Below are 128,943 nucleotides of genomic sequence, written 5' to 3'. Positions count from 1 at the left end.
ATGTACTATACACGCATGAGTTATGCGTACTATGTGGCAATAACTAAAGAAATGCAAATTAGGTTTAGGTAGTGTTTTATTAAAGTAGTTATAGGACAGTAGGACACGAATATGGTATTTACTAATACCATATTACCATATAGTTTACTAATATACTTGCTATACTATACATCTATATAAATACGGCATAGTCATAATAAAATACATATTTTTAAATATTTACTATTCGTACCATTCTGTAGTAATATGTTATATCTAAACATGTACAATTACAAAAAATAACAACTAAGTAACCACGTTAATAAAAAATAACTAGGTATTTAATAATGAATTAAACTTTTTATAATACTGCATTGTTTTTACTTCATAATATAATTAATAATCATACATTATTATAATTTTTTAACAAAATAATATATCGAATTTAACTTTCAAATTGCTAGTGAACCATCAAGAAATTGATGATCATTGTCATAACAATGTATTTGTATTTTGTAGGTATATGAATATATATTTCAAACTTCTAAACATGTATATGATTAATACACCATAGGTACGCGGTACACGTATTGACGTATTAATACTTAGGTCTTAGGAAGTTCCGAAGTTAGGACTAAGTTTTAAGTTATTAATCTTAACTTAGACAGATGTTTTGGAGGAGCCGAGAAGGAGAAATATTTGCTCATCCCTGATTTATTTCTACAATAAATTGTACTCCACAGACTACAATAATTTCAATATTCAGTTTATGTATCAACGACTTAAATTGTTAAATATTATATAATATATATTGAGTCACTGATATCTATTTAAATATTAAATAATGTACCACGAACATTTATATAAAAAAAATATTAAAGAATATTTCATTACTGTCTTGTGCGATATTTTATATAATAAAAATTGTTTCATTATATAATTTATCAAGTTACCTATATTTACACCTAATTATTGTGGCTTGGTGTGGTGCGATCGTACACTCAACTGCGGAAACGCTCTGAGTGTACGTAGCGGCCGCTGTTGCTAGTTTCCGGATTGGTGACCACCCGGGATTTTAGTGCCAAATCCTTGCCACACATACAAACAAACGTATTTCAACCTACCGTTCCTCCCCCCTACAAATGAATAAAAACCATCCAATGACCTTTGTTGCCGCGGATTAATTAATAAAAAAAAAAAAAAAAATAAAGAAGCCAATTATTGAACATAAAACAGTTAAATAAGTTGAAGTTATTATACGTTTACGGTTCACCCATTTCTTCACCAAAACCAACTAACGTAGAATTCTCTCAAGCAGGTTACTGTTTTATATTTATATATATATATTATATCTGATCAACACACGTTACCCATTATAGTTGATAGGAGTATATATATTCATCAATAAGGTAACTTTATCGACAAAAAAGCTCTTATGGTCAATAAATCATAATCCTGCGACTATTTATGTATTGCTTCTTCGCACATTATATCTTCGTAGAAATGCAGAATAGCAGAATAAATCTTCCTTTACGAAAAACGATACAAGGAATGGGAAGTGAAAATAAACGAGCCTAAATCCATATACCGCATCTTAATTCTTAGAAAGGAAAAATGTTTACCTACTACACTAACAAACTTTGCCAACCATGAACCACGTAATGCATTCGATGCATATCTAGGCGACTAAGCATCACCATTGATCAACGTCTTATACCGCGGGTCTCGACATTTACTAAAAAAATCTCTTATTCTTGAATTATTGATTTCGTTTTTTCTATTTTTCTTAGCGCAATACCCTATAAATGATAAAATTAACATTTATGTGAAAATTAATGTATTATTGACTAAGTGACTCTGTAGTAGTGTGGACAAAAATAACATATGCATACACAATACACATATGTCTTCAATCTGTATCTGTGGTTAACGAGGTACTCGAGTACCTAATATTTTTGACTAAAAAATAAAAAAGCCTGTACTATTTAGAAAAAAAATAGTTATGACAGTAATGTTAATCGGAAACATATTTAAATTCATCTTGACTGATGAAGTTTATTTGAAATTGATCATTCCATTATTTTTTCAGTTTTAATGTCTACTTCAATATCATTGTTAACAATTTCATCAAATTTATTTTTTTTAATAAAATTAAACTTTTAAAGGAAGGATAAAAGTTAAAAAGTCAAATGACTTTTGCAGATTAAGTAAATTTCTTAAGTCAGAACGAATTAAAAATAATTTATTAAACAAAAAATAGGGATTTTTTCATAAAAGAAGAACGGCCAGCATTGAATTTGCTTAATAAACATATTATTTTTAATTAAATTATTTTAAATTTAAAGACATTATTCTTCTTTTTTAGAATCGAGCGCTTCTCTTTAGCGTGTTTATTAAAATTTTCTATTAAAGTTACTATTATTAAAGATAATTTTGAATTTGGATATAATACAACCTAGTTCAAAGTTGTCATATAGCATTCTAGCTTTAATCTGAATCTAAATGTTTATGTTTCAACGTAGTGATGTCAAAAAATGTGGATTTTTGGATATCGAATAATTCGGATTTTATCGTCATATGATTCAGATTTGGATTTCCGGATTGTCTGAATAGTACTGGAATCCGGATATTAGTGCAACACCACTGACACCACAAATTTCAAGTAATGATAAAACGATTCTACATCTACAGTATGTACACTATTGTTCGCGTCAAAGAAATCTATCTATTATATTATTTGTACTATTATGTCAGGACGTTTGATGTTGATAATAAAGACAAAGAAGCCAAGTACATAAAACTACTTCATATAATATAAAATGTCCTTGAAAACGTCTTTTGAACTATGATCATATTTTTACAAAGACTGATAATAAATAACTTTTAATAATATTATAATGTTTTGACAAAAATGATCAAGAATTGTTTTTTTTTTACTCTATTATCATGATACACACATACACACATATACGCACATATATATCAGTACTAGGATATTACAGCATTCTAAGTAGGTTTATTAATTATTATTAATAATTATATTTACATAAACTATAATTTATATAATGATGCGTTTATTTTATTTTTTACATGCGCATCGACATGATGACATATTATGTATAGTACATAAGACATAACTGAAATTTATTAAAATTGCTTAATAATATATTTAAATGTCAATCTATACAGTTCTTTGAATTGTGATATGCATTATTATTATTAATAAATATATATTATACATAGAATATAGATATTAATGAATGTTCAAGGTTAAATAATTTAGTTGATCAACTTTGTCAGTGTCATTTATATATTGGTGATAGTAAATTACTTTTTATAACAATAATAAATTAATAATTTTGCAAATATTTTAATACATTTAAGTGTAATATATTTATTATTTTTTTAAACAAAATCGTCGACATTATGTTTTTAAAAGTGTAGGACTGTAGGTACTTACCTAACTATATAAGTTAAATCAATTTTTAAATCTATGTAACCCAATATAGGTCTCATTGAGAAAAAATATATTTTGTAGACTTATTAAGAATTAAATCAGTGTCAATAAGTATTAATATTAACTCTTATTAAAAGTCTTGAAAAAAAGTTATATTTATAAAAATATTTGTATCGCATAAAATATGTATTACTATACGTAATAATATGCAGGTATTCCGTAGGTAATACATTTTACATTTATATTATGTTTGTATATATATATACGTAATTATTAAACCGTTTTAATTCGTATATAGGTAATCACAACTCACATGTATTCTATTATACATGTGATATGTCTATTGTCTATACTCTATATTAAGTAAGAATCTGCTCTGCATAAACTGGCAAATCAAACAAACCTATAAAGCAATATTTTGTATGTTTATTATAAAAAATATAAATACACTGAGATTATACCGCATAGTTACGTATTTATTTTATACAAAAACGAAGACATTTAATAATGAAAAAAAAATGTATATGGTCAATTATAGTATTATTCAGTTTCAGTATTACAGTTATTATTATTATTATTTTTTTTTTTTTGTATTGAATTCCTGTTGTACGGTATCCTACTTTGTTATTTGATCTTGAAAATAATTTTATAAAAATAATTCAGTGTAACAATGTCATAATATAGTTAGTTATAACCAATCATGTTTGTATACAATAAACTTTATATCAGAACCGGAAAATATCGGTGTTACCTTAAGTATAACTTATAATAATCAGTCAAAAAACAACTGTATTGCTTATTAAAATGTCAATGTGAAAATGTTTATTTAATAATATCAGACGAATATGCTTTAGACTTTTAGAATTATTTATATAAATTAAATACCTACTTAAAACTGTGTATAGACGTGGTACATTATTTATTTATTTTACTCCAATATTATAAGTAGTACATATATTGCTAGAAAGTAAAATACCTAAATATAATATGATGATGTATAGTGTATATGTATGTAATATTATTATATTATCAATTAAAATTCATGTATGGTTGATAAATAATAATTATATTACTGAAGCCTGTAGGCCTACTTACCACAAAACACCTATACCTACTTCATACACTTCAGGTTATCGCCTTAATGGTTTATCATATTATTTTGTATTCTGCAACGATAACGATAACATTATGTGCCTATACTTAATATATTTAAGGTGTAACATGTTTAACATGAAAGAATATAATACGAAGTGTTCGGAATGGATAGTTAACATTATCAATTATTATATTATTGTATTAGACTTTCATAATTTAATAATTATGATGGTTTTTTTATCGTACTTTTTTTCTGTGATGGCTATTATTTTAAGTAGAAAATAATTATGGTTATCAATATCGGAAGTGGTGTATACAGTGTAGTATTAGTATCATTGGATAATAAAGTTATCTTTCGATTTTTTCAGAAGTTTACCGCTTTAGGACAATGGGAAATTAACGATGAATCGTGGAAATTATGAAAAAAGTCTCAAAAAGTTATTTGCTCAGAATCGTTTTTGAATGCAAACTCAAATGTATCTTACTCGAAATGATGTCCTGACACGTTCATGTGTCCAGCTCCTGTAGTATTATTTAGAACATTTTGTTTTTGTTCCTCCGTTAAAAAGATTTACCAACCACTGATTTATATTTAGGTATATATATTGATAGTAGACGTTAGTTATGGTGCCCGGAAAGCAAACCAAATTTTATAAAAAAAAATACACTCCTTTATTCAATATAAGTTATTAATTGTTATAAAATATTATATGTTTTATCATTTATTTTGCTTTTATAGTATATTTAGGTCATTGTTTTTCTTATAGTATCACTCTAATATTACCGATATTTTATTGCATATCATGCAGTCAAGATATTGTCAATATTACGTATGCCATTTTTGTATTCATTACATACAAAGGTATTATACTATATTACTATTATATATACAATAATGTAATGAATAACGTAAAGTTCAAGTTATATAGTATATAAAATATCACCTATATTAATTATTATGTATACAAAAATATAAGATGTCAATCATTTTTACACATGCACGCACATTATCAAATTCCCTATAGTATACTAGGTACCTAGTAGATATATCTATAGGATTTTGAATATTTTCTAATACCGAAAATCTTATTAATGTAAGTATTTCGTAAAAAAATAAACATTTTTGGTTAAAATTTAGAAATAAATTGGTTTTTAAAAATTACATATTTTTTGGGTTATTTCTGGTTTCAATTTATGCTTTTTCATGTATGTATTTACAACAAATTTTATCGCATTTCACATTTTTTGCAATTATCGTTATTGTAATATGAATACGAGAAATATATTTTCGAAATATTAATACTTAAAACAAACCAAAATTACAAATATTTTTCATAAATAATAAGTACATCATACATCTTTTATTATTTTTTATTAATATATAATAATTTTTATAATATGTATCATATGTATTATAATTTTAATTTCTTTATCAGAATTTTTAAATTTATTAAATAATAGATATGTAATATGTAATATTATATGTATTAAATTAAATTAAAATTAAAGCAAAATATATAGTAAAATAAAATTCATAAATATGTAATTCAATTTTTTTTTCCACTTCGTTGATATGATTCATTCGGTTATAAGACTCACTTTGTGCTAGTCCCAAAGTGAGTCTTATAAGTGGCGTCCACTGTATTACCTCCAATACGAGTTAACTACTAAATAACCAACTAATAATTACCAACTAAAAAGAAAACCTACTAAATACGCATTACTAACTACATATGTACTTTAAAATCATTTATTTATAATACAATAAAATTTTTATTATTTTAGTATAATAAACCTATTTTGATTAGCAAATATATTAATAACGTTCTCAATATCTACTGATATTGATATTTTTTTCAATATAAATAATATTGAAGAGTTATTAAATTTTTCAATCCGTCGTGACTATAGCAGGTATATGTTGTAATAATAATTATATTGATTAAATTTCGGGAAAAAATATATTTTGTAAAGTTCCAAGATTTTGGTTTTTGCCAATTGTTGTAAAATAAGTCCGACGTCCGGCCATCCATGTATGACTTTTAAAAATGTTCAATAATTTTTTTTTTTTTTGGGGGGGGGGGCTTTCGATCTTTTTGGGGGAGCTAAGCCCCCTCCCAAGCACCGCCTATGACTACAAGGTATATAAATATTAATTATTATATAATATTGGATATGGACGATATCGTCACTAATTAATAACGAGTATAATACTCTAATATACTCATTATAATAGTCATTATTCATATACACATTTATCGTTCTAATAATATAATATAATAATTGTAGAACTTTTTAATAATTTCTTAAATGTTAATTTAGTTATTTAATTTAACTGTTCGTTTGAATAGTTACAATAATACATAATGCAAATGGTGATAATATAAATTTAACTGATACAGGATTATGTAATAACTAGCAGTTCGTACATGGGTATTTTTGAGATAGTTTTTAATTACCTATACCGGACTATACCTATATATAATATGTACAGTGAGAAATTTAAGTTTATTATATCGGTTCCTATTAAAACATCACTATACAAAATGAGTCAAGTTCTTACACACGTCTCATGGTTTTTATTTAGAATAAAGCGAAATTTGCAATACACAGTTTCAATCGGGACATTTTGGCCTTTCGTCGGGATGTCAGGACAGAGAGCTCAATATCAGCGACAGTCCCGATATATCGGACGGAGGCTTCTATACACACTGGTAAAATTGAAATATTGTGCGAATATTTATATAGTAAGAAATATAACATAATGACATGCCAGTAAATGTAGTTGATGTGGTTAAAATTAGGTTCTAGGTAGGTATCAACTTCGTATACGTAATAAAAGTTACACGAGCTTTCTTATACATAAGTAATTATAATAATATAGGTATTAATATAATAATGAATACAGCCAGTCTGTAGTCATTAGGCAATGGTTATCAAATAGGGTTCAAGTAATTTGTATGTCAATCAATTGAAAGTCATGACTAAAAAGCATTTATTCTAAGGTCAATATCAAACAAAAAACAGCATTGAACAACACAATCTGTACAGTGTACGCGTGTATTATAATAACGTACAGTATAGACGATAGCCCAAATGACAATGAAAATTGTTTCCTCTTCACAGTTAGATAACGTATTTATTTGCAATAACCTCGAGTCCTCGAATAGCCGAATGCGCAAACATTTCAATCAGTAATTAATAATTATTTATTTATTTATTGAAAGTACAGACTGGTAGCTCTAGTCAATGCTCAAACATAAGTAAATAAAGTAAGTAAATAGTTGAAGTATTAACATGCTATTTAAAAAAATATATACAATAAAAAATGCAAATAGCAAAAATGTATAATGATTAATGGACAACAAAAAAAACCATAAAATATAAATTATAAGATTGTGGTGTCTTCTCATGACAATAGTAAAGTTACTAAGTACTAAGTTAGTAAAGTACTTTTATCAGTTAATTATTAGATGTATCATGTATGTACCAAGTGGTAACTATCAACATATTAGATATTTATATTTTTAATTATTTCATGGACGAGAGTACATGACAAAATATAATGTCATATTGTCTTAATGTAAACAATCTAAATATACGATCTAGCCACCTAGTTAAACACATACTATTCCTATCTTCATTATCTATTTGTTATAGTGTATGAGTAATAACTTATTAGTAATTACTTTTACTATAATATTATCCTTTAATTTGAAAATCGAAGTATTTTTCTTGCCCCAAACGGCAACTACGGACATAAAAAAAAAAAAAAAACATATGGTTGTAAAATATTAATATATTAATCGTCTCACTGAGAATCTAAAAAATATTATTGCATAATATTATAACATCATTGTAACTTCATATCTATTATTATAAAAATGTTCTGTTAAATTATAAATAGTACGTAAAAAAATAATTTAAAAAAATAGATATTAATAATATTATTATTTATTATAATTAATAATTAGGTATCATTAGCATTATTCTTATGAAAAAATATTTTCTACTCCTTGGTCTTTCTCTTCATATACATATTGTAAGATATTTTGTTACAGTTGTATTAAAAGTAAGTAATATCATTGATTACAATTACTATTTATTATCAATGGTAATATTTAATGTATTTTTTTTCTTTTAGATTCTGCGCGAAGCGATGGATGTATTGATTTTACAATGATGTAGTTTTTTTTGTGGATGAGTACACGATATAAGTTGTTGATAAAATATTTCGATTTTCAAAAATTGGAGCGATTTTGGATATAAAAATAGATCTAGTTTATACTTTGGAGAGATCAAATTTAAAAATTCCTGATTAAAATCGGTAAAAATTAAAAAAAAACGTGATTTTTTACACAAATTCAATAACTTAACCGATTTTGTTTTTTTGACGTAACTCGAAAACGATTAACTGCAGAAACTTGACATATTCACCAAATATCATAGTTTGGTTAGGTTTATTTACGATAACATTTTCAAAGGTTAGGTTAAGTGATTTCGATTATTTCTAAGCTATTTATAGGCAGCATAAGGCATTTTAAATTGTTTTTAAAATATTAGATTTCAATATGTAATTAAATATTTATAAAAACTTATTTTTTTGTATTTTAAATTTAATAAAAAATTCTTCATAAGTAGCTCATACTGAAACCATAAAATCTAAAAAATGTATAAAGACAATTGCTTTTTTAATAGATATTTTAAATTCTAATTAGGACGAAATTATTTAAACAATAAATAACGATATGTTAATTATTTTGTTAATTTAAAAATATTATCTATTTATAAGTACTATGAATTTATTTTTACTGATCTGTTTTACGGTATTTACAGGAATGTGCTATTACATTTTGAGTTAAAATTATTAATCGAATACCTACTTGAATCAACTTTCTGTTACTGTAATATTAAAGGTAAAATAAATGAACTTAAAAGTTAATACTTAATAGCTAATATTATTATAATATAAAAAAAAATATATCACTTGATGGTATAAGCTGATTGACCCTATTCGCTCAAAACTGTTTTCCTATTTACAATTAATGATAATTTAATTCAAATTTAACACACCTATAGACTATAATAACAGCAACCCACTCTAATATAAAAATAATATACAGCGAAACGGTACTAACTTTTTCAGTTTAAACTTTTTTTTTACCTCATCTTGAAGATTATCCATATACATATTGTATTTTAACAACAATGGTTCAATAATCTATAGAGCGACCAGCGAAACTAGAAGTGTGATCGTCACACACCTAATGACCGTTTTCGTGAAAACCAGGGTCTCTGAATATTTCTGGTTATAGACAGGCCTATTTAACGCATGTTTGAAATTATTTTACACGGAAAGCATTCTTCGAAACCCTAATGAAAAACGGTCATCGGGAGCGTGACGGTCACACTTATATAGTTTTTCCTGGCCACACTATAGATACTGTTAGTTATAATAATATACAGAAAAATGTAGATTATCATTATCCGTTTTATTGGAAAATGACATTTAATAAAATTATAATTATTAGAAAGTAATAACTATCATTCAAGAACATATTTCCCAATCTTTAAGAGATTATGACATTACGGATTACTTAAGAGAACTTTTGATAGGCCACGGACCCCCTTGATTTTAGAAACTTTTTTTGCTAATGAACAATTGTATAAGGGTCACTTTACACATTTTAGACATTAAATAAATTAAATAATGAATAATGATATTTCTAATAACAATGTTTATTACTTTCGCTTTAAAGTTTATTAACTTATTTTTATATAATAATTTTCTTTATGAATAATTTTTAATATAAATTATGATTATCTAATACAATTTTTGAGCTTGTCTTTTTCTTAACAAGTTTTGGAAATCTGGGATAAATAATGTTAGTGGGAGTGTGTAATGTGCATAGCAATATTGTGAAAAAAATAATAAATTTAAGGTATCTGAAGAAATAATTTAAAAATAATTTTACTATTGTTGATATCAAGTACAATTTTTATTAAGTTAAAACTTAAAAGGTATTGAAATGTAAACTTAAATGGTTAAATCTTAAATAGAGCATAAATATATGTAAAATATACATAATATTATGATCTATATAATACCTAATATTTTATTTTAATATAATATCATTTTTTAAACATAATATTAAATAAAAAAACAAATAGGTATAAATTAAAAAAATAACAATTTTTTTTATTGACATTTTTTTTATTTGTTGATTAATTAAACATAAAATAAATGAAAAACAAAAGGAAAAAAAAATATAAAAACAAAACAAATGGCATAAAAATAAAACATTAACAGCAAATGTCCAAAAAGTTTTAAATAAAGTTCTAATTAGAAAAAAATTCACAAGAACATAGGAACCTTAAAAAGACAAATATACAACATTTTGTGTGAAAGTTAAACCGGGTAATATTTAAAGATCATATCTTGAGAAATACATACATATAATAATAATTGTATTTTTTTTGTATTCTTTAATATTTTTTACAATTATCCTTCTACCTTGTATTTTTGACAGTATTAAGTTTAACTTAACAAATAGCAATCTAAATTTTAAGAAAACGATCAAATATTAAATTCTTAAAAATAGTACTATTAGATAGATTGTAGATTTAATAGATTGTTAGCTAAATTAAAATTATAGATTACCAATTGGTTCTTTACTGTTCTTTCAAATAAGGGACCGGGATATTTTTTAACAAAAAAATAATTTAAAGTATCTTAAATTTTTTTGGAGAGAACAAACAAATATTTCCCAATTTAACTTTAACAAAATCACCCTCTACATGAAAAAAATTACAATTAATACTTTCTTAATTCATCATTAAATATATCAGTATACATAATTTTAGTACTAAGTATCACAAATTTATTTAAAAATTAATAACATTCAATATTGGATTATTATTATTAATACATTCGATTTTGATCTAGTGCAATAAATAAATAAAAATAATAGGTATTCAATTGACAATTCCAAGCAAACTAATAAATAAATAGAATAATTTTCTTTGGATAGGATTTTAAACTTTTTGGACTAATTATACATGTAAAATATTCAAGCACTATATTTGGTTCAGACATAATACTTTGTGCTTCTCAATAACACATGAAAATTGACTATTAATCACTTACTATTAATTGATTGATTATGATTTATGACTAATTAAAACATACAATTGTCAGAAAATAAGTTGGGAAATAAAGAGAAATATAAATTCAGTAATAAAATACAAAAAATAATCGGGTCACATTACTCACATTCTAAATTATAAAAACATAATGTTTAATATCCATTCATGGAATGCTTAATTTTTAATAATGGACCATTCATTTTTGTTATAAATGCAGCATAATATTATTTTAAAATATAAATTGGTTTTTAAGTTACTTATAGTTGAAATTTAGGAAAAAAAATAAAAGGAAAAATAGCAAATGACAAAAGAGCAATACAGATAAAGCTAATAAAAATGAGATAGGTCATGTTTATAATCTTTAAAATTGAAAAAGATTTAATTAATCAAGATTTATTTAATTAATTACAGTAAAAAATATACATTCAATAATTAAAAAATAAAATAATGTAATTGGTAACTATGTTGCACTTGGTTATCTGAATATTATGATAACATAAGATATATCTAGTAAAAAATTAGGTAGTTCACATGTTGGCTGTTTATTCTTTAATTTTTTTTATTAAATAGTGCCTAATAATCGCTGATGAAATTTTGTTTCGTCAACTTCAATTCTAGTACCATTTTTTTGTGAAGTTCAAAAAATGTTGTTTACCAAATTTGAAAATCTATTATTAAGCTTCTCAGTTTGATAGTACATTCAATGTTTTTTAGGATATTTTCATATACATTCTTAATTTAGTGGAAAAAAAAAAAGTAGTTTTTAAACAGAAATGCTTACCTTCCTCATGTTAAGTCACAAAATAAGTAAATGTGCAATTTCATAACTTGTGTGTGATCTAAAAGAATTTTTATTAAATAATTAAATCGAATTGTTGTTTTTCATATTTAATGTTTAAAAGACAAATGTATTGCTTTTTTGTCAGTTGCTTTTTTTTCCAATTATCCTTAGTTGATTAAAAACGTTAAAAATCAACGCTTTAACATTTTTTAAAGTATTTATTTTTTGTTTATGAAACAAAAAGTATAAACTTATCATCAGTCTGTCAATCAACATTCATTAATTCGCATCAGTCAGTTGTAATTTATATCTAATATAGATAAATTGTAATTGATGATGTATATTACTAATTAGTATTCACAAAGGTAAAATTTAGTAAATTTATTAGACATTATAGATTATTTTTTTTTTAAAAATATCAAAACAATTAAGAAATAAAACAGCAGTGTAAATGACAAATAATTTAAATTGGAATAAAATGACTTAACTGTTTTTTTTAGAAATAGTCGGTGAATTTTCTACTGAAAAACTAGAATTAATGTGTGTAATACTGTAGTCACGGCCCATTATCCATTTCCAAAAACTTTTGAGTCTAAAAAAAAAAATTAAATTTTAATTTGTTGAAATATAAAACAAATATTTATGATGATAATCTTATAAATTATAATCAAAAATATTTTTATTTTTAAGCTGAAAAAGTTGTACAATGACGGGCAAAAAGAGGGATAAGGGGAATATATCTCCTCATGATTAAATATATATGTATGATCACATTTTTACTGTTATGCACATTCCTCTTTAGACTCAGCCTATTATTCAGTTTTTGGCTTATCATTGGCTATTCATATTATCAACAATAGATCATATTTTTAAAAATTGTTATTTTTGAATTATTTTTCTTATGATGAGTTATAAAAAAGGGGATTTTCGGAAATCAATGAAGTGTAATAGGTCGTTTAACAGTAGTTTCCTTGATATTTTTATTTCCACTAAGACAATTTGTAAAACAGAAAATCAGCATATTTGTATAATATTATCAAGTCAATAAAAGCAAATATAATTGATATAAAAAAAAGGAAAAAAGTTACAATTTTAAATAAAAAAATAGGTTAGGTGATGGTACATCACAGTATTATGCAATATTCATTTATAAAATATTGGTGTCAAAATTATTACAACCAATGAATTAATGGGAACTACAGTAGGCATGGTACGATAGAATGGATAAGAACATTTATTGGTATGATCATACATTCATACCTATCTATTTAGTATTTAGTCATAGATCTACCAAATGAACTTTTTTTCAATACTTTACTTAATATATGTATATTTTGTAATGTATACAATTTTGTTCAAATTTTCTTTTTCTAATAACATAAATAATCAACTATAGTAAATGTTCACAAAATATATTTTTATGACTATATTCTTATACATTATGTAACTGTGTATAATATATTATTATCTAAACTCATATATATGAATTATCCCGTTTGATAATCGAGAATGTTCAAAAACAACACCTTCCTTCCAACCACATACAAATTGTAAAATTGGAAATGACTTTATGGAAAACAAAACTTTTGCACATAATCTCTAAAAGCTTTATTCAATATTATTAAGCTAAGTATTCATATATAGAACGGTTGAAAACATATTTAAGAAATACTATAATAAAGGTAAGTATATTACTTATACTTATTATTGGAAGTAAATATTTTTAAAATTGGAATAAGTTTTAAATTAATAGTTCTAACATAAAACACTATATTTGAAATTGAAATTATAACTTTTAGGTTTTGTTTATTTCTTTTCTAGTTAAATCATAATCATGTTTGGAATGTTAATTTAATGTTTATAAATGTTGCTTAACCATAAATTATGTTTTTAATGATCAAATAGTGTATGTTAAAAAACCAGTCCCTCTCACACCTATTATAAAATCATTTGACCGCCACCTAAGCTAAAGTATATTTTATATGTATATATTATGTATGAATGCATAATTTTTATTTTTGTTATAAAAGTAGTTTTCTAGAAGATTAGAAAAACCTAAATGAGTGGTAATTTAATTTATTTAACATTTAAAATACTCAATTTTTTTTTCAAAAATATTTGTTTTAGATTTTATGACAAAAATTACAATTGAGTTTTATATTTTGTAAAAGACTATTTGTATACCTAATATTCATAATTTACTAGCATATTAAATATATTTTGTTTTACATTAAAGAAATTTTGTAATATGTATATTATGTATATATTATATAAACAGTATAGTAAACCCAAGTTTTATTTTGAATGTTATGATTTCATAAATAAGACCATAATTTTGCATTAAGATGAACAAAGTTGAATCAATGCCCCACACTTGTGTATTATATTAATACATTTTAATATGTTACCTTGATAATAATTCTTTTCGTACAGCTGAAGTAAATTTATTAAATAAACAAAGTGTGGCAGCAGAAGCAAATACAAAATTGTACAAAGCAACAATAGTGAAATTTCCAAGCCATTCAATTCTTCCATAATCAGCTAATAAATCGAAGTCTGTAATTCCTAAATAAATCATTAAAAAAGTTATTATATTTATTATCTTAAATATTGATAATACACTTACCTAGAATTCTAGATAATAATGGTAATGCAGAGCTTAATATAAGCAACAAAGTACAATTGCCTACTATGTGTGTCAATGGTGTTTGTTTAATATGTGGACGGTATGTAGACACTACAGGCAATGAATATAAACCAACACTTGAGGCCACTAACATATATAAAATAATGACTATTTCTAAACCAGCCCCAAATGGTCCTAATTTGGATAGTGAACTCACACCTAAAGTAAATTGCTAGGGAAAAGATAAAAATTTTTACATTAATAAAATCAAAAATTTTTTTTTTTAATGTTGTGAATCAATTTAATTTTATTTAATTGGATTTATTTTGATGAATTATTAATATTAAAATTATCTACTTACTCTTGTATTAAGAGGTAATGCTTTTATGCCAATGAGTATCAAAAGCAAGTTTTGGACAACTAATAAAACTGTGACAACAGTAAGTGCTAACAACAATAGCATGAATGTTGGATATAAAAATAACTTACGGAATACCGATACTTTCCTTTGTTTTTCTATAATATATAATCAAATAATACATACTATATAAACATGAATAACTAGCATTTGTAAAAAAAAAATTACCAAGTACACCAAGTCTTTCTTGATAAATTGACAATCTATCAGTTAGTCCACGTTTTAGCTTTCCATTTTGCAATGTCCATAACTCCTTTTCGGTATGAGTTATATTTTGTTTCTTTCCTTCTAACATGGGTTCTGGTGACATGTATGTTAAACCATTTATAGTAACTTGGTCCAATCTAAACAATGTTTAATTTTTTTGTTGATGTTTATATGAAATTTCTTTAACAAAACTTAAATATATTAACCTAAAAGTTATGCAAAAAAATAAAGAATTATCTATTCAAAAACATGTAAAGACCTTCTAGCAAGACAATCTACTTCAAGTCTTAAAATGCTAATTTCTTCATCTGTAGTTTTTTGTAGTTGTGGTTTAATCATGAACCGGCTTAAAATGGTAAATAATGTAGCAAATCCAACTGGAGTACATACTAAATCAGAGTAACAATATTGAAAAATATTTACAAAATAAAATGAATCTAAGATTAAAAAAATATAATTACTTAATAACATAAGTACACCGATGAATGAAATGCAAGAATATAAGAATGGTAAATAGTTGTTCCATAAATCTGTAAGATAAAAGTCATAAAATAATAATATAATCATAAAAATAATAAATGAGAAACACCTATTGTATAGTACACATAAACATGAACTTACTAAACAGCATGTAAAAAAGAGATTGCTCAGTATAAAACATTGTGTACAGCAAATATGTTAACACAAGAACAAATATCGAAAGTAATAAAAGCACCGTACATGTTTCATATACTCTGGCTTTTAAACACTGTGGAAAAATATTTCTTTAATATATTTAAAATTGTTTTAAAAAATAGTAGTTGTAATTACTTTTCGATGACCAGGGAATCCTTCAGATTCAATGAATAGAAACGCAAATGGCAAGAACACAAATAAAGATAGATTTGAAAATAAAAATACCAAACTCCATAGACCTAAATTAAAAGAATAAGTACAAAATTTCATTAATAATAATAAGCAAATATTAAGCAATAGTTATATAATTTACCGTGTATAAGTGAATGATTTAACCATTGAACATAATAACTAGAAGGATACAAAGACAGTACTTCATTACTAGCTATCGAAATAGGTAATAATAGGGCTGCACCAACAGCAACTGCCAGTGCGATAGTACAAAGTAACAAACTGAAAATTAAAAAAATAAAAGTTGGTATGTAACAGATATCACTATATATAAATCATTTTAGCAAGTAACATCATTCAGAATGCACACCTATATTTATAAACTGTAATATCATCCTCATCTTGAACAGACACGGCAATATTGTCTCGTTTTCTGTATTGATTAATAATGGCGTAACTCAGCGCTAGCAACAAAAAAAACAGCAAGAGAAAAATCTGAAATCAAAAAATTAAAATAAAGTTAAGATTTTTATGAATTTTCTTAAAATAAAAAAATAAAAATAAAAAAAATGGGATAGTACTCACTATTTTTTCCCTAACATTATTATAGAACAGTTCTTCTCGTTCATCTGGCTCATCTACATCGTCCATACTTTGTAATAATTATGTTGCGTACAATATTTGCACACTGCTGTCGGTGTACTGTGTGTGGTTCATGCTCACCAATCTAATCTTGATTTGTCGTTGTCGAATACGTGATGAAAATTTTCATTAGTAGGTTTTGTTACGCAAATTTAGTCACAAAATGATTGATACAAAAACAGTCGATAATAATTATGAATATTATTTAGAACAGCCTTGGTGGTGACACGGCGAAAATTATTCAGTTATTTACAAAAATAAACAGATCGTTAGAAAACTGACAATATTAATACGACAAATCAAATAAACATTTCCACGACACAAGGTTCGGCAGTAGATGACGATGTATGACTAAATCTGAAACGACTACCTATACGACTATACGAGTAAACGACCACAATATACAGTTAACAGTAAACACAGATATCTAATGAAACTTGATACCGGGTTAATGTATTTAGGCCACTAGATGACGTGACACGTATACAAACACGTTTTTATTTTTCTCGGTGTTTTCATTTTTTGTTTCATATTATTTTGAATTTTCGGATTATACTTTTAGAAGTAATAATTTGTAATTAGGTCTGACCTAAGTGCTTAAACATATTATGGTAGTTTTATTTTATATTGCAAATAAGATATAGTCATTCAAATTAAATACAGCATGATGTGTTATCAGCATTGTACCACGGTGAACTTGAAGTTATTAGAGTCAACTTTAAAAATTCTTTCAAGATTTCAATGAAAGCTTCAATTTCAAAAACGAATAAGACAACTGTTTATTTTGAAATGAGTTAATTGAAAGTTAAAATGCTCTAAAATGGTAATATAACAACTATAATTATTATTTTATACTATTAAAAAAATGTCTTTTCTTCAAATTAAAATAGTCTTTATTTTTATATTTGGAGAGATACTATTTTTATCTCAACGATTATGGTAACATCTCATTTTGATTATTGTAATTTGTTAAGCAGATCCTGGTTTTACCATGGCATTATTATCCTTAGTAATTGTGTACTAGATAAAAAAATTTAAATATCTCAAAAACTAATTGAATTTGAATATCGGTTTAGATATATACAATTTTTCAAAAAAATATTCTTATATTCTTAATTATAATTTAAAGCGAAAAAGGAGGTTTTTCTTTTGAAAAGAATAAATTTGTAATGACATACTAGACTGTTTTAATAATGGTATACAAAATCAGGGATATTCCGTGTACCCACTTCAGTTGCGTCCCGTTTTGAATTTTTACCTTTTTCATAGCTCTGCTGCGCCCGTAGTATTATCGACAAATTATATTGAATAACCTGAAGGCGTCCTCAATCCAAAACATACCATAGGTACCTATTTTTTATTCATACCATCTAGATATATATATATATATATATATACATTTTCGGAAATATTAAAAAAAGTTTAGTAAAATAGCAATTCGAACGGCCACAATAAAAAAAAACAAGAAAACAAAAAGGAATATCCAAGTCCTCTTTTGTGACTTTCTCACTCAGACCTCTAAACTGCCCAGCCGTAACAATCAACAACATCACTACTCCTCATTCGACAAAGGTAAAATATCTTGGTCTTATATTCGACAGACGCCTTACCTGGTCTCCCCATCTTAAAGACAAGCGTAAGAAACTTAACTTCAGACTTCACCTGCTTAGACCACTGCTTCGTTCGAACCTTACCTTACCCATCAAAATCATTCTCTATAAATCTTTTCTTCAACCAATATGGACATACGGTATAGTAATCTGGGGTTCCGCTAAGAACTCGAACAAGAGAACTATACAAGCTTTCTAAAACATCACTCTCCGTTTAATCACTGGTACACCCTGGTTCGTTTCGAATGCGACCCTAAACTCCGACCTCAAATTAACTTCTATCGACGATACAGCTGCTATCTACTACAAACGCTTCCACGCCAAACTTCAAGTTATTCCTAACCAATTAATCAATGAGCTAGCTTCACTAACACTTCCAGGTAACCGAACCAGACGCCTCAAGAGAAAATGGTGCCGTGATTTGATAACTTAAGTTAAAACTTATAAATGTTAGAGGTGTCACAAATATGGGATTCCCTCCTCATGTGCTTATTCCAGTTAATTGTCTGTAAATTTATTATGGGCAAGTGGGTATTGTTCTGCTGTATAGTAGAGATATGGAGAGTAGGTCACTTTAATGGAATTGTTAAATTTGAATGCAATGACAGGTATCATTGTATACAAAAAATGATTCTGAACGGAGATAATTTGTTAGTCTAGGATAAATTTTAGGATATATTATATTATTACCTATAATTAAATTGTAATATTTTACACGGTTTCGTAAAAAATTAAATTTCATGCGCTTATAAATTTTTTTCTATATTGACGCGCTGGAATTTTTTTTTCAGTTATTTGAAAAAAAAGTTATGGAGAACCTTGTATTGGTTTTTTTAACCTTAGGTATAAATCACAAAATTGTTATGTATTTTTAACTTCAAAATTAGTTGCAAATTTTCGCAATTTTGACATATTTCGTAAACATTTGAACTTAAAATGCTTATAAATAAAAATTGTGACTAAAGATTTATGATTTTTTTTACTACGACAAGTACAACTTATAATAAACCTTGTATTAAATTTTAAAGATTTTTTGGATAGCCAAATTTTTTTTATTGGGATTTCAAGAAAAAATATTTAGAAAAATCGAAAATGTCAATTGTCTGCAATAGCTTAAAAAAATCAAAATATTTTGAAAATTTAATCGTAAATATATAACGCGAATTCAAACATCTGGCGAAAATTTCAAGAATTTATAATGATTCGTTTTTGAGTTACAGCAAAATAAAAAAAATCGATTTTGTTAAAAAATGATTATGTGTAAAAATTCCTATTTTTCCGTTATTTTTTTAGGGTTTTCCCTGATGCTTTAGAAAACTACTAGACATTTTTTACTTTTGACTCCCTTAAAGAACTAACTAGATTCATTTTCCTTTTCAAAGAAGGACTGAAGTTAAAAATCAAAGCACTATTACTACTAAAAAACGTGATGATAGACACAAAAAAAAAAAAAAACACACATCATTGTAAAATCAATACATATTCATTACTCTGTGTAGTGGCGTAATTTCGTCATGTTTGTGGTGAGGGGGGATGAAATATTTTTACATTTTACCTATAACCTCCCCTTCTTTGAAAAAATTGTATTTATCATGAGTAGGGAACGGATTTAAATGCTTAAAAAAACAAGGAAAATTCCTTAAAAAAAAATACGATTTAATGTACTCATAATAGAATTTTTTTTTTAAAAATGCATTAAAAATACTTTTAAAATTATTTATAACATTCAAAAAATTTGTTTAATTATATAAAATTTTATTCTTAGGTACCTATTAATTATTCGTATAATTTTCATTATATTCAGGTTTTCCTATCTTATTTTTACTCTTCCAAAAAATGAATTTACAATTTTTATAGATACATTCGTTTTACTTTTATCATAAAAGCATTGGATAATCAGGCGTTGCTTAATTATTATCGAATTTTATCAATTCCTTTATAAAAATGACTTAAAATCATAAAAAAATGCAAAATAAAAGTTAAATTTTTTAATTCATTGATATATGAAATGAAATTTGTGATTGGAAAGCAATACTATCGGATATTCAGAAAAAAACGCATTTTTCATTTAAATCCGTTCCCTCTAATCATAAGCATCTCGTCTTTCAGTATAATAAATTAATGTACGCATGTGACACGGGCCACACGGAAACAAATAATTACAAAATATTCAATAAAATTTATTGAGTTAATAAATTTATGGAATTAACCAGTCTTTAAAAAAAATTTATGGAGGGAGTACGACCTCCCATCAGTAATAATGCCACTGAAATGGTGGTTAGTTTGTTTGATGAATCACTTAGTATTATAGTTTAGTTGTACATTTAAACTCTAAATAGTTTACATAGTTGTAATATGTTTTGCTAATATGTATTTTGTGAAATTTTCTGCGTTAATAAATATCCATACATTAGATCAATGTTTCTTATATCAGTTTAAGTACATACGACATGCCTACATTTTAATGAAAAATCTGATTTCTGACATACCAAAACCAAAATACGAACAAGTAATTTTTGTCGTTTTTGAATTATTTAACTCGGATTACAATGATTTTTAAAAGGTGATCTCATTTCTTACTATACAGTAGTGATGTTGATGTAAAATTAACATCACTATTCATTGTAAATAATTTCTATTTGTCTTGGGACGATTTTAGTCACGTGAATTCCGATTGGAATAAGTTAGACACCTTTAATAAGATAAATACGTTTTTTTAAAAGTAAAAAAAATATGTTATATTAAGTAAGTTAAAAATTCAAATATTTTATTCTTTTTTTGTCCCGAGTGCATACCTAGTTAAATGTTACTTAATTCTAACCCATTTGATGTCGAAAAAAAATCCCAACGATATTATTTTTCTCGTGCTTGTATAGTTTTAATTTTATTACCGTGTATATTTGTGGCTCAATTTCATAGAATCAATCAATTGTTTTATATTTTTGTAAATTATAAAAGATAAAACACTATAATTAATTAAGATAAAATTATTTGGGGTAAAATATGTATTTAAACATACCATGATAAATCCAGAAAATATTGCATAATATATTAATATCTTATAAAATAAATAGTATTGTGTTTATTCCCTGAAAACTAAAACAAAAATGTTAGTTATTACATATTATATACAATTTAAATAATGTAAAATATAAATATACATAAAATATAATGTCTAACAGCCACAAATTGAGGAATAAATATAATTAAAGAAGGAGCTAGACATAATAAATCATTTTTATGATATTATGTACACTGTACAGAGTTATGTTCTAAAAACAGTTACGTTGAATAAATATTAAATAAGATTTGTACATTTATTCAATTTACTAATAATGAATTATATTTTTTCCCATTAGTAATAACTAATAAGTCAACTTATAGTAAATAATTAAGAATATTAAAAAGGCATATGCACAATGTCCGAATATTTTGGCTAATGTAAACATTTTTTTTTAATACTTCAATTTTTCATATATTGATCGGGTATTGTAGTATAATAGTGTCTGTGTAACGTATACAGTGTACACTGCCCTGATTTGATGGGGTAAAGTAAATTAAATACAGCGCAATGTGCAAATTTATACCGAATAGTAACAATTACTTACACTTACATATTTTATTTGTTTGATATTATGGCCTACGAGATATCTATTTAATTATTTAGGAACGAATATTATAATATCTGTACTGGGACAAATGGTACAGTCGGAACCAATTCATGATATTCAAAGAGATGTTTACTTACGTAGGTATAGGTTAATACGGTGGCCTGACCTAATTTTTGCCAAAATACAAATCGCATATTATAATATGTAACATTACTAACTATTTAATATTATTTTATCTTTTAAGTCAATACTAACGTAAATTTGTAGTCCTTATGAAAAATATTTTTCGAATTACAAGAAAATAACTAAAAATTTTATAAAAAAATATGCAATGTGCATATTTATTTTTGAGAGAGATTCTTAAGTTTTTTAAGAAAATTAATGATAGGAATTATGTAATAAATTTTTAAACTTAAGTTAATAAAACTGAAATTATATATTTTTATAAATACAAATACAAATGTTCGTGATATGATATTTTTAAATTGCTATGATCAAAACTTTTAAGTGATTTCGTTTTAAATTTTTAAGTTATTTGATCGATCATACAATTTTTTATCAACATTTTGTAGAAGACTAGAATAAAAAATAATGTAATATAAAATGTTTCAAATGCCTAGGCTATAAATAGCTTATAATCTATTATTAGTCTTTGTATTATTTTAAAAATTTCATTGTGTATAGAAAATGGTAATTTAAGTTATATAGTCTAATGTTTCTTAAGTTTCTAGTGTTTACACAATAAATATAAAGGACATAGGTAATAGTAATATTTACGCTGAATTCGATTACCTACACTGAAATTGCATTGTTTTGTGAGTTATGGATTTAAGTATGAGTTTCTTTTATGACTAAAGAAAATAAAATATTCTAAATTTTCATAAACTACGATAAAAATCCTTCCGAAGGATTTATGGATCTATATAGAATTCAATAAAAGGAGTGTTTTATTATGTGTCTTAATCGAGATTTGAGTAGTCTTGAAAACTTCGTTGTTAAAGTTTTATACAGCTCAATAGTTCAGTATTTTTATTACTCTAACTTTTTCAAGTATATGATGAGTTAATGCATTATATTTTTGAGTGAGACTGTATTATTTATTATTATAATGTTATCATAGTATAATGAAATTTATTTCTTGGCTACTTATATCTTATAGTATAAAAACAGATTAAATATGGACTATTAAATTGTGTGATCCATTTAATGCAAGATACTCATAATTTTAGAAAATACCAATGTTTTTGTAAAATAAATGATATTTTTATTGGTATGGATTTTAAATTGTTTAAATTGATTCTGGTTGAATATTATTTGGTTTTATTTTATCTATAAAAATTTAATTTCGGACAAGCAGTTTATTAGTTATAACTGTTATAAGTATTGAACGTTTTGACAAGCGAAGTAGTGAACCAACATTTTGGCATGCAGGGCACTCCTATGTAACTCTACACTCATAAAAACTTACTCATATATAATACAAAATTTGATTTTTATACAACGAAGTACTATTGGTAAAAATTAGTAAACAATTTAAAAAATGATAACGATAAAAAATTGTAAAATGCATAATTTTTTCCAAAAATATTATTTGAGACGACTTAAAATTATATAAAATAAGTGTTTTTGTGTTACTGTTTTATTGAAAGAATGAGTGTGTTTTTTATTTGATCATTCAGTTATCCGTATAAACATAATATATCTATATAAGTTCATGCTAATTAATGTTCGAAATTAAATAATATACCTATATTTACAATTTAATATGTAAATTTCATTGTTCTAAATATTTTTATTCTTTAAAATTATACTTATAGTATTTACTATCTAGATATTCATTGTCTGTAGCAGTACCTATGTACTTATATTTTTTACAACTGAGTATACTTTCATTCTTACCCGGCATTTGTCTAATTTTCCCATACCTACTTATTATTATGCTGTATAATATACTCTTGAAGAAATATAAACTAAGCAAAGTTATTTTTTTAAACACTTTGAAAATATTATAATTAAACTACATATTTAATATATCATTAAGATAATATTTCCTATAATTATATATAGCAACTAAGTACTTAAAAATATTTAAAATAATAATAATAATAAAGATTGTTTTATTATAGAAGTTTGTCAGTTAGAATTATAGTCCAAAGAAGAGTTAAATAAGCAGTTCATATTTTATAAGAATAATATTGGAAGCTGTAAGTTAGTTATGACTACTTATTTATGTACATTGGAAATATATTTAATATTAATTATGTTTTTATATGGATAAATACATCGTAATTTTCGTTTATGCTTAAAAACTTCAAGATACTTATGAAATATTAACTACACATTTGATCGAAAGTTCCTCTTACTCCCAGACTCCTTAATAGCCCACTAACAGACTTTTCTCTACTTACTTGGTCTGTTGTAAGTATAATATGATCGTATTAGAAGCAGTAAGTATATAATTTAACACCTTAAGAATTTATTTACAAATAAATGTTCATATAATTAGTATATAAAAAATAAAGTAGTTTATTTAATTATAAAAATGTATACATTTTTATAAAAATGTGTGTATAATAATTATTTTTATGATCTACTTAGTTAAAAGTTAACGATTTGAATACGAATGCATATAAGTTCAACGACCGTAAAATGCATAGTAATAGACATTTTAATGTAATTATATTGTAAGGTGGAAGAAAGGAAAGAAAGAAGAAAAAGAAAAACTATAAATAATAGTCGTCTATAATACAAATATGTATACGAATAGGATATCAACGACGTAATTATAAAGCCTGATAATAATTTAAGATATTTGAATATTGTTACGGAACACCAAAAAAACAATTTTTTAAGTAAGTAAATACAAGACTTGTTTAGGCCTTGAGGGTTAATCCTATAATTTATTTATAGCATGTTTTTACATAATACCTATTGTTATTCAAAAGCAACAAAATATCTACAATATAACATGCATATATTTTTATTGGGTTTTTGATTTCTTGTTGGATTTTTTGGTCTCAAATATCCATGGTCCGTGAGAACCATGATTTTATTATTTGATTGAATTTATCATGGCAGATAGTTAGTCTTAAGTATAATTTATTAATAATAACATTTTATATGAAAAAATTATACATATTTAATATCAAAGATAAAAATACTTTATTATCGAATTTAAATTTAAAGTAATTTTCTTAATAGTATCAACACTTTATTTTTAATATTAATTTATTATAATGAATACAACGTATTAATTAAGTCTGTATTTTTTGGGCTTTGTAGATTTTAGAATGTACATTAAGTAACTTAAGACTTTTTGTTGTTTAATATGATTATTTTTTAAGTTTTTAGTATACTACACCTTTAAAAAATAAAGTTGTTGTTGTAGGGCTTATAATTTGCAGTGTTGTTTGCTATATTTTTATTGGTACTTTATCCCAGTAACCTTTGATTTTAAAACTATATAAACTGAAAACTTAATTATACATTTTAATCCAGTATTTTGAGTATTACGACTACAAATACTGCTAAGTAGGTTCTTATATCTACTGTGGTAGTTTGATATAACATACTAATAAAAGTATAAAAAGAGATTTAACAATTTAGTATTTTAATACAATTTGTGGTACATTTTTAGTCTTATTAAATATAGATATATATTAATATAGTAATAAATAGTATAACTATTAGATACTATTATATAATATATTATATACTCTGTGAGTATAATATATTTATATCGGAGAAGGACAAATTTAAAAATAAATTAATGTAAGTCTTAAAAACTAAACAAATTAATAATTCTGATTGATTTGTTAAGAAGATACCTACTTCAGTACATTATTTGTAAAGCATATTTTAAAATTTAATATCTATATAGTATTTTATTCAAAATAATGCTAATAGTGTATCATAACTAATTTAACGTTTATTATAACGTTTTTAACTATTGGTGTCATCGGCATGCTCAATTTTTTGAAAGGGATATGAACTTTAGACTGTTCATAGGTTTAATAGTTATTACAAAAATAAAAATTGCAATCTTATTTTTATCTACAAAAAGTATATTAAATTATAATTCATAACAATAATTTTACATATTTAAATATATATTTTAACATAATTTTTTTTATAGGTATTATTAAATTATTTAAAACACAATTAAAAAATTCATCTCCTTTCTTTCTATATGGTACATACAATTAAAATCAAAAACAAGTTTTTAGTAAAAATTACAAAAATTACAGTTCCTCTTATTTTTTTTTTTGGTTTTCTATTATTTTAAAAATCATCAACAATTTTAATTTTTTGACTATAAAGTTACAACCAGATCTAATTTTCTACTAGAGACCACCCTTGAAGTTAAAGGTCAGAGTATTTTTGTAATTGTATAACAAGTGCCTGCAAATATAAACTAAAAAAAAAAATTAAATTAAAAAATACTATTTACTAATATATTCATTACTCCGACAAAAATTATACTAATAAGTTGAATTGAGTGGCATAGAAAATCCCACAAAATGTTGAACCAATAATCTAAATTTATTTACCTAAATTTTAAATACATGTATATATATATATATACTATCTAATCCTCTTAATTTAATATATTTAACTGTTTATTTATTTTAAAAAAATATTCTGCTTCAGAATATTAAATATATAAATTCAAAAATGTTTGCTGTGTTTCATAAAGGTAAAAAATTTTAAAAATGTTTATGATAAAAAATATTAGGAAACATAATCTTTTTTAAATTTGTTGTTATGTAATGACTAATGCCATTAAAATATGAAAAAAAAAATATTTCCAAAAACTTTTGTAAATTTCGAGAAAATAAGTGTTTACCTTTAAAATAATCAACCTGTACATATGTTTTGATCCAATAGGAGGTTAAAAAATCCTGATCAAGAATTTAATATTTAATAATTAATATTGATTTGGAAACATAGTAAATGTAAATAGTAAATTTGTCTCTATACTGTTTCTAGCTACTTGGATAATTATACACATAGACCATAGATATATATTAGTATACTAGTATTATTAATACTAAACTACTTAAATAATAAGTGAAGAAAATATATAATATATAAATATGCTTAGTTTTTTTTTCAGAGTTATTGATTAAAATACACTTTTATAATTATATTAGTTAATTAGAAAAAATTAAGTTTAATAATTTTATAATAATGTTAAAAATTATTATAATAAAATTAACCTATTTATTTTATAGATATTATTATTATATAACATTTACAAAAGAGCATACGATTCCAACCACTTTGTACTTGCATTATTTTGTTTCATATTTTTGGATACAAAGTTGAAGGTTTAGTCTAGCTTCGACTTCTCTTATTGGTAACTAATCTGAATGTCAATTACTTATACAACGCTATAAAAATCTTCATTGAACATTGCTTACTAATCTATAATCTAATAATATCGTAATTTATCTTTGGTAACGAACAATGCCGTTTTAAGGGGACCGTAAAGGGGAGGGACTTAAATTACAAGGCTCTTACATATTAATTAAGTTGAAAAATATGAACATGTGATATAATAACAATATTGCTATAATAATTTTATGTAGTCTGTAGTAACCATTATTCAACTCTGACAGCAATGGTTCTAAATTAAGAGCACGGTTATTACTTATTTGAGATATTGTTAGTAACTATTCAATTTATTGATAAAAATCCGTTTATTATTATTTTTATACACTATATAAAGCCATTTCTTCTGAATTAGTGGGGAGGGGAGTTACCAATTACATAAAAAGGGTGGAGAGAGGCTCTTGAAAATGTTTACTCCTGGCGACAAATGGATTAACACAGTTCTAGATATTATATTAATATATATATATATATATATATATATATATAACAGGTCCATAGTTCACTTTCACATTGTCTGAATACATTTACCATTGTACTCAATGACCGCGCATTGTATTACTGTGATTAGTCATAGTCTTTTTCCAAATATTGCTGGCACTGTATACTTGGTCCAGACATTCTATTATAACAATCATTTTTTTTACTTAGGTTGTAAAATTTATATTTATAAATTATAATTTACAATTAATCTATTACGTTGATCGTCACGAGATTTTAATATCTCAATAGCATAGCCCAATTACTACTGATAAAAATATGCATACGAATTTCAAATAAATTGTTAAAAATAATAGCTATACAATTTCCGTAATATTGTAAAACAAAGGAAATATTGAATTTATACTTTTAACATTGTTTGGGATGGCTTTTAATATATTTTAAGGATTTTAATCTCTCTAACTATCCCGATATTTGTGTCGATGTTATTATGTAAATTGTTATAAATTGGCGTAAAAAAATGTTCTATAATCGTATATTGAGCTAAATAATTAAATAAACAAAAAATGAAATAATATGCATATTACATATGTTAAGTATCAAAATTATGCCGTCAGATATTCGAGTTTAAAAAAGATAGATGAAAACAAATGCACAATTACAAATTGCTATAAGTTAAGGTAAGTACTATATTGTATAGATATTAGTGCAAAGCATGGGTAAAATAATTAGTAAACAAATAATGTTATATATGTTTGCGTAGGTAACTATATTTGAATAACAACTTTTGTATAAATCATTTATACATTACATTTACAAACAATTTTCAAGAACAGAGCTCTTAACCAAAGTACTTACATATAATACAAGTACATATAAGTATACAACATAGTATGCCTACATCGAATGACAAGATTTACTGGATTCACTATTTAAAAAGTAATAATTAAATAACAAAAAATATAATAAATTTTTGTTTGAATCATATTATGATATTATATTGTTGATATTTGACAATAGTAATTAATAAGTTTAACAGAATAGCATCATAATAATTTGCAAAGTTACATCACATCATAAACATAACATATTCTATGTTTTGAAGCTTATTTTTAAGTCTTAGCCGAGAAGTTGACATAATAACTATATGTCTATGTACATATACCTAACAGACTTTAGAGTTAAGACACATTTCTAGAGGAAACAAATTTAATAATGTATAGTATAGTATAGTATATCTATTATATTAGTATACTTTATCGTTTCAAATATTACCGTATTAACCTTTTAGGTACTTTTATTGAAGTGCCAAATTTTAATGAATTGCAACAATTATATCGTATTTGGCGAACGTCCGACATCCGCCAACGAAATTTAATGAAATTTCAAACTATGATCCTAAATATGGTTTCATCTTAGGACAGTATACATCTAATCATGACCGCAAACCAAAATGTATTGCTCTAGTAGTCTAGTATCTATATTCTACATAGTATATTAGGTACGTCATATTGAATTTTTGAACTTGTAATCGTAAGATCCTTTATCAGTTGTTTTCTCTACGTCCGTCCAATTCTCGATCAAACTAATTTTGTATCATGGTTTACGATTGATTAATATTATTATAACCATTACATATTATTAAGGTTTATAGTGAAATGGCAATTATTTTAAATTGTATCCAAGCACATTGTTAACTTTGTAACACCGTCTCTTTTATCTTATAGGTACCTAATCCAATGCTTTTTATTTATCATAATCTGTATCTGTACTGTACTATGTCCTTGAGGCGTTGATATTTATATAAATAAATAAATAATATGTACGAATAGAAAGCACTACCTATATTAAGTAGTCATGTCTTTATAGCTGTGTGCAGTGTGACAATATTTCGGCAAAACGGTTATTGTACGCGAGATCGCATCAACCATCAACTGATCAATGACGAAATGCATTACTACTAACCAACTCATCAGTCACTACTAGTGGACATCAACATCTTATTTTCCGAGGATTTTGTTTGGAACAACCTTATTACCTAACAATCTTATTCTAAGACCGTGGGAACAACTTATGATAAGATGCATATCAGGTATGGGCTATAATATTATTTATATATTTAAAAATATTAGGCATTCTTTGTGAAAATAGATTATTTAATACAAGAATACGCCCCAATATTATATGGTATATATATACGAGAGTAGAACTGCAGTTTTTTTTTAAGTTATTGTGTTACATGTTATAAGTGTGAAGTATATTTAGATTTGTTAATCCAGGTAAAATCTGACCTGTTAATACTTTATATTATAGTAGTATCAACTATCAACTGTCTTTATTTTACCAAACCAAATTCACTGGTGCTTCTTGCTTTTACTATTTTAAAACTTAAAACGTATCTAATACCTAATATAGTATATATCTAATTTGAAATATTTAATAATGGATATGGCGCTTCTAACATTGTCTTACATTCAGACCACCACCGATTGCTCCTGGAGAGTTCTGCATGTGCCTATATCTTAATTGTCTTATTATGGCAGTCCACTCCTCCGTCTGCGAATGTTTTCGGGAAACAAAATAAATAAAAACATGTCAAGTGGCATATTAGACACGATCGGTGGTCATAATTGAAGATGGTGGTGCATTCAATACCTTAAAACACACTTTTTCCTAACTATATTATAATGCATTTCTATATTTGAGCGCCGCTGCAGGGACTCTACGACCTCGCTGGGTCACCCCAACGGTATAGATGGGCATCAGGTCGGATCGCGGCGAGGGTCGCCCTGTGAGGACGGTTGCGGGGCCAGGGGAATTATCGTTATTTTGGCGTAACGAACAAAACGGGACGTCGGGACGAACGTATCTAACCGGCGCTCGTCCTTTGGTAGGGGTGCGATTGTGGTGGGGGGAGGAGGAGGCTCGCTTGAGGAGAAAAACGCGGACGCGGTCGACGGGGAAATTCATACGGTGCACGTGTTGCGTGTGCTGCGCTCTGATGCCCGGGAACCGACCAAACTGTGGTTCCCTCAGCTGTTGCGAGAGCGACGTCCGCCACTTCCACCATCACCTCTACCATACCACTACCACCACCACTACCACCGTCGCTACCATCACTACCACCGACGCTGTTCTTTGTCGTCGTCGTCGTCGTTGCCGCCGCCGCCGTCCGTTCGCCGACCGCCAGTCACTACAGTCAGTAGTCACCGCTCGCCAGTCAGTCGTTCACTTTCTGTGTCGCACGTTGTGTCGCGTGCGTGTTCTGCGTTTCGTCCCGCAGTCGCAGCTCAATCCGGCGCTAATAAATTATAATTTAAGATATCGCCCAAGACAATAACGCGGTACCGCGTCAAACCTTCGGTCACCACCTGTGTCGTTGCCGTTTGCCGGTCGTGTGCGCGATTACCGTCGTATTTCTTTCTCTTTTTATAATAATATACTTATTATCCTCACGCGAATGGCACGGAGAGTGTCGTCGCCGTTGCGACAATCACGGCGGCGGTCGACGACATGAAACGTTCGTTGGCCCTTGGCGGTGCGGTGCATTGCGAAAACATGCGTCCGCGAAAAAAAATCGGCGGACCCGCCGCAGTGTGACGACTATGAAGGGCACGTGAAACGCCGCCGCCGCCGCCAAGCACGGGGCGCTTAAGCCGCGCGACGACATGTGGCCCGCAGGTTCGCCGACGGCGCTCGCCACCGCGACCTCCGTGGCCGTATTCCTGACGGTGGTCGTCGGAAAGTTTGGACGGATAAGCTCTACCCCCGTCCAACAACCAGGTACGTCGCCCGACGCATTGTTCTTAGCCAAATTATTATGCGGGTGTATAGTTATATAATATGTCTAATAATGTGCCTTGGGATTTTGTGTAAGCGATCGCGCGACGAGACTGGTGGCACAGATCAGCGTTTAAGGACATTAATCGAAAAACTGGATCAAGAGATGATAAAATTTGGATCCCCTCCAGGGGGCCCCTTCCAACTGGTTTCAGTTGAAATACATTCAACTTGTAGATAACGTGTTACCCTTAAACTAGCCCATATATAGGATTTAGGTACTCGAAAAAGACACTATACATGACATGGCAAAAATAACCCTTTGCTTAGGTACCCCGCAGTTCCCCTATTATATTAATATATGTAGAGTGTTAGCTGTTATTAGTTACCGCCTACTCATAGCTTCTATACCTATATATTATATATGTATATAAATTATAATGTGTAAAGGTATTAAATATTAAAATATGTTTTAAGTATTTTATTATAATATCTATGCTGTATACTCGTGTCTTGTATCAATACATAACTCCATTATCACCGTACGACCTCGTCTCAATAATACGCACATAATGGTATAATACACATACACAATGCGATACATAAACGTATCTAATTGCCCGTGGGATGAACGGCCATCGTAGCTTTCTCTTGTGTTCTTGCAGCCGGGGCCGCCTACGCTAAGCCGTTCGTTTGTACGAACGATTCGACCGAAGAATGCCGTCTGCGAAAAGCGTTGGGTTTATTGGTGTTCGGCGTTCAGTCTTGTGTACAATATGTAGTGCTTGATATTTTATGTATTACTACATTGTACATTCAATTTCATCGATACCTTTATTATAGTACTTAGGTACTGTAATAATATTATGTGTATTTATGTTTAATGAAAAAGTATTATTTTTCACGTATATTACATCAGTTTGCATGGTTTTGCATTTGGAGCTTTTCAATCGATCATATAATATATTATACTATAAAAATGTTGACTGCCTATTGGCTATTGCTATATATTAATCAGTGTTATGATATTATTTTAGTTAATTTTTGATATTTATGTTTTTGATTATTATGCTATATGTATACATATATTTCTTTGGATAAAATCCCTTCTTAAAAGCTTTTATTTTTGTCATAGGAGAATTGAAAATATAAGTTCAAGATCTTAATAATTTTTTTATTAAAAAAAACTCAGTATTTACAGTATAATAGATATAATATCATGTAAGCAATAATGCAATATATGATTTAAATTGTACTTATTTTACTACGGAAAGTTCATTATAATTTATAATGATATAATACACGTATAAGCAATAATAGAATATTCGAGTATTTATACATAACTATTAATCGATCATATGATTTTTATCTGGTTACCGATCGAAATATCTAATGTATTTATATAACTAATTTTTAATATGTTTTGTGAGAAAACTAATTAAAAATTTCAAAACAATATATTATCATCGAAAAATTTTGAAGTGATAAGAAATAAGCTTATTTTTATAATCGACAAAAAAAAAATAATCTGTACGTTTCGTAAAATTTCATAAATATTTTGGGTCACTGGATCAAATTAAATAAATTGAATTATTTAATCAAAAGTAATAAATAAATCTTTCTCGATTCATATTTAAATTAGAAATTGAAATCTGGTGTTACTTTTAATTTTTAAAGATAATTTTTCTGAAAAACTGTGAAAATACTGTATTTTTACGGTAAAATTATTAAAATTTATAGCTATTTATTTTAAAGAAGATTAATTAAATTTCGTATGACGTATAATATCCATGTGTTGTAGTAACATTTGATAGGAATCTGATAGTAAAATGTATTTACTTCATCATTTTTTTATTAAACAAAAAAACTATGAGTTAGTTTTTATGAACATTTAAGGTTTGAATAACGTAGATATTTTAAATTTTACAAATTATTATGATAATTTATTGATGTGTATAAATAATTATTTTATTATTTTAACAAAACGAGTAATTTTGGGTTTTAAACTTAAGTAACTTAAACAATTAAAATTAAAAATAATAGGCGTGTTATGTGGTTTAAGATTATTAAAACTTTTCACAAAATCACAACATTTAATCAATTTGCCGTAAGTTCTGTTTTAGGATAAAGAATATTTTTACAAATATCTATTTAAATATTTCTGTTAATAAAATTTGTAGTTTTAAATCCATAATAGTAGTATACCAGTATATAATATTGGATTATGAATATAATATATACCTATAATATTTAATATACTCCAAAACGTCTTATGATTTGTTTTAGTGACCATTTTAAATTTGATAAAATGAACTGGCTATAAACAATAGTTTAATTATTTTTTTTAAATACAATTATTGCGAACAGATTTCAAACTATGATTCAAGGTTAGACTGTACTGAGGTGATCGAACCTAGTCAGAGCTCTTGGCACCTTGTCTTTATATCTTGAAATATTTTACACCTTAATTTTTATATTGTTGTATATTTTAATTTAATTATATGAGGTTCTTATCATTTTAGTTCTATCGCCCATTATTAGGTAGTACACCTTCATTAATAAAAAAAATCAATTGTTTCCTTGATTTTTCTAGGCATATGATTTAACTTTTATAATTAAAAAATGTCATATTAACATTCTATTTTAGCTTGTACAATTCACTTTTGACAGTTGGAACTACATAAATTAAAAATATATGACCTTATTTATAAACTTTATGCTAATAATGGTTTACATAGTAAACAATTTGTTTAAATTGCAAAAGCTGACTACTAATTAATTTTTTAATAATAATCATAGTCGAAAGATACTTATTTAGCTTTTGGAAATTTGAATATTTATTTTATAAAATAAACAATTAGGTATATACATACTTGACTATTATCAAACGTTTTTATCATTACTACAATTATTTGACAGTGAAATATTTACTAAATTTACTGAAAAAAAATTAATTGTTTCTGATCTTATAGATAATGTTTGGTTGTAGAAGTGTTATGCGTACATATATTTTTTATATTTTACATAATATGTAATGTATTTATATTATAAATAATCAATATTATTGATACAAAAAAAAAATGTCAATTTTTTTTTTCAACAATTCAATTATACATTAGGCGGTGGTTTAAGAATAATTTAGGTTTTTAGCCTAATTGCCTACTGCAAATAATAATGATAACAACAGTTAGTTTAATATAATGCTTCGTTATTGTGTAAGATAAAAAGAAAATATGAGAGAATAGTAATAACTTGTTATTGCTGTGTTTTGTTGTGTAGTTTGGACAAGATTTCAGTGAAGGTGGTGTATATAATATTTTTTGGAATAAAGTGATTGTATCGGTAGGCACCAAATATATGTCTGCTGGTAAAATGAGAAATAACACGCGTTCAACCTGAACAGCGAATAGACCATTTTCATTTGACCTTCGGAACGAGATAAATAGTTATATTTTAAGAGATCAATAAAGAAAATGATGCTAAGCCGTATAGATAATGTGTACCCCAGTACAAGTAACTATATCGTCGTTTTCGTCGTCGTCGTTTGTATCAATCAGACTCCCTCTTTTTTGGTTGGTGGGAAGTAGAAAAAGATCTTGAACATGGAAACATTTTAAAAGTTAAACGTATATAAATTACGATTACATACGAATCAAAAATTTTCATTTTTTTACAATTGGGTATTTATTTTATTTTTTTAACCTAGCAGTTTGAAAAGTTGATTTAAACCTAACGTATTATTTTAGAAATTTTTATTTTAACTATATAAAGAAAACGACTCGTTCTTAAAGTTCGTGTTATACTATAAACTTATATTTATAGATGATGTATTGCTTCTTACAAAAAATATCATGTAAATTTGATATTCGATTTATTTATTAAAAAATTATAATTCGCTTTTAATTCTATAAATGTACGTACATGTAGTAGAAGTATAAAGTGAACTGAAGTAGTATATGGGAAATTTCAACTCAAAGATTTTTAAAAATAAAGATTATCATATGGTATTATGTTTAGTTAGCTAATTGGAAAAATTATTTAAATTATTGATACTGTTCTGGATAAACTGTAAAAGTTTTATATTATTTTTCATTATTCGTGAAGATTATTGTATGGTGAATGTCTTAAGCTGTATGTTAAGTATAAACACTTTAAACTTATAAACGTCTTAGAGTAATTTAACTAATTTTGTAGATTACATTAATTAATGAATATATGATTTTAATTTGGCTATGGTACCTACTATTATACTAATATTACTATAGTTTATTGTATTTATACAATACTATTTTAGTTGTTATTTTTCATATTTATATAATACCGTATAAAACATATTTTTATTAAAATCTTCTAAGTTCTAAGTGTAATTTTACAATATATTAATGTTGATCTGTGATCAAATTATGTTTTATGCAAATCTAAAACATTTGAGGGATAATTGTTTAAAAATGTAATGCTAGTTTATTTTTTAAATATAATAGTATAAAAAAAATTATAAAACATATTGATTAAAAATTATAAATGATCTTTAAATCAATTGAGATATTGTGGTATATTGAGAAGATGTTATTTAGTATCTATATTGTAAATTCTATAGTGTTTAGGATTTTAGTTTGTATTCTTTTTGTTGTTAAAGAGATTCATAGCCCGTAGACAAGTTTATTCTGGAATTTCGCCATGTTGTTTCTTGTATTATTCATGGTTGGTTGTATCGTACTTTTATGCATCATAAATAATGGTATACATCCCGAAGAATATGTCATTTTACAAAAATACTTAATATACATTTTATAATAATCGAAGACCAATGATAACCTAATATAGTTCAATATTATTAAAGATAATGTTTTCATTAACATGTAATATCAGTGGATGTTAGATATAATTTAAATATGTTGAAATTTGAATGCTCAAATATTATACCATAACTTTATTGGAACGTTGCCATCTAGATGCCTTTTATGAAAGTTGAATAATTAATATTTGTGTGAAAAATTATCGGTGGACTTCCGTAAGATTAAACCCACTAACACATACCACGTGTGCACGGAGATAAAATCCGCTGGAAATGGTTCTTATGATATAACATGGTTTTTTTCCCTTACATTTTATTAAAGCGTTCAAGTTCAACCGAGCGTAGTGTAATTTACCTTTATATGGTTGGTGTGTCTGTACAGCTAGATTAACAACGTCCTTCTTTCAAACAATGGGTAATGTAATGATCGAGAAAGAATAACAGTAAGTTGATTGGGGACTATTATATATTTCTAAATTATTACTTGCTAAATAATTATATTTTAATGATATTACCTCTCTGCTTCCTGTGTCGACTTGCTTGTTGAAATCGTGGTTCGCGTTCAAGATGTAATATGAGGTGATCGATTTATATTTTGAAATAATTAGACCTTTTTTCTTTGAATCACAATTGTAATTTTATTTAACTTATTTTTAACACTTTTTAATATATATATTTTAATCAATTACAAACTTATTATTATGTCTTATTGTATGAACGATCTGCGTAGTCTCTTACACTCGCTTTTGACCATCCGCACAATAAGACGATAAAGACTCCCCAATCTTAGCGACTACTAGTCCCCTTATATATCTAATTCTTTTACATATAAGAGTGTGTGCGTGTGTATATGTACATATGTGTGAGTTTTATCTTATATTTAAAGCTATCAATTATTATAATTATTATAAATATGTTATTACTATAATTATTATATATTATTGTATTTTATTGAATATTACTTATCATACAATTAAAAATTTAAGATATATGATGGCTAAGTGCACATCATTACATCCACCCTAGCCTTTTTTTTTTGATGCGTCCTCGCATAAGAATGTAAGCATATCATATAAAACTAAATTAGTAGAAAAAATTTATACAGTGAAGATTACAAATTATATACTGTAATTTTTTTTTTTTTTTTTTTTTTTTTTTTTTTTATTACATTTAGAACATTAATATAACTTATATTAATATTATATGAGTTAATATGAAATTATGATAATAATAAAAATTATAATTGTAGTTATTGTAATTATATATATATATATATACAAGATAAAATGGTACTATATTAATATTACAAATGACAATGCATACATGTTTTCAAAATAATAATGAATATACAATATAACTAGGAAATAATTACATTTTTTTTATATTGTGACCTGGTAATTATGTTCAATGTTGACTATATTTTTTTTTTTTTTTTTTTTTTTTTTGAAATTATATTGCATATGACTGTTAAATTGGATTTTGAAATATTTTAATATGTATTCATATAGATAATTTTCTGATATTTGGGTATAAACTTTTTTGCTTTGAGTTTGTGATTGATTTATTGACTTTGTCTCGTTAACTTTTAAACCTGTAATTATTCCTCCGTTTGGTAGATGGTATGTTAGTCTCTGGTGTAATTCAGAGCACCGGGCACTGCCTAATTCAGTTATTTCTGTAAAAAAACCATTTTCTACCATTTGGGCATCTTCTAGAATTGAACACCTACTTATAAAATAGTTTATTATTATTGAGCATGTTTTATAAGGTATTTGGTAGGTATCTGTTTTTTGTAGAAGTTGAATTCGTTGAATTGATTGGGTGTGGATTTCTGATGGTGGTTCACATGGCTCCACAGACAAGCTATTAAATGCTGTTATGTTGAGCTTGGGTCCATTACAGTCATATGCAATAAATCCATGTACCATGTGTAATTGTAAGACGATGAGGAGAGGTGTGAAGTTCATTATGAATATGTTGAAAGTTAACTAGCTATAGTATGCTTGTCTTACAATCTTATAAATGTATAATATAAAATACAATGGCTGCTAAAACAAACATAATATAATGTAAATAGTTTTAAAGTTAAAACTAATATTATTATTATTTATTTTATTATTAACCCCTTTTCTTTTTGTGTAATAATTATTTATTATTTCTGCGTTTTCTTCTTTTTTTTTTTTTATATTATTCAAATCATGTTTTTATTTAATTATAATATGATTATTAAATTGTTCTGTATAATTGTATGATCTTATTATTTATAATTTATTTGTTATATATTTATTTAAAAAGATTAGTTTATTTTTTTTGTTAAATAATATCTGATATTTAATTTATTATTATTTATTCGTGATAATTAATTATTAATGTTTTCTCTTGAGTGATATGGTTTAAGACGCCTACCGTGGATTATATCTTCAGTTACTTTATTATCTAAAATAAGTTCGACTTTATAATTTAGGTCATTGATTTTTTCTAAGATTTTAAAAGGACCTCTATATTTTGGACCTAATTTTGGAGATTTCCCTACTTCTGAAAATGGAAATTTAATAAGAACTAAATTTCCCGGATTAAAGCTTATTATTTGATGTGATTTGTCGTGATATTTTTTTTGGTTTTGTTGAGCTATTGAAACTATACTGGGGATTTTATTACGTATTTCATTTAATTCAATTAATGACTTTTTTATATCGTATGGTAGATTATCTGGAATTAATTTATTGTCAATTGGAAAGTATGGTTCGAAACCATGCATTAAATAAAAAGGACTATATTTTGTACTAGTTTGTGGGGTAGCGTTATAACTTAGTGTTACGTATGGTAAATAGTATGACCATCTAGATTGATTATTATTTTCTATGTAATTTTTCAGTGAAGTAGAAAGCACACCATTAATTTTTTCGACCAGCCCCTGTGATTGGGGGGAGTAACTTGTAGATAAAACTTGTTTTATACCTAAATTGTTACATATATCTTCCACGAGTTTATTTTTGAAATGAGTACCTCTATCGGAAGAAAATATTTTAAAACATCCCCAATGGGATATTATTTGAATCATAAATTTAACTGTCGATTCGGCAGAAGCTGAAGCGACAGCTTTGGTAAATATGAACTTAGTATTATTACATGCGGCCACTAATATGTATTTTTTTTTATTACTAGTGGTTAAAGGACCTAAATAATCAAATGTTACTCTGTCTAATGGTCTATTTGATAATTGTATAGGTTGTAATTGACCTATTGGTTTGCCTTCTGATTTTTTATTTATTTGGCACTTATGGCACGTTTTTATAAAATTAGTGGTGTCTTTAACCAAATTTTCCCAATAATATTTATTTTGTATTTTATGAATTGTTCTTGTTATACCGGTATGACCTCCCGTAGGTGATTCGTGATATGATTTTAATATATTATTAATTAAAGATTTTGGAATTACTAAAATTGGTACGAAATTTTTAGGAGGGGTAAATTGTTTGTAGTATAAGATTGCATTTAATAGTGTGAATCTTCGCGTTTTTCTTTTAATATTTTTAGGAATATTTTTATTATTTGGTTCAATTATTGCTTTAATTATATCAGAGCAGAATTTGTCTTTAGCTTGTTCATTTTTTATATTATCTGAATCTAGATTTATTTCTGTATGTTCATCTTGAACTATATCAATTTTATTAATTGCATTCCTAGATAAAGCATCTGCAATTACATTTTCTTTACCTTTTTTGTAAACTATATCAAAATCAAAATCTAATAATTTGAGCGTTAGTCTGGCTATTCGAGCGGAAGGGATTTTTAAATTTCTATAATATTGAAGGCTTATATTGTCGCAGAAAACAGTAAAATGTCTTCCCCATAAATATTCTCGGAAGTAAATTATTCCAAAACATAAGCCTAAAAGTTCTAGGGTGGTTGAAGAATATGTTTTTTCATTAGCCAATAACTTACGCGATGCATAGCCTATTGGATGTAATATATTATTATCATCGGGTTGTTCAATATAGGCTCCTAATCCTGTTATTGAAGCATCTGTTGTTAGAAAAACATGTTTATCGTCATCAAAGTGTTTTAAAAGTGGTTCAGAGATTAAATAATTTTTTAATTTTTTAAAAGATTCTTCATGTTCTACTTTCCAGTCTATTTTTTTATTATCTCCTTTTATAAGTTCAGTGAGGGGGTGTGCTATTTTTGCAAAATCTTTTACGTGTTTTCTGTAATATGAGCACATTCCTATAAATGACCTAACTTCTTTTTGAGTTGTTGGTTGTTTGAACTCAGTTATTGCTTTTGTATTTTTATCCATCGGTTTAATACCTTCACGAGTTATTATATGGCCAAGTAATTCAATTTTGTTATTAAAAAAGAAACATTTACTTGTTTTAAGAGAAAAATTTAATTTATCCATTATTAATAAAGCATTATTTAAATTGTTTAAGGCTTGTTCAAAGTCTTTGCCATAAGATGCTAAGTCATCAATGTATATTATGAGAGATTTATATAATAATTCTGAAAAAGCTTCATTCAGTTTTCTCTGAAAGATACTTGAGCTAATTTTTAGGCCTTGTGGGATTCTAGTAAACGTGAATAGTCCATGACAAGATGTAAATGCAAGTTTATATTGGTCTTCTTCTTTTACAGGTAATTGAAAAAAACCACTATTAAGGTCAAGAGATGAAAAATATTTTGATCCTTCTAGAGATCTTAATAAATCTGTAGTTCTAGGTAAAGGATATTGATCTGTTTCGATTCTATCATTCAATTCTTTATATGAAACTACAAGTCTATAAGATCCTTTTTCTTTTTTTTTTACTAAAAAGGCTGGAGCTGCAAATTTTGATATTATTGGGCGAATAATATTTGCATCGAGTAATTTGTCTAATTGTATTTTTAATTCTTCTCGTTGTTGTGGAGATACTCTGTGTGGCGCATTAAATTTAGGGTCCGTATAATTTGGTTTCAATTTTATTTCGCAAGGATCTACGTTAGCACATTTTATGTGTGAAGTGTCTGTTGTAAAGAGATGAATGAATTTTTTTAATAACTCAACTACTTTTTTATGTTGATATTTATCGAGATGTTGAGATATATTTATTATAGTTCCTTCACTATCCATAAGTATTTCTTTGTCATCGGAATTATTCGAAATTGTGTTTGATATTTTTGTATTAGTAATTACTGGTTCAATGTTATCATTATTATTAAGAGGTTTTTTTATATCTATAGACTCGTTTGGAATTGTATTATCAATATGTTTTTTTTTTATGCTATTTATTAAATGTTCTAAAGGCGGTATATCATTAATGATAATGTAATTAGATGGTATTTTATTTGACATTTTATCTGCTCTTGTTCCCGGAATCCAATGCGTGTTTTTATCAACACTATATAAAACGATTATGGACCTATTATTATAATTCTTATTTTGATAGATAATTGCCGTTTTATTAGTGTCATTGTAAATATAAGTATCGTGATTATAATAATCAGAGATTGCGGCTAGTTCGTCATCAGACATCCAATAATTAGGCAGCTGTGTAACATTCAATAATTGTAAGATATCTGCTATGGAAGTAATTTTATTTAATTTGTTGTCGTTTAAAGCATTGCATACAGCATAAATGCCACAGTTTCCATCTCCCGCGACATTTTCTCCTGGTTTATAATTTACAAATACTGATTTTATTTTATTATTATCTTTTGTATTATTAATGTCTATATTATAATCATAATCTATTTTTTTTAATTCACTTATGTTACTCATATTTTTATCATTACTTTTAGTATTTTTAAGGTTATTGATGGGTGATTTAATTTTATTATTGGAATTATCGTTAATATTATTTAATTGTTTTAATGTTTTATAAAAATAGTAATTCTTATGTATTAAATTTATGACATTTTGATGTTCTTGAGTTTTCCAATTATTCGTTATGTGTGTTTTATCTTTATGACAAATGAGAAGATTGATATTTGTGTTAAGAAATTCTGTAAAAATTGTTTGTTTGATAATTGTCCAATTACATTTGTCTATGCCTGAGGCAATTGTAGGGATAGCAATTTTGAAATCGTGTAATTTTTGCATTGATTTTTTTAAGTTTTGTATAGTAAGCTTTATGTTATTATACTTAGGTTTATGAAAATATTTTTGCTTTGTTACTAGGTGATAAATTATTTTATTTCCGATTTTTATTGGAATTGCGTCGCCTATTTGTGGGTTTAGCTTTTCAAGTTGAGGCGTTGTGTTTCCAAATTTTGTTTTTATGCGAGAAGCTATTCCTTTAGACATTTTTAAATCTGCAGATATGCAATGGGCAATCGAGTAGTCAGAATCTACAAGAAATATATCAGCAATTTCCTCTTTAATATTATTAATATTTGTATTAGATAGATTAGTGTAAGTTTGTATTGTAATTGAATCATTTAATAATAAAGTATTATTATGAAAATTTATAATAGCCTTATTTTTGTGTAGAAAATTATTTCCTATTATTATATGGCATGTTAAATTTTTGACAATAAATACCGATGTTTCAAAATCCTGAGAATCGATTTTTAGTTTAATCACTGTAGATCCATATACAGTTAAATGGTTGTTATTTGGGCCTGATAGAATTATGTTTTCTTTAATTATTTTATTTTCAGGGGGAACAAGCGTGTGTCTAATACAACAAATATTGGCTCCTGTATCAATAGTTATTGGTACATCAATATTATTAAGTTTAGCACGAATAAATAAAGGTTCAGAAATATGATTAATTTTGTAAGTAGTTGCTGGTTTTTTAACTGACAATGAAGGGTAACAGCGAGTGTCAGAAAAACTGTTTGACCTATTTATTAGTTTTTTTTGAATTGAAAATTTTCTACAAGTTATTGCTGAATGTCCTATCATATCACATAATTGACAATTAATCGGGTTTTTTTTTAATCGACAATTTTCTGTGAAATGATTATTTCTATTACAAATTGTACATTGTATTTTGTTGTTATTTTTTGATGTATTTTTGTTTTTAAAATAGCAAAATTCTGTGATATGATTGTTTTTAGAGCATATTTCACATTTTTTTGTATTTATTTTATTGTTTGAAAAAGATTGGCGATTATTTTTAAAATTATTGTACATATTAGAATTGTTATTTTGAACTTGAGGGTTTATAATATTTTCTATGTCGGTTTTAAATTTATTGTTGTTTTCATTAAGCAGATTTATTTTTTCATTTATTTCGTTTGAGATTTGATTTAGTTTATGAGTGATTATATCAGTTTTTATTTCGGAAGGAGATTGATTTATTTCGCCCGTTACCATAAATTCTACCATTTCATATTTTCTTATATTGTCTTTTAATAATTTTAGTGTTGAATTATCTAATATTCCAATGTATCTAGTAATATTTGGTTTAAGACCGTTCATTATATGTCTAGTTATTTCTTGTTGAGCCATTTCAGAATCTATACGTCTACAAAGTGATTCGATTTCATTAATGAATGTCATAGGTAGTTCATCATCTAATTGCTTTCTTTTTTCGAGTAATAATCGAAGCATATCTTTATGAGCAATGTGTTCGAATTCATTTCGAAGTTGTTTTTCTAAATCAGCCCATTTATTGAAATTTTGATTTTCGATGTTTTCATAAAAAGTTAGTGCTGGGCCCTCTAAAAATGCAGGTATGAATTGTAATTTTTCTTGTTCGGACCAGCCATTAATGGAAGCTGCTCTTTGATATTTTTTTAAAAATGCATCTATACTATCAGATGAAGAATCGGAAAATATGTCAGGTTTGAAATAAAGTTTTTTACTCTCCATTTTGTTCGTTTTGGTTTGATAATTTTCATTTATTGTCACAAAATCGTCCGGGCAAGATTCACCGTTTAAATATTTTAATAATCTATTTTTAAGTTCTGCAACTGTTCCTACACTATTTAAATTTCTTTTATTTAATTCTAAAATTAATTGAGGTTTATTAACTTTGTTTATTTCATTTGGCAGTGAAATAAAAATTGGTTCTTCTATTTCATTTTCCTGATTATTATTATTTTGTGACATTTGTTTAAAAAAAATATGTTCGTTTTATTTGTAATTTAATATTTGTATTATTATTTCGGGGATTTTTAAACGCGGTAAGAGCCACTAGTTGGGCGCCACTTTGTAATGATCGAGAAAGAATAACAGTAAGTTGATTGGGGACTATTATATATTTCTAAATTATTACTTGCTAAATAATTATATTTTAATGATATTACCTCTCTGCTTCCTGTGTCGACTTGCTTGTTGAAATCGTGGTTCGCGTTCAAGATGTAATATGAGGTGATCGATTTATATTTTGAAATAATTAGACCTTTTTTCTTTGAATCACAATTGTAATTTTATTTAACTTATTTTTAACACTTTTTAATATATATATTTTAATCAATTACAAACTTATTATTATGTCTTATTGTATGAACGATCTGCGTAGTCTCTTACACTCGCTTTTGACCATCCGCACAATAAGACGATAAAGACTCCCCAATCTTAGCGACTACTAGTCCCCTTATATATCTAATTCTTTTACATATAAGAGTGTGTGCGTGTGTATATGTACATATGTGTGAGTTTTATCTTATATTTAAAGCTATCAATTATTATAATTATTATAAATATGTTATTACTATAATTATTATATATTATTGTATTTTATTGAATATTACTTATCATACAATTAAAAATTTAAGATATATGATGGCTAAGTGCACATCATTACAGTAATATATTAAAATATTGGCTCTAACCATGTACATTTCCTAAAAACTAGGGTTGTATGATTTTGTGTTGTTTAGAATTATTATATTATACTCATAGCGACAATGCCAAATTCTTATTTTTTGATAACAATTTTTAAATTATGAATTTGTGAATAAAATAAAAAAAATTGAATTTATTATGATGTCGAATAAAAAAATATAAAATAATCATCATCTTAAAATATAAAGAACTAATTTAATTTGAAAAAATAAATCAAAAATAATCCTGAATTTGTTTGTTAGTTACTTAATTTACTTATTTGCATGATAAATATATATCATAAATATAATTTTTATTTGATTGTATTAAATAATTTTACATTAATAAACAAAAATTGTCTAAATACAATAAGCACTTTAAATAAAACTATAAGTTGAATGATGTATTTATAACATTTTTTTTTTTATATAATGGAAAATTTAAAATAAATTAGAGCACCTATGCTGTACTTTATAATTATTACCTATACGTAAAATTTATAAGTATTTATTTTTACATTTTTAACTTTTTTTTTTATTAATTTTTCTTGGTTATTTCATATGTAACTTTTTGACTTCTATAGAAGATTTATTATACAAAAAATATTCGAATCTTCCTCTCTTTAAATTTATATTTTAACAAACGTTTCTAAAGTGGTTTTCTTTTAGTCGAAAGTGAGTGGTTGTTTAGACATGCTCTAATTCGTAATTATTATTTCGTCAAGATCGACGTATAGTTTATCGTCTACTTTTTAATTTTTACATACAATAAAATTATTTATTTATCTTATAATTCAAGTTGGAAATAATCTTCTATTGTTATATTTTAGTAGCTTGTTTTATATAATATTTAATAGTTATTTGTAGTTTTTTTTATTTAATATATGTTCATTTACAAATATTTATTTAGTAGGAAATTTGTAAATTAATTGTAAATTAATCATTTTTAATTTGTTATAAAAAGGCATGACCTATGTTGTTATTTTGTTCATACTATTTAATACTACTGTAACTGTCAAGTAAATAATAATCCTATCTCATTATAGTAAAGTGTCATAAACTCATAATATATAGTATTAGTTAAGGGTCAATATTTTGGTCAACCTTCACATTATTATTTAATTAACCTGGTATAAAAAGATATTGTATAAGTTCGTTCCACAGTCAGCTTTAATTATAAAAAAAGTCCGAATCCTATAGTAATTGAGTTTCCCAATGATTTTTGATTCTTAGCCATAAGTCACCGATTAAAAGGGCACATTTCAACCTTGTTAATCGCAAACCTTAAATGACGTTTTTGTCTTTGATAATAAAATTGTACTACCTAACTTAACCTGAATCATGTTACATATGCAATTTGAGATTTCTGATTCGAATAAAACTAAAATTAATAATAATTATAATAATATATTACCAATTGTTTCTACTTTAAGAATTAAATACGTCTTATTTTTTTATCAAAATAATTAAGGTTAAAATAAATCCAATGTTTATATTTTTACAATAAATTGTATGAAGTATTTGACGAGTTAATTTTTTTTGTACGAATTTCAAATTTTATTTTATTTTTTTTAACTGTTTTTGAAAATCAAGAAAATATCTAGATTTATATGTTATAATCCACAACATTCGTTATTCAATACCAGGGATAAATATAAATAATAATAGTTGATATTTTTATATGAACACAAAAGTAAAATAAACAAATTGTGTAACCGTCGCGAGAGTACCTACATGGGATGGCAGATGTGACTTGTGCCGCGGCTGATGCCAATGCCGCCATCATCGACGACAACGATAGAAGAGCGAGGGCCCCCACGAGGTTAGTCACCTCTCTTGTCTGGTGCGTTGGATGACTTGTTGCGTGTGAGTGAGTGTGTAAAATATGCAAGTGTATGCGTTTGTACGTACTTTGAGTTGACTGCCCCTTCCATGCTAAATGCTAAACACTAGAAAAAACCTTACTCATACACCAATGAGACTATTTGAATATTTTTTTTCCATAGGTAGGACTCGTCTATTAATTTATTTTTAATAATACGTATAAATAATATAACCTTGAAAATGCCAACACTGATAGGTTTATTTAATAATTTCATGTTATCGTACTTTTATAATATTTGGTCCAATATAATTACCTATAAATAAATAATATAGGTATTCATTTTTTAATTTTTAAATAATTAGTAATTTTAGCAATGAACCATATGTGTTATCGCTGTCTTACAAATATACAACATAAGAAATGTGTGTCCAGCAGAACTAATCTTATATTGCTGGTTAGGTTGATATTAAAATTAGAATAATTCAATCTAGTATACATTTTAAGAACATATTTTTATCGTGTATTGACTATTTTACGAGATTAAAATTTTTATACGAGTATGTGTAAAATATAAAAATGTATAAATGTTAATAAATCGAAGAAAAATTGAAATGTTTTAAGATACTATGATAGCCAAAACACGACACGATAATGTTCTTAAAATTAATATTAAGTTGAATCAATCGAATTGTAATATTATCCAACAACATAAAATTGGTTTTGTTGAACATTAATTTGATAGGTTGTTTGTAAGATGGTTACTACATAATATGTGGGTGGTCTCCTCTTAAATACTCGTATAGTATAGCACTAGTTATTTTAAATTATTAGTACGGAACATCTCAAAATAATTTACATTTCAATATTTTATTTACTTACATTATAAAATAACTCTTATAGATTAATATTACAAATTTCATTTTTTTGATTTCTTTTTCTAAATATTCTTATAAAATATTATATTAATTATTTTAATATGTTATCTCTTACTTTATTCATGTTATTAAGTATTTTCCAAATTGTAATACAGTTTAACAATAACATAGTAGTTAAATTTAAATTATTTTTTAATAGCTAGAATGAAAGAGTGTGTTATATTTTTTAAATTTATAAAAGCAAAAATAATAAATATTTAAAAATATCATCACGGGATAGTGGCATTTATCTGTGATTCATATTTTTTGTGTTTCTTTTTCATATTTTTTCACAATATTATATGATATTATTATTATTTTATTTGTTTTTTTTCAAATTCCATAAAACCATAACAATTTTTTTTAAAAATATGAAAAATTTCTTAGGTTCATAATCATAAATAACTGTTTAACTAATTCATTATTTATGATTTTTTTTTAAATTTTAAGTATAATCTAACAAATATATATATATAAATACTATTTATATTTATCATCAATACTGTCATAAAATACACATTATCGATGCAGTTATATACATTATATTAGAGAATAAATTGATCAATGGTGACTTTAAGGCCAAGCTATATCTTCTATTATCTTTTTATATATTACATCATAGTACACTATACATTTGTATTGTAGTAGGTACGTATATAATTTTAGCAAATGATACACAATGGTAGTGTATTAAAAGCTATAGTGATGAAGTTCAAATAAAAAAATAGTGTCAATGACCAATGCAAATGTACTTATAACATTCATAATAATGGTTTTTTAAATTTCGTCCATTGTTATTATCTCAATGACCTATTGATAATTTAATATAGTTTTCAAACTTGTCACATTTATTATATCATTATTTTTGTCACTTTTTGTTTGTCCATTGTGTATTTATGTCATAGTCATACCTGTGACTAATACTAAACTGATTTGTTACATGTTATATATCGCGTTATACTTATGTAGTTGTGTAAGTTGCATTCGCGTGGTTATTAAAATAAATAATTGATAATCACATTTAATTTATTTAGTTTTGTAAAATATTATGATAAGTTATTTATTTATATAAATTATATTGGCAGTTTAAATAAGTTCTTATTCAAATAATTTTAAGCTGATATTAAATTCTTAATTTGTAACTCTTTAAAGTCCATTCAAAAGTTAAAATAATGTTTGGACGTTTTTCAATTTAAGTTAAGATTATTTAATAGAGTGATATAATAAATTAAATTTCTGTATACTTAACCAAAACAATTTATTTTACTATAGTCTAACTTAATTTATCATAGGTTATTTAACAAAGTTTAAATAGTATTGTTAGCCTAATAAATTATTAAGACACCAATATGTTTTTTGAAATATATTTAGGGAGTATAAAAATATAATCCAATTAAATTTTACCAATAGCATCAACTTTTTGTTTAATTCACACCTAATCATTTAATAAAATAAAATTAAAATCCATAATTTAATATTGTAATTCAAAAGGTGAATAAAAGAGAGATTTTAGCTTTTTTTTTTTATCAAAACACGTATTTATAAAATAATGAAATGTATACATATTACATATTATACTAATACCTACTTCTAGAAATTCCAGATGTTTTTTGTTAAATTATAAATAATGAAGATAAAAAAAATAGATAAATAGTATACTTTTAAATAGTCTTGCATAATATTATAATAAATAAAGTATTTGGTCAATATACTACTTGTAGAATTTTATTAAAAAAATTATTATAAGTGTTTAATTTATTTATTTTCATTAAATTAACTAAATGTATAAGTTTATAATGATGTTAATTTTTGTTATATACGATACGTCTTACTACCTTAAATAAATCATAAAAATAAATTTCTACAATCAGCACCGGTGTTATGATTCTGCAGTGCGATTAATGATACTATTGTACAAATAGCGTTATGTTAGAATCTAACAGTTGGATTATACTATCTTTAATCGTCCTTCATAAAGAGTAAAAAAACAAAATTATTTCATTATAAATAAGTACTTATTTGAGTTATTTTTATTTATCTTTTATTTTAAATTCTAAAAAGAAATTATGAATTGGTTTTACAATGATATGTTATTTTAAATTATTTTATTTTAAATCATTACATTTTGGAGTAAAATTTGTTTTGGTTTTTAACATTGAGGATTATTTCTGGAAGCAAATTTAATCTAGTTAGTAGTTAAGTATTTACAAAGTACTACTTTGATAGGTCAGAAATAGGATTATATTTATTTTGAATAATTAAGAAAAAATAAAAAAAAACCTCAGAAAAACTAGAATATTTATATAATACAAGTTTTCAAAATAATTTTGTTTTTTAATTATCATTAAAAAAATAATAATCGTAGGGACTTGACATTTCATAAACTATTTAGATTAGTATTTTATAGAATTTTTAAAATTTTTATAATATTTTAGATTTTGTAAAAATATTTATAGACATTTAACATGTTTGGTTTTAATATTTACTTATGTTTTATTTCGTTTAATTAAAAATATTCTGTGTAATTAATTATTTGTACCGTTTGTATGATTAATACTTATTAATCTTAATAATGCATTAACAGTACACTGTAGTACTCATATGAGTTGTTTTAATTTTAATTTTTAATTCAATTAGTTAAATATTAAACTATAGGTTATAGATTGATTTAGTTGAAATTATATCCAAAGCAAGTAAATTGATATGTATTTAATTGATGATTACAGATTATTGGGCAATATATATATTTTATACATTATTTTTGTAGCATTTAACTTAGATAATTTCAGATGAAATGTTTCAAGAAATAAATATCAATTGAACAAATAGCTGAATTCACTTTATAGGTCTAACAATCTCTGTTTTACTTTTACCATTTGTAATGTCACTTTGAATTATTCAGTTCTAGATAATGGAATTTTGCAGCATGGAGACACCTAGAGTAACTTGCTGTGAGTCACAATAATACTAATCTTCTTGTTTTATCCAGAATTACACGTTTTGTTTTGTTAAAATGAGAACAATGCAAATGGAATCTTCGAAGTTTTCCACTTAAATAAGATATCGTTATGTAATGTATAGATTTTATTGCGATGCATTTCCTTATATTAGAAATATATTTTACGCAAATAAGTGGGTCGAATTCATGTAATATTTTTTTATTTTTACTTTTAATATTTTATTTTTAAATGAATTTTCCATGTTATAAATAAATGTGTTTTGCTAGGTACATTATATTTTAATAGTACAAAAATAATATATATATAATCTACAAAAGTAGATACGTATATATAAATAATGATTTAAAACTAAACGTTGATTTGTATAATTTAATAATAAATACATGTATTTATGTTCAAATTAAGCTATATATTCATACTCTGGATATCTGTTATATTTTTTACAAGCTCTGGGTGGATGAATAGTTTAGGAACAGAAAAAAAACGACTAAGAACTCGAGTAAATTGATGTTATATATTAAAGGGTGTACTCGTATTATGAATTTAACAGATATAATGTTTTACTGTTTAGAATATGAATGGATGTGTAATATAAAGTATAATAGTGTTTTTATAATTAATTTCATTGAATATAAATTACCAACTCCTTGAGCACAATACAATACTTTGTATAGTTAAGGATTTAATTTAATTTTTTTTTCTATAAACATGCTTTTAGTTAACATCTACATATATGTAATGTAATTTTTGTTGGTATCATTAATGTTATCATGGAAATATTAATACTTTTTTAATATAATAAAATTACCGTAAAATGATTCATATTACGGAATTTAATATACCTCATATTAATCCAGCGCGACGGTATTATTTATATGGTAAACACTGTGGGTTTAAGCATTTACAATATTACGTTCAAGTTTTAGGCACTTTAGGTACTTATACTGGTTAATTATGTTTATTTTATACTTATTTATACATATGATTCTCGATTAATGTAATTTTATTTGTTCACTACAATCGATGTTCAATACAATAATAATATAATTATGTTATTTTAGTTCATTGATATCATACAAGTGGCTTAAAGTATGTGTGTATGAAAAGTTGTCCATTTTTATTATTGAATGGTATAGCGAAAATATTTTTTAGAAAATTTCGTGGTATTACGAGGCGCTAGGAGTAGTGGTAAAGCTGTAGCTTATTAATAAATTAAATTTATATTGTTTTTGAAACAATAATAATCGTAATCGTAGTGAAGTAGTCCTAATTAAAATAAAATCTCGTTTTAACAACATTATACAATTGTGTTATTTTGAAACAAGATTGTAAAAAATCAGAATATCAATGATTTTTTATAATTGTATAAAATATATACTATATTTAATCTACTATAATTTAAAAATACCTAGCTCTTTTTTTATTGAATACGTATAGGTTTGATTAATATGTATTAGGTAGCAGATACCATAATATTTTTATAAAAGCACAGCTATGAATATATTATGTTCCATTTAGTTTTTTGGTGTTAGGCATGTCATAGGTGGTTGTCATGGATGTAAATTATATTTTAGTTGAAAATGCATACATTTTTTAATTTAAACACATTAGACTGATAATTGAATACGATATTTTCTTTAAAAATTTTTACAGAAATATAATAACTACAATAATATGTATGCATCATTTTGTTATATAGACATAACAAATTCAAATTTATAGAAAATTCAATAATTAAATGAAAATGAACGATTTTACTTATTTTATAATAATTCAAAAATGTATAAGGACTTGAAACTTTTTGTCAATGTGTGTACATAATGCATATGCTATTATTACATAATTAAATTATCAAAATATATAGATTTATTTTAAGCTATTTGGTATTTATTTTATCATTAGTCTAACCTAATTGCTCACAGTTTTTTTTTTATTTATAAGAACCATAATTATCTATCATCGAATTTAAATTTTACACATCTGTTATAGTGATCAACTAAAAAAGTAGTAGATTTTTATACTTTTATTCACAAATTTCAGAGTTTCGAGTAAAAATAATAGATATACTTTGGTAAAGAGTTAGTATATTATAACGAGGTGGTTCTTATCAGCCATCAAAATATTTTATCGTCAACTATAAACGTATTATAACAGTAAAAAATAATGTAGGTACACTAAGTCTTAATGAATATTATTTTAATGTTAAACTTTAATGATAATCATTTTTCATTTTTTGAATAAAAATAGATGAAAAGAGAAAAAAAATATCTGTTCATTTTCACGATTTTAACGAATTTTGTAAATATATTGTGACGATGTATTTTCTATATTTTTTACAAATATAAAAAAAAATTAAAATTAACGTATACTCATACCAATATGTTAACCATTCTACTTAAAATTTAAAAACAGTTTTTATTTAATTAATTTTGAAAATGTCTACGATTTACCAAAATTTACCTATGTGGTTCATAGTTAACAATTGTTTAAAAATATTACTTATAGTAATATTGTCGCATTTTTTTATTTATCCAATGATGTATAAATAGTCAGTCAGATATTTAATCTTTCATTCAAATAAATAGATATGTAATACCTATTTTGAATCTAAGGAGATTGGAAGCGATGATTTTCTGTCTTTGTCTAACACACACGTGACATACGATTATAGACATGTTCTATTTCCAATTTTCCGATTGATATAATGAAGCAATAAGAATTCTGAACACAGATTTGAATTTGTCATCAAGTATCCTTGAGATCGACTTTCCCACATATTTGATTTTATCTTCCTCAAAACTCTAAAAACATTTTATTAAAAATTGATATATTTAAACTTTTGGAAAAGTTAAAATCAAAAAATCACTGTTTTCAATCCTTTTAACTACAGTTTGTATCCTTCTTTTTTTACAAATATTGTATTTTTTAATAGTCATTTTAACTTTAAAACGCTTAATTTATTTATAAAAACTATTAATGAAAAATTCAATCAAAACTTTTTTTAAAACGTAATTACGTATATAATTATATATTGGATAAATATATTATAATGTCTCTATAATTCTATATATACTATATATCAGTTAACATTTCTTATGTTTAATATGTATTTACAATGAATTTATATAGGTATATACTATATATTATTTATCTAAATTTTTTATTTATGTATTAAATCTGATCTGATTAATATAATATTCCAGTAATAATTTGCATGATAATATTTCTAAAAAAGAAAATTAGGTACGTTGTGAAAACTTAAAAATATATAAATACCTATCAACATTTATTATTATTGATTATTCATATTTAATAATAAATATAAATTTTTGATTTTGAGCTTATATTATAAGCTTTTATATTAACCATCAACAATTTTGTTAGATATTATGCTTAAAAATGCCAATTATAAAAATATTGTTTCGGTGTCATTTTGTTAATACCATTAATAGGACTATATTATGCTTTTAATTACAACGTTGTCTCAGTAGTTATACTTTATGATTATTATACTCTATTTTCAATAATTACCATATAGTATAACCATTTTAGTAAATTATTATATATATTTCAGTATTTCTATGCAATTTTTAAATATTTTTAGGGGTAGAGATAAATATTTTTTATAAATCATTATAGTATTGATTACTAGCATGTATGTAATAATCTATAAAATTGCAGCTACTTATGTCTTTAAAGTTTCAAGAAAATTTGTCATTGGAGTAGATACCTACACCTTTTATCATAGAAACGTTCAGGCTTAGAATAAAAAAGTTAATTATTTTTAAAATGAGGTTTATATGGTAAAATATTATTTTTTAAGTATGAAAAAAAAATTATAACAGAATGTTTTACGTTAGAAAACAGTTAAATGGGAATTCACGAATAAACGACGGTTGTATTATTTATAATATACATAATACATAAACAACTGTATACATTAAAGAATTTATTATCTATATAGGAAACGCGCTCGTTTAAATTATTCTGTTTTACTCGAGTGTACATTGCAAATGTATGAATTAAAAATATAATTATAAGAATTAATTAATTATTTTTTTTATCAATGAATTGCTATATATTATTCACAACACCATTTATCAATATATGTGCTATTAAATTAAAATAAAATACCTATTGAATAAAAAAAAATAATTTAATTTACTTGGGCAGACGCGTAAAGAGAAGAAGAGCACTGTGTACTGTTTTGGTTTTTGTGTTTTTACTGTTACTTTGTGGATCAATAAACGAAAAGTCCGTGAATGTTTTTCGGGGTAAAAATTAGGCGTCCCTCTTGACATTCCGTTAGTGCGCTCAAAAAGGAGGGTCCCATTTCGGAGAGGCATTTGGTCGCAAGTTAAACTCCAGATTTCAAACCGTTGCCTTGGCATATATATTGAGCACGGTCCATTTTACTGTCGCTTATATATATATATAAAATCGCCTTGGATACTGTAACAGTATGACAATAATTGTGTGACAGCAAGTTAAATGAGTCGAAGTGGAGGGTCGTGATAGTGTTCGAGTGACAGTGAATGGTATTAGTGGTATGTAATGGTGGGGGGGGGTAGGGAGACTTCGTGATTTCAAAACTGGGCCTTCGTTATTTTGCCATGTAAAGGCTCTGTGGAATTCTGAATGCGGCAATTCAATTTAACTAATGGCCGCCGTCGGTATTAATTAAAATAAATCCCCAGAGGGTTGTATGGCAATGTTGGTGACGTGGTCCACATGTAGGTACCTCCATATATTCTGTACAGGTGCTATTGTTGAGTCCATTGTAGTTACCATAAGTAGATAAATGATAATTGATTATTCATAAGAAAAGGGGCTCTCAGAGTCTTGGTTGAGGAAGTGCTAAGTTATAATTATATCATACCATATTGTATTTTATATAATTATATTATTATATTAATTTATACTTTATATTTTTTATAATTTCGTTTTCAACAATTTATAGTTTTTTAAAATTACTAGAAGGGGTGGTCTCTATGGATCCTGGAGCTATTCTTGTAAGAAATGTAATTGGAGTATCCAATAAATACTACCTACAATATAATTACGAAAAAAAAATTCAAATTTATTACTAATTTACGATCACATTTTTATATATAATATACGTATTTTTTTAATTGAATCGTATTGTCTTCAAAATGTTTATTAGGTCAATGCATACACAATACACATATACCTATATTTGTCACGAGGAATTGATACTGAGTATGTGTGTGTGTGTATTTATACACAAGATTTTATAAATATTTCAGATGTTAATTATTGAAAAGTCTAATCATAAATTTCCATAGTTTTAGTATTTTTAATTTAATTCGTTGTTTTATTTTTTATTTTGATACATTTTTTAATATTTTTGTTCAATGAATGCAGTCCGAATTTCAATTGATTAAATAGATAAGAGATAACTTAATAAATATCATCTAAAATAATGGTAGAATACATTGAATATTTATGAGATATGATCAATTTCGGTTTGTTACGATACAATTCACAAATATAAAATATTATAAAATAATAAAATAACACTTCATTATGTATAAGCTAGTATTGTTAAATATTATCTAAATATATATGTAGTACCTATATAATATGTGCATGCATATTGTTTTAATATTTTCATGAGAAATCAAGTGGAAATCAAAACTACAAATTGGGTTGATATTTTTGTTTCAAAACTTCTGCAATCTGCAATAACTATTATAGTAAAAATAACAATTTGTTACGAGTTTAAGACAATTTAAAATAAAGTTTTGGTGGCAGTTGAGAAAGATATTCTATCAGATTGATGCAGGTTTTACGTATGAAACTTTTTAATGCGATCTAAACATTTAATTTGAAATCATTGATTTGTATGTTAAATTATTTAATATTAATAAATTAATAATTAAGCAAATTAATAAGTTAACAAAATATATATGCTTTATAGTTATTAGTTTATTACCTTTGTTATTTTAAATATAACTTAAACATATGTACAAATTAAAGAAAAGTACCTAATAAGTGCACTTATAAAACACATTATAGTGTAATAGATTAATTAAAATTAACAAATCTGTTAACAACTATAAATAATGGATCCATTGTTTAGAATCGCTTTTAATAGGATTAAATGTAACCATAAATAAATTAACGCTTAATATAGGCTTGTATATTGTAAAATGTTAAAATAATTATATAAATACCAGTATAGAAATTGTATACATTTATAAATAATAATATTTCACGTTTTTTTAAATTTCATGATACATACGTATTATAATAATTTTTGAAAAAACTTTGATGATTACATTTATTAATGATGTAGGATGATAAAAAAAATAATTTTATAATATTTATAATGGATGTAAAATGTAATGTTCGTTATTTTATTATGATAATGAATCTCATTACGTGATGGCTACTTGTGATTTAATAAAAAAAAAAAATACAATCGTTATTGAAATATAAAAATTACGTGAACAAATTTAAAGAGTTAGCAGTAAAATATTTGTATTCATAAGTTATTAATATGTATAATATATTATCAGTTATATAATATATATATATATAACTTTATTATTCGTATTAGGTATTTTTATTTTTATTGAGTTATTTTAAATAATAAATTTAATTAATAAAAATAAACATTCTAATATTTTATTTTAAATATAATTACCTAAAAGGAAAAAGATTTAAATAAAATAAAGTATGGCCTAAGACAATTCATTATTTAAGTATTTTTATAGTAAACTATAAATAATATAAGTGATTTTTAAGCTAATTTCGTGTGTAGAAATATATGGCCAATCAATTTTTCTTATTTCCAACTGTATTTTAGAATCTGTAGGCGATGAAATATAATTCATATACGCTTTAACCATATTGTGGTAAAATAAATTACAGGTTAGTTAAATTATTTCTATTGCGGTTATTTCATTTTCACAATAAATATTTCTTAAATATATCGATGCTATAACGCTACGCAGAAAATGTTAGACACTTACCTACCTATAATTGAGGTATATCTGTTTATTTAAAATGGGTCAATTCTTTTGAATGTACGGTTTCGTTTATGATTTTGAATATTTTAACACGATTTTATTTGTGGTTTGGTACATATATATTTTTTCGAATAAATATCATCAGTATTTTTAACGTGTTTATGATTTTTAAAAACAACTGCAGTCTCTTTACTTCATTATACCCAATATTAAAATCATTGAATTGCATGTTATTATAATATCGTTCATAATTTAATATAATATATGCAATACGCATTCAAAAACCATACGCACAAATATATGAGTTTAATACACACATCACAGCAACGGCTAACTATTTACAACTGCACATTTGTGTTATAGAATAATAACGTGCACAGCGGTGTGTGTGCATGTATGCATATAAACATGTATGTATAATCTAATACATATTACATTTTATATAGGCTGTGCGAATAAGGGCTATCAGAATATCGATTTAGGTGTCCGCTATGTACAACACGCTGCAGTGGTGAGCGAAAGTGTGGGGCACATTCCTCAGCAATATTTGCGTTTTGCATATAGTGTATATATTATAAATTATATGTATATTTATTTATGGTATGTGTGTGAGAGAGAGAGAGATAGATCGATGAGTGTTGGGTGGTGGGTGGGAGTGAAGAAGAAGGGTGAGCACAAGCGAGATAGGTGTGTGAGTCGTTTTCAATTATACAACCAGTCAGATTTATGAAGGTATTATTTCTTGCCCTCCCCTTGGCGTGCATCCGGGGCGCCGCGGCGGGTGTTGGTGTTTGGTCATTATTTTTCCACTCGCGGCCACTATCCCTCTGCTCAAACAACTATTCACATCCACCACCACCACCATCACTGCCACCGCCACAACTACTACCACAATGTGAATCACCCGATAATAGCATGTTCACTGCGAGGGGTGGTAATATATACATACGATTCTTCTCATTGCCATTGCTGCTGCTGTTACTGTCTTATTGCTTCTATTCGATACACTGTGATCAGTGGCATATATAATAGTATTAAATACACACGGACTATAACGTGATTCATTTATCGTTAGTCAAAAAGTATAAGGTATTTCAAAATGTTTTTGAATAATAACTTTTTAAATTATTCTACGATTATTATAGTATTAACCCCACGTCGCTTCACTTAAAATACCCTTAATGTGTAAAATGGTAATTTTCCAGCAGAAACAGTTTACTGTTTTAAAAAAAAATCTGTTTAAATAGTTAGAATATATATAGCAGGGGTGGCCAACATGACTATGTACGCGAGCCACATATATTAATGTAATTATATCAAGAGCCAAATTATCTAATCTGTACTTTTATACCACAAAATTAATAAAGATAGTTAACATCCGATAAACATATCAAATTTCGAAATATGAAATAATAAAATAATAATAAAAACATTTTTTTTTTTTATATAAATGTATGCAAAAAAAATTAAAATTTTGGATTTTGTAAATAAGACCGCGAGCCGCATACGTCGACGAAGAGAATCGCAACTTGGTTACCCCTGATATGTAGTTACATATAATTCAATACCTTTATAAGAATTTATATTAAATGTCAAAAACAAACTAATTTTTTTTAACAAGTTTTTTACAAGCTTACAAATTAAACTTGGACAAAAGTTTTGCAGATAATCAAAACTTATTTTAACAAAAAAATAATATAGATGAATTGTAATTAACATTTTCAATGTGATAACAAAATAATTTCTTTTAATATTCATACAATTATACATTTTTTATATGAGTATAGTGTGTGCGAGAATGATATGTTATGCTTATAGGTATGTCTATTACGATATGTATTGAAATGTTTTATTATCATGGTGTTTTGTTAATCGTAATGTGAATTCAAAGGCTGATATTGTAATATTATCGTCAAAAATTACATACATTTTTATCTTAAAGTATGTTGATATTGCATTATGTAATTTACGTATTCTTTTATTTTCTTAGGAAAATTTCCGTCGCTCAACCATTTCATAAAGCACTATACGCCTGCGGAATATGACCGGGACGGCTTGTTAGAACAGCACCGAAGGATGCGCAGGGACGCCGGCGCTAGTAATCGACAACTGCAATCGCCATTACGGCTCACCATCGCCACGCCACACAGGTTAGAGTTGCATAATGCCATAATATTGAATATTCACTATAAAATACTAGAATAATGTTAGAGTATAGCTAAATATTTTTTACTCGATAACTTTGCTCATTCAATTTATTACCATAATTGTTATATTAGTAGTTATCGGCTATTGTAAAGTTTATATAAGTATATATAGTATATTAAAATATACTGTTCAAGATACATCATCGATGTCGTTGGGTTGTTTCATTATATTGTGATAAAACTATGGTTTTAGGTATATTTAGTTGTTTTATCGCATTGTTTTATTAGGTGTTTAAAACATATTAATAATATTATTTATAATACATATGCATAGTTTACTTGAGTGCTAAGAGGGACACGCATAAAATTGCGTATAATACTACTTATATATACATATACGATATACATATATTTATAATTTAAAAATACATCAGAGCACATTTTTCCGAGCAGGACTCGACTCACAAGTGCGGATCTGCGAAAATTAACCACGTACAATTTATGTTTACGGTATATTAAACTAAAACTTGAGCTTAATTATTTCAAAAATTTCTTTCTTGTAGATTCCTGTTCTCCCTGTGGGATATGAGATTAAATATGGAACAGCTGAGGGGCCTACAACTGAATAGAAATAATTAATTCACTTGCTATGATATGATTTTTAAAGCTAACAGCTCTGTTACCCGATTCTGAAATTAGATTTTATACTAGAAAACTTCTTTTGGGATTTACGAGGCTCATTTATATTGTAAACGTTTCAAAGGAGTAGTGTATCCAGAGACTTGCATTTAACTATGTTCTGTTAATGTAATTTTCTCGTAACCACTGAAACATATTAGTAATTCGAGTGCGTTATACATATTGATTTTTATTGAGAAATAATAGGATTAAAAGTCAACCAACTTTTAATTAAAACCATTCAAATTATTTATTTAATTTTTTTCGGATTTGTTTAGAATACTGATATCTCAATGTTTTAATTTAATTAGGTGCATTAAGTTTTTTGGAACAAAATGACGTAATAAGTACAGATAATATTACTTTACGGTATATAATATATTATACATATTTTGTTCTAAATACTAACATATTTTGCTAAGAATCTATAAATAGGTTTAGTCTTCATTGGTTGGATTTTACAAAATAATTTAAACTGTGAAATTTTTATGAGAACACAAATTTGCACTCGTAAAGTTTTTTATAGTTTAAAAACATAAGTTTATTGAACAATGTGTGTTATTTTTGTTTGTAAAAGTTTTAATATTTAATTTTCAACGCCATATTATCATAAAACATATTAATATGTAATTTTGAATTTCTATATAATAATATTATTTTACTCTCGTGTTATTTTAAAACTAATCGAATAAAATAGTCAGGTATTAAGTATCTATATCAGGCATTCTTCATCGACGTATGCGGCTCGCGGCCACCCATGCTATAGAGATTCCTATATTGCTTTTTTTTTTTTTTTATTAGATTCACATTAAACCATAGTATATTTTTTATACATATACATATAATTTAAGTTTTATATTTTTAATATTTATAGTTTTATTTAAGAACTTTATCAATTTATCTTATAATTGTATAGGAACTATAGAAATTTGAATTTTGATGTAAAATTTGTAAAATATGAAAAGATTATAAAGCTTGTTATTTATTAAAAGTTTAACGTCATTAATGGATACATTTTTTACGTTAAATTATTTAAAGTAGTAGTATAAACAAATAGCTATTTTCTGTTTGTTTATTATATAATTTTATCTATACTTTTATAACTTAATTGCTATTAGATATTAAAACATTAATGTAACTGGCGAGTGGTGTTAAAAATAGAAAAAACATAAATATAAATGTCTCAATTCTGATAAAAAATAATAGAAATATATTTATTTTAAAATAATTAAATACTTACCTACTTCTTTTGAAAAAAATATTATAGTAATAATTGTATACATTTATTGAGTTTATTAATTTTTAAATGAAATATTCATATTAAAAACATCCTTATATCCTTTATATATTAAATACTTATCAAAATTATGTGTTTTGCTTTTACTATATTACATTTGTTTTTAATTAATTATAAAAATCTACAATACAAATAAACTAAGAAACTTTTTTAGAATGATGTAATATGCGCAGTGCATATACTGTATATGCTACTAAAAAATGAAAAAATAGATGTTTTGTTTCAAAAAACTTTAAAAAGCTGTAGTTACTTATTAGAAAAAAAAACAATATCATAAAGGTATCTTACTCAATTAGGAATTCACGGTCTAGAATAAGAAATAAATCATTTTTTACACTGGGGAAATGAATTTAAAAATTAAGTGTAAATATTTGAGTTTAATTTGTAATTTATAATTTTAAAAATGCTTTCAGACAATATAATACAACATAGTTTGTATGAAAGAACAATACCATGTTTTTCAAAAATATGATAGATATGTCTTTTAAATTAAAAATTATTCAATTATAGAAAATATAATTTATATGAATATGAAAGTATCTATGACTAAATTAATATAATATAACAAATTGTATGGAAATATCACATTAAATCAAATTATAATACAAAAAATTGCAAGTTATATTAATACTTATATTAGTAAAAATATGCATTAGATTTATAATTGCACACCTAATCAGTAATAACTATTCAGTTAATAGTATTTAGTGAGCGTATCTTTTATAGAACATAAAATAATGGATAGGACAAGGCTATATAACTAGAGTCGTGGTTTATCCCGGGGAAGAATGATGGACAGTTTTTATCTTTTGTTTTGCAAAGTCAGATAATATAGAGCATTTTAAGGTATTAATCTATTTTAAAAGTGTTTATCTCTATGAAAGAAGGGGATTTGTACATTGATTCAACTAAATTTTTTTTTTTAAACAATTCATACATTTTGGTTTTTATTTTCTTACATAAAATTTAAAATTGAAACATTTTATCGTAGTTATAGGTGAAACAATTCTTTCATATAATAATTATTTTAAAATTTAAAGTTTAGTTAGGGGTATTGGATTTTTCGTAAAATTTGGTTCTCGTGTGGATGGCTAGAAGTTGGATTAAGTACCTATATTTCAATAATAACATTTTTGTTTGTGATTTTAAAGTAGGTATGTTTTAAAAACAATAATTTGTTTACGATCAAACAATTAGTAAATGTATATATTATATATTATTGGTAACTACTGAGAATAGTCATAAGAAATGTTTTAGTATAAAATAAAGTTAAAAACTAAAAACTTTGTCATATAATTTGGTTGGAAATAAAACCAACAGTATTTGTTTTCTAACAACTTGGTACATTTTTCAAATACATATAACTTATTTTTACAGTTTTATTTTTATTGTTTTAAATATACATAAATAATGCACTACAATAATTAAAATTAAAGTTTTATTAAACTACTGTTTTACTCAATTAGTATAATAAAATTTAAAATTAAAAAAAAAAAATAGTAAATGAGTACATTTATTTTTCTTTTCATATTATTTTTTGTAAGTTTTTAAAAAAATCTTATAATAGTCACTTTTAAAATATATGCGATATTGTATACACTCGTGTGTATGTATGTATGTATGTATGTATGTGTGCAAGTGTGGGTGTACCGTTAAGTACCTATATCGATTTACATGCTGGTTGATATTGTAGGCATAGGCATATACACGATATATAACCTATACAGTATACACGTATAAATACAGAGTGCTTATAGTGTACACTTATTCTTTTATAATATTACTATCTATAAATCTTCAATGCCTCTTTGTTTTACTTTTTTACCACCTTTAAAGTTATAAGTTTTACCACTATCAGTTAATCGATATACTTAATTTTATAATTTAAAATAATTAGATGATTTTAAATAGATATCGAGTATGGAACGTGAATAGTGTTTTTATTAACAAAAATTTTAAGTTGAGATTGGCAGAGTATTAGTGCATTACAGATTTCTACGCATTGCTATACCTCTTTTCTCTTATTTAAAATGTAAGCGATAAAATTACTATAAATAATGACTTTATTTCTACAATAGATAGTTTATATTTAAATTTAAATTTACGTTGAAATGTTGATTAAATTATTCAGATAGTGCAGCTGGTACAGACAGTTGTGATTTCACCATCGACAAACAAGGGGTTGAACAAAGTATGGAAAAAATAGAATTACGCGTCTTACCTACTTAGAATATTGCCATTATCGAAGAAAGTATAATAGTAAAAAGGTACTTTTCGAAATAACTAGCGTTCGTTGTCGTTAAAAAAAATCGTCTTGTATTCGACTATACACAGTATTATATTATTCTTGTCCACGTGATCGCTGAGCACAAAGAAATCGCGTTCATTGCATTATGTGTGTGTGTGTGTGTGTGTGCGTGTGTGTGTGTGTATGTGTGCATTTATACCGAACACATCACATTATTATTATTATTATTATTATTATTATCATTATTCCCGTTATCGTATGTAACTCATGTGCTTATGCCCTATGTGTATATATGGTACTCAGGAGGGCAGTGTCACGGCATAGTGCTGCGCGATAGTCCATGGTGTGTGTACGTCTGACCGAGAGGATTAACCTTGACGTATCCATCGGGTTTAGTAACGGATTGATTAACGTGCGATCATAGGACAACCAGTGGTTTGCGTGTGTGTGCGTGCGCGTGGGATCACCAACTAACACAACATTATATTTACACATACGAACCGCGTTTACCGTTGTTTCATCGGGTTCGACGTTCCCCTTAAGGGTCGGTCTGAAAAAATCTGACACTGTGAGTGCGACGCATACAATACGTGCATTACTCGGTATATCTCAGTAAAACATTTGTTGAGGTCAAAGTGGAAATAGTGTGGACTAAAGAATTTTCCGTTTGCATTTGAAAGTTTTTGTTTTTTTTTTTTTAAACAAATTATAATTTTTAATTTTATTACTAATTTTTTTATGTGAGAAGGAGGAGCGTCGAAAGATATGTTCTATTCATTTCGTACGAAGTTCGAAAAGCTTTTTAATAAAATTGTTGAAAAGTGTTTTACTGAACTCTAAATTATGTAAAAATGTTATAGGTACCATATTTTATTTAGCATTGCAATGAACCACATGAAATGATTTCAAGTCTCTACACTGCAGTATCTTGTCTGGATTTCAGTTATTTTAATTTTATTATTACTCAAATTATTCACGATTTAAATCACATAACTTTTAAAAATTCTTTTAATATTTTGAGTTCAATCTACGTGAATACAATTCCACATTTTAATATTCGTTATTTAGGTATATCATACCTTACTGTAGATTTGTAAATATATTTTATCGGTGGACTAGAAGTGAGTAGGTGGTAAATGGTTTTCATAAAGAGAAAAAAAATTGATTAAGACTAAAGAAAAGGATCTCCGTGGACCTTACTTCTTCATTAATCAGAATTATGATAATTCCACAGTATGTATTTCGAACTTGAAATATTACAACGCTATAGTAATCTTAGCACTTGGACACGCACATACAACTAAAAACACACATATACACACTTACCCAATATATAAATATATTGAATTTGTAAATTATTGAGTTTACAGTATAATTATATTTCTATAAATTTCAATGGATCTTAAATTGCTTTTCAATTTGTCTATGCTTAGAAAAATATTTTAAAGTCAATAGAAAATATGTAATATTTGCTTATGCTTTTATATCCTTAAAACCTATAGTATAAAGCCTGAAGATTAATTTATTAATTTTAAAATAAAAATTTTATTATAATTTAGTAAACTGTATATTTAATATATCCGTATTAAAATCGCTCTATTAATGTATCCTTTTAAACTGTTGTCAGTTCTCGTTGATAAATATTTTAACATGTATTCAATAGCTATCATTCATTCGTGTTAATTTTTGTTTAAAACTTTGTTTTAAATTCTAATTTCCCGTGTCAAAAGTTAAGTCATAATTATAATGAAATAATCGTTCTTAATGTTTATAATGAGCATCATAAGCTTTTGAAATTGTAAACTACAATTTTTCAATTCTTAATATAATGCGAGATATATTAGTTTTGCAATGTGTACTTGCAATATGTTATTAGTATTTATGAAAAATTACATAAAAAGTAGTAAATATAAATATTACAATATAAAAAAAGTAATTTTTCTTTTTAAATCTACTATAAGATCAAATACATACGTATACTTATATTTAACGTTTTAATGCAAAAAATATACTTAGGTATATTACAATTTTGAATTTTCATACAATTATATTTATAAAGACTTTTAGGTTTAGAGTGAAATAGTGTGTATCTTGAAAATTTTTTTTTGTTTTATTTTATTTATTTTTTTCTATAAGTTGATATTACCCTTGTAACAAAATGTTAAATACGTTAGGTTTGGATTTACTCGTAAAACTAAAACAACTTGGTCAGTTGTGTATTTACTGCCTTTAGTCCCATCGGATAGTAACACGACAGCAAAAGAGTTTATGACATTTTTATATATATAATGAAAACACGGACGTCACACAGAACGAATCGGCCATGCGAAAAGCATCAAAAAGGTGTTTCCTGGGAAAACTGATAATGTCTCATTCCTGCCACATGGGACCGGAGACAAATGATTTATCGTTTCACATCATTTGTACATATACAAACATTGTATGTCGGTATTTTTTATTATGCACTTATACGTTCAAATAATTTGACTTAATAATATTTAAATATTTTAAATATAAGTTAAGGCTTATATTAACTTATATATTTATCTAAAGGTAAAATTCACTTTATAATCGTTTGAAAAATATGGTTGTACTTACCATATTAATTAAACAATATCCTTGCAAAATTTAATTTACAATCGAAATATTGATTTATACACGATACAGCAATAATTGTTTACAAATTCGTTATCTTATTCTTCAATTACTCGACGAAAATTTTGTTAAAATTTGCTATTCTATAAAATTACTTTTACCTAAGTCCCAAGTGACGGAACTATCCATTAATAACCTTTATTATTGTTCCATGTCAATTCCATTTATGTTTGTAATATTATTACTAAGGTACCTATATTACTTATTTCTTCATTCATTATGCATTATAACTTCTATTGTTTTATTCTATGTCATTTTCAAAGCTATCGCTTTTTACTAACATCAATTAGGGATATATCTATTAACATGCCAAAATAACATGTTCCTTAATGAAATATAACAATTTTCACATATATTTATTTATTCACATCTAAGGTTAGGTTAGATTCTATATTTTTGTACGAAAATAATAACTGTACCTACTCAAAAATTTGCAGACTTTTTTCTGTCAATCGCTTATAATTTTTAGAACAACTATTTAAGTTGATGTCTACATAAAATATAATATTATGTATTATCTATTTTTATCTAAGTTTTTAATGACATTTTAACATAAATGTTCTCATTATATATTATAAATAAGCATTATTACATGCAAAAATACTTGTATGAAAATGTCTATAGACCTCTCTAATTCATGTTTGAATGTTTATCTGTTAATATATCTCCTGATTTAGTACCTAGTCGTTTTAATTAATTAAATATAATTTAGTCTTACCAGGACTTGTATATGTATTTGTACATTTTGTTGATTAAAAATTATCTTGTAATTTCAGAGTAGCGTGAATATTTAAAATATTTTACGGCTTATATCCGTTTGGAAATTTCAAAACTAAAATAAATTACATACTTACTTATATATATATACTTACGTAATTTAGGTGTATCATATACAATATAGCCATTTGTGGACGCATTACCAGGTTTTCGGTCATGGTTAAGCCAATGGGTCAAAAAATTGGTAACTTTAAATAAAACATTCAGCTACTTTTCGAGGGGTACTAATGAACTAGCCACTTACCACCATACTATATACCTTACACCTTAATAGTAACGACGGTGTAAATTACATACAAATTAAAAATAAATAAAAAGTTCATGTGAATTATATTACTAATAAAACTCAGTTGGCTCTCCAAGTCTTGGCAGTCATTATTTTGTTTCCTTCTTTAACAACATAGCGGTTGTTTTATTCCTGCTGATAATCAAGGCTTTTTCATCCGCACCCTCGTAGAAATTTCCCCGCATCTCCGTCATAGTGCTGGTTGTTATAACGTCCGCATACTGATTATTATTCTCTTTCTCCTCGTATTCCTTGTCTTACACTCCTCCTTATCGTTCCCTCCGGTATAGCCTTAGGTGTGTGTACGCGTTAAAGGGACGCCGCTTCCAACTTTTCGAGGTACTGGATTGTTATTAGTCATCTCCCTTTCTGTGAAATTAGTTCTCAACGAGCAATATTCAGTAAAATCGATAGCCTTAAACGAACCATAATTATTCTAAAACCATACCGGACAATTAAATATTGATAATTAGTACTTATATTAATTTTCAACACTGTTTACATAATTATAATATAGATAAAACACACATAAATTAAAATTGGAAATTTGACAAAATAATAATTATAAAATTGCGATTAATTAAAAATATAGAATACATTTATAATTTTTAAATAATTATAATAAACATTTTTTTTCCAAAATTAATTTTAAATTATAAACTATTTTAGTCAATATTATTGAAAAAAATAAAGTTATAACTATGAAAATTTGTTTTAAATACCTAGTTTATAATTTTAAACAAAGTTATTTTGTATAATTAATTTAAGTTTTAAATATTAACCAATCTTTTTTATTAATTCAATAACAAAACAAATTATTTGCCGTACGTTTGAATATTTTTTTTATCAAGGTTAAATCTATATTTAAAATTTAAAGTTAAATTAAATTATGCTTTGGAGGCTTGGAGTGTGTATTCCGTAAAATCCATAATACATTTTTTTATAATACATTAAATTACTTTATCATTTTTTGAACTTAAATATTTAATTTTAATATGTTTTGATAACTTGTTATATGTATTTTGTTAACTCAAATCAATTATATTGTAGGTTGAATTCCATTATAGGGGTTATAAATCAAGTTCTACAATGTTACAAATAATTTAAAACTCGCAGTTTAGAAGCCGCAAAATATTTTTACAGCAGTTTTAACCAAAATTAAAACGGTAGTATTTTTTTTACGACCAACTTAAATAATAAGAAAATAGAATATTCCAATAAACCACTAAATACAGGGAAGACATAAACAGTATCCTATTACCGTGACGGAAACAGTTCATCAAAACTGTTACTAGGTCACCCACGACAGTTTTGTTCTGATTATTTTGTGTCATGTTATTTTTAATAATCATAGGCTTATAGTATTGCGGTAATCAAAAACTACAGGCCGTCGAAATGTAATGATGTATATTATACATCATGTTTATTCGTCCTCAACAATTTTACTATGAACGTACCTATTTATCACCGAAAAGTTTTAGAGTGGAACAAGTTTTTGTGATAAATACTGTCAATATTATTTAATTTTATAATCATTATTGTAAACAATAATTAATTTTTTTCTAATTATTTAAGTTAGGGAATAAACTCTTAATGATAGATTTTCTAAATTGAAAATTGCAATATTCTTCACTTATATGAAATTAAACCAATGTGGCTGTGTATATGTGTGTTTTTTTGAATAAAAAATGTATAGTTTTTAGTTTTGGAAAAAAAATATTTATTATAGTAGTACCTATAATTATTAATTTATTCTAAACAAAAAATAGGTAAAATATAAAATTTAATAATGTAATAAATAAATATAAACATAATACGTATATTATATGGTTTAAGTATTTCGACGTTAATAAGCGTAACCCGTTATTCTGAATTTTAATAGTTAACCTTTAACTTGGTAGGAAAAATAAAATTATTAGAAAATTGAAAAAGTTGTATGGTAATTTACTAAGAACCTATACTTTCAAATGTTTTTTTCTGTTCTAAATAATATATCATTCGTAAATATTATTAAAATATATAACATAAACATAGTTTTATAATCAAAGATCAAAAAATTAAATGTTGGTTTAATTTTGTTTTGTGATACGATATAATTTATATATTATGTAAATTTTTTTGTTTTATGTTATACATTTTACAAAAAAAGATAACATATTACAAGTTTCGTTTATTTTAAAATAAATGTTATTGAATAATTTGTATACTTATGCTATTCAGTGAAACCTAACATAAATTCCGTTAATTTTTGATCTTTTACCGTTCATTGAAGGCTTGAAGCTATTGTAGTTATTATGTAATTAAAGTTTATTACATTAAATTAATAAATTTTAAGTTCACGATATAAGCAAAGAGAATAGATGCACAATTTTAAAATAATCATCATTTTCAAAAATATAATTTATTGATTAAAATATTCATATTCTTTCGAATACATATATTTTTCAATTTCCATTACAATGATCAACTATCAATATTGTTGACTGCTAAGTAATACTAGAATTCATAATTATTTTGTTTTTAAAGAACTATCAATTATAGTATATCAATTACATATTTTTCAGAAATTATAAAAGTGTACAAAACTATTAATAGTTTTTAGCTGAAAATATATAATGATAATAATTTATTTTTATACTTTTCTTCCATAATAAATGCATTTGAATTCAAAGTTTTGTCTGATTTTTAATAATTTATCTGAAATAGTTGATGACACTTAAAATTTAACTTACTGTCTTACTATATTTATTCTGTATTCAATTATATATGTATTCAGTAAACAAATACTATGTTTTGAAGCGTTGACACGATAAATTTATGAAAATAATAAATTTACTTTTCATTTCGTATTCAATGTTCATTCACTGGAACAAAACATGACACACTATATTATATATTATTTAACAACATATGTACATATCATATAATCGTCTTATTCATTCGTCAATATCATAAATTTATCACAGAAACAGGGACTTACAATAACAAAGCATTAGTCTAATGTATTTTTATTATATTTTGAATAGTGTGCGTAGGCGAAACTGTAATATACATTGTACCTACAGGACTACAGAAATTATTGTACCTCACATTGTAGATGATCTGAAAATATTATTTCCATAACATTTGTTCTCATAATTATTTGTTGAAAGTTGTTAGAACTATGTGTATAAATTAATTCTTAAAATACTGTTGTGTGCAAATTTTAAAAACGAATGCAAGTAAAAAATTATGAATTGTTTTCAGCAATTCATCCAATGTTGCCATTATTGTTTTTATAATTATAATTGCTCTACGTCGATTACAAATTTCTGGATCGAAGTACCCAGACAAGTTTTGTTTCTTATATTTATTTGTTAATTGTAAATTAACATCACATAGGAATACATTTTAATTTTTGATTTATTTAAGTCCATATTTAGAAACTATAAATAATTTAATTATTTTATATTATTATAGAAATATATATATATATATAATATTACATTAAGTTTTGAAAGGTATATAAACTTTTTCTCTTTCTCACACTCTCTCTATTTATAATATTTAATATATAGTTTAATACTTTTTTTGTAAATTCTAAACGTATGAGTATAATTTTTCACACGAACCACAATAATTGTATGTAGATTGTTGGGTTTTTGATCGAAGTCAATAGGAAGTCTGCGGGATATCATCAAAGTGTAGGTTGGTTGCAGATGAACGATTCCAGGTTGAAACATGAATACTGTAATTGGAATAAAGAAAAGTTTAAAGTTAACTTTTTAATTACGCTGGGTGATTCATAGTGAGTGGTGATGCTGGCGATGCTGTGGTTGATCGTTACGGTAGGAAACGATTAAATCTCTAAAGAACTCAAAGAAAAGTATCTAAGCCCTTGGGTTATTGCGAGAGGAGTGTACAATTTTCCAGGCAACTTTTTAGCACTACGTCGTTAGCAAATAATGATTATACTTGCAAATTTTATTTGTCTTTTGGATGTTGTCTTTTCGTCGACCCCACTGCCATCGTTGTCATGACAGGTGCCATTAAAATAAATCCCCCTTCATTTTCCCTCTGATGTCGTTATTAATACCGCTTCACGTTTTTTTTATATAATAAAATGTCTATAGCGACGGTATTGTACATACACGTTGGAGAATTAAAGTTTAATTTATGTTGAATCAAAGAGTGTTTACGTATTCTCTTAAAAAATCGTGTAAAAATATTATTTTGTGACTAAATTAAATGATAAATATTATTGTAGTTAAATTACCTAACTAAGGAATAATTAAATATTATGAACCAAGAAAATAGTGATGCACATAGATTTTATTATTACCAATAAGGATTACTTGTAGAAATTCTGATGTAATTTATATCATGTACATTGGATTGTATATAAACGAACATTTATGTTTATTATTTTATTAAAGTATAATATAATATACAGTAAATTCCCGTTACAACGAATACCAGTACAACGAACCTAACCTATAACGAAAGTCATAGAAGTCCGCTGCCGAAAATCAGGGCTTATAAAGAGCTTATTCGAATTTTCATTATAACGAAAAAAAAATTCGATCCCCTGGAGTTCGTTGTAACGGGATTTTTACTGTAGTATAATAATTCGAAACTGAAAATTTTCGCGTTGAGGCTCGTGAGTTTACAATTCCAAATAAATAAAATCATTATTTTGTAGTGTTTATACATCTTTCTAGCATAATATTATTAATATTATAATTATATACGAATTGATCCATTTGTGTTTACACTCATTATTTTGAAAAGCTCCAACTTTTTTCAAAATATTTTTTAACATCATTTGATGTCAAATTATATAAATCTTGTATAATTTTGTAAAACACGTCGTATAGGAATAACAAGAAATTACATAAAAATTATATTTTTAAAAATGTAAGATCCCAAAGTAATGAATATACACACTTAATAAGATTTTTTCGTTTATATTCTAAAATTTTAGTAGATATTGTGATTGATTAAAGAAGATAAACAATTAAAAAATGTCGGTAGCAAATATTGAAATGGGGTTTGTTATTCGATTTCATACAGACCATATTTAATTAAGTATCCTATAGATTTATTGATTCGTTTAAAATTAAAAATTAAAAAAAATATTTATATATAATAAATTATTTTTTTGTGTTAACTTTGAACAAGATTATAATATTGTTAACGCTGTACATTTTATTTTTCATCCCATTAATTTCATAAAATTTTGGATAACCCTCACGAATGTTTTATCTACCCGCATTCTTGTTGACCCAATTTAACCCTTTTAGGGCCACACTTCAGTCAACCTCTCTTAAGTTCAAGAGTAATATAAAAATAATTTTATCACAAAATAATGCCTTGAAAAATATGTGTATATTTATATTATAGTATTCATATTCTTTAATAATATTAGACATTATACAATTACTAATCATATTTTTGTTTTTAAATTTGTATGATTTAAACACCTACTCTAATAATAGTATATTCTTCGTGATTCATTGTTTATGGATGAAAAGAAATTTAATAAGAAATGTAGCCCCAGGGTCGTAATTGATTGATCCTACGTCGTCTGGAAGGTTAATCCTGCCTGCATTTTTGTAGGCATCTATTATGATTTTAAGGATGATAACAAACATTATTGCTTGGAGCTCTCAAGTTTGTATTTAAAATATAGAAACTGAGTATAAACATTAAACATCAATATATCATTCCATTTTATATAGCTGCACTATCGACCAATAAAACTCATTTCAAATATTCATATTTCATAGTCGTGTGTTTTATGTGTTATTAATAATATCACTGTACATTTAAATAGTTTATACTTAAACTTATGTATTATTAAATTTTACATTCACTATTTCAAGTAAAAAAATTAAATATGTTATAAAATGTACCGATGACGAATAAAAATTTATGTCTTGTACATGGATTAAAAAGTATATGACTATACCGTATGGTATTAGTTTATTATTCTTGTATTATATTGTAGGAACACGTGTTTAAAAAAAATAAATAATATAATTAAATGATCAAATCACATACTACATACATATCATGTTGTGACCGAGTATTATCATACAAATACATATAACACACCATTTAGTTTTTCCAATGTCATCAAGTTTCTCCAACTGTTCCTTATGATATGTATTTTCTACCTACACATATTTATAAAAAAATATGGATAGATTCCTTATATAAACAGAATAAAATACATAAAGTTCACATTAATAAAATTATTTTTTGTAGAATTCATGCATTGTGCTTACATAAAATATTATTAAGTCTAAAAAAGGGTTTTTGTTTTCTTTAAATGTCGTTTAAAATGAATTTTTGTCAAAGGTCATCTTATAGTTTAAATGTCAAGAGTATAACTATCATTGATGTGAAAATAGTGATAAAACACAATAATATGTTAATGCCTTTAACGTGTGTATATTATGGTTTATATATTTTATTAGAAATATTATAATATTTATATTATTTACAGTTGCATCTATACATAGGGTTATTGCCTACATACATAGGTATTAGGTAAATTATATAAGCCAGTTATTTTTTTGGCTGATAAAATTAAATTGATAAATATCTGTCGTAATCATTTTATTTATTATTAATTATTATTACCATGTTTATTGTAGTCCGAAGAAGTCTTAGCCGCTCTAGGTAACTTTACACTTTAATAGTAGACTAAATCCAAGACTAACTCCATAATTTATATTAACTAACAATATACATTTATTTAGTAAAAAATAATGTAAGTACAAGTGAAAAATTGTTTTTGTTTGGACTTTATTGAACTTTGAACCAACTATAATCTATTGAATTGTATGACCTATATTGGCTATATCAATTGTTTAAATATTCAACATTGATTATGTTATAACTTGTAATTATTACTTTTAGAATGTTATTTTTCTAGATTAATTGCAAGATATTAGAGGAAGTTAAACATAAGAATATGGATTTGAAATAATTATTGAATTTTAACATTGGTACTATTTATTAGTCGAGCTTGGAAAGGTGGAATAGGGGTGTAAATCCCACAGTGAGTTCGTGATTACTTTTAGGTAAAAACTCAAGTCAAAATAAAAACCAACTGATTTAAAGTTAAAAATATCAATGTTTATTGAGCCCAGCAATTCAAAAAAGTGTATACTTATTTTTTTAATAAAAAAATAATTCTAAAATATATAGTTTAGATTGTTTCGTTTGTTTATTATTTTGATATTAGGGTGATGCAATGTTTGATTCTAGTGACTAAAAGTGACATAAATCAAAAAATGTTTAGAGTCACTGTCATAATCTATCAATCGATTGTCGATTTTATTTATTTTCACGTTAATAATTCATTATTCAATAGAATAACAATGTTTATCCACTAATTAAATGAGTAGTACGTAGTTTCACATTTTAAGATATTTTCATTCATACGACTTGTCCTCAAAAAAAAGTAGGTAATTATAAAATATGTGCTTACAGTGCCTACACACTTCTATACATTTTTTCTTAAGAATATATTAATTTCTATGCGGTTCCGAAGGACTGTAATTTATATAACATAAATCTGCAGTAATTAAGTGTGAATTTCCTTTCGTTTTAAACGTGTTTCAATAATTATATTATTCAAAATGTTTTTCGTTATTTTTCTTGATATTCTATACTTCTATAGTCTATACTATAGTCAACATTTCTTGTTTTGGGTGGGTAAATTGTAAATGTAATCTCAATGTACATATTACTGTAGTGCAAGTGAATACTTAAACTTCTTACTACCGTATGTACTGAATATAATAATTTTTTTTATGATGCGCGTGTAAATTAATAGTACTATTGTATTAAATGATTTAAACGTATGATAATAATAGGACGATGAACATCCATTATATAATAATAATTACATAAACTTAACATTGGTACAAAATGATAGTATCCGGTTATTTCTTGTATAGGTACACCATACCATATATTATAAATATACATATAGGTTCATATAAACAATATTACACAATATATTATTCGACTCGCGCAATAATAGACTCATGTGCGATAAACAAAAACTAAAATAAATACAACCAACAGTTTTCCAATAAGGAAGTGAATGCCACTGGTCTTGCGTTGTAGTAAATTGTAGTATAGGTCACCTATACTACGATTTACTACAGAAAATAATAATATACAGTTGAGACCTATAATAGGTCTCTACTGTATATTATTATTTTCTTTCCATAACGTCGGCAACAAATGAAAACGAATACAACACAAATATAATACCGATGACAACACTACCTATACCGGCTAAACCTATACGGTTCGTTCTCATTTCACGATGTCCTATTCATACTGCAGTTCTCGCGAAAACCAGAACAATATAATAAAACGTGGATAAAGGCATTGAAGGTTTCATATAAAAATAATACCATGCTAATGACGTCACGACTATATTTCATTGTTTCAAAACTGGAAGGTCGTTCACCGATCTCTTTGTCCAATCGTTCGAGAAAACCTATATAATATTGTTTAGAAGAGCAGATTATTATTTTTTATTTTTTTCTAATTATTTCCTTTTGTTGTTGTGTTGGTGATACAAATATACTCGAGCGATGTGCGTGGACCACGTATTATTACTTTTTTTAATTTTTCTAATTATTTCCTTTTATTGTTGCGTTGACGATTAAAATATGCGCGGTTGTACGCTTTAATGTTAATGATAATAATAATAATATTATACCCCTATGAATACCTAGGTATAATATGGATTATGATGTGTGTCCCATATTCAAATTCACCTTAACACTACACTAGTTATTTGGCTTCCGAAGCCGTTCAATTTTTGTATTTTTCCGGTTTATAGGTCAAGCGTAAAATATTTATGATACATCAACTACCGAGTTTTTTGCAAACCTATTTATCACAATTATCATAGATTCCACTAAATTAGTTTTACCAGTACCTATTGGTTATTAGGTATACATGTATTATTCATGAATAACAAACCTTGTTTTTATCGTGGATAAACGCTGTAAACATAATTTTGTACTATTACTCATACATCTTAGATTTAATTTCGATACTTGAGTCAACTAACCAATTATTATAGTATAGTTGTAACTATTAAATAAATACTAAAAAAATCGTTATGGCAAACAGGCAATTTATAAAACAATTACAGTTTACTCATGGTTACCAATAATCTTAAATCGTTTTAATCTTAAAAGTGTTTATTAAATACTACATTTGCCGTCGTTTATGGCAAGACGGTTGCTTTTAATTTTTTTTTTTGTATCAAATATACTATAACCCTACATTTAGCTTTATACCCGGTTATTGTCTATAAATGCTTATTAACAACATGCCATAGCGGGGTAATAATTAATAAAATTATTTGTTCACTTATGATGATATATGTAAGTATATTAAGTACGTAGATAAAAGAGTGAAATAATATGAAAATCAATATCTTATTTTTAACGTGATTCAACGTATATACCTTATACTTACAATTTTATTATGTATCTATGATTACTCAATTATAATATTTTAGAACTTCACAATATTAAGTCAGTATGATATTATTTGATACATCTAATAACTTATATGATACACATGCCGACATTTGCCGACATAGCCTGATTGGAATTGAGATCCTGAATAAATTGAATTTATTAAGGCAAAAAAACATCATATGAGATTTTATTAAGTTATAGAAAATAAAAGTCATACGTTAAGTTTACAATCATAGTGTATTATTTAATCATAGTATATCTATAATCTATATTATATATTAGGTAGCATTTTCATATTTTATAAATAGAAAAACTTAATATTTCACATCAACTAAAATAAATAAATTGGTATATTTATGTTTTAATTGTTGTAAATAGTTAAATAAAATAATTGTTTAATTCATTTATTATAAAAATTGTATCAATGTATCATGTTAATTCATGTAGAAGTCTGAAGTAGAACGTACAAATAAAATTGAATCTATACATAAAAATTCACTAATATTGTGTCTATAAATTCTATACTATATTTGTTCAATGTCCAACAAAATTAAATTGCTTTGAAGTTTCAAAAAGTCTACCTAGACTCTAGAGCATAAAAAAGTATAGAAAATGCGTTTATATGGTTGGATATTTATCCTAAGTATTAAATTGGAAAAATAGTTCCCATCTATACACATATAAACACATTATACAACTCAATATTTTCCATCAGACTACTATCGTGTTTACATACTCACCCCTATTCTCTGTGTATATTTTTAAATGCCTTTACCCATATATATAACCCATCGAGAAAATTGAACAAACACATAACTTGTAATTTTATTGCTCTTTGAGCTTCGTACAAGAACAAAGCAATAACTACAAAAAAAGATAAATACTCAACATACTGCATTGTGTAGTGAAAAACGCTGCAAAGTTGTTTACCTCTTCTACTGAGTAGGTCTCAAACTATATACTATTTTCAAGCGTATTTTTAAAAGAGCGCTTTATTTTTTACGTGTATTATTTCAAACTCATAAATAACAAAAAAAAAAAAAATGTTATTCGATCTTTTTGAACTCATACTGTAATGGTAGTATGGTCATATATTATAAAATATATAAAAAGATAAATTCTTGTGTGTATTTTTTTCCGCATTTACCTTACGAGGAATTCGTGAAAAATAGTATTTAACGACGTTTCCGCGCATTTTATGTTGTTGATGGATTTCTATAACTCTGTGATGATCTTTACACATCGTTCAATCAATCAATGTTTGTCTGTTTGCGTGTGTTCGTAATATTTTCCCTATATATTTATTTTATCTAACACACGCTATGATGATGACCTTCATAATGTGCTACATCACATCATAATATTATTGTACGTTAAATATTACTCGGTACATTTTGTGTCAAATTAAATTGAAGGTGTGATTTTTTTGTTTCTAAAGGACGTTCAAAATGTTGCTGACGCCAGACCAGAAACTATTCGCTGATGACGTGGTGTTCGAGGGCTCGAATGATCGTCCAATACCGTTTGATCCAGGCAAAGCTTACGTCGGCACATTGGAAGGTAAATAAGATTAAAACCGTTTGGTATATATGTTATATGTGTATTGTATTTGAATAAAGCTCATCCGTATTGGATGATTGTGGTGGTGGTTTATCACATCTGTATTGGTGTACATACGCGAAAAATCTATATGGAAGATCCAGTGTTTATTTTTCGAATAAATAAATAATGACAAATACACATACATACTCTGCGTTATTGACCGTACGCACTTATTTGTTCATAGTATTTCAATTAACCAATATTTGTTGGGTTAGACTCATCGTTGCAATAATTATTTATGGTCTGATATAAAATTGATATTATGCCGCCTGGTCTTCATATATAACTTATAAACACATATACCGGAATTAAAATTAATATAAACAATTTATCTACGATTTTAATTTTTAGTAAACTTCTATACTTTTTCATTAAAAAAATTAATATAACTATAAAATAGGTTTGTCTTAAAAATAAGTACTCCACAAATTCTAATAAATTTAATCTATTTTGATAGAGTATTTATTCGGAAAATTTACTTTATATAAATAGATTTATAACATTTATATACAAGGGCGAGAATAGTTAATTAATACTACATATACTATAAAAGAGAATAACTGATACTCTTTTAAAAATATTAAAAACAAAATATTCTAACAAAATTAATACTGTCATACATAGAAATACTTTTAAAGGTTTTTGATTCTTAACGAATGGTTAAGAACACTTATTCAGTTATATTTTTTTTTAAATAAAATATTTGCATTAATTAATTATTGGATAGGATTTACATCTAATATTTTAATAATATATGATGCATTATATGCTTATCATTCTTAATTTCGATGTGAAATTTATTTTATTGTTGGTTATTTCTAGTTCAGTAAATTTTAGTACCTACTACACTAGTAATTTAACTTTCCAATTTCGTTACTGTCGGAAAACGTATGATAAACTTTCTCAAGGTCTCTGTTTTGAAGTTATAGTTTGGTTGAAAGTGAGAGTCTTCTTCATACACTTTTGTCTAAAAACTTAGCTTTAAAATGTATTAGAACACTAGAGTTACGATGTGGCAAACAGTAGAAAGAAAGAAAATATTAAAACCATATGACAGAGCTTTACAAATTAGGTATCATTCGTTTTATGTTCTATACAATTTTATTTGTTATAAATATCTTAGTATAATAATTTCAAATGTCGTTCAAAATTAATTTAATTATTAATAAACCCACCCGTGTAATTAAGTTTTTTGTTTTTTAGTTTCCCTTTCCTGGAATTTTTTATTTTATTAAAAACGCACATTACTAATTAAAAGTGAGAAAAAAAATGATTTGAACATGTGTAAAACTGCTGATGAATGTTATCTCTACAAAATAAAATCAAAAATAATTTAATACTATTGTTACACAAACATTAAATATTACAAAAGCTTTAAATATTTATGGTATAATATAGGGACAAATACGTATTATTACTAAAATATTTCCAACGAATATACTCAAAAATATACAAATAGTCTTAATGATTAACGAATTTACAATAAGTTAAGTTTTTTTAATGAATGTATTCTTAATCAAATCCTTAATTAAAATTTAGTTTACGTGTTCCTAATCATTTTAACTTTGATATTATTAAGTTAAAAATTTCAATTTTTATGTCAATATTTTTATTTTAGATAGAGATAATATAATATTTATAACACTGAAAGTTTTTAAAGTACTCAATAAATAATCAAAAATAGTGCGCTGTACTTAATTTCAAAAATAATTTATTGTATTGTTCTATAATAATAATAGATTTATACCAAAACCAGCGCAACTAATTCACACCATTATACATTATATTTTATTAACTTATAAATTAATATAATGATACAATAATTGAAAAATGTATGATATATTATTGAAGTAAGTGTGACATACCATAAACCACTAATAGAAAAATAAATTTCTCATGTTATTATGAATTAACTATAAAATATTCTAAGAAATATAGACGGTGTATCACTAACGTCTTGACTCTCGGAATAGTTTTTCATACAAAATGATTAGTACCTTTATCAATTTTACGAGTGGCTTTGATCATGGTTGACAGATTAGCTATTGGTAAATTGATATACATTTTATTCAAAATTCTGAAATGACTCCCTTAGTCACGCTTGGTGATACACATTCAATTAGTTTCCACTTCAACTTAATTTATTCTAAAAAGAATCTAATATTTTTGAATGGATATTTGTCAACCTGACAATGTCAGGTACACAGTATTTTTATATAGATACGTTTTAGATCATAGTTTAAACATTTAAGTTGATGAATAATTGTGAATTTATATTTAATTTCCAAAAACGTGTTTTGTGTTTATGGCATTATATTTGTGCTCAGAACTTATATAAATATATATTTATGTATAAATTGTACTTAATCAAATAAACGAAAAACGTAACTCTTATTGGGATCCACACGAATCGTTTGCTCAATATACAATCGCTGCAATGGCGGCGATGGCGACAGGCGTACGTATACAAAGAAATATTTCTCTGCGGCTTACATATTGGCGGTGAACTTATTCGTAAATTTATGTGCCGGTAAATCAATTTGCAGTTCGTGTGCAGGCCATTGCCACCACCACCGCGGCCCATTCTTTCTGTACGATATAGTATTTATATATTATTATTATTATTATTATTACCCATGGCAGTGTACCGTGGCCGTCTTACAATTTATTTATTTTTCTTTATCCAGGGTTTTCATTGCGAACAGCTGAATCGTTTTGCCGACGAGTCGTTTATCATGCATTGTTCTTTATAGTTAAAAATATTACGTGTCCATATATGTGCGAGCGTGTGTTTCATGCGGAATCGCTTAAACCCAAACGTTATGCCCAGTATTCCATTATAACAAACACTTCTGTGTCCGTTACGTACGACGAAACTTCATAATTAATGGTTGAACTGTAGACCATGAAATAATCGCTATTGTGATATTATTATTATTATTATTATTATTAACGCGTCGAGCTATTTAAACAAAATATTATTAACAGCTGCAGACGGCCACGCGTGCTCTGCTTGTTGTTTACTTGCATATTATATTATGTATATAACTTATAATATGTATGAATGTGTGTAATATGTGTGTGTGTATTTACTTATGCTAGCGAATGTATACGAGAGGAATGGAGAATATGTTTGTATCCTAGTGCATTATTAAAATGTTTTGCATAACGTATATAGTAATATGTTTATTTATCGTATAAACGCTCCGTGTTTTATATCCCTTCACTGTAGTATATGATATTATCTTGTCCCGTAACGGCTAATCTTTGTTTAAAATTTGCAGTCATTAGACCCTATTGCACTTTATGCGCGAATTTTTTACTGATAATTGGTACATTGTCTTTTTTTTATTTGTCTGCTAGACCTTTGTTGATTTAATGAAATATTCTTTAAGTTCTAAAATTTATATTTTTAGAAGCTCGATTCAATATTTGAATTTTTATAAAGTTCATTCTACAAAAACAAGTTGTGTTCTTTGTTACAGCCATTTAAATAGTAATGTTAAGTACTTATTTGATTTCAATTAAATTATGTAACTTTAAATATTTTAAATTAATTTAAAGATGTCTTCTGAAAATTTGAATGACCATTACAGCATTATTATTTAACTTCTCATGAATACAATTTTTTAATATACTATTGCTATATTATATTATAACTGTCGTTAAGTCAAACGTATCAACATCAAACTATGAAGTAATAAAAAAATTAAAAACTATAAGTTTGTCAACATTGCTGAAATAATACAATTATATGAAAAATAAATTACGTATTTTTTCAAGGATTAATAGATGAACAAACTAGGTTATAGTAGTTAAATTAATATTATAATTTATAAATACATATCTATCGAATTATGACAAAAGAAAGTAGGTTAATATGATCATTCGCACAATTCTGACGTTAAAAAATTATCTGTTCCATTTTATAGTTTTAACTTTTAAATGAGATTTGTTAATTCATCAGTAGTTAATCATTACATGAGTAGATAAATTGTAAAACCAGCATGGATTTCAACTAAAAAAATACTTAATTTTTTGTCAATCAAATCCATTAATTCAGATCCTAGTTCGTGTGTAAATAATTATATTTTCTTTGAGAGAGAATGGCTTAAACTTAATTTAGTATTGTAGTGTAGATTGTAGTTACATTAATGAATCAACAAAATGTGAACTAATCTTAATGGAGTTTGTTTAATCGATACTTTTTTTCGGTTTTCGTATAATCTCGTATAATCCATTCAAGTGAAACCCATCAATCACAATATCAGGGGGCTAATGATGTAAATCGAACGTGAACCTCGGCTGGAGAAAACTTTGTTTTTGATTTGTTTAACCACATCACTCGAGAATATTACACGAGCAAAAAAAAAAAAAAACATAAGTTTTTCAAAAATTTCATATTTATTTATTATTTACACCCTTCAAAACATTGAGTGTTTATAACAATGTCAAACTCTATATTTTTCATATTATTTTTGATTGAAAAATATTGTAATTTAAAACATTAAATTGTTTGTACTTAAACTTATGAGGAGTAAAGAAAACAAATAATAGTATACAAAATTCTTATACTAAATACATATATTAGTAATATTCATTAAATTATGCTTAATATGGTCTAACACACATATTTCAATACACAAAAAGAATCATTATTAATAGAATAAGAAAGGTTGTTGTATAATTATATAATTGTATTGATCGGTAATATGTTATAATTTTTATTTATTTTATATCATAGTATTACGTATTACGTACAATTTTTATTATTTTATTTTGAACCCCGTTATACTTATCGATTATTGGTTAGTTTTTATTTAATTGTACTAAAAAACAGACAAACGCATTATAGACTTGTATAATTTGGTAGATGAAATTGGACAGTCATTGTCTTTTTAAAATGTATTTATTGCTATAAAACTATAGTTATATTATACCTTTGTATAATAAAACCTGTGTTTTTACCGTATGGCCATTGGTACTAGATGTATTCGTATTATTATAACTATGTAAGTGATAGATATTATAGTGTAATATATATTTAAATTATTTTAAACTCGAGAACAGTGACAAATAATACATCCAATAACGGTTATGATTAAAGCTCAAATTTTATTTCTTTATTAATAAAAACATTATACAACACAGCAATTAAATAAATTTGATTTTACAATTTATAAAAGGAGGAATTCAGGTTATTAAAGTGTATAAATCAATTAAGTATCTATAAAACAATAAAAACAATATTTCAAGTAAATATTAATACTTAGATAAAGTATGTACTTTTAGTTGTACAAGAAATTAAAATAAAAATAAAAATAATTTATATATTACATTGACTCATTTTTTTGGAACCGTATAATTTGTATTTCAGATATTGAAATTAATAATTTTCAAACAAACATTTTTCATAAGTAATAGAACGAGAAATGCTTAATTCAGCCTTTTTTTTTATCACTTGCATTTACATAAAATTTCAATATTAAAACGGATAATAGTTGTATACAAATAATGTAATTTACAAGTAATTAAGTAAATTGTTATAAAATACTATATTATAAATTAATATTTTTTGATATTTTTTTTAAATGATTGATAAATATTTCTAATATTATCTTTGATATATATAATTATTAATTATTCAAAATTCTATAAAATACATAGTCGTATTTTTAAGTTCTCCCAAAATTGTATTGCTATAAACAATTTATTTGGTTTGTATAACAGTTAAAAATTGTATATATCTTGTGACTGAAATTTGGACGGGAAAAAATATTTTCTTTTAGAAGATATTCATAATATAACATCAATATATTATTAAAATATCAACTTTAATACTTATATTATATATTGTTATTATATTTATATAGTACAGATATACAAAATAATGTAATTAAAGAACATAAAAACATAAAACAATATAATTGTATTTTACTGGCCCGTTGTTATTTATTGACAATAATCCAAGACGTGTAATGTATATATTTGATCCTTTCCTAAATATCACACTATATAATAATACAGTGAAACTTCCATACAACGAACTTCTATTTTACGAGATTTTCTGTCTAACAAAATATTTTTAAAAACTATGACTTTCATTTTTAAATAAAATGTTATTTAATTTAACGAATTCCTCCATATTACGAATTTTTTTTTTACTTATTCGACTTTGTTTTATGGAAGTTTCACTGTAATATGAAGTGCAAATAATATAACAATAATATTCATATTTTTAAAGGACTGCGTAATACTGTATTGATTTGAGTTTCTCGTATATGATTAACAACTTTTGTTTTTTTACTCCACATAACAGAAAAACGGTTTAAAACTTTTTAACTTGTTTTTTAGTTAGTTGGATTCTGTATTGCATCTTTTTTTCTTATCTTCATCCACAAAACGCAACATAGCGTAGTTCACACATGCCGGTTTGACAGTAGCAGCATGTATTACTTTTTTCACTTTATCTTTAATTTATTTCTTACATACAAGATACAGACAAAATATGTGATAGCGTTTTAAAATTGATCGTCTCTCTCACCTATGTAACGCTATTGTTGGCATACCAAAAATATACTAATTAAATATTATATTTAATATGCATATTATGCATAATATTGGACTTAAAGTCTAATATTTTCAGTATTTTCAGTAAATACTTGCATTTATTCATTCAATTAATAAGACGTTGTTTTGTAGATTGTTGTCTTAATTTGTTCGTAATTCATATATTATAGAAACATTTTAGACATCATTATAATAATATTCACAATAATAGATTACGATTTGTTTTTGACAAAAATTAGTTTAACCTAAACCTCTATTGGATTACTAATTGAAAATTGTATACTTGTATAAATTTAAATATATAAAAAAACATCCTTAGAAATATAAACTCAGTTCTATCTCTGTTTAGAATCGTTTTTCATTTTATACAACTATTTATTATTAAATTAAAATGAACACATCCATTACAATGACTTTTTCAATGACAAGAACACTCGACACCTACTATTATACAGCAGAGCAAGTTTCCAGTTTTTTTTTTATACATATTTATTTTCAGAAATTATATATCATAATCTGGGGTATTCGTATGTTATACCTACCTGTGCAATCATATACATGGTGGACAATTTTAAATTACATTTACCGTAATGTTTTTTGGTATCGGTAACCACCTGACTACAACACCATATACCTACTATATAATACATAGTCTGCAACTAGACTGCAGCGATTGTACTTAATAATTACTCATATAATTTGTGGTAACTAGGATAAACATGCGATATGCCCTACTGTTTCAATAAGCCATATTGCCATTGTTATGATTTTTGCACCTGTATAAAAGTCACTGTTTCCATATATTAAGTTTGATGTCAAATACTTAAATATATTTATGATATACCTAGCACGCTTGCTTATTTTAGTCTTCAATAATTCAGTTATTCAAAATCTGATTTTTGGAATTTTTAAATTCACCTTAAGACCACGTTTTAAAATTCTTGAGATTTTGTACCAACTTAGTAGTATTTTGTAGAGATACCCAACTTCTATTTTTCATATGAGAACACTCTCTCCCTTTTCTGTTGTATATTATTTAGTAGATAATTTATTTGAAAATGTTGATGTATTAAAATAAAGTCAAAATTTGAACTAGTAGTTTTTGAGTTATTAAACTTTGTATATTAAGAATTATAGGTACATAATAATGAGTTTGGAAGATGTAGGGATATGGGGCTATAATGGGGACTAAAAATTTACTAATTTATATTAATCTATTAATATTTATGAACTTATTATTTATAAAAATAAAGTATAGTCTGTACTAGATCTGATATTATACCTGTTTTTATATTTATAATACCATTTTTAAGGACTATTATCTATATTATGTATAAACAATATACACTTTAATATCTAATTTATTTTCAAAAAAATATTCACTAAATAATTTATAGTAAAAAAAATAGGTTATCATTAATTGTAACACAAAAGTTTGTATCAACACAGGACACTCATTAAGAAAATATAGTCTATATTTTTATTTAAAAATTCTAATATACAGAATTTGGATAAATTTATTACTATGTAAAAATGGAAAAGAGTATGCACGCTGAATCTAATTGTACGTATAATATACATATAAAATCAAATCGATTTGCTGATGTATTTATACATAAGTCAGTAATCATTTTTTTAATTTTTATTTATTAATAAAGGGTGGTACGTTCATTAGATTATGAGTTATCCTAGTGTAAGCTATAATTTTTATAAATTAAATTTTGGTGGTAATTTCACAAAGATTTAATAATGTTACATGCATACTTTATTCATCAAAAATTACATAACTTGAATATATATTTATTTTTATTTCTTTAATTAGTAAAAATATAAATCCACATTTTCTTATTAGTAAATACTAGTATTCAGTATTTTTTACTCACTAACCTTGTATGAACACAATGTACAGTGTATATAAATTAATTCTTACAATTGCTATGAACTTCTTTAATATAAGAATACAATGGTTTAAAAATAATTAGAAAATTTTGGTTTTTGTGAAGATTGACATTTTAAAGAGTAGTCTACTCTACAAAAACATCACTGGTAATATTAGACTAATAATTTATAACCCTAGATTTATTTAAATTCAATTAAACGTTGAAATCGGAATTCTATTTATTTTTTCTTTAAAATATTGGGGGGGGGGAAATTTAAATTATTGTATTATAAATTGAACAATAAATCACCATAGGTTCATAGAGTACTTTTATTTCGTCTGCCATTCGCTATGACATTAAAATAAGAAAGATATTTTTTAATTATATACCTCGTGAAATTGATGTATGCAAATTAAGTTTGAGGGTAGTTGGTGTTCCCTTAAAACACCGTTCGCAAAATAAATAATTTACGAAAAAGGTAATTTTTTATTCAAATGTCTGTTCTTGCATAAAATAAAATTCACTATCGATTGGATAAAAAGAGAACCAAACAATAACCTGATTACGTTGACGAGAGCTTATGATGCGCAAAAATAAATTGGGTTACTTGAAAATGTCTATTCGATTTTTATACTCAACGAAAACAAAATTATTAAAAACAGATTGAATGTTTTCTTTATTTAACTTGTTCAATTTCATGAGATAACGAGTTTAAGATTAAACAATACAAATTATCATTATTTCAGTTTTTGCGTTTTGACTTTCAACAAATCTTTTAGAATTTCTTTGATGTACAAGGATTACTCAAATACACTTTCATATTATTGCATTCCACAGATATGATAGTGTATCATATAATATGCATATAATTTATCCTTTAAAAGTTATATTTTTTAGTATATATTAGTATATTATGTGTTTTGTTTCTAGTTCGTTATGTGACAATAATTCAACATTTAAATAACAACTACTTTGTTGGGTACATATTATGTATTGTTTTATTTTTAGTTTATCTGAAATATTTTATTCAATTATGTCAAACATAAACAACAAGTAATATCTCGTAGATGAGTAAAAAAATCTTAGTGCAATATATAGTAATATGAAATACGTAAAGTAGAACAATCAGTATCTAAATCTTAGAATTACTATAGCGTTAACCTTAGTCAGTGACTTATTTGATGGGAGGTGATAGGAGATTTTATTACAAATCATTTTTTTATGTTGTTTTAAGTCTCTACATTTAATTAATCAACAAATAATGACTCATTTTTTTTTTTTAATATATTTTTTAAAATAAATTATATTTATTGAACCGCATGGACCATTATAAATGGTTGGTTACTAATGGGTCAATAGATTGTAGGGTGTGGGTATATTCTCTAAATCTTGTAAGTTGTAAAATATCCTCGATTCAATAATATGCAGTAAGCAATAGAACCCGCTTTAAACGTGTCTTATGTAATATCTATTAACTAACGGCATTGAGCATTGTTTCTATAAGTGTCAATATATTGGTCTTTTATTATTCTCTGAGGATAAATAATTCAAACATTTTCAAACGTGTAAAAAAGAAATATGAATATTTTAAATGTATTTTTGTAATTGCATGATTTTATTTTAGTTTTTGTTTTATTTTCATTTGATATTTTTGTAAGGTAATCGATCGTCGATATTCAAACAAGTACTTATAAATAAAAATTAACAATATAAATATGCACATATTGTATTACCTATTTTATTTATTTTGTATATTCCATAGTTCTATTTTTTTCAGATTATTTTAAAGTTTATAATTGGAAATTATTTTGTTTATTCATGGTTTTCAATAAATAGAAGTTTGAAATTTAATAATAAATATTTAACTTTGTATAGTAGTATATTGCAATTACAATATAAAAATTATTAAAATATTTCCCTTCTTTAAAAGTTTGAACAATATCTCATAAACTATAAATATCCAATTTCATTAAAAAAATATTCATGAAAATAATTATAAAAAAGTTAGGTAAGTGGGTACTGCTCTGCTTCAGAGTAAGTGTCGAGTGAGTCATTATAATGGATGTTTTATTTAATTTAATTTACCTTGTATCAAATTTTCAAGTATTTTTAATCATTAAATTTTTGTAATTAATATTTATAAAAAAAATTCATATTGAAGTATCTATACCTATAGCTCAAAAAGAGTCAAAATATTTTAAAAATTATACTGTGTAAGAAATAATAAAATTAAAATTTCAAGCATTTTTTGATATTCATTTTTGAATTATATATAAAAAAAATAATAATAAATTTTATCGGAAAATGGTTTTAGATACTTACCGATAAAAATTATTTTAAGAGATACTAAGAAATTTAAAATTTGCCCTTCTTCAAAGTACAAAATAGATTCAATTTTCTATAAGAAATCACTTCTAAAGTTGAAAATTGAAGTATTTTGTTAGTTATTTATCACACACACAACATATTATTGATAGAATCAATACATTCATTGCTCAGCTCAGAATCTAAAATATAATAAAGTTACCTTTTATTATATATTATATTATATTTTATACCTTTTCATATATATCTATGATTTATATAGTTTTATCTAAATCTAATCTAATTATTATGATGCAATTATATTATAACTTAAATAACTACTTTTTTTTTTAAATTATAACTTTTATTATTTTAAAAAAACTTTTACAAATAAAAACTATATAAAGAACATATTAATTTAATGTATTACTTAAATTTAGTGAACTAATAATATTATGGGCTATTAATTCTTTAAAAAATGTTAAGTGATTTTTTGTGCAATCAGGAAGTTATTTTATCTATGTATATTAAAATAATCAACAGAAATTTTTGAAATACCTACATCATATTATTGATATAATATTTTAAATAAAAAAATACTCGATTTTTAAATACTAAGGTATATTGGCAAATATTTAATTTAATTCATACATTAAGAAAATTAACGTAATAATTTAAAATAACGTAATTTCATATCAAAAAACTTATTTAAATACATATCTAAATAATTATCTTTATGTGTAACTGTCACACCAAAAACATAAAATATAACTGCTATAGTTTATATAAATAACTGTGGCTTTAACATAGGTGCCGTTACACACATAACACGTTATCTGTATCTTAATTTAAATCTTTTAAATTAGGTTAAATGTATAATCAATGGCAGCTTATAATTATAGCATTTATTGTAGTTTAAACGCTTGTTAGCGGTATACGCACAGGACGTTTTTCACACACGACATGCCATTAAGGAGTTGTGTTTATTAACACTTATCCACGTGTTAGAAATAACTTAGTCTATGTACGACGCACGCGTTACACACACTCGCCATAACCCAATACCGTATCTGATATTTTTTTTTTTTTTTTTTGTTAGACCGTAATTACAAATTGATGTTAAACATGTTGGATTTTAACAAAAAAACAACACACTATTTTCGTTGTATTATGTCGTACCCAAACGTTGAAAACACTATTATTTATACGACGTGAACGTACTTGCGTTTTAACTAAATAAAAAACAGCAAACTTCAATTTTTTTTCTTCAATAATCGACAACGAATTTTCCCCTTCTACTCCTCACAAAAATAAAAATCCGAAACAACGTTACCAGATTGGGGTGGTGTATGAGCGTCGTATATTAAATGTATATTATAATGTTTATATAACAATTCGGTGATTGGATTTTGCAGACGAGGAGACGGTGACCGTGCGTGGCATCGTGACATCCGACGGACTTTTCGACGGTACCATCAGCACGGCCGCCGAGGAATTCTTCGTGGAACCATCGTCGCGGTATGGCGACGGGTCGCCGCTGCCATACCACAGCGTCGTGTACCGGTTGTCGGATGTGGACGGCCCAAAGGCGGCCGGCGGTGGTTGCCGGTCCGAGGCGCTGCGCGGACGACGGTCGGCCAATAACGGACACGCCGACGCGGAGAGGCTGGTGAACCAGACGTACGACACGGAGGGTGTGATACTGGTGCGATCGCCAAACGGCACCATCGTAAACCGGAGCAGGCAGTCAGCCACCAGCAAGACGTCCGTGCCAAAGCCCAACTGGTACGACCCGAACGACCAGCGCAAGATGACCGGGGTCGGTGACGAGGCCAGCAGCAACCTAGTGGTAGACGACAGCGGCAGTTACGATCCGTTCGAGAGCCGCAAGAAGGGGCTGGGCGGGTTTGTCGACAACCGGAAGACCACGTGCATGCTGTACCTGCAAGCCGACCACCTGTTCTACGAGAAGTACGGCAGGGAAGAGACGTGCATCGAAGTTATGACTAGGCACGTGCAGAGGGTGAATGCCATTTATAGAAACACTGGTGAGTAACGTTGAATTTATAAAATAAAATGTGTGTTTTGCACTAGGATATAATATTCTGCAGGATGGCATTTCTAAATTCGGAGAAATGACCTATAGCGTGAACAAAAAAATTATTACGTAATTCCAGCTTTATCGGTCAAACGTTATAGCGATCATATATTAGTGCTTTCTAGATGTTATAAAAAAAATAAAAATTAGTGCTTTGTCAGCCTATAATCACGCCAAAAATACACCGAAAAATCTAAATTTAAATCATTTCAATCTTTTCAATCAATAAATCTTCAATTAATAATAAACACTCGATAGAAGTCGTATGTTATATCATGAACCGAGTTCGAATCTTTAAAGTAGTGTCACTGGATGTTCCCTTCTCTCATGTTTTACTACAGTTCATCACATTCTTTTATTATATATATGAATACGCTAATTTTTCTATCTTGATAAATGAAAAGTAGTGGACAATATTTTAGACTTTTAGTGTATACATGAGCGCAGATTTTCTAAAAATAACACAGGTTTTTAAGTACAAAAGAAAATTTAAGTATTTAAATAACTGTAAGTTAATTATTTAATATGGTTTATCTTTATACATTAATATTTTTCGAAAAATTCTCTTATCCAGCATATGAAATTATAAATGTAGAAAATGTGATTTAAAAATCAAAAGTTGATATATGGATAAATTGACAAACAATAAAAAAAATAAAATAATGTGGTCAATGGTATTTGATCAAGTATTATAATTTAACGTAATATATAAGACGTGTTTAACTTATGACATTTATGTATTTGATAAAATAAATAATAATTCATGATTTCGTAGTACAAATTATCTGAAAATTAGTTACCTTAAATACAATATTTAAATTCATATTATATAATTATTAGTATATACATTAATGCATATATTTATGTCTTGGCGGGCTTAAACATAAGACCTTGTAATTATAACTTGATATATCGATGTAACCCACTAGTGTTGTTGGTTATGTGCTTTATTAAAATTTTATGTAAATAATACAAAATTCTAAAAAAATATCATCAACCAAATATGTAAGTTTCATCATAAGCGACGAATTTTTATGCATATGAAATATAAATTATACCTATATTATATTATTATGAATATAATTTGAGAATTCCGAACGTTGCGAGTTTCCAATGAAGGGATCTATCACCAAAATTAATAATGAAACGTACCTACCAAGTTTCTTGAAATTCCACAGAAGGTTTACATATATCATCTGAATAAATACATAATATTGTTAACGAAATTACATTTTCATAAACGAATATTGCCTCGTCGTTTACAGTTTATTTTATCCAAACAATCGTGACGCATATATTTATAGTTAGTCGACAAAATGTAAACTCGAGTATTTAATTCGTTCGTTCATCTTCGTCGTTGTTGTTGTCGTTTGTTTATAGGTACTTGTATATTTATGTAATTTATTTGATTATTCGTTGCAAATAAATCCGTTAAAACTACTTGTATTTTTCTCTTTTCTTTGATATTTACGTTTAAATGTGCCCGGGATTGTGACGCACACGTAGGTGTACAATAACCAAAAAATAGTTTGGTTTAGCCCGCTAGTTGTTCATTCTTGTAAACAAATACGTATACTAATAAGGTCTTTTGAAGTTTTCCTAGTGTATGCACATAAATTTGTTTTTATAACGACTATATAATAATGTTATGAAGCGATTACTGATATCGATTTATAAGTACATAAATATAAGGATTTTATGTGCATTACTACCTTTACATCAACTTGTAAATTAAAATATAAAATTAAAGTATATAAAATATGTATGTAACATTTTGTATTAACATTTTAACAAATCCTTTTTTCTGAAATGCTCAAAAGTAAATAAATAACGTTAATTATATTTATAGTATATATTTTAAATTATAATTATAATTTCATGTTAAATAATTTATGTTAACGTTTTTTAAGAACATAATTAATTTATGATTTAAATTTTCAAATTAATGAAAATATATTTAATTTAAATTGGCTAAATGGTAATGCGTATTACGAGACTTAATTAATAATAATTAAAATATCCATTGCTATCCATCTTAAAATAATCTTGTTGATTTTTTAATATGATGGAGTAATGAATTCTTACGTATTTAGTATGCAAAAATTATATTTGTATACGCTTTGATTAAACATGCTGATAACAAATCGTTGACTTTAAAACTTTTAATACATATATGACCCGTTTCATTACACAAGTAGATATCTACTTCTAAATATCTCAAATGAGCCAGATAACCTAACATTAAAATATGGCTTATTATGAAAACCAGGGGCACCAAATTTTGATTTATAAATATTTGGAAAATTGTACATTTTTAATTGTTATAATACAATATCACTTTGATTATTTTAAATTTAAATTATTATTTTTATTATTTTATATAGATACAAACTAATTGTATTAAAGACTTTTTATTCGTAGACCATAGTTCTAAACCAAAAATATATTGAGTTATATCAATCACTGCAAACCGTATTTCTAAGGTCATTAAACTGGGATGTTTAGTGAATCATATAAGACTGGATAAACTGTATCATATTATGTTATGTATTATATTTATTTATTGTCCCTTACAAGTAACAATTATTTTATTGATACATCATGCAATAGCAATACCTAGGGTATGTAGGTATTTATATAATATAGTATGGTAAGTAGGTATCTATTGTTATTATTTTTCAAATAAAAAAAAAATACTATAATAAGTAATAACACATTACGAAGAATTAAAATATGTATTTTATATAATGCTTTTTAGAAATTATAATAAAATATGTATTTATGTCTTACATAGTCATTTTTATTTTAATATTTGAATTTACATTAATAAAAACTTCTACTTAAATTCATAATCATCAGATTATTGTTATTTATCTATATGAAAAGATATATTATAATAATATTAAATTTAACATAACTTAGTATATATTACACGTAATATTTATTTACTATTTACAAGGTAAGATCCTATATAATTTTATATTTTATGCACCTACCTTTTATTATATTCATACAGATTGTAATTCATAAATGTATTCATCTTAAGTTTGTTTAATAGAGCTAGTGTATCTTTTTGAAAAATAAACAAAAATAGCTAGTTTTGTAAAGTTGTAATTAATAATATTCCTTTTTGTAGAAAGTAACTTAAGTCCAACCAATTCGAAAGAGAATATTACTGAGAATGATTTCTTATACTTAAACTCAAAAGCTTATTATGCAGTTCTGGACTTAACTCACAAAGGAAATAATAGGTATTAAATCTGTTTGGTATGTAAATAAATAATATATATATATATACACACCATCATTTACGTTACATATCAACATCTTAACCCTTGACCTTTCTGAATTTTCGCGATTTTAGAAGCTTAACCCAAACAGATTATGTCAAACTTGTCTAAGAATTTGGAGCATAAACAAGATATGGAGAGACTTTATACTTTGCCTCATTGATTTTTATTTATAAAGAAGCTATCTTTGTAAAACCTCTTTTGACCCTGGCCCGATTTCACTTTTAGGGCATATCCATCTTAAAAATGTTTTTATTTTATAATATTTTCTTATTTTTTTTACAAACTCGAGAACTTTCTTCTTAAATTAATATTTCTAAATTATAATATATTCCTTTAAACTATAACCTATATATTACAATAATATTACATTTTTTAAATCTTTAACTTTATAAAATTTTTATAAAAATATATTTTAATGCTTATAGAAGGAAAAATCAAATACATTAAAAAAATGTTTTGATAAAATTTGTTTACTTACTCATTTGAGGATTCTAATAACATTTTACTATGACTAAAAATTAATTAAAAGAGAACGTTCATTAATTTATGAAAACGTGTACCTACCTCATATTATATTATCATCGCACATGTGTGAATTTTTTTAAACCTAAATAAACCTTATGAAATAAATTCAATTTCTAGTCGTACGTGTTAGTATGCATCTTACAGCTAAAGCATTAGTGGCAATTGAATAAGATTGGTTGGTATAATAATAAAAATAATATTGTTCAAGAAAACGAGAGCATAATCAAATAGACGTGTGGCAAGAGAAAGACCAACTAATCATTGTTAGGAATGAGAAGGTGGAAGAGGAAAAGTGTAGCGATGGGAACTGGTGGCAGGGAACGTCGCCACCGGCCTCAAAATAGCAATCCAAACTTTCTATATAATCTCGTTTATACAGAGCAGCCCTTCCAAGGAGTCACGTTTTGGGTGCTTGATCATTCCGATCCTGTGCAATATACATCGAGGGGTGGCTGCCTGCGAAACGAGAGTTGCCGCTGCTGGCAATGCTGATGTGTACGAGTATACGTAAGAATATACGTTTTAGTATGGTGTGAGTGTATAAAGACGATGCTTAAGCAGTAAGACGGTACCAAGGAGTAGGTTATTATAGGTGGAGGTGTTTTGGGGAAATTTTCACCTACATATATAGTGTATGTGTATGTGTATGTGTGTGTATGCGTGTGTATATATGATTGTGTGGGTGCTCTTTGATTAATGTCGTTTTCACGCCAAGCCACCGTCGCCGTTCGCGTGACCTAAACCTTGCTGCATTTTCCGGCGACTTCCGTTCGATAACGATGGAGACGCGCGTTGAGATTGTGTTATTTCATTAATACCACCCGCACCACTTCCATTATCGCCTGCGATGAAACAAACTTTTTAAACGTACACCACCGATCGGTCTTGCGTGCCAATATACCTATACGTTTACCTAAAAGTAATGTACAGGTATATATGTGTACACACTGTATATTATGTTTCTTACAACGAAGACCTACGAACGTAAATTATTCTAAATTATGTATGACACCTTTTCAAATAACTTTAGTATTAAAATAAAATAATATTGAATCAATCGACCACAAAAATTATTGATTTTAAACGTAATGAAATGTATATTTGTTATTACCATAATTTTTAAATTGTAAATATTTTTTAATTGTATACGTAATTACAATTAAAATGTATATAAATTAATCGATTCTAAGGATCTTACAATATAAATAAAACTTATTTTTATCGCAATGTATGTTGAAGCCAAAAACATTTTTTACAAAGTACATTTTGCATAACTTTTAAGCAAGATAGTTTAGTTTTGAATACGTAATTTATCAATATCAAATCATTAAAATTAAAAATGAACCGTTTGTACCATATAATCATTACCCACAGCAGTTTCATCCTAACAAACTTTAGTGAAAATGCATTAGGTAATAATTATCAATGTTAAAATACTAAATAATATCTTAATAGATATATTTATTATAAAAAATTCAACTCATTTAAAATTTACTATAATTAAATAAAATAAATTCATACACAGCTTATCTATAAAAAATATCATCGCTTAATAATTAATAAATATTTTATTTATTGTAAAAATGTATACACATTACATTTTACTAGGTATTTAGGATTTTGAAACACAACGTATTTCAAAAGTTTAAGACTTCTTATTTATTTTCCCTAATCGTAACTATGTATGCATCAATAATACACGTATGTACCCGGCAGCATCACGTTTTTTCATCATTATCATCATCATCATCATCATTTTCTTCTTCATTATAACCATCCAACCATCATGAGATATTACCGTAGCTGGTAAATACATTAATATATGTTTCGTATATGTGTGCGTGTGTTCGTATACGTGTAATATCCACTCGCTTTGATCGAGTGAGCACCGAGTGTAGATGTGGGTGAATGTTGGTGGTGCGGTACTCGGTTTCGAGAATTATTTATTTCTAAAATGAAAACGATGGAAAACACTCAGCGCGCATGTTTTTTTATAAGAAGACTCCTCTGAGAACACCGATGTATTGTTGCTGTTATTAATTGAATAAAAAAAAGCAACGGATAAAAGGTTTTTCAACGTTTTTATGTATATAAGCGTACATATATATATATTTATATAGCTGTGTAATATACGCAGGTATTATATATGTATTAGGTATGTGTATATATAATAGGACGTCTTTATAAAGATTAAGTTTCGAGTGTATCTGCAACTATTCCCATTGAATTCTATGATTAAACATTTTAAATTTTCATCTGCGTTCGCCAAATTTCTTGAAATTGACGACCGCTTTTGTAACTTGAAAATCCTTAACGATAGTGCATTATGTGTATTGTACCATTTGTATCTAAGTTTTTAATGGAACTTTATTGTTAAAAAAAAAAAAATAATTATGTAGATAATATATTAATTGTCAAAAAGTAATTCCTATTAGTTTGACAATAAATATGTATACACCGCGATATATTATAAGTTATAACTTGAGATTTTTTCTATTTTTATAACGTGCATATAAAATAATTAATATGATTGGACTATATGTGGTAGGTATCTATATCTTTTCAGACTACTTATTATTATAACTTAACATAATTAAAAAATAATATTTTTAGTTGATCGTTTTTTTTTTTTTTACAATAAGTTGTTTGATTGACATATACTTTTTAACCCAAGAAAATATATAGGTGCAAATTATTCATATATCTATACAATAATTATAATATTATATTATTGCACCTTATACTTATAGTATCTATTTTTAATGTAACCTAATAAAAAATAGTCAATTACCATCTCAATCTAGTTAGTTTATTAAATTAATATTTTAGGAGGCATACAAAACAGGAACATCCATTTTAATTTTTATATTCTTAATATAATAAGATTATGTAAGTAATCCAATAATCGTTTTATTTTACGAAATTTATTTATCTAAATACTTTAAGTTACCTTAGATTCGCAGTTATATTATTGAAAATGTTATATTTAATAATATATATTAACCAAAAATTGCATTCTACAGTAATAGTTTTTAGTCTGGATGGATACTTTGAACACTTATGCAGTCGATTACCTTGTTAAAATATTAATAAATATTAATCAAACCGTACTTATTTATCATTTGTTTTACTGTTTTAACTATTGTTTTTCGTATCACTAAAATATCACTGACGATTTCAGTGTGAACGAAGAACCATTATGACAATAATGGTTGATGTAATAATATAACTTTCTTCAAGTATATATATTTCATTCACATAAATATATTTACAATACAATATTCTGCAAACTTTATAAAACCATTAAATTCACACACTATTAAAAAAAATAATGTATTTTGAACTTTTCTTAATAATAATTATATATGTTTGCCAATCTTAATTTAACACAAGAGAATGAACCGCTTTTACTTTATCAGTTTCTCGCAGTTTGATTATTATTATTGTATAGTATTATATTTTTAAACTGTGTTTTTAACTACATAGAAATACTATTCAATAGTTTGCAATAATATTGAATATTTGAAGAATCAAATCCGCCAAATGTCAAAAGAAAAACATAAAGATCTACCTGATCTTCTACTTAATCAAATCTTTAAATTAGATTCAGTATTAGTTTAAATTTAAAATCAGTATATCCAAATAATAATTAACACTTATAACCTTCATTTGCGAATTTTTTTATTATTGATTTCGAATATTTTTTCGTTGTTTTCATTATAAAGTGTAATATTTATTATAAGAATATTAATATTTTTCACATGCTATGACACGAGATTGAAAATGAATGAGACATGTATTTTTTGTACCATTGTGAAAAAATAATTTGTTCTAAATTGATCTAAAGAATTCTTATGAGTTATAAAGTAAATATCTTAATATTTTCCAATTTTTGTGATTTTGATAAATTTTGAAAAATGTAGAATATTAACCGTTTATATAAATTTATATTTAAATATTTTTTTTTACTCAATAACATAAATGTTATCATATATAAATAGAAAAAAAACTAAAAGAATTAGGCAAACATTTTTAATAACTATAAATAGTACAATAATATATTTATGGTTATTTTTTTTTCAAGTTTTAAGTTTTGACTTTCTTATACTACTTACTAGATCCAATTTCATACCATGAACCACTCTTTAAGTTTAAAATATAAGCATTCCTAATATTCTGTATTCCAAAAGGCAATGAAAGATATAAAAGAAGTACACACATTATTTTGGAACTATAATACATTCATAGCTCCGCTGTATATCTAAAATAAAGAACTCTAGTGTATAATATACCAATGAATTTTGATGTTATAATTGTATACAATATACATTATAGTTAACTCTAGAGCCTGTAAGAGAAAACCGTGACTAAAACATTAAAATATGTGTCATTTTTTTTTTTATTCAAGGTACCGACAATTTAAATATTACGAGTATAATGAAATTTATTAGTTTTCGGCTGTTTTTTAGTTTTAAATTATGTTTACAAAATTTCTATTTCTATTACTTATTAAACTAATTTCCTCATAAAAAAATTAATACAAAACATCATATTTATATAAATAGTATCATTGTTTTTATACATACATACTATATACATCAAAATATGTGGTTGCGCATAAAATTGATCATTAAAATAATAAAATGTAAGTCCACGTATTTTTAATTCTTAAAATATGTAATCCATTTTTTAAGTTAATCAATTGGAGTTTCCTTCTTATATTTAAAATAACTTTTAATATTATTTCTTATATATTGTATGTCAACTTATAATTTGAATTTGAATTACTAAATTATATATAAGTGTAAGCTTTCTGTAAAAAAGAAAATAAATATTCTTATAATAGTGAATTAATTTGATCTTCTATAGTCTATACGACTAATCTCTAACGTGGCTTAATAATTATTATGATTACAATTTATTGTTTACAAAATACAAAATTTCTATTATATAACCTAACGTGACATGTAATTTATATATTAATAATTATTTTGTTTTTCGGGAGGACACCCCCTCCTCTAGGCGTGCACCCGTGTATTTTAATATATTATTCATTGGTTTTATAAATAGTATTATCTCAATATTGTGTAAAAAAAAAAAACTACAACAAAAAAACACTTGAATAGGTAACCTTAAAAAATCATAATGTATATATATATATTTATTTTTGAATAACTAACAAAGTCTTGGAAAACATTTTATTAGTTCTGTCTTTTGCTAATATATTTTATGCAGTTTTCTAAAATGGAAACCAAAGTTAAGTAATCATTTCGCGCCTGTATTTATAAGACCATATGAATATTTTATTTTTACCCCGCCTTTGTTTTTATAAGCAGTCAAAACCCAGACCCGAGTTATAAATATTAAGCAGGAGCTTCCACTAGATTGGAATTGTAATTTTTACGAAAATCCTGGTCGTCCGTACACTGAATTAAGATAATGAACGTCATATATTACATCGTATAATCTGTAGACGTGTTGAAACTATTTCTCGCCCCTAGGGTAAACTCCATTTTAAAGGCTTTCCATTAAGATTTCCTTTAATCCTCTTCTAATTAGTGAATGTTTTTTACACTTAATTTCATTTTTAACGAAACTATAAGACACATAAAATATATATTTTTAATAATTAGGTAAATATATTAATTTTTAATAAATTTATATTGTTATGATATAACTATTGTCAAATTTAAAAGATCATAAATTGTGTGTATGATGGGAATATGCGCATTGCGTAATAAATTACTTACCAAAAGTGACTAAAGATAATTATAACTATAACTATAAAAGTATTATTTTTGTTTTTATTTACAAAGAAATTTTAATATATAATTTCTGACCTTATTCAAATTTTAGCAATTTTTATTTAAACAGCAGAGTACTTTCAGGGTGGTCACGGATCTACTTTATATTCTTTAGTTTTTTTTGTTAATTAAACAATTTTTTAAAGATTCTTTATTTAGACTACTGTTTACCGCAAATAGATACTTTTAGAACGAGAATTTATAGATTTTTCTTCTTTTTACTATACAGAGAATTTCGTTTGACTTTTTATTATGTTTGTTCAATTGAAACGAGTACCATTCAAAATTTCCATTAAACCATTGAGTGTTTTCTGGGGCAAATTCTGAATAAATCTAACTTTTGTCTCTCTATTTTTTTTATCAATATACCAAACTATCGAAGGATAGTAAGTTGAGATATATTATTTTAATCAAGGAATTTAAAATTAATATTAGTAGATATATTGTATTATTAGTACTACTACGTAACTACCTACTGTCTATAATATGTTATAAAACTTAAAAATGATTATAAGACGTGGTAATAAATTTTAACGATGATTAAAATAATAAAATATATATATTATTATATTTATTCAATTTTATTATTGTATATTACTAAGAATTTAGATTTGGTTGTTTGGTTTTCAGCGTATAAATGTATATATTTCTCATAGTAAAAAAATATAGGATACTTCGAATTGTTTAAAATAAGGCAACAATGGTTCATAGTATATTTTCTTAAGAGTTTATAATGTAAGTTACGACTTATCAAAAAGTTAAATAAGAAATAAAATATTACATAATATTCTAACATAGTGAATAGATATGTACTGCCTTTGGTGTTGTGATTAAAACTATAATATTTTTTTCGGATAATTTATAATAACTTAGGTATAATTTAATTTTTTTTATAAGAAGATGTGTTTTAGTATTAATATTTTCCAACTTTCCAATGGGCAATATATAAAAAAAAACTTCTGTAATTCTATCACTAATAATTTTAGTATGTTTTTTTTTTTTGTAAAATCTCATAATGTAGTTAATTTTTTTATATTTTAATTTTAAAACATAAAGAATATTTTGTAATATAATACATTTTTTTTTTTATAAATATTTGATGTTAGTTTACATTGTCTAAGATCCAAGACCCAAGTACTGTAAAATACTATAATAAATAAAGGTTTCTACAATACTCTGATTACATAAGTTATTCAAAATTTTAATTAAAGCCTATACGCCCTATAGTATAAGATATGCGAAGCAAGGTTTCATTTTTATTTATATTATTTTATAATACTTTAACTATTGGTACAACGGCAATAGTTGGTATAACATCTTCTTGTTATTCTTCTTAATATAATATTATTATTGTATACTATATTAGTTCACCAGATACTATAAATGATACTCTTTATTCACAAGTAATAATAATTTTATTTCTTTTTTGGTTTCATATTTGCATGTATAATTTTTTGGTTTTTTGCTTCATTAATAAGAATAAATTTCTTATAAAAAATAAAAATACGTGGTTTTGAAATAGGTAGCACGAGCACCTGCATAATTTAGCATAACATTATGTTTTCTGGTATTATTGAATTATTAAAATGTATACGTCTAAATTATCAGGTTACAATCTGGTATTTCGTAAAATAATATGTCATCACATGTACGATGTACATAAAATATGTAAAAATAATATAACATTATGAATATATAAGATATGGAATATTAATTATAAAAATAATTTCCAAATTACAAAATTAACATGGTGCACTATTTACTATTTAACCATTATTATAACTTTTTATAGTCTTATAGTTATGTGGAATAATAATATTGAAATTTCTGTTTTCTTATAAGTCGTATATTTTAATTTAGCAATAATATAGTTTAAATTGATCAATAAGTTATTTTATTGTTACAAAAATATCTCATTATATGAAAAAATATAAAAATCTATAACTATAGAGAATGAGGAAAATGTATAAGAACAATGTTATTAATTTTATTTGTTTCTTTTTCAGACTTTAATCAAGACGGCAAACCAGACAATATAAGCTTCATGATTAAGAGGGTGAAAGTGCATTCTAACCCAGACCCTACCTACAAGTTCCTGGGGAATTACGGAGTAGAAAAGTTTTTAGAAATATTTTCGGGTAAGTCGAAATCAACTAAATATAGACGCACGCAAAGTTCATATTCAGTGAATTATAACCATATTCGGTAAAGAAAACATTCTGCCAGGATATAAAATGATTTTACTACTCAATTGGTATTTTTACGCTCTAAAAGGTCAACACAAAAGACCCTTTAACACCACCGGTGCCATTTTTTATGCATTTATTTTTACGTCTAAACTGATGGGCTTTTGTTTTTTGTTTTATCTTTTTTTCTCATTTAAAATTCCATTTATAACAGCTGCTTCAAAGAGTACCACAAACGTTACTTAATGACTTTAGTAGAGTAAAAAAGTTCCATCTCCATCACTAATATTGTCAGAGTAGAATAATAACGAAATAAAAAGAAACAAATCTTGGTGGTAAGTTGCTGTTAATTCTCAACTAGAACGAATATATTAATATATAGAATATAGATATTAACGACTAGTAAGTTGGCGTGGGTTTTATTGATTTGAAACATAAAAATACAAACGTTAAAAAGGTAAAATCGTTTAGGAAACGATCACATATTTATATGTAAATGGTAATAATTCGAGACTCCAAGGTAAACGTGTTTTACAAAAATATACTATATAATTCTAAGATTATTAAATAAATTAAATATTGTTAATAGTAAAACAATAATGTATACTTATATTAATTGTTAAAATTGCTTTTCAAACATAAAAAACAAATTGTTTCGTTAAATATTAAAGTTGCGTTAAAAATCAATAAAATGTAGGTATACATTTAAATCTAATTAATGTATTCAAAAATGAACTATCTTTAGACATATTATTAAACCTTAATAATGTACGTAGCCATGTAGATAACTAATATTTTAGATGAATTCAAGAATGTTAAATTCAAATTTTGTTCATTAATTATATTATTGTATATATTTGTATCTTACGAGTAATGAATATATATAATCTAAGGTAATGTGCATATGTGTGTATTATGAAGATAATTTATAATGTAAATTTACATAACAAAAATAGTTAAGTCTTCAAAGTAAAATAAAGATCAATTAAAAAAAAAGACATATCAAATAGTTTGTATACCTACTTAGTTAAATGATAAAACTGTTTCGAGTAAGTGTTTAGTTAAGTGTAAAAGGCAATTTAAAGTTGGTAAAACTGTACCTAATAAAATGAAATGTATATATTTTATGAACACCTATATACGTACAGCATATCTAATAATTATAAAAACCTTGAAAATAAAAAATATGTTTGTATTCTTTAGGTAAACTGTTTACATTTTACATAAATTTATATTACATAATGTATTATTATTTATTAGCTTTATAAATTACCTGTCTCCATACGGGTGAATATGTCCTTTTGTTTAATAAAATTAAAACTGAGCAGATGGCGCCATACGTATACTTTTTCATTGCGCCGTTCTCTGAGGGGGGGGGTAAGTTGGGTTGATCATATATCGTTACCTAATACTGTTTTTTGAAAAATTATCTATAGTTTACCAAAAACACCATGCAAATCGAGTCAGTAGTTTTAAAGTCAACCCGTTATCAACGCAGTCATTTCAGTATTATATATTATACGATTCACCAAGCATGCTCACTTACACTTCGCTTTAGTAATGAATTTATTGAATGTTTGATTATTGGAATTATTAAGTATATTTGACGACCATATTTTAAATCCTTAATGTGTTTGGTATACAAGCTTCTGTTTTTCAAATTAAAATTACTTTTTTTACTGTAAATTATTTAACAAACAATTTTTCAAATGTTGAAATTCTAAAACCAAAATTTAAACTTTTAGTTTTTCAGTTTTTGAAATGTTTATACTAAGCCTTCTAAGGATAAAAAATCTTAAGAATGTTTTTTAAAAATATCAATTACATGTTATACTGAATCTGTTAAACTTAACCATTTTTACAAATTATAAATATTTATAGATTAATAATAATTGCTAACGTTTTTAAGTCACCATAGCCTTCATACGTTCCTAAATCTTTATAATGGACCTATAATCTATATTACACAAAGTCTAATAACTAAAAACTGCTCTTTTACTCTGTATATAAATAAATTATACCGTACATGATATATATTATTTATTAGAGAGAAACTTAACATATATCTATTTAATTCCTCTAAGAATATGAATAAAATAAAAATAAATTGATAATTAAAAATACTTATTCTTAGTAATTGGATATCTCAAGTATAGAAATGATTCAATTATATAAAATTATTAAATTCTAATTATTTTTATGAGTTAGATATAATGTAAGGAAACTAAGATAAAATATTTTTATTATAATATAATATTATAATGTTATCAATAATCATATGTATTTATATTATATCATACTATTGCACCTTATAGTAAAAATATTTTAAGTATTTTAAAATTAATATATAAAAAAATTAATTTTATAAAACTATTATAAATAATTATGTAACATATTCTAATTATGATATATAATAAAAACATAGGAAATCCGATTTATTATGGATTTAGAATATCACAACGTTAGTATAGTCTTATATTTCATATTATTTATTTTTTGTAATATGAATCTTTTTATAAAGGTATAATTTATTTGAAATTTAAATATTTAATATTTATTATTTCTTAGATGAAATTATTTTATCATTTATATGTATAAAAATTACGTATCATCGTCTAGCTCTCAAATGTCTTGTGTTGAATGTTGAAATTATTGAAATGAGATGAGTATCCTACATCTATAACAATACCTACCTGTCCCATATCTAAGGTTTCCGTTATTTTCTCAAACTGTATTAAAATATTATATTAATTACAAATAAAACAAATTTGGCTATTTAATATTATTTAAATATTTATTAGCTATTACTTTTACATAGGTAAAACGTACTTGTATTAATATTTTTAAGATTATTTACCAATTTAAAAATACAAATAAAAATAATAATAAAATATTTAATGATATTGGAGATTATAACATTATTGGAATCACTTGAATTATTTGATTTCTGGTTTGGTAATCTATTCGTATAATTAACTACCTAATAAATTATTAGTAATTTACGGAAACTTATGAAATAATTTTTGTAATTTTAATGTACTTTAAAGTAAGTTTTATTTTAATTATTATTTTTGGGAAATTTATAAATTTCAAATTGTATTGCTGGTTTTCATTTGTTTTACGCTAAATCTATATATTTATTAAATCTAAAGAATAGCAAAAATTAATAAAATAATGATACTTAAGAGTATTTTCAATTATAAATATTTTAAATCTTTGTAAAAATTATTGATTCTATATGAATCGCGTATAACGTGCAGTAACTTAATAATACGAATTTTAATATATTTTACTTGAAAATATTTCTTTGTGAATGCGGTATGATTTCAAAAAAAATGTACTACAATAACAGGAATAAAATATTCTCACGTTTCATCACGGTATTAAATAATGACTATGCATCTATGAATGTTTGGTTACTGATATTATATTGTAATAAACCGACTTTAATCAGAATATAATTATTTAATGATTTGTACAATTTTATCATTAAAAAATATTTTAAGATTTTTAAATATTCACTTACAATAAAATTTATAAGAGTTACATATAAATAATATGTTATAATATATATACAATTTCTATATTTTACGATTACTAAATAATTTAATTGTGGTTTTAGTTTTAATCAAAAATATTATTTTATTTTTACATATATATTTACATTTTTACAGTGGCGTGTCCAGCACAAAATAATTAGGTAGGACAGTTTTGTTCTGTAGCATGTAAGAGTGCTTATAACTATTAGGGAAGATTTTTCCTATTACATGGAACCAAACAGTCAAATAAAAATTGAGTAGGACCTACTCGGCCTATTCTGTAAACACGCCCCTCATTTTTATTTACTATCTTTTTTAAGACGTTTACCATAACTGCACAAACATGATCAAATACTACACTTCAAAATATTACGATAGTGCACATACGATTCATCAACACTCGTAGTCTGTGTAACTTAATTTATTACACATTTAAATAAATTGATATCGATTATGTTGTTCAAATTATTCAAGTTATTAGTATTGAATATTTTCTAAACCAATAAACTTAAATATTAATTTTAAATGATGCTCGTATAATCAAAAAGAAATTCAGAAGTATGGATTATTTTGGTTTTATAACGATATATAGAAATTATAATTTTATGGATCAAAAAACGATATTAAATTTATAATGGGATATATCTTTGTATTATTATCTTTTTCTGTGAAAACTTTCGGAAAAAGTGTTATATTAAAAGTTTCTATTAGTGCTATTGATTAGAGATTGAGTCTAGTTGGTAATTTTATTTATATAAAGAGGTGCACCATTTTAAGATTTTCTCGATAATTTCTAAAAGCAAAACGAAAAACCCAGATTTATAAGTTTCAAATAAATAATGACATTAAAACAAGTGCATGATATTATCCGATCTTCACTCAAAATCATTATCCAAAGATAACGATTGCTTAATAATTTAATATCACAACCCAAATTTAACATAACCGTGTTCTATAACCTAAATCTATAATTAACACCTATATCAACATTTTTTTTTTTTAATTAGTCTTTAAATTAATTTATTTTTACCATCTTCTAAATTCATACTTTTATAAAATTTGAAAAACAAGTATTTTTTTTTTCAGTTCACTATATAGTTACTAGCAGTTAGAGGTATTTATAGAGGTACGATTGTGTTTACCGGTGATAAAAAATTATCTGACATTTTAAATCCACTTAAACAAGTAAAACGTAAGCTAGTTTATAAAGTATGCATAGTAGATACACATATTTATTTTTGAAATAGTATCAAAATTAAAGATACTATGTTATTAAATTATTTTTTTTCCAAAAATGTATATTTATATTTCTTTATTATATATTTATACAACAATAAACTATATCCTAAACAGCTCAAACCTTAACAAGTTCTATTTTTGTTTTCAGAGGAAGATTACGATGCCTTTTGTTTGGCTTACATGTTTACGTATAGAGATTTCGAAATGGGTACTCTAGGTTTAGCGTGGACCGGAGATTTGAAGAACGCCGGCGGTGTATGTGAAAAAAATGGAGTGAGTATCTACAATTTCTTTGACTGTTTAACGTTTAAAACAAAAACCCTTATTTAATAGTAATTATAATTTAACTTGTTTTAGCATTACCGGGGTAGTTTAAAAAGTTTGAACACCGGTATAGTGACGCTATTGAATTACGGAAAACATGTACCTTCCGCAGTGTCTCATGTTACATTAGCACACGAAATTGGCCATAACTTTGGTTCGCCGGTTAGTATATAAATTTAATAAATGATATTTATTCGTCATTAGTTTTTATGTTTCCATTAATTTAACTGGATTTGCTTACAGCACGACCCCGAAACATGTACACCCGGCGGTGACGACGGTAACTATATTATGTTCGCTCGAGCAACTTCAGGCGACAAGAAAAATAATAATAGGTTTTCGCCGTGTAGCTTGTCTGCTATAAATCCTGTACTAAACGTCAAAGCCAGAAGCACTAGAGGATGTTTCACCGGTACATAATATAATCATAATTCAAATAAGATTTTATTATTTATTTAGTATCATTATTTTGCTTTTTACATCACTGGATGTGAACAGTATAACATTTAATTAACGGTTTGTTTCTATTCTCGCAGAACCCCAAGCATCAATTTGTGGTAACGGCGTTGTTGAACCCGGTGAAGAGTGCGATTGTGGATGGGAAGAGGACTGCAAAGACGCGTGTTGTTTTCCACAAAGAAGATATTCACGACCCGAAGAACCACCGTGTAGATTGACGGCAAATAGTGTTTGCAGCCCTTCACAGGTACCCAATTGTTTAATTCATCCGTATTGTCGTTTTCGATTCGTCTATAGTAAATATTAATATTAAATATTAATTTCAATTTTAGGGACCATGTTGCACGAATGAATGCAATTTGAAAATAGGAGATCTTTGTCGTAATGACAACGGTTGCCGAGATGCTAGTTACTGCAATGGGATGACTCCTACCTGTCCTGCTTCTATTAACAAGCCAAATAAGACTGTATGCAATGAAGAGTTTGTGTGCTACATGGGAGTGAGTATTATGATATATTTTGTACATTATTTATTTTACATTTTACTATGTTCTATTTTTACTTGATCATTTATTATTTTTTAGGAATGTACTGGATCTATATGTCTTGCATATGGACTTGAATCCTGCCAATGTTTACCTACCCCTCAGGACTCTCCTACTAAAGCGTGCGAATTGTGTTGTAAGCTACCTGGTGAAAATCAACCTTGTTTGTGAGTAATACTTTTTTTTGAGTGGGGTGGTTAAAATTAATAAAACTAGTTACACAAAATAAAAGATAGATAAAAAGATATGACGATTTGAGTGAAGGGAGTGAAATAGTATAAAAAAATTCTAGTAACTACTTTTTAATAATTAACTGTAACGTATATTTAATTAGGTCATCATATTCTTGGAATAACGTGCCATACGACATACCAGATATGTATTCTAAGCCAGGTACTCCGTGTAACGACTACAATGGGTATTGTGATGTATTTCAAAGATGTAGAGAGGTATGTATATTAAAATTATTTTTAATTTATAAAAATGAATTTTTATAATAAACAATTTGGTATAATAAAATGTAAAAATCAAAACCATATAAAAACAATTCTATTGAATATTTGTTTTATTTAGGTTGATCCATCAGGACCTTTAGCAACGCTTCGAAAGTTGTTGTTATCCGAAGAAAGCATTGCCTCATTTAAAAAATGGGCTATAGACCATTGGTATTATTCTGGTCTAATTGTGGCCTCTTTCCTACTGATGCTAGTACGTTTAACATTTTTTTTACACTTACCAAAAAATTTAAATAGTATAATACGTATATATATAATATAATGTTTAATGTTTAATGTATATTGATTTTCTTATTGATTTTTCTGTATACTTGATTTTTTTCATAAACACAATTGTGCATAAATGTGTTCAGGTTATTCGGAATTCACATTGTAAGTCATTCTGCGTATGAAATTACAGATCCTAAAATCCAGTATTTACTTATACAGTATTTTCCTTATCCAGTTAATTACGCAATGTAGAGTACAATATCATAATCCATAAACAATAGACACAGACATCTTTAGGCTTACACCACAATAGTATTAATTATTCAATACATTATAAGATTCTCGGCATCGTAGGCTTTATTATTATTATTATTATTATGATGTTTGAACCATACCTATATTATTATCAGTTATAATAATTATAAACAGTGTTTAATATTACAATTATAAATATTTCTAGGTTCTAAGTACGCGGTTGTTTGGAAAGCGATCCGATCCAAAATTGAAATCAGTGACGATCATCCACAGTTCGACCACAGAAACTGTCCGGTTGCCAGCTGACGGCGACAATCAAAACGTTACTGTTCATCCAGCTGCCGTGCGTTCAAAACTTCCATTGAAAAAACGCGTCCGTGAAAAACGTAACGTAAACAACAACAACAACAGTCCCGCGAAAAAGAGTCGCAAGAATGTTGCAGCCGAGGAGGAGTCGACGACAGAGACGTCTTCACCCAAAAAGGTTGGACTAGCTCAGAAGAAAGAACGGAAAACGAGGCGAAAAAAATCGAAAGGCGTCATCGACTACAGCGTCGCCCAGAACAAAGTGCTCGTGGCGAACAAAAAAACACCCGAAGACGATTCGCTGGGTAAGGTCCGCAATTGGCTGTTGAACTCGCATCACATAGAGGCTCTTGGAGGCACGCTGAGGAAGTCAAAGTCGTCGCCGGCCGGCTTCGCAAACCCGCCCGAACCTGCCAGACCGGTGCCCAAAGCTCAACAAAAAACCAAAGACAATCAAGTTAGTTTGCAGGTAGTGTATAAGCCCCCGTTCAAGTTTAGCGTCAAGCTCAGCAAGTCCAAGCCGGATCTGACGAAAGACAAGCGGCCGGACCGGACCAAGCAGCGCGCGGCTCTGTTGATCCGGGCCAACCGGGTGCGCGGCGGTGGTGGTGCCGGCGGTGGCGCTGCCAAGCAACAAGCGAAAAAGCAGCAACAGCAGCAGCCCAACGGTGGCAGGGCCGCCAAGCAGGAGCCGAAGAACGCGTCGGCTGCGGCCTCTGCGGGCAGACTGCAACCAGCCGAGCCCATATACGAGAACAACGCGGCCATCGACTTGCTGCGCATGTCGTCCACGGAGCACGACGGCCACCAGCCGATATTTCCGGTGGCCGCGTCGCCGCCGAACAAACAGAGGAAGTCGTTCGCCGGCGTAGACGTGAAAACCGACGAGGCTTCCCGGCCAAAGCGGAACAGCGTTCCACAGCAACAACAACAGCCGAGCACGTCGGGCAACAGCAATCTGATGCGGTTCCCGTCCACCGAAAACAAGCAGGCCAACAACGACAACAACAACGGTCCCGCGGCCGCCACTAACGCGAGTAAATCCGACGAAAAAACGTGATAGTCGCGCGACGAGGTAATTTTACGAATTTTTTTTGTTCATCATCATCATTATTATTATTATTATATCGACTATGTACGAATGTACGATACTCTCTTTCCTCTATCGTTATGATGACTGACGACGTCGTTAATTCAAGTTTTAATTTCGTCAGTCTAATTCCGATCGGAACCGTGGACAACTGCACGTGCCTACCGCGGCACTCGTGATCTCAGCCCCGAAGCCCTTCCCCCCCCCTCACCTCAACCCGCCACACGCATCAACTTCCGTTTTTATACGTCTCGTTCGTGACTATCGTCAACAGGTCCAATCCGTCTTCGCCAATCAGTGATAGACGTACTATTATTTCATTGCGGTGTTGGACGGTAAATTTCAATTTTCGCGTAGATCTATTGAATCGTTAAACGACGTTAATACGAGAGAAAAAGAAAAAAACACAAAATATACATTGCGAACGATATTCCAAACGGTCTTTATCGAGTATTAATTTTTTACGAGTTTTCCCATTTTATTTATATACATATTATATTATTATATAATATAAAACCCCGAGATTTCGAAACATAAAAACACGAAAACGCATCCATCACAAATATTATACTATACAACACTGTTGTAGGTAATAAACGAAATTGTAGTCATTTTTATAATAAAATAAATGAGTTTACCTCCGTTTTATTTCCTTTCTTTGCTAACAGTAGTTGGTTTCGGACAATGGGTTTGAAAAATCTACAGACCTTTTTATTTCTACATAAACTAACCCCAATAACAATATAATAAAAACCCCGTTGTCGTGATTAATTTATCGAGTTTGGCAACACATCAATTCATTCTCCTCGGTGCAATAACGTTATGATCAAATATTCAAATCGTCAGTATTATGCAATATTCATGTCGTATAATATTTTAAGAATATGAAATTGTGTATGATTATTTTGTCGTACGGATGTATATTATTTATTATTTATAGAAGATCTCTTGTTTTGTTTTAAGTTTATTTTTAACTATATGATGGCAACAATGCATGTTTAATACACAATTATTGCCTCATGTAATAGGAACAAACCTCGCCTTTTTTAAATTTTATTTTATAGTATTCAATAAAAATCTATGCAATATTATAAGGAAAAAACAATGAACTATTAATATGAATATCTTTCAACTTGTATGCTGTCAGTTAGGTTATTCGTTCTGATTCTGTTATGACATAATAAGGAGTCTTCCATTTCAATCGTTTTCCTCACATTACATATTACATGCATATTTGATATGATATGGTTAACATAAACAAATCTTTACTTTGTTTATTGTTTGCTGCTACTTACTTAATTGTATGTTTTCCATTTAATAAGTATTTAACTAAATAAATAAAAAAAAACTACACTCATATATATTAAGCTAATAAAATAAAATAAATTACAAACAGTATTAATAAATTATTGTATTGAACAAAATTAGATTTTATTTGTTGATTTAAAATTAAATTCGCTGTGCCGAATGTCTAATATTTGCTAAAGTAAAAATGTTATTTTAATCTGTTAAAATATTTGCCAAATTAATTTTTTAGTGTTTTTTTTTTAAATTTGTTAAATTAATTAATTTATATAAATGTTACCATAATATTCTTAATTAAAGAATAACATTACATTTTAATGAATATTGTGGATAAACAAATTTTACTTTCATCGATATGATTCCGAACTTTCCTCAGGTATTTTTTACATATTTTGTTTATATTTTTTGACTTACCGACACCTAAAAATATTTTTTATTCAATTTGTTCAACAAAACGTTAAATTTACAAAACAATGGCTGTGTTGTACTGATATTTTTACTGTACTATTATAGAAAATAATGTATGTATATCAATCAGAATGATAATCATGTATTAGTTTCTTGCATTTCAATAAATAGCTCAATGTTATACATACTTATTCCTACTGCAATGTCGTTTGTACATTAATTATAAATTTTGTTTTATTTAAAAATAATATTTGTACATAAAAATTACAAATTATAAATTATATGACGTACCTATTAATAATATAAATGTCTGTCGTTCGTATTGAATTGACAACTATTGTAAAACTGTACATAATAAAATAAATTATAATTCTTGGATTTTTAAAAAATTTATTTTAGTGTAGTCGTATAATTTTTGAGTAGCTAAATTAACACGTGTTAAGAAAATCATTTCACTATTTTTTATTTACTACCTTAGAAAAAAAAGTACGCTAACATCTTTTTATTAGTAATAATTTGAAAATAAAACTTAACATTGATATACATAAGATTTTATTATTCCTACAATGACCACGCTATTTTTTTCTTAACTTTGCTAAATATATTCTTCAGTGCCAAAATTTATACTTGGTAACATTTTTGTGTGCGTGTGAGAGTTATTCATGTGTTAATTTTTCCTTATTATTATTAAAAACCAACATGAAGATAAGATAAAAAACGATTTCAGACGACAAAAATAATATTAACATTATTGTGTTGTCTTAAAACTTATTGTAAGATGTTGTCGTATGTAATCTTCAAGATGTGTAATATTATGTTGTATTTATTTCTGCATAAGCTTCGAGATGTGTAATACTTATTATATTAATTTATCATTATTATTTTTTAATTTTATATGAATTACTGATTATGCTTAATTGTGATATATTATGCGTAACCTGTAACCATGTTAGTTTAGTTTTTAGATTTTTTTTTACACTTACGAACTAATTGTATTATATTTTAACAATGTACCGATTGTGCAGTATTGTGATTTGTTAAGTTGTTTATTATTATTTTTTATTTCATTTAATATTATTTTAAGATTTCATACTAAACAAAATGTGATACCCTACTTAATTGTATGTCCAAGTCCAACCAAGTATTTTTTAAGACCATTAAATGGATTATATACTTACCTAAATGTGTGTTAAATTTTTATTAGGTAACGCTTGTGTACTAATTCAATGAGTAATTCTATGAAATAGTGATTTTAAACTTGATTAAATTTTAATGGCTTTGTTATATATATGTTTTATAGGCAGTGCCTATATAGTATATATACTACTGCAGGTTGGGTGTATTTCCAAGTTCCAACAGTATTTCGTGTTCGTGCGTGCTTTAGACGTTGATAATAAAATGGGAAACGAATTCATGCAAATACAGGGCGGTAGTAACAATAATGGTTTTTACTTTTCTAATTAACTTTGGTGTGGGTTAATTATTACGAGTTATAACTACCGAGCTGATAATTAGTGTAATAAATATTACAAACATTATCAAGTTTCCTGTAGGTGCGCGTGTTTGTTTAAAGTTATATTATAAATAACTAAATAGTATATAATAACACTATGTATATATATATACACTGTAATGTAATTATTCAACGTATATTAATAAATGTATATATTAACACAAGTTCTATTTTCACAGAGAGCTGAAGATAGACATTGAGTGTTTGAAACGTTAAAGTTAGTTTAAATGATTAAATGTAGTGAATATTATAACAACAAAAATCAAGTTTGTAGAACAAAATTTTTAAAAATGTATTCACTTTTGAAAAAAGCTCCTTTCTTGTATATTATATGCTGATAAGATTTCCTATTCCTACCGCAACAACGGCCGTTATATTTAAACAAAAAACACAATTATAACAAAACTTATCACAACTTGAGAAGAAAACAAAACAAATTTAATATTTTTTTCTACCTACTTGTAAAATCACATTAACATACTTTGAAGCAATGTACTGACTATAATAATAGACAGAAGACACAAAAAATTAAATTAAGGAAACAGGTATTATGCACTAACAGACAAACATTTTTTTTTGTTTTATAAATAAAATTACTTTCGTTTCTTTTCAGTCTTGAAATTATAATATAAAGTCTAATATCCGAAGGAACTCTCGTTATAAAATATTAACTGAATAAAATACCTATCAAAACTTTTTATACAGTGCTCATTTAGTTTATAAACTTAGATGTTTGCCGTATTCAAAATAATGGTTTGAACTGACTTTTAATGGATCGAATTTGTTGATGATTTACGTGTAATCTTCGGGTTTTGTGCAGTAAAATTAAGAAACTGTCAACCATATTATACCTTGTGCGATTTGTTAACTCGGCGGTCAACTTTTAAGAGACCCGTTGAACAAATTTAACGTTTTATGTTGTGACATTACGTATTAAGTCGACGAACAATTTTTCGACAACGTTATTACTATAATACTATACAGAGTGTAATGGAAAAAGGTGATAAATGTAATTAAACCATAATATGTAAAAACGGTGTTCTCATATTGTATTACAAGAAAGACCTAAATAAGTAATAATTTTAATATAATATCATGATTTCACTGACTTTGATACGATGTGCGTATAATAGAAAACGCAATTGTAGCAAAATGTGTATGTGTAATTTTTATTAGCAGCATAAAATATGTTTAATTAATATTAACTGATTTTGTTATCATATTTTTTCTGGAAAAAAATACTCACACGCATATATATTATATTATTATTATTCTTTCACTTTCTATAAATGGTATTATAATTATAGTCCATAACGACCCGAGTCATTAAATACGGGGAAAAAATAATATCTTGTAACACGATATAATGCATATATTTTATTTTATGTTTAATATCGCTTTTGTAGATAGTCATTATAATGTTGAAGTAATAAACACTATTATCATCAATTTTTATTTAATTTATGAGTTTTCAATGAATATAAAGTATAATTAATCATATTAATATAGCGTCTATATAAATTAAAAACTGTAATATTTAATATTGTTACAAAATGTTGTGTGCGCGTAAGCTGCAAAATTAAAATATTTACCATTGAAATATAGGTAAGTAAACACTTTAAACGATTATTATTTTTATAAAACGATAATAAGACAATAAACTATTGATAAAGTATTTTGTAAATATGACCTTTTGTCCATTATTAAACTTCTACTTGTACAAAAAAAAATGAAACATTCTGTGAATGTAGCGTTTTTTGTTTCGTAATTGTTAATACAACTAAAAAGTTCGTAAAAATGTAAAATAATAAATTCTGTTGTTACGAGCTTTGTAGTTTTGCTTTAAAAAAGTGTATGTCAACTCAGCAAATGGCCAAGATACAGAGGTTCAAATTAAATAAAAACGTTTGTGAAATGTCAATAGCTACGTCGTTTTATTTTTAACGGTTTGTTAATGATTCAAAGCAGTGAAAACTGTAAATTGTAAATTATAATCAAATATTTTTATTGAAACAAAAATATTATATTAATTCAAACTGTAATTTAAAATTAAAATCATTGTATCTCGGAGCAAACATTTTTACTATTTGTGTACCAATAAATAACAATCATTAAATCATATTTAATAAAAAAAAAAAAGTGTAAATATTAATTATAATTTAAAAACCGTTTTAAAAACAAACGAAATATTACTATTTTAAAACAAATACTAACAAAAAAGTATATAATGTTGTAAATGTACAATGTACATGCTGAGACAGTAATTTGTATGATATAAAAATCGCTTTCGTTAAACTTAAAATAGTTTAATAAATCGTACTCAATGTGTACTATAGCGACGAGTGGAGATGCATAAAAATCGTTTGACCAAGAAACAACCGAGATATAGCTTAATTACTTAAATTTACTGAAAATAATAACGATAATGTAATGGATTTTTTTCTACTAATTATTAGAGTGACGCACGACTTATATATATATCAATATAGGTGAGTTATAATCGTCGTGGTTAAAGGCGATTAGGAGAAGTTAATATTTAATAATATCTGACGAGCGGAGATGCTTTTATGCTTCCAACGCTTTTGTAATTAATATTGTACTATAGAAATAAGAATAAACAATATCGTGTAATTAGCGTAGAATAATTGTATTGTTGGTTCACCGTGAATAAACCATCAGAGCAAATGCATTCATTTTCAATCGTATCAGCTTACATAAATGATCCACTCAACTGTCGGTGTACCCACTGTTTTATGATAATGTCAGTGGAAAATGTTTCTAGTCGTTGTCCGTACGTCATCGATCAAAGACCACAATGACCTACAGTCATTACTGATCAGACTAAATAATATAATATCGGACTATACTTGAACTTTGAAGCATTATCCTGCCATTATCTCGTTTTTGAAGTCTTTACAAGGACATCATTGGAATAAGGTAAGCTTTTCTACGTCATTTGTAATCGTATTTAATGTAGCCTCGAGAGTCAGAGCAAGAGGTTGTCGATAAAACAATTGAATTATTTAATGATATGCGGTAACATCCTTTTGCAATCAGTCTTATCTTTGATGAATTAAGCTCGGGTTTAAACATTACATTATTTAATACAATCGTTCACTTAATGTTGCATTATATAGCGATCATTAACACTTGAAATCTGCCATACACTCCAAGTATTCAAGTCTTAATTTATTATAAATAATAATATACAATATTTTTTAGAACTACAACAAATACAACTATATACTTTAATGCTTATTATAATATATATACATAAATTTTAACTTTACACGGCATTAAGAATAGGCAATTTTGATACACCTTTGTCGTATGATTCATTTGGGTGTATCTAATAGTGATAATTACCTTATAGTATTAATTATAAAATATAAATAATATAATCAATGGTTATACTTATGTGCATTAACGTACATAGCGCATTCAATGTATATCGCTATACCTCTATACATGAAATTCAACAATAATTACACATTTCTAACTTCCTAACAATATAACAGTATAACACCGAAATATAAATGCGCTTTTCAGGTTAGGTTTCGTAGATACATTACGTAGGATTAAGGAAGCAATTCAATTATCATCCGTAACAATTTTCTTCCAGTACGTAATTAAGAATATAATAAATATATTTTTAAGTCATATTGTATCAAAAAAAAAAATATATATATATATCAATAATAAAAATAACTAGTTATTACCTATGACTTATTAACAATTATATGTTTTAGAATCACAAGATATTTAGCAACAAACATTATTTAAAGAAAAACATGTTAGACAGATGAATAATTATTTACTTTTTGTAAATTTCTAGAAATTTCTTTGTTTAACCATAAATCTGCGACCAAAATGAAATCGTCTACCGATAAATCGCATAATATAATGAAAAGTTTTACTCCCCCTTTATAATTCGGCATACAACACTCCAACACTATTGTAAGCTGAAAAATCGACTAAATTTTTTAATATTTTGAAGAATGTGGTCATTATTTTAGTCGAATGAAGTCCTTGAGGGGGATGGAAAGTGGAGAAAAATGGACTCGACTCAATTGTCAATTCTATACTCTTATTACTGTAGACAATTCATTTAAAATTTAAAACTGTTGTGGTTCCTCCTCTAAAATTTTTATCAATAGATAATAATCATTGTAATTTTCTATATTTATAATAATTGATATTTTTTTTTTGTTTTTTTTTAATATAATGGTACATGTAGTAAACTAGTAAGTTAAATACACATAATACTGTGAAATACATTTAAATTTGACCTTATAAATAATAGATAAATTAGATGAATATAAATAAAATTGCAATAACATTATATGGCTGAATAAATAATGAAATCAACTGCGCTCAAATACGTATCACCATTTATACGATGAAATTTTTTCGAGCAAAATATATAATTTTTAGCATTTAATTCATTATTCATTATAATTCGTGTATAAATGATAAGATATTTATAAATAACAATGATAATTTTGATTTACCTTTAGCATTACATTTGTGTTATTTATACCTCTAGTAGTATATAATCTAAGAATATAATTGACCATAAAAATATCGTATCTATGGTAAATAAACAATCATTACTTAACATTCATCAATAACAAACATCAACTAAAAATAAAAAATATATTAAAAATAAATACATCTTTGACGCTACAACCCTGTAGTATTTCGTTTTGTAGTACCCCGTTTATCGATTCAATGTTTACATACTTCATTGCTGGCGTGCCGAAATGCCAGGACTTCGGTCACGCCAAACTCGTCGCTGAAAAATTAAGACTCTCTCTTCCCAGATTCTCGTATAAAATCATAGTTAAAACTGAAGAAGAATATCAAGTAGGTTATTACTCGTATATGGCGAGTATCAAGTAATTTTTGGGCTGAATAAATAACAGCGACGGTACAATATTATCGTCAAGCCATTATAATATAGGTATACCTACGTTATATTTAAAATTATTATTTATATCCGAAATAAAATCACGATAAATCTAACCATTGCATCACTTACGTGCAAAATATGAGTTCACCACTATTTGCAGATGGGTGGTAAACTGTAATTAAATGTAATGAATTGTGATTGACGATTAATTACACCAACCCACAATATTTCGGTCACAGTATAAATGTTTAATGACAACGACTAATCGTACATTCCATTACATCAGATACAACGTTTTCAAGTTCAACCGTTCACAATATTTCATTAAATACATAATATAATATCATCAGTGTAATATGTATCAAGACGTGTACGGTACATTAGTCAATGGCCAGTGTACTATAATTATTAAGCGTCAAGTTGACGACATGTACATGAGCACGTCATACAATATGTACAATTATTTTATTGACGGTAAATAATTATTTTAAGTCCGATAACCTTTAAAACTGTTAGGATTGGATGAATAAATTTTGCCTCGAACAAAAATGGAAGATCAATAAAAATCCGTTAGTCTGGAAACGTGTACCCAACTCAAACGGCTCTTGTCATTTGATCGGTGGAATTAACGAATTTTTTGACCATCTCATAGAATATTATAATGTCGACACACGTTTGGACAAACGAATAAAAAAACAAATAGCGCTGGATAACGAAAAGGTATGTTGTTAATTTTAATCGATAGATAATAATAAAGTAGATGTCAAGTATACTTCGCCATTGAATAGGTCACCTAATAGATGTGTTCGATTTGAATTCAATATAATTTATTGATTTAATATTATGACGAAGAACGTCTCTAAACAAAGACGGTTAGAACTTATGATAAGTTATATTTTGTTATTATCTTGTAATAATGTTCAAGATTTTTGTACTACCAAACTAAAATCTTGCATAAATCAAAAATATATTTTAAAAAAATATAAAATTCAATATATGTATATAGCATAAAAAGAGTTAAAATTGTACGAAAGTTATTTTTTCATATCTATAAAATGTTAATATACATATATTAGGTTATTAGTTTTGAATTAAAACAACAACAACAATCGATTTCTGCATAGGACAATCTTGTTTATCATTTATTCCCCCGATTATACAAAAAGTACTGTGAAGTTTTTCACTGTTGATTCCCCAAAATGTCAACTATATTTTATTCTAAAAATTAAATGTCAAAATATTTTTACTGATCCAGACAATGGTGACGGGTAAAAAAAAAAAATTAAAAACACACATCATAGTAAGATCAACACATTTGTTGCTCAGTTTCGCTTACATTCTAAATTTTTCATACTGTTCCAACCTTGAAATATAATAAATTAATAACCAATACTAATTGGCAATTTAATAATTGTGGATCATTATAATTATTACATCAATATAAGTACGATACATTTAAATGGGTTTTCTAAAAACACGACCTGATTGTGTTTTTTTTTTAATATTGATGTCCTTCTAAGGATAATTTGAAATTTCTCTGTACTTTTATATTCCTCCACTTTAAAATCGGTCATGCATTAATTTTTAAACTTTCTATGGTTTTTGTATGTGTGCTTTCATTTTACATTTATAAGTCCTCAGATCTATGTACCAGTATGCGCTTATTTTTCTTATTTTTAGAGTATTTTAATTTATTGAATTATTTAGCCTTCATTGTTTCATGTTTATATCGTTTAATCAACACCTCACTCCCCGTTTCGTTTTATTATTATTATTATCTATTTCATGATATTGTCTTGTTGGTCCCACAGAGACTGCCGTTTATGTTGACCGAGCAAAAACCCGTGTGCCGACCCGTAGCGAGAAAGGTGTGCATAACCGGTGCAGTTTATCCGTCTACTTGTTACTTGGTTTCTGAACTATTGCAATTGAAACAACTTCAAGCTGAAAGCGGTGGTGGTGTAAGCATATCTTTGCACCATAAGAACTCGAACAATTACGGAGGTACATCACTACTATCGCAGTAATCGCACACACTAGACTTAGTGTGTTTATAAATTAAAATTTTTATAAATATAAATAAGTACACGTAAATTCCAAAGTACTGATTGTACAATACTCATATGCAAATATGTATAATATATATAATTTACTTATATTATATGTATTTTTCATTACAGATCTGATAAGGATTAAAAACGAAATTTGTGACGCCGAATTTAATGTTCGTGGTTGTAGTATGGTCACGGTGGTCAATAGCGTCGAAGAAGGATTGTTGAATTGCGATTTATTAATTGTAATAGGCAGCATGAAAAGGCAAGTTCTTATCGCACACGCGAGTCAACGACATACGATCTAAAGCGAACGTATCCCTAAAACTTATTATGTCTTTAATAAGAACAGAGATGAAACTTGATAGTAAAATAAAGACGCCGAAAATATGTAATTTCTATTATTAAAACAACGTTTCCAAATGTCACACTTAAACTATAATATTGTCCATATACAATTTAACAAACGCAATTGATAATAACTATTGTTAATCAGTACGATGAATGTGTGAAATCGGCATATTATTAAGCGTAATACTCGATAGCTCAATACTTAAAAATACTATATTAAAATAATTCTTATCATGATAAAAATAAATAAATAATAAATTAGATAATTTTTTTTTTTTAAATAAGGAACGGATTAATATACAAATACAAACTTTTAACAACACGATATAATAATGTAGCTAATGATTTCTTTGTCCTCTATTCTGGCCTATATGTAGAGGAGAAAATGAAGACCAAGACATATGGACAAACCGGAATTTCATCGCAATGAAGAGTTTGGCGTCAATTCTCAACCGCCACTGTCCCGTACGCTGCAAAGTACTGCTGATGAGCATGGATCTATTGTGTTTCAACCTAAGCGTTTTGGCTGAGAACGCTGAAAAAGTTTATTTATACAATATTGTTGGTGTGACTGGTCATCACGGTATAGTGACGTTACCAACCATTTCACGGGTAAGTACCTATACCTACACTTAACGTGGCCACATGCATATGTGCCACTTACGCACTTACGTATCACTATACATTTTTACAAACTCCCTAAATACCTTATGTAGTAGAATTATTTCTTTAACTCTGTTAGGTCCATTCGTCTAATTTTTTGTTGACCATCATAAACAAGTAATAAATAAAATATACGATGGTTAAAAATTATTAAGATTTTGTTTTTAAATCTCTTATGAAATAATTTCACAAGTTGCAATGAGAAAAATTAATGGTATTATATGTTTTGTAATGGTATATCATCAATATTCCTTGTGTCATCGATTATTTTTAAAAGAATAAATAAAGTTCACCGCGGCCGTAGAACCCGATCAGATTTTATCCCTTAAATAAATACCCCCATCATCCCCTATTGGATTGTACCATCGAATACATGTTTTCAAATCCAATTTTAATGTATAATCTTTTACGTGAAAAACGGTTTTGCACAAACATTCAACTTTTATCCCACAAGAGTGGCTTCATAATAGTAATACTGAATACTGATAATAGTTACGCCAATTCATTAGGTATTTCATTAAACTTAATCTAATTCATGATTGTACTAATCTAATTGGATTACAAGTTTATAGTTTGGAAGTATACTATAGATAAGTGATAAAATTGTTTGAATCGTTTAATAAATTGGCTCATTTACTTTATATGTTATTAATTAATATATAACATTATTATATCAAATCGTATACGGTATACATAAAAAATATAATATTATGTTGGGAAAATAAAACCACGGCAGTGATGTAGCTAATTAGTCTATCCAAGACGCCGTGCGCGTATCCATAATATTATTATTCGCGGTTACTGGTTAGGTTGTTTGCAGTTTTCAAATTTTGAGTAATTTTATTTAATGTTTTATCCATAGATATTTTAACGCTACAAATGTTTTAATTCGATACCTATTTAAATCTCACATTAAACTTTTTTCAATTAAACATATTTAGGCGTATACATTTGTTTTATTCATATATATGTATATATACATTATGAATAATCGTTGTTTCATGCGGCGATCTATACTATAGTCAAATCAGCTCATCGTATACTCGTATAACGTATAATAAAATATATGCCTATTTATTATACCTTTCATGGGTGTTCTATTAGAATGGGTGAATACTAAAAGTCTATCACTACACAACTAAGTCGTATACTTATATGTATAACTCCTAAATTAATTTTTAATTATTATCAATAACTAACTGCCCGATTTTCCCCGGAAGAAATTATTTTTTTATAATTTAATTTAAGAAGATATGACTATCTTTTGGCTATACAAATAATGTAATATAATTACATATTTTTGTTATTGTTATAGCTAATTTCTGAAAATTATATATCCTACATTTTGAATTCAACCACTGGAGTGATACATTTTATTCTTTTTATTATAGAATAAAGATAAGGTAGAAAAAATGTAACAATAAATTATTTGTTCAATGAATAATACATATATTTCAAATGGAAAAATGCAAGTGCAAACAAATCAATAATTAATAATAATAACAATAATAAATAAACAAACAAATAGAATATTTAGTTTGAATTTCAATAAATCACAGAAGATAATATAGACAATAATAAAATTAATAATCTATGTCTTATTATCTTCTATTAATAATCCTATTTTCTACTGCTTGACGTTCGATATTTAATCTGATTTTTTTAAATGTCAAAAAAAAAAGACAAATATCGTTATCGGTGAATATATGAAAATAATTGGTAATTAGGTAATCTATATATATATATATATATATATTATTATGAGAGGAAGCGATAAGGTAACGAAGTACACTCAACACCTATTATACAATAGTGATTTCCTCAATTTTTTTTTACAATTATAGTCTTTGATCTACTTTTTTTAAACTATATTTTTCAATAAAACCTACGTTAGTTTTTTAAAATTATATGTATTACATACCTATTATTCTGTATTTAACAAATAATTTTTATAATCATATTTGTAACCGCATAACTATATATTATAATGCCTTCAGTCTATAGAGAGAGATTTAGTCTCACCTAAAATATTATTTCATACTTTAAATTTAGGAAAGAATTGATTTTACTATGATATTATGAAATTAGTGAAATTACACTACCTATATAGGTGACGAGTATCCCGATCTCAGACCTCCACTGTCCACCAGTTTGGGGTTTTGACGGTTCGGCGCAATATATTGATTTCAAACACGTGATCTACCATTGCGGTAGATCGGGGGTGGACCTCGGAAAACCGGATTACTACGATTGCGAAGACGCGGCCACGGTTGTGCACAATTATTCGGCAGACCGAAACAAGCACAAATACTTGCAGAACGTATTACTACAGTCAGAGAGTTTGCAAACGGGAGGCGACGGCGAGCACGGTGTCGTGAACACAACCATTGGTATATCTTTAGCTACATTTATGTTAATATACGGGCTAATTAATTCAACGTAAGACGCTCGTTATTTCACAAAACACTGATATTTTTGAAAATATTTCTCTTATATCATTAATCTTCAAGTTGTTAAGAAACAACATTTTCGATAAAAATATATCATTTTTACGATTTCATATTCCGAAGCAGAATATTATTCTAAGAATTTCGATTTCTTAAAATAAAATTTTGGACAAGTATGAAACGTGTACTTAATTAGTTACAAGTATTTAAAGTTTTGACTAACGGAGTAATGGAGCAACATTTTCTAGGGTACCATACCTCGCTTCACTCATCTATAATAACTTTCAATACTTATAACTCATAAACTATACTCGTCCAAAATTAGACTTTTATGATGTATCGAAGTAAGTACTTCAAACAAATTGTACGTATTTTAGAATAAGAAATTGAAAATTCATGTTGTCATTAAAAAGTTAATAATATTTTAAATATAATGATGAAAAATGGTAAAATTATATTATTTTTTAAAAAAATGTTGATTTTTAATGACTTAAAACTATACCTATAAAACAAACATTTTCAAAAAATGTTCAGTGTTTCTTGATAGTAAAGCTGTTCATTTCACATAAATCAATTTAACCTTATTTTAAACTAGAAACGCACATCTTATTTTTATAAATTATAATGACTTGCAGTCGACCGGGAACGCTCTCGACATAATAATTTTAATACCGATACGGCTATATTATATATTATGCTATAATAACGAAACGAAAAGCATGAAGCGTCGCGTGCTAAATATTTTATGTCAATCGCGTTTCACTTTGTTCTTCTCTCAGAATCAAATACCAGCGTAGTGTGTCATCTGTGTAGCTTGCCCGAAATACGCGTGGCCGTCCGAATGATTTCGGAATGGTTCAAAAACGACAGCCGTGTAACAATCAGCGCTGCAGTTTTCTCAGACGGTATTTGTCTTAATATTATAATATATTTATTGGTTGCAGAGTTTATTTTTAAATCCGTTAGCTGTGCAGTACTAGCTAGCCGGAGCATCGTGTTTACCAATGATAATGTTTATTTTATTGTAAATTAATATAATAATATAGTTATAGTATGATACTCATTATGAACATTTAGATAATGTATAGGGCTGATCAAATATCGTATTATTTCCTCTTTAATTATGTCTACAGTTGTTGTTTATTGTCATTAATTAATAATTATATAATACATGCTCTAGCGATTCTCTAGAGGGCGTCTTATCCGTAGCCCGTCTTACAAATAACGCACAAAATAAAGGAAATCATTTTATGCGTCCTCATTTGATTAATAAAATTAGAATTATATATTTCCATATTGATTTAGCTAAATATGGTTAATAATTTGTATACAACACTTTTATAAGCGCAAGGTGGGAACCGGGAGAAGGTAATGGTTTTTTTTTAGTCAGTTTAAAAATTAGTGTTAATCAATAGGTGGTAATCAAAAAGTTTTTTGGCGTGTGAAGGCGCATACAATAAATAACGGTGACAATAAACTCATAATGGTACTGACTATTATTGATTAAAATAACTAAGTTTCAACTGTCCTTGTCCTAAACACCTAACCACTATAAAGGTAAACTATTGAGTTCTAAATATATTGAGTATTGAGCCCTAAGCTCAGCGTGACGTACCTAACCTGCGAGCTGCGGCCCCTGCCCAATCATATGGTATTATAATTCATCGTTTTAAAATTGTAGGTACCTATTAGCCATTTTGCTTATTTGCTATAGGTTTGGTGAACCATACCACTCACAATCTAAATGTTTGATCATTTTTATAGGAACGTTTGGCCTACCATTTGGTATATTTATATCTCAGCCAGTTTGCATGGAAAATGGTGAATGGAAACCAAATTTTGACTTCCCATCTCCAGATGAAACGATCATTATTGACATACTGTCTAAAGTAGAGGATATTACATTCGATTATAACCTCGGGAAAAGGTTTAATGTTCAATACCCCGCGAGAGAATCAAGAACAAACATCTTTGACGAATAATATGTGTTTAATTTGAGAAAATTATAACTATATTTTATTAAACTTTTAAATGATAATTGTTTACTAGATAACGATGAACAGTGATAGTGTTGCGTGGACCAAATGAAGACATGCCCATCTGAATTCTAAATTACATATTAAAAATTAGAAAGTTGAAAACTCCTCAATTGTTTTGAGAATATTGATGAGATCACACTAAAGCTAAAATACCATTACCTCATAGGCGTGCGGACAGGGCCCTATGCTCAATCTACCTAAATAATTGAATTCATTTAATTTTAGATAATTTTTTTAAAGCGAATTTGAAAAAAAATTGAATAATTCACTATGATTAATTTAAGATTTAAGCAGGATAAATTTGACTTGGTAGATGCTATAACTCAAAATACTATAAAAATCTTGTCAACATTTTCCAAGGTTTCAGAGGAAAATTTAATTACCGAACTGAAACTTTTAAAAACTATCAAAATGCTATGCAACTAAATGGTGCAACTAGTGAATTTGTTTATGAATGGATTGATTGTTTGAAAACAAAAGGGATGTTCCATAGTATACTGGTACTTGTGTTTTGATGATATTATTAACTACCTATTAAAAAAAAAAATGATTACCCAACCTATGATTGTGGACGCATATAATATGTGCCTATGTAGGAAGCCTGGTAGGTATCTAAAACTTGTAGTATCTATAGAGTTCT

At 26.0% G+C, this 128,943-nt stretch overlaps 3 protein-coding genes and 1 long non-coding RNA gene across 4 annotated transcripts; 2 read left to right on the top strand and 2 right to left on the bottom strand.

Moving 5' to 3' along the window:
- Positions 1-12,028: 12,028 nt before the first annotated feature.
- Positions 12,029-17,581, bottom strand: LOC113560372 (protein Lilipod). The gene is made up of 12 exons (XM_026966205.1): positions 17,141-17,581; positions 16,926-17,050; positions 16,698-16,837; positions 16,520-16,623; positions 16,331-16,457; positions 16,171-16,239; positions 15,969-16,098; positions 15,671-15,846; positions 15,446-15,600; positions 15,085-15,316; positions 14,867-15,023; positions 12,029-13,050 (listed from the first exon to the last, which is right to left on the bottom strand). The coding sequence occupies exons 1-12, from the start codon at positions 17,204-17,206 to the stop codon at positions 12,942-12,944; spliced, it is 1,590 nt and encodes a 529-aa protein (XP_026822006.1). The 5' UTR covers positions 17,207-17,581; the 3' UTR covers positions 12,029-12,941.
- Positions 17,582-31,921: 14,340 nt separating this feature from the next.
- On the top strand, positions 31,922-115,490 carry LOC113549234 (disintegrin and metalloproteinase domain-containing protein 10). Its single transcript, XM_026950443.1, has 14 exons — positions 31,922-32,036; positions 60,267-60,426; positions 79,309-79,430; positions 91,642-92,274; positions 103,953-104,084; positions 109,059-109,183; positions 109,268-109,396; positions 109,478-109,646; positions 109,771-109,940; positions 110,026-110,193; positions 110,278-110,405; positions 110,573-110,687; positions 110,812-110,946; positions 111,424-115,490. Exons 1-14 carry the CDS (start codon positions 31,922-31,924, stop codon positions 112,582-112,584), a joined length of 3,462 nt encoding a protein of 1,153 aa, XP_026806244.1. The 3' UTR covers positions 112,585-115,490.
- On the bottom strand, positions 38,248-45,558 carry LOC113549235. Its single transcript, XR_003404916.1, has 2 exons — positions 45,064-45,558; positions 38,248-38,873 (listed from the first exon to the last, which is right to left on the bottom strand). It is a non-coding gene; the product is annotated as an uncharacterized LOC113549235 (long non-coding RNA).
- A 5,081-nt stretch (positions 115,491-120,571) lies between the features above and the next one.
- Positions 120,572-128,246, top strand: LOC113547961 (putative malate dehydrogenase 1B). Its single transcript, XM_026948563.1, has 8 exons — positions 120,572-120,706; positions 121,269-121,472; positions 122,564-122,756; positions 122,933-123,068; positions 123,532-123,766; positions 125,928-126,207; positions 127,044-127,169; positions 128,029-128,246. Exons 1-8 carry the CDS (start codon positions 120,572-120,574, stop codon positions 128,244-128,246), a joined length of 1,527 nt encoding a protein of 508 aa, XP_026804364.1.
- The last annotated feature ends 697 nt before the right edge of the window (positions 128,247-128,943 follow it).

Source organism: Rhopalosiphum maidis, chromosome 4, assembly GCF_003676215.2.
Source record: "Rhopalosiphum maidis isolate BTI-1 chromosome 4, ASM367621v3, whole genome shotgun sequence".
NCBI classification, from domain to species: domain Eukaryota; kingdom Metazoa; phylum Arthropoda; class Insecta; order Hemiptera; family Aphididae; genus Rhopalosiphum; species Rhopalosiphum maidis.
The sequence above is the reverse complement of the archived record's forward strand: the minus strand, read 5'-3'. Positions and strand labels throughout refer to the sequence as shown.

Bases quoted from the DNA above. Each gene is read 5' to 3' on its own strand.
- LOC113547961 (XM_026948563.1), top strand. From the start codon at position 120,572: ATGTTTACATACTTCATTGCTGGCGTGCCGAAATGCCAGGACTTCGGT. The intron at 122,757-122,932 runs GTACATCACTAC...TTTTCATTACAG, and splicing joins GAACTCGAACAATTACGGAG to ATCTGATAAGGATTAAAAAC. The intron at 127,170-128,028 runs GTATTTGTCTTA...TCATTTTTATAG, and splicing joins CGCTGCAGTTTTCTCAGACG to GAACGTTTGGCCTACCATTT.
- LOC113549234 (XM_026950443.1), top strand. From the start codon at position 31,922: ATGTGGCCCGCAGGTTCGCCGACGGCGCTCGCCACCGCGACCTCCGTG. The intron at 92,275-103,952 runs GTGAGTAACGTT...TTTCTTTTTCAG, and splicing joins TGCCATTTATAGAAACACTG to ACTTTAATCAAGACGGCAAA. The intron at 109,184-109,267 runs GTGAGTATCTAC...AACTTGTTTTAG, and splicing joins GTGTATGTGAAAAAAATGGA to CATTACCGGGGTAGTTTAAA.
- LOC113560372 (XM_026966205.1), bottom strand. From the start codon at position 17,206: ATGGACGATGTAGATGAGCCAGATGAACGAGAAGAACTGTTCTATAAT. The intron at 17,051-17,140 runs GTGAGTACTATC...TTTTGATTTCAG, and splicing joins ATAATGTTAGGGAAAAAATA to ATTTTTCTCTTGCTGTTTTT. The intron at 16,624-16,697 runs GTAAATTATATA...CTTTTAATTTAG, and splicing joins AAATCATTCACTTATACACG to GTCTATGGAGTTTGGTATTT.